This window comes from Passer montanus, unplaced genomic scaffold (genome assembly GCF_014805655.1).
Source record: "Passer montanus isolate IOZ18808 unplaced genomic scaffold, ASM1480565v1 scaffold144, whole genome shotgun sequence".
Lineage (NCBI taxonomy): Eukaryota > Metazoa > Chordata > Aves > Passeriformes > Passeridae > Passer > Passer montanus.
Genome location: NW_024361386.1, coordinates 30608 through 136274, shown reverse-complemented (window position 1 = coordinate 136274; position 105667 = coordinate 30608). Strand labels below are relative to the sequence as shown.

At 50.8% G+C, this 105667-nt stretch overlaps 2 protein-coding genes across 6 annotated transcripts; one reads left to right on the top strand and one right to left on the bottom strand.

The window, feature by feature from the left end:
* The first annotated feature begins 4727 nt into the window (after positions 1-4727).
* NDEL1 (nudE neurodevelopment protein 1 like 1) lies at positions 4728-22275 on the top strand. Of its 5 annotated transcripts, none has more exons than XM_039700770.1 (10): positions 4728-5318; positions 8824-8894; positions 9221-9318; positions 10665-10818; positions 12018-12166; positions 13102-13238; positions 15159-15332; positions 16029-16120; positions 18045-18187; positions 22036-22275. In XM_039700770.1, the coding sequence occupies exons 3-10, from the start codon at positions 9233-9235 to the stop codon at positions 22121-22123; spliced, it is 1023 nt and encodes a 340-aa protein (XP_039556704.1). In that variant the 5' UTR covers positions 4728-5318; positions 8824-8894; positions 9221-9232; the 3' UTR covers positions 22124-22275. The 5 variants fall into 5 exon arrangements, with proteins under 5 accessions (XP_039556704.1, XP_039556705.1, XP_039556703.1 ...); XM_039700768.1 differs by lacking the exon at positions 4728-5318 and adding an exon at positions 20642-20651 and having other exon boundaries at positions 8829-8894; XM_039700767.1 differs by lacking the exon at positions 4728-5318 and adding an exon at positions 20642-20676 and having other exon boundaries at positions 8829-8894.
* A 2342-nt stretch (positions 22276-24617) lies between these two features.
* Positions 24618-103473, bottom strand: MYH10 (myosin heavy chain 10). The gene is made up of 40 exons (XM_039700766.1): positions 103129-103473; positions 92602-92758; positions 78380-78407; positions 69010-69112; positions 61781-61873; positions 59700-59763; positions 57797-57895; positions 56700-56843; positions 56295-56390; positions 53787-53905; positions 53205-53357; positions 52666-52839; positions 51225-51398; positions 50372-50486; positions 46476-46669; positions 45576-45697; positions 45113-45182; positions 44855-45015; positions 44167-44275; positions 43949-44080; positions 43391-43597; positions 42139-42276; positions 41479-41602; positions 38580-38751; positions 37665-37877; positions 37428-37572; positions 36194-36400; positions 35196-35300; positions 34076-34228; positions 33538-33786; positions 32825-33037; positions 31948-32160; positions 30531-30692; positions 29812-29940; positions 28956-29044; positions 28519-28642; positions 28231-28439; positions 27146-27254; positions 26651-26823; positions 24618-26190 (listed from the first exon to the last, which is right to left on the bottom strand). The coding sequence occupies exons 1-40, from the start codon at positions 103471-103473 to the stop codon at positions 26046-26048; spliced, it is 5931 nt and encodes a 1976-aa protein (XP_039556700.1). The 3' UTR covers positions 24618-26045.
* Positions 103474-105667: the final 2194 nt, after the last annotated feature.

Genomic DNA, 105667 nt, shown 5'->3' with positions numbered 1-105667 from the left:
ATCTGGGCGGTGTCAGTCACGGCGCTGCCCCGCTCGGCCGCCGCCCTGGCCGGTGCCCCGGGCGGGAGCGGCGCCGGCCCGGCCGCACAGGGCTCGGGGCTGCCCGGGCCCTGCCGCGCTCTGCCGGCCTCGGGCCCCGGCGGGGGCGTTTGCTTGTTTCTGGCCGCGAGCCGGATGCGTGGTTTGCCTCTGTTGTCGTAAAACCCCCGATCGATCGTACGCCCGGGGCAGCGTCATGTGCCCGGCGTATTTTCAGGAAGAAATTCCTGGCGGAATCGGTGCTTGGATGCTGGGGGCAGGGAGGAGGCGGTGGAGGCATCACCGCTGGGGTGCTCGGTGCCCGGCTGGGCTCGGGTCCTGGCCCGTCATTCTGCGCTCCCCGCTGGGCGTGTGTCCGTCGTTCCGTCCGTCGTTCCGTCCGTCACTCCGCGAGGGTTCCTCTCCGGGGTGCTGCCCTCCCTGGCAGCCCGTGGGCTGTGTGTGAGCGTGCCCTCGCGGGTGATGAGCGTCACCCGAATTGCAGCAGGCGTGCTGGGAGGATGCGCTGCGAGGAGAGCAGCGACATCGCCGGCCAGCCCCGTGCCCCCGCCGGCACACCCGTGTCCTTCCCGGGGAGCTGAGCTGTGCTCTCCCACCGACACATCCCTGCCCTTCCCTTTAGCCTCTGCTCCCCCTGGCACATCCCTGTCCCTGTCCTTCCCAGGAGCACAGCCCTGCTCTCCCCCTGGCACACCCCTGTCCTTCCCTGAGAGCTGAGCTGTGCTCTCCCGCCGGCACACCCCTGTCCTTCCCGGGGAACAGAGCCCTGCTCCCACCGGCACACCCCTGCCCTTCCCGGGGGGAGCAGGGCTCTGCTTCTCCCACCGGCACACCCCTGACCTTCACTGGGAACAGAGCCCTGCTCCCACCGGTACATCCCTGTCCTTCCTAGGGAACAGAGCCCTGCTCCCGCCGGCACATCCCTGTCCTTCCTAGGGAACAGAGCTCTGCTCTCCCACCGGTACATCTCTGTCCTTCCCAGAAGCAGAGCTGAGCTCTCCCCCTGGCACATCCCTGCCCTTCCCTTTAGCCTCTGCTCCCACCGGCACATCCCATCCCTGTCCCTCCCAGGAGCCCAGCTCTGCTCTCCCCCTGGCACATCCCTGTCCCTCCCAGGAGCAGAGCCCTGCTCTCCCCCTGGCACATCCCTGTCCTTCCCAGGAGCAGAGCCCTGCTCTCCCCCTGGCACATCCCTGTCCCTCCCAGGAGCACAGCCCTGCTCTCCCCCTGGCACATCCCATCCCTGTCCTTCCCAGGAGCACAGCTCTGCTCTCCCCCTGGCACATCCCTGTCCCTCCCAGGAGCAGAGCTGAGCTCTCCCACCCACAGCCTGCTCTGCGCTGGCAGTGACTCAGGGCTTCTCTCTTCCCCCTGCCTTGACTCGCTCACGAGTGCAGGGCTTTGGGTGCCTGTGCCATTTGTTGCCTGGGAGGTGGTTAAATACAAGAAAAATGCTGTCAAAGAGTTCCCTGGATACTTCAGAAATTTCTTTCTTCCTTTACATTTTTTCTAACCCCCCCCAAGAAACAATTCTTGTTGAGGAAAGATTTGTTCCTGTTGAGTGGAATTGTTCCTGGTGGCCTTTCCAAGGTCAGTGTTTTGTTAGATATGAGCAACTGTAAGAGGAAGAAGCTGTTCTGAGGCAGAAAAGAGACTGGGAAGATTTTAGATATTTTGGAAGGGGCTGCCCAGGAAAGTGGTGTGTAGCCATGATATTTTATGAAAAATCCTTTGCTAGGATTTTTCTCCTATTCTAGCTGAGAAGCCTCAGAAAAGGAATGTAAACAATAACTATCTGATGGCTGTGGAGTGTGCTCTGGACATTGTTTACCAACAGATGCATCTTGGATTGGTCCATGTGAGTTATTTCTATTTAATTACCAATCAAAGATCCAGCTCTGTGGACTCTGAGAGTCACGAGTTTTTATCATTCCTCTTTTTTTCTTTTTAGCTTTCTGATGGATTTTTCTCTCTATTCTTTTAGTATAGTTTTTGTATAGCATTTTAATATAATACAATAAATCAGCCTTCTGAAACATGGAGTCAAGATTCTCATCTCTTCCCTCACCCTGGGACCCTCGAACACAACCACAGTGGTGGGGTCCCCATCCATCCCTGGAGGTGTTCAGGGAGCTCCTGGATGTGGCACTCAGTGCTCTGCTTGACAAGGCAGTGATTAGTCACAGGCTGACTTGGTGATCTCAGGTCTTTTCCAACCTGAATGATTCTGTGCTTCTACATTTGTTTCTTTAAATGTCATTTTGATGTGTTTGCAGCGTGGCTGCACACTCAGGCTGGTGGATGGTGCCAGTGAACTGAGACTGCACAGGATGTGGCAGAGGTGGGTGAGGAGTGTGGGTCTGGGATAAACAGTGCTAGGTCTGCCCTGGAGGACATCCCTGGCCTGATTCCTGGCTGGGCTGTGCATTTCTGTATTGTTGTTGAGACTGCACAGGATGTGGCAGAGGTGGGTGAGGAGTGTGGGTCTGGGATAAACGTGCTAGGTCTGCCCTGGAGGACATCCCTGACCTGATTCCTGGCTGTGCATTTCTGTATTGTAAATACGTGGAGGCAGAGCCCTGAGAAGATTCAATAATTTAATTAAACTTGTCACTGGGAGTCCCAGAAGTGAAGGAAGAGTTCAGAGGCAGTGTTTGAGTCAGTGTTTGAGTCACCTTCCTTCCTCTTCAGGCGAAAACCCTCCCTTTTTTCTCTGACTCTTTAGAGTTTGCAGATACGTAAGATAGTTCCTCATTGGGTGGAGAAGGACAGAGAAGAGAAAGGAAAACAAGAAAGTGGAGAGAAAGCACGGGACTGATGATGGCTGTGACCTTGGTGTCACAAGGAATCTTGTCTCTGGAGACGCTGCTGGCAGCAGACTGCCAAGAACTGCAGCAACAAAGCACACTTTATGCCCTCAGTCCATTACATTGGTTTTTGGGGTGCCAGGAAAGGCAGACTGCAGGAAGGAAATGGTATTTTTGCAGCCCTTGATGTTTGTGGCACCGCAAACCTAATCAAGATAAACGGGGGAGTGTTCACAAGCTGCCTCACTGCTGTGCTGCCCTGAGCCCGGGCAAGCCAGACCCATCAGAGCAGACTTTTCATGATGTGCTCTTGTCCCTCCAGGGCTCTTCTGTCCCCACAGCTCAGCGGAAGGTTTTGCTGGTCCTTTCTGCTGATCAACACGGAGTTTGGGGGGTTACTTTCAATATTCTGTTTGATTTTCTGTTAATATTCTGTTCAGAGCCCCTCTCTGCTGGGGGCTGGTCTGGGATCCATTTTAGGAGGCGTTTTTCAAATCCATTTTACCCTCCCAGCATTGGTAGAACTTCAGAGCTGTAAAATCAACAGAATTCAGTCCTTTTGGCAGAAACCCTGCAGAGTGCTTTTCCCCTGGAATTCCTTGGTCACTGTGTGGTGTCCAGAAGCATGTCACCCTCTGGCCACCGCCCAGGAGGTGTCACTGGGCTGGTTTGGATTGCTGGGGTGGCAGGGAGGCCCAGGGGACACGGAGCTGTCCCTGGTGCAGGCTGTGTGCCACAACCTCCCAGGTAAGCCATTGCTGCTGCCTGGGGTGCCCTGGTGTTCCTCGAGGCTTAACCTGAAAGCAGCAGAGCTGGGGAAGGTGGAGGTGGCTGGGTGATCTCCAGAGGGGTCTGGAGAAGGTGGAGGTGGCTGGGTGATCTCCAGAGGGGTCTGGAGAAGGTGGAGGTGGCTGGGTGATCTCCAGAGGGGTCTGGAGAAGGTGGAGGTGGCTGGGTGATCTCCAGAGGGGTGCAGGTCCTCCCAGCCTGGTGTGGGTGAGGATCAGAGCTCCTGCTGCCACCACACCTCACCAGCTTGCCCAGGAGGGAGCAGAGACTGGGGCAGGGACAAGCAAATCCTTCCCACAGGCTGAATCTCCTTGTCAGTTTGCTGTTTGCTCCTGTCTGTGTGGATTCATCCCTCTGGAGTTCCTGGGTGCAGAGCTGGGAGCAAATTGTCCCCGTGCTCAGGCCAGGGTGTTCTGGGACATGCCCAGGAGCCTTCCCTTCACCTCTGCAGGTACTGAACCTGCAGCAGGAGCACCAGCCTCTCCGTTTTTAGTCACTTCAGTGGGGTTACTTGGGAAGGAGTAGAGGTCAAATGTCTGGAACTTCCCATGTTTGTGAAAGCAATAAATGGTTTTAAATAGAAAATTCTGATACTTCTGGTAGTCGTAGGTTGATTTCTGAGAAGAGACTTTTTGCATCAGTGCCTTTCTTCTGGTTTCAAGGCTTCTAACCCAGTGCTGGCTCACTCTTCAAGGGTTTTCCTGTGACTGGATATCAAATATTCACCAGACAGATGAGTCTTGGCCATGTGGTGTAGAGCAGACATGTTCTATTTGATTAATGAGGCTGTTGAGATAACAAGGCTTTGCTGTGTGGTGTTTGGTTTATCTTAAAGGCTTTCCTGAATTTGGCACCAAGTTCTGCAGGTAGGGTTGGTTATCTCCTGCCTCCCGTGCTGCCCAAATTGGAAGTGCAGGATTTATTATTGCAGCAGAGCGAGGAGCATTGTGCTGATGCTGTGCTCGGTGACTTTCTCCTCTTCCTGAAAGCTCCCGTGCTGCTGTTGTAGGAGAGAAGGAGGCGTTTGTTGTGGTTCACTCGAGAACATTCAGTTCAAAAATAGAACTGCAGGAGAAGGTTCACTTCCCAGAGGTTCAGTTTCATCCCAGCGATGGATGCAGGCACACATCCAAGCGCGGATGGAAATCCGCCGGCTCCCGTTCCAGCACGGGCAGAACAAGCCCAAATTGATTGGTGAAATCTGATCTGGGGCTTCTGCTTGTTTGTTTTCCATCTTCCAATGAGACAGTGCACGTTTGCTCTGAGTTCTGGCTGAAGTGCTGGGGTTACCTTGCCGTGAGTCTTGGTTGGGTTTGCGAGGGGAAAATCAAGAGCTTCAGGAGCTGGAGGTTACCTGTTGGTCCTCGTGGTCTGAGAAGGTGAAGAATGATGGAAACAAGATTTCTTCTGCTTTTCTGCCCGTGAATCAGCAAAAAGGGGGAAGAGGAAGAAGAGCTGGCAGTGGACAGCCAGTCCTTCCTGCTGTGCGTGGCAGCTCTGGAAGGTGCCAGCGTCGGTGACGGCGTCATTGCCTCCGAGAAGGGGGACTGGCAGCCAGCAGGCACTTGGGCATTTGGTGATAGCCACAGTGGGCTGTTATCTCGAGAGCTGAAGGCCACATGTGAGCTTGGCAGAGCTTCTTGATCAAGTCCTGTTTGAGCTGTTTGCCTGTTAATTCCAAAGGTCGGTGGACATTTGTGGTGCCTTGGAGGGAGGGGGGATCAGCCAAGCGTGGCTGGGGGAGGTCAGCCCTGTGGTTGGTCCTGTTTGAGTGGCCTTGCTTTGCTTCTGCTTAATTTTTCATGTTTGGTGAAAATCTTGGGCAAATGGGTTTGCGAGGAAGAAAGCAGAAAAATGTGCAGAAAACCTGTTCATGAAGATCAAATAGTACTCTTTATATGGCAGTATTTATGGGCCGGTTTTAAATGGGGAAGTGAGAGGTGATTAAAATGAGGAGGAATTCTTTCTGCGGCCACTTGAGATGCTGCAGGTACATCTGGGGTGAATTGCAGTGCTCAGAGTCATCCCTGCCATGACGTGTGAGGGGCTGAGTGACTTGGAGAGCAGGGAGGAGTGGATTCCCCACGGAGGGAAGGGGTGGCTCCCAGCTGGGAGCCGTGTTGGATTTCAGGCTGTGTTTTGGTCTTGGATTTCACCCCGAGCTTTGCTGCAGTCTCCTGTCACATGGAGAGCCTGGGGAGCTTGTTTAAGGTACTGTCTTACACTTCAAGCTGTGGTGTGCTTTCATGGCTTAGGTGAAGGATGGCTCCAGAGAGGTTTGGGGTTGGCCTTGAATGCAGGTTGCTTAAATTACTTGAAAAATCCTGTCTGGATGTTACTTTGGTTGTTTCTGGTGCATTCTGAGCCTCTGGCTCTCGTGATGTCTGCAGGATACTGCTCCTGTCGTTTTAAGGATGCTTTTGAGGTGGGAAAACAGATCTGTCCTGTACAAACCCCCCTGGATTTAGACAAGTTCTTAACCTCCACAGTGTGTTTTTTTAGAGTCATTGCAGCGTGGAGAAGCTCTTTCCTTTTCACAGTGGAGAGCTGCTGACTTTGTTGGGGGGGCTTGAAAGGAGCCCCGGTGTTTTGAAGGTAGTTCTTGTCTGGGAGCAGCTTTGGAGCTGGAGCTGTGCCCACGGAGCTGTGTTTTCCCAGGGCACTGTGTGAATGCTAAGCTGTGTTGGAATGAATTTGAGTGGGCAGCAGCCTAAGCCTGCTCTCATTTTCCCTGGAAGACGCTGCTGCATTGTCTTGTCTGCTCCCTGAAAGGCTCAGTGTTGTTTGTCAAAGGCTGGATTCTGCAAGTGCCACGTATGCAAAGAAGCCCTGAATAGGAAGGACTGGCCGTGCTGGTTCCCAGCTCCTGACAGAATTCCTGGGGCCAGGACAACAGGCAGCAGGCTGAGGCAGAGCAGGGTTTGTTAAACTCTTGGTATTCCGTGGGCATCCGCGCTCCCACACACGAGATGTGTGGGGTTGCCTGCCTGTGCTCTGATAACTCCTGGGATTTGCTCTCAGCTTGCACACTCCCTGTTTCTGTGCATCATTCTGGGGGAGCGGGCAGAGCTTGGCAGAGTGAGGGATTTTCCCATGGCCACGTGTGTGCTGGGAGCAGGTCTGGAAGTGGCAGCATCTCCCCTCTCCCAGGCTGAGATTTTGGCACTGTTTGCAGGGTGGCTGTGTGCTCTGGTCCCCGTGTCCTGCCCCTCGTGGGGGTCCAAGTGACAAAAAGCAGGGTGTGGGTGCTGGAGCTGCAGCAGGGCTTTGTGCAGGACTGTCAGCAGATCCCAAATCCCTGCTGATGCCTTTAGGGATGGTGGGACACATGGAGCAGGGGCAAGCATGACCTTGCACCCCCTCACCAAGCAGGATGAGAGAGCTGGGGAGGATCTGGGTGGGTTGGGAAGGAAGAACTCCTGCCTGAATTCCTGAACCAGCACTGGGCTGAATCTCCTCCCTCCAGTGTGTGGAAGGAAAAGGTGCTGGACAAGGAGTGGGGGGCAAACCCACCTCCTGTCCTTGGGAGCCCCAGGCAGCTCTTCCTGTCCTGCACAGGCTGCTGTGCTTGCAGGGATCCCTCAGATGTTGATTTCCAAGGGTGTGCCCCGTGTGAGCAGACAGGAAGGAGTCTTGTGCCTTATCTCAGCTACTTCTAGGAAATGATGTAAGACACTTCCCTGTACACGCTTTTTTCTAGCCACATCCTGAATTTTACTGACAGCCCGCTTGGCTGCTCACCTTTTGAGCCCAGCTGCTCCTGAGCTGTGGAGCTGAGCCTGGGTTGTGCTTTATCTGGTTTATTCTGGGGTGGATGTGCTCCCTGCTGCCCTGAGCCTCTCTAGTGTGCCGGTTTAGAGCTGGTCAGGGATTTGTGGCAGGGTTGGATCAGTGCCTGACAAGTGCTGGGGACAGCACCAGCAGAGCCCTGTCCTGGCAGTGGGAATCACAGTCCAGGAGCTGCTGGGCACAGCTGAGCTGTGTCAGGTGTCTGCTCCGTGGAACTGCAGCACGTGGGGCAGGAATACTGAGCTCCACATCCACAGGCTCTGCACAGGGCTTGGGATTTGTCCCTGTGGAGTGACTGAGCTGCCTTGGTAACGGCTGATGCAAGCATTCCCAAAGAAAACCCTGCCTGAAATTTGTGATGGGAGCGGCTCCACAGGTACTTCTCATTTTCTCAGTGCAGGAGAGGAAACGCCATCCTTCTCCTGAGCCGTGGCATGTTTGCTCCTGCAGCAAAGCTGCAGTTAAATGAACACAGAGATTGGAGGTGCTTTTGAGGTGCTTGGCTCTCTCTGGGTCGGTTTGCTCTTGGCCTGTGGCAGCTGCAGGCTCAGCTGGAGAGCCAGTGTGCCAGTTCTGCCTGGCTGTGCTTGGCCTGGCTGCCCTCTGACGAAAGCATGGGATTGTTCTGGCCCACTTTGAGGTGTCAGAAATGTGGGTCACTGAGATACAGAACACATTAGCATGACAGTTTTAGCCTGAAGGGACAGAGTTGGCTGGGAGCTGATGGCTGTTAGAGCCAGGGCTTGTAGGTCAGCTCTTCTGATCAATGGTGCAGGCGTTGTTCACAGCCTCTGCTTGGAGCCTGGGTTCACCCCCTTCTTTTTTGGGGTGCTAAGGACAGAATTTGAGGCTTGGCTTTTTGAGGAAAAATAAAAATAAAAAGCCTTAAAGAGCTGTGGGATTGCCTGGGGAGGGCTCAGCAATGGTTCATCTCCTGGTCTGAGCATTCTCCTGGTCCTGCTCTGCATTTTGTCTCCTTCATCACCCCTTGGACCTGGCCTGTGCTGAGGCTCCTAATGTCTTGTGTCCCCTAGCTCATATAAAACCATAAAAATCATACCAAAGGTGTGTTGGGTTGTGTTTCTGGTGCTGGCTGACAGCCTGGGGAGGTCCGAGAAAGCAGGATCCTCGTGGAGATGGGATCTGTAGTGCCTTGGTGTGGGAAACTTCTCTGAACACCTCCGGGCTGGGAACCCTCCTCTGTGACGTGACCACGTCATTTCTGGGAGAGGCTGCTCTTCCTCTGGCTGCCCGAGGCAGCAGGGCTGCCTGGATAATCCCTGTTACCTGCACGGTGGGAATTAGCCAGGGCTTGCTGCAGGAGGAATAAGCTGAGTTTTGAGTGCACACAGAGCTGGTTGTGGTTCTCTCACTTGCAGTGTCCATCTCACCTTTGCAGCTCTGACAGCAGCTGTAGTGCAGTCACTGTGTGGTGGCAGGAGGCAGAATCTCTTCAAAACACTTCATGAGGTAAAGTGGACACTGACAGCTGCAAATCTGAGTGTGTGACCAGCTGTGGGCCTGAGAGGGCTTGTGGCACCGCTGGAGTTTTGTGGCAGCTACAAAATACAACCAGAGCTTCTGCTCTCACTTCAGGCTGCTCCACAAGCCCGTGCAGAGGCTGGGTAAAATCCTGGGGCTGGCTGGGGCAGGGCTGTGTGCTGGGTGAGCCCTGGAGGCACTCCTGGCATCCTGGGTGCCAAGTCCTGGTGCCTGAAAAGGCCAGGACTGAGCAGAGGTTTGGGGTGGTCTGCCCAGGTTTGTGCTGAGTGTATCCCTGTGCTTGTGTCCTGCAGGTCGTGTTGATCATGGACAGTGAAGAAATCCCTACTTTTTCGAGTCCAAAGGAGGAAACTGCCTATTGGAAAGAGCTTTCCTTGAAGTACAAGCAAAGGTATTGTGGATTTGCAAGCTGAACGTGGTTCTTGATGACCAGGATTTGGATCTTAATGATGGCTGTTTAATCTGCTCCTCTGCAAAGCCACACCAAGATGGTTATTAGATACTTTAGAGAAAACCTGTGAGAAGAGAATTCTCTGGAAAGGATTTCCAGCTTTAAAATTTCCATCTCTGTGGGAGCTGAGTGTTTCTTGCCCAGTGTCAGCATGCCAAGCACTGCAGGCTATGTTTTGAGCATGTTTGAGCAAGAGCAGAGCCTTTTTAAGATCATGTGCACCTTTGTGTAATTAAAGTGCTGCCTTGAGTGGTATCTTGATGTTTTATCATCAGAAGGCGCCTTTGGGCCTGCCTTGTATCATTCCTGTTCCCTCAAGCTTCTTGGAGTGGAGTTACTGGTATGAGAAGTGCCTGATTTGGTGTCTGCTGCACTTTGTTCAAGGGTTCCACAGCTCCTGGTCCTGCCTGTACCCGTGGTTTGCATCTCTTGGGGCACACAGGGCTTTGGCACCCAGAGAAGCTGCAGCTGCTCTCTGGAGCCATGCTGTGCATCTGGGGGGATTGGGGTGGGCTGAGCTGGTTTTGGAGTTAAATCCCTCTCAAGCCCCAAGAGCCCAAGGTCCTGGTGGCTTTTTTTGTTTGCTATGGGGTTTTTGGGAGGGAGGTGTTGGGAATGTGGAGGGGCCTGTCCTTGTGGAGAACCCGAAGCTGTTCCTGCGTGTCAGAAATTCCATCTGAGGCACCACTGGATGTGTTGTTGCCCAAAGCCTCGGTGGTTTGCTCTGCTGCTTGCTCAGGGCTCAGCTATTACGTGTGGTAAAGATGCAAATTTAATAAGCAAAGTATGTGGGGTGGCTACTTCTGGTATTTAATAACTGACAGTGGTATGAGGTAGGCATGTCCTGCCTTCCTGACTCTGCATGATTTTTACAAACTTGAATTTCCCAGCTAGTGCAGAGGTGCAGAAACTGTTGCTCTCTCTTCAGCTGCTGACCAAAATCTGGTTAAATGTTTGCTTAATTCATTGTGTGTTCCATCAAGTCTGCCAGCAGTGAAAGCTAATGGAGCACAAAGTGCTCCTCAGGCTCCCTTGAATCCTGTAAATAGCTTTGATTCCACACAGGCATTCAAGGTGGCTGCTGGGTTTGATGTAAGAGAATTAATTTCCTTCAATCGCTTAGCTTAATGCAATTTCTCTATTTTCCCATTTTTCTTTTTCCCCTCAGAGGTCTATGGATGACACTTAAGTGCTTTAAAACCCCTGGTTTTCAGCTTTTTCTTTTAGGAGAGCTGCAGGTTTTGTTTGAACTTGGCTTTCCCACTGATGCAATCCTCTCCTTGCAGCTTCCAGGAGGCTCGTGAAGAGCTGGCTGAATTCCAGGAGGGAAGCAGGGAATTAGAAGCTGAGTTGGAGGCACAGCTAGTGCAGGCTGAGCAGAGGAACAGAGATTTGCAAGCAGATAACCAAAGACTGAAATATGAAGTGGAAACATTAAAGGTAGGTTTTTTTCTGTGGTAGAGTTGCTTTTCTTTTCAGCTGCGTCTTGGATCTCTTCTTGGATCGTCTGGGCTGCTCTTGGGCACTGAATATCCAAATAAAAAAGAGTTGTCTGGTTAAGATCCACACTGAAGCGTGGCATGTACCCCAAATAAGGCCAGGGACATTTCTGGCAGAATTTTTCTTGTTCACGTCATGAAAGTTGGTCCTGGAGTTTGTGCTGCTTTGGATTCCCCAGGCTGTGCCAAGGAGGAGCTTTATTTGTCCCACAGGGAACGTCAGCATGGCAACAGGGCACAGCACAAGGGCTTTTGTCCGGCCCCTGCCTTGCCACCTTTCTTTGCAAAGCAGTCTTGTTGCCCTCAGGATCTCCCTGGATTCATGAGACCCCAAAGAAAGCAGAAATTGATGATTTGTGCCCATCTCTCAGGGAGCCTCCACGTGCATTCCCAGCTGTGTCTGTGGAGCAGGAATTGCTGGAGGATCTGCACATGCACAGGGTGGCTCTCAGCTGATCTCTCTGTGGAGCAGGAATTGCTGGAGGATCTGCCTCTGTGCTAACAAGTGCTTGCCTCTCTTGACATCTTGAACAAGCATCATCTTGGGCAGTCTTGGCTTATTTAGTGAAGCCAGAGATCAGAAATTCACTCAGTGGCAGGAGGGTTGTGGCATTGCTTTGTGTCTCCAGTCCCAGCTGTACCTGCAGGGTCAGGATGTGTTTCATGAGCTCAGTGCTTTCTCCACAGCCCCTCAGAGGGTTTTTGGCAGTGGGTTCCTCAGTCTGTTGGGGATGACTCTGTGGGCCCGGAGGTTTTGTGGCAGATTTCAGTGGCCCATGTTGGCCAGTGAGAGTTTCTGCTCTCGGGTGGCTGCTGTCAGGGCAGGAGCACGGAGGGCAGGCTGTGCAGCTGGGTTTCTCCCTGCCTGCCTTCTGGAGCAGCTGTCAGTGTGGCTGAGGGCAGCAATGAGGGCTGCATCCCTGAGAGGCAGCTGTGCCAGGGGACATGGTGGCTGCCTCTGTGCTGTGGCCAGTCTGAGGCTCACAGCCTGCTCCCTCTCCCTCTCCAGTTCCTGCTCTCAATTACCAGCAGTCCCACACCAGCATGCTGCACACAGAGTGACACTTCTTGTCCCCTTTTCGTGCTGATGGCTTGGCCAGTGCCAGCAGCTGATGTTTATCTCCCTGTCCTTTGTTTCAGGAGAAACTGGAGCACCAGTATGCCCAGAGTTACAAGCAGGTGTCGTTGTTGGAGGATGACCTGAGCCAGACAAGGGCCATCAAAGATCAGCTGCACAAGTATGTGAGGGAGCTGGAGCAGGCCAACGATGACCTGGAACGTGCCAAGAGGTGAAGGCTGCAAACCTCCTCTTCCCTTCAACACTGCACCACAAACATCTTTCCTTTGCTACTCAGCTCGAGCGTTTCACTGTTCCTTAAAGGGAAAATATCAGAAAATCCCCAAGCACCCCAGGGCTTTGGATTGCTTGGGCAGTGCAGTTGCCCCTCATCAGCAGCTGGTTCCTGGTGCAGCAGGAGGGGCAGTGTGGTTTGTGCTGCTGTGAGGAGCAAGGCCAGGGCCAGCCAGGCCACTGCTGGCCCGTGGTGTCCCCAGCCAAGTGGCTGACACCTCAGAGCCCCTTTGAAGTCAGAGTCTCCTGCTTTCCACAGTGCTGTTCAATCACAGGCCAGAGGAGTGTCGTGGTGCCCTGCAGAGCAGCTGCAGGGAGCAGCCCTGCCCTTTCCAAGGGCTGCAGTGAGCAGGGAGCACCCCGGCTGGGAGGAGGCCATGCTTCCCTTCTGCTGAGTGGGAATGCTGCCACTGATTCAGGGAGAGCAGGAATGAGCCTCTGGCCATCTGGAAAAAAGGTCTGAGAGCTGAGCCCTGTTTGCACAAGGCTCTTAAGCTCGTGGCTAACTTTTACTCTGGTTTTGGGAGGAATTGGGTGTTGGGTCATGTCCCAAGGTGCTGCCCACCTTGCAGAGCCTGGAGCCAGGCCCCAGCTGAGATTAATGCTCAGCTTGGGAGCAGGGCTGGGGGAAAAAGGAGCTCTGGGCTGGCTCTTTGCCACATCCTTGGGACATCTCTGAGAGCCAGGTGCTGTTGTGTTCTTCTCATCTTTTCCTCCTGTTTCTTTGATGACTCCTTTCTAAGAAGCATTTCCATGGCTTTCAGATGCTTTCCTTGAACACAGTCCTGCTAACATTTTCCTTCTGTTATGCTTTTGAATAAGCTTTTATGCTGGCTGAGCTGAAGAACCTAATATTCTGGATTTTGTTTCTAGGGCAACAATAGTTTCATTGGAAGACTTTGAACAAAGGCTGAACCAAGCTATTGAGAGAAATGCATTTTTAGAAAGTGAACTGGATGACAAGGAGTCATTGCTGGTCTCTGTACAGAGATTAAAGGATGAAGCAAGAGGTATGGCTGGTCTGGTTGGTTCTGCCTCCTGGTGCAGGGTTGGTTTGCTGAAAGAGATGTGCAGCAAGCCCAGCTCATGTTTCTGGAAAGCCTCACATGATGAGACTTGAACTGCATGCTTTAGGTCTTACTAACAGTGTGTTCTTTGTGTGTCCAGTGTAGCCAGAAAGAAAAACTTCCTCATTTAGAGCAGAATTAATAACTGATGGATTCAGGATTTTTAACACAAAAATACTCTGTTCCACAGATATAAGAGAATTGAGGAAGTTGCTTCACAAGTTCCTCTTCCTGTGGGTTTATGGGAAGGGAAAGCACAGGGAATGACAGGGAAATACAGGAAAAATTATCCAGCAACTCTTAAAAGAAATCTCCTGTGTTCCTTCTAAGCCCCTTGCAAATTGCCTTAAGTATATTATTTAATATGTTCTGGTAAGGCTGTGTTTAGACCTGTGGGAGGTGTTTGGGATGGTGTTCTGGGATGAGATCAGGAGCTGGGCATTCCCCCGTGGAATCACACTGAGCATGCTGGGGAAGCATTTTAATGGTGCTGGAAGCTGATTTCTGTAACAGTGGAGGTGATCTGCTCCCAGCCTGTGCCAGCCAATAATGGCTTTAGAGACTGGTGATGTGCACCTTTGCTCCCTAAATGAAGCTTTCTAAAATATTTCCTCATGTAAGGAGCTCAGTGTAAGAACACACCTGACAGCAGGCTGGGATTTTTTGTTGTGTTTCTCCTTTATGAACCTTTTTGAAGCAAGTCTGTGCCCCAGAAATTGAGAGCTTTATTGGAAGCACAGGGACTTTGAAATAAATGTGAAGAAATTTTCTGAGGAAGTATATGTATTGTAATGTGAGATTAGGGCAATAAAACTGGGAAAAGCAGCAAAAGGCAGGGGACTGTTTTCCAGAACACTGGAACAATCAGCAAAACAGATATCTTGTTTCTTAGATGAGTCATTTGGACATTTTTAGCATTTGTGAGTTATTCCCCCTGGCAGCAAGCAGGAGCCTCTAAAAGAACTGGTACTGTCCAACTCCAGTCTGACATTTCTGACTGAGCAGCCTCAGATCCTCTTCTGGGAGCCCAGACAGATTGTCACTTCAGCTCTGCTGTTTTACCTAAAATCAGCTCTAAACATTTGTTACAGCTGAAAAGCTGTGATGTGCAGTTAATTTTGCTTTTGTACCAGATTGAGGGAAAGAATAAGAGGTCTGTGAAAGTGCAGCTGCTCTGCCCAAAAAGGAACAACTCACCTGTAATGTTTGTTTGCATCTTTCTGAGGGTTTGAGAGATCCACTGCTGGGCTGTGCTGGGTGTTTTTGTAGCAAAAAGCTGTGGAAAGGGAAGGGATAAGCTGCAGTCGGGGAGCAGTGGGAATAAAGCCAGGCTTTTCCAAGGCCCAGTCCTGTGGAGTGGCCTCCAGCCTGCCCTGTTCTTGTCAGGGTGCAAGCCTTGGCCTGCCTTTGGCTCGTGTGGTTGTTAACTGGGAGGAGAACGTGGGGATTGGGAAGCACAGGAGCAGCCAGTGCTGTGTTTGAGCAGCAGCAGCAGCAGCTCTTTGTGTCCAGCTGCAGTTCTGCTGACGTGGAGCTCCCACTGCAAATGGGGAGAAATCCTGAGGGAGATCAGCTGCCCGCATCCCAGGGACAGGGAGCTGTGTGGGGCAGGCAGGGCTGTTTGCTCGGGGATGGGATAATGGGGTGGGATAATTGGATAATGGGATGGGATAATGGGATGGGATAATTGGATAATGGGATGGGGCTGCTCTGAGGGCTGCCCCCACTGCTGGAGGAGGCACTAAGCAGGATTGGTGAGAAGTGTCTGCTGCTGCCCTCCCAAATGAGCAGGGACAGTGTTTGTGAGAGAATCAATCACTAACGGGGCATTTTGTGGGGTTTTTTCCTCCTCTCACCCCTCAGACCTGCGGCAGGAGCTGGCTGTGAGGGAGAGGCAGCAGGAGGTGACCAGGAAATCAGCACCCAGCTCCCCCACGCTGGACTGTGAGAAGATGGATTCAGCTGTCCAGGCCTCTCTCTCCTTGCCAGCTACACCCGTTGGAAAAGGATCAGAAAATAGTTTTCCTTCCCCAAAAGGTACCCCCCATAGGATTGGGGTCTGGTTGTGCTCCCTAAGGAGCCAGAGGTGGGTGGGGTGTGGGTCTCCCACACTCCAGGGGTGTGCTTGCATCCAGGGCAGCAGCAGGGGCATTTCAGCAGTGAGAGCATGGCAGAGCAGTGAAGCTTGGGCACTGCCTTTGGGGGCAGGCAGGGGTTGGCACTCTGCCCTGGGCCCTGAAGATGTTTGGGAATGCAGGGGAGTGATAACTGCTCCAATGAGCAGCAGCACTGGTGGGTGAGCACGGTCAGGAACGTGGGGTCTGTCACCACCTGACTCCTCAGGGGTCCTGTCCCTGTGGGGCAGGGGGGTCTCAGTCCAGCCCCTCTTCCCTTCTGGGCACTCACAGGGACTGGCAGTGGAGGTTTCAGAGCAGGAGGGGGGTTGCAGGGGAGCTCTGCCTGCTGGCATGGATTGCAGTCAGCAGCCTTGCAGATGGAGAGGGCATGAACTCTGCCTGGGGGGGGATGCAGCCAGGGCAGTGGGCAGGAATTAAACTTTATCATTCTCCCTGCCTGGAGATCCTGAGCTACTGTGGGTAATTGTGTGACATGTCTGCAGCAAGATTCTAGATATGTTTGGGGTTTCTTTTCATCTAGAAGCTGATTTATTTAAATTTTGGAAAAACCTGAGCTGTGGAGGAGTGAGGTAATGAGAGGTGTCTGTGTTTGCAGCTATACCAAATGGGTTTGGTACCAGCCCACTCACTCCTTCAGCTCGAATATCTGCACTCAACATCGTGGGAGATCTGCTACGCAAAGTGGGGGTGAGTGCTCTGAGTCTGCCTCTGCTGGGCTCCTGGCCCTGTGCTCCAGCACAGCACAGCCTGGGCTCTGCTCTGCGTTCTGCACTGCCAAGTCATCCACTCGCTGCTTGGTACTTGATAATGCTTCGTTTTTTTAAATTATTCTGATTTTTAAAGCCTGATCCTGTGGTTCTGAGTCCAGTTTGGGGTGACAAAATTCATATTTGGAATAAAAATTTTTCAAGTGCTGGGCTAGACACTGCCAACTTTTCTCACCTTAGCTGGGCCTGCAGCTTCCTCTGCCTGGGCTGCAGGGCTGGAGCTCAGGCCCTGGCTGAGCAGGAGCTGGGGTCACCCTGCCAGGCTGGGCCAGCTCCTCTCCCACTGGGATCTGCCACAGACACTGAAAGAAAAACCAGCCTGGAAGCCTTTGGTAAGAAAGTGAGAGAATAAATGAGGAGAAAGCCAAATGCTTCCATCTGTGGCTGCTGGGGAAGTGAAATGCATGAGCCTTTAAAGGGATTACACTGTCAGCAGAGAGAACTGCTCTGAACATCTGCTGCAGTGCTGGTCAGGACCCAGGCTCTCCCTTGGAAGAAGAAACGAGTTTTGAGCTGCCAGGAGCTTCTGTGAGCCGTGGAGTTGAGTGTGAGTGGAGCTGGGGGCAGCTGGGGCTGGCTGTGCCCTGTGCCAGCCTGTGCAGCCACGCTGAGCCTGCCAGGAGCTGCCCTGCAGACGTTGTTCCAGCAGGCTGGGACATGAGAAGTGCCTGGCTGCTCCCCTTTGGGCTCAGCCCTGCTTGGAAAGGGCAGCAGGACAGCTGGGGTCAGCAGTGACACGTTTCAAAGGGGATCATCGTGAGGAAGAGTCTGCAGGGGATTTGGGGAGCTTAGTGCCAATCCCGTGAGGTTGCTCTGCCAGCACAGGAAATGCCAGATAAGCAAGCTGCCCTCCCATGCCCTGAGCTCATGCCCTGCTCTGGGAGCAGTCAGAGGCTGCTCAGCTGCTCTGGTTTGGCTGTGCCCCATGCCAAGCTGTACACTCCTGTCTCTGCAGGGGGATTTCCCTCTGCCTTGCTGCCTGCAGTGAGGCAGGGCTCAGGTCACACTGCCTGTGGCCAGGGGACAGCCTGTGGCACCCACACTGCCTGCATGGTCCATGACCCCTAAACAGACTTCCAGGGGTTCCTAGGGCTCACCTGTGGCAGCATGTCAGTGCCCTCTTCATGGGATATTCTGTGCAGAAAGGACCAAACTCCACGCTGGGGAGATGAATTTCAGAATGCCCCCATGCACAGGGGGCTGTAATGAGTGAGGGCTGCCCATTAACACCCCGTGGATATTCTGGATAAGGTTATTCAGCCTCTGATGGGGGCAGAAAGGGCAGGTGGACTAAAGGACAGAATCAGGATGTTACTTTTCCTTCCTTCACTTTACATGGGGGAAAAAAAGCCTCACCAGGCCTGTTTGGAAGGGTGGCAATGAAACTTTAGAAATTGACTTTATTTTGCAAGCCAAGATTAAGAAAGAAATTCCAGGAGGCATTGTCCTGGTGAAAAAAACCAACTTTCCATGTGCACAGTCCCTCTCAAGGCTTAGGATTCTGCTTTAGGCTCTCAGTGCTCTGATCAGCTCAGGGCAGCTGCTGAAGCAAGAAGTTTGGGTAACTTCTGCTGGCATTTGGCTTCCTGATCTTGGGTAATTATTTCAGAGTTCATCTGTTCTAGAATCTGAGCCCTCGTGGAGCTGAGTAATGTCTGGCAGTCTGCATCAGCATCTGTGTGTTTCCTTTGTGGTGGGGTGAGGAGGAAATGACAGCTTTGTTCCCGTTTTCCTGCCAAGGGTGATCACACTGCAGTCCTGATCGTGGCAGGCTCAGGCTCAGGAGCAGCAAAATCCTTCCTCTTCGTGGTTTTTTAACCCTGTTCTCTCCTCCCCTTTCACAGGCCTTAGAATCCAAGCTGGCTGCTTGCAGGAATTTTGCAAAGGACCAGGCATCACGGAAATCCTACATTTCAGGGAACGGCGGCAGCGCCGCGCTGGGCAGCGCCACAAAGTACCCCGGGCACACGTCCTTCTTTGACAAGGGGTGAGTCTGGCACAGCTGTGCCCAGCAGGGCTCTGCAGCTCTGCCCTGAGCCCCCACAGCCCTCCTGTGGGACAAACGGAGCAAGGGCTGGCTGCAGGGCTTTGGGGCAGCAGAGAAGCAGCGTGGGGTGGCAGTGCCACTCCTGCCCCATCTCCTGGTGGCTGTGCCAACCCCAGGCAGTGAGGAGTGAGCCCTCTGGGGCATCTCAGGGGCACAGGAGCGGTGCCCAAGCTGCAGGTGTGCTCTGGGGAGTGCAGAGCCGAGGGCAGGCAGGGATGGTCCCCGGGAGCAGGGAGGGAGTCCTGGTGCTCCCAGCCCTCCGGAGGGGAGGGATGAACCATCGCTGCTGGGATTGTGGCTCCTCCCTGCTCTGAGCCAGCTGGGAGGCAGGGATTGCTGTCCTGGGAACCAGGATCCTGTGTCGGCCGTGCTCAGAGCTCCCTCTGGGATGCTGGCAGAGCTTCTGCAGGAGAGATTTTGGGTTCCTCACAGCACAGGGCCCTGTGGGTGTACAAGGTGGAAAGCACAGAGTTCTCCAGTGGTGCTGAGGCAAACAGCCTCCATGCTCCCTCAGTGCAATTCAGTGCTGCTATCAGCCCTTCCTCAACCCTGCATTTATTTCAGGGAATGAAACCAGCTGGTTCCAGGCTGGAAGTGCCAGAGCAGCCAGCTGAGCTCCCCCATCCATCCTCCGTGGGGCTGTGTGGGGGACAAGCTGCACCTTAAAACCTGCCCCTGGTGACTGCTGCTTTTGGGAAGGGAGGATTCAGAGCCTTGGGGCCACGTGCAGATCAGCCTGTGGGCTGTGTGTGCTGCAGGGCTGGCGTGTGCCTCCCCCAGCAGAGCTCCTGCAGTTCCAGGGAGCAGGGCAGTGCTGGGGAGGGATTAGGGCAGCTCTGTGGCTATATTGAGGTGTGGTGTGACAATAAGCTGATTGCTCTCCGGGGTGGGGTCACTTTTAATCATGCAGATTGTCATCACACTCCTGATCCGGGCTGGCTGCCTGGAGGGGGAGCAGGCTGGGCTAGGTGTGGTGTGACAATAAGCTGATTGCTCTCCGGGGTGGGGTCACTTTTAATCATGCAGATTGTCATCACACTCCTGGAGGGGGGGCAGGCTGGGCTGGGGGGCTGAGGAAGCCTGGCAGGAGGGGCTGCACAGGGCTGGGGGTGGCAGTGGACAGGAACAGGCTGGAAGTGGTTCATGTGCTGGTCTGCAAGGTGCCAGGGATGCTGCAGGGCCCCAGTGTGCTGTCCCTGTCCCTGCAGCCCGTGTGCTGCCCCCAGGCTGTCCCCTCAGCCCCTCTGTGCCAGGGGGGCTGGCAGTGCCCGTGCTGTGCCCCAGGGCTGCTCTGCAAAGCCTGGCTTGGCCTGGCAGCTGGACTGGGGCAGCAGCCCTGGCCCGGGTGTGGGAGTAACCCTGACCCAGGTGTGGGAGTAACCCTGATCCAGGTGTGAACATAACCCTGATCCAGGAGTGTGTGTAACCCTGATCCAGGTGTGAACATAACCCTGCCCCAGCTGTGAGTGCAGCCCTGCCCCAGTCGACCCAGGTGTGAGTGCAGCCCTGCTCCAGATGTGACTCTGCCCCAGCTGTGAGTGCAGCCCTGCCCCAGCAGTGCTGGGTTGGGCAGAGGTAGCTCAGCCACACCATCACAGCTCCGTTTGTTTTCCTCCTCCCTCCATTTCACTGAAATGTTTGAGGTGTCTCCAGCTCTTGTCAAGCCCCTGCTTTAGGGGAGGCCTGGAGCACAGCAGGGCTTGCAGCAGAGCTGGGCTGCAGAGCTGGGGGAGGCAGGGTTTACCTGCTGGTTAAAACCTCAGCAGTGGCAGGTGTAAGATCAGTTTCCTGCAGATTTGTCCCTTCAGGAACAGGCAGGTTCTGTCCAGGTGCCAGGGAATGGCACAACAGCACCTGGGGATGGTCTCAGGGTGGATACTTGTATCTTGCTGTTGTAATTATTGTTAATTGGTTGTTAATGCCAGTCCAGTTTTGTCCAGGAAACAGAGCTGCTCTGGGCTCTGCAGGGCCCTGGCACTGCCAGCCTTGTTCCCTCCCTGCAGCCCTGGCTGCCAGGGTCCTCACAGCTGCTGTTTGTTCTTGGCTTTCTTGTCAATGCCTTGGCTTTGTTTCAATGGCAGCAGCTGGAGTTTCAGGTGAGCAGTGCTCACAGCAGTCAGAGGTGTCTGCACCGTTACCCACAGCCCTGACCAGAACTCCAGGCTGGGAGAGCCCCGTGTTCTCCAGCCCCTGACCCACCCCCGTGAGAGGTTTCCCTGGGAGGGGGGCTGTGCTGGCTCGGCTGCAGTGGTGTGTGCTGTGCTGTGCCCACTGTGCAGGGCTCACACAGGACAGCTTGGCTGAGCCCCTGTGCTTGGCCCCAGCTGCTGCCCCGAGGGCTGTGCTCAGGAATGTCATTTTTGTGTGCATAAACTTTCCCTTTCTCTCCACTAGGCGTGAGAAGGTGATATTCCCCACCCTGGTCATGGGTAAATGAATTCGTTTGCACTGATTGGCTGCATGTGCTGTAAGCTGGGCTTGGGGCAGCTCTGGGGCTCTGCTAACTGCACGAGGTAGTTGGTAGTGCCACACTAATGGGCCCTGACCAAACCTGAGGCTGCTCTTCCTCCTCACTTGAAATAAGCCTCTCTGCTGCTGTGACCTGTTCAGACATGAGCCTGAGTGCTGCTTGCTTTCTTCATCTGTTTAACACTCCAGTAAGTGCATGGAACTTTCCAGTTTGTGATGGAACTGGTCACAGCAGGGTGCAGGGGAAGCTTCTTGGATGGAGTTCATGTGGAAGGTTTGCCCTGGTTGGGATTTTCCTTCAGCATTTTGTGGTTCTTGACCTGCTGATGTGCAGTGGCGTGTCTGTGGCTGGCAGGAAAGCAAGGAAGGTGCCTGGGAGCCGGGAGGGGACAGTGTGGGTAGGGACAGCCGTGTCCCTGCTCCGTGTCACTGTCCCTGCCCAGCTGTGGCAGCTCCTGTGCAGGTCCAGGTGTCCAGGTGTGCTTTACCAGCTCCATCTCCCCTTCAGGCCAGGCTGGTCAGCCCCAGAAGAATCTGCCACTGAGGATTTGTTGGATACTTAGAGCTGAGGGAGTCTTGGGCATGAGGTGCTAAGTACAAAACACAGCTTGAAATGCAGATTAATGAGTCCAAATTAGTAATCAGGGCAGAGAGTGGTTGGCCATGGACACAAAGTCCATGGCCCTGCAGGGACAGGCAGTCAGAACCACCCCTGAGGAGCCACTGCAGGGACATTTCCAGCAGGAGTGCTGCTCCTGGCTGCTGGGGCCTGCAGCTCCTCCCAGGACAGGTGTCAGAGCACAGTGGCAAAGCTGCTGGGGCTGCTGTGCCACCCCTGGGAGGGCAGGTGCTGCACTGCTCCAGAGGACGCTGGGGAAGGGGAGCCTCTGGGTCCTGGGGCTCAGCACCAGGAGCTCCCCTGCAGCCTGGTGGGGAGTGGGGGGACACAGAGGCAGCTCTGCTGGGCTGTGCCACTGCTGAGTGTGAGTGTGCCCTCCTGGCACAGGGACACGGGGCTGTGCCTTGTCTATGGCACAGGGACACGAGGGCTGTGTCTGGCTCCAGCACAGGGCACTGAGTGCCAGGGCAGGGACAGCTGGGGCCAGCCCTGACCCGTGCCCTGGCCCTGCACAGCCCCTGGGTGACCCCCAGCAGGCTCAGGCTCTGCAGCCCCCCATCCTCCTGGCACAGTCACCTCGGCCAGGCCATGGCACCGAGCTGGGGCCCGTCCTGCCCTGCTCCCAGAACTGGGGAGGGAGGGAGGGGCAGGTCAGTTCAGTGCCAGGCTGCTCCCCTAACGGGCTGTCTCTTGTCCCCAGGGCAGTGAACGGCTTTGACCAAGGGCCCCCCGGCCTGGGGGGCTCCCGCCCGTCCTCGGCGCCGGGAATGCTCCCCCTGAGCGTATGAGCCCCCAGGGCTTGGACTCGGATGCTTTTCTCAGCCCAGCTCGAGAAGAACTGCTCCTGATTCCGCCCCCTTCCCACTGGAACATGACCCTGAGAGGAGACCCCGAGCCCACGGCCCTCCATGTCCTGTCAATACAGTTTGTTTTCTGCTGTCGCTGTAGTGGACGTTCTCTGCCCCGGCCCCACCAGCTGCCACCCTCTGCTGTGCTTGGGACACCGAGTGAGTCCTGCTGTGCTTGGGACACCGAGTGAGTCCTGCTGTGCCTGGGGACAGGCCCAGCCTCGCCCCCTTGGCTTTCCCTCTCCTCTCAGTCTGACAGAGCCTTGGCTGCTCTGACAGCTCCCCTGTCCCTGTCCCTGTCCTGCCAGGCCCTGCAGCTGCTGCTCTCAGACCTGTGGAGGTGCCCTGGGGTGGCCAGCGGTGGCCCTGGGGCCGTTGGCACTCGGGAGCCAGCCCCAGGTGCTGTCTCAGGGGCAGCTGCACCCGGGGCACTCAGAGCAGGGCTGGGTGAGCAGCTCCATCCCTGCTGGACACCCTGGGGTGGCCAGCGGTGGCCCTGGGGCCGTTGGCACTCAGGAGCCAGCCCCAGGTGCTGTCTCAGGGGCAGCTGCACCCGGGGCACTCAGAGCAGGGCTGGGTGAGCAGCTCCATCCCTGCTGGACGCTGGACACACACACAGAGCCAGGCTCTGTGCCCACCCCAGCCCCCAGGTGCCTTGGCAGGCCTGGCACGGCTGAGCTGTTCTCCCTGGGCTCTGCCCTGTGCAGGTGGCAGTGCTGGGGCAGGGGCTGTGCCCTCAGCTGTCCCCAGGGCTGTCCCTCTGCTCCCTGCTGGACTCGGCCCCCGTCCCTCACCCCACACACAGCCACCCCGTGGGAGCTTTAGGAGCCCCCAGAACCCCCTGCCCATCTCCCCTGTGCTGTAGGACTGGGCTGTGCAGCCTCACCAAGGGCTGCTCTGGCACTTTGGGGCGGCTGAACCTTGTGGGTCTTTCAAGCAACACATCTGTGTGGTTTCTCTGTCCATGTGCCTCAGAGTCAGTGGATTTTTATTCTGAACCAGCAAATGGAGCCAGGGTTGGAGCTGAGGGTTCAGCAGTTGTTGGTCAGGGGCTCTGCAGCTCCCAGGTGGTTGAGTTACAGATGCTGAGGAAAAAAACCCCACTGGCCCAGCAGTGGAGGTGGGATTGTCCCTTTGCCATTAGGGTTTGTATGGTCCTTCCTTCCTGTGCATCCTCTGCTGCATTTGACTGTTTACATTTGTTTTATTGTACATAGATTTGTAAACATAATACCTTTGCCTGAGGTCTTTGTACATAACTTGGGCTTTGTAGCTTTATTTATTCAGCCTCTCTCTGGCATGTTTCCATAGGATGTACCGTTCCACCCTGGTGCCACTGACATGATGTGGTTTCAAAAGAATGAAAACAAATGAGAGTAATCTTCCAAAAATAAAGTTCTTTTAATGTGGAATCAGTGGATTTTGCAGAACCAGTGGCCGTGGCTCTTGCTTTGTCCAGCAGGGTTTCCTGCCAAGCCCCGGGGAGGGGGGACAGTGTTGAGGCAGTGCCACGTACCCCACACCCCTTCCCTTGGGAATGTCGCTCAGTTTGGGCACAGGGGAAGGCACTGCTGGGGCCATCCCAGCCTCTGCTGCTGCCACTGAGGGGGGGACACGATATTTCCCTTGGGGACGTGTTGGCAGCCTCCAGCTGAGCCTTCCGGGGGGTTTTGCTTCCTTAGAGCAGCTGGAAGAGTTTCCTGTGCACAGCAGCCGGGCTGGGGCCCCTCCTGGGCTGTTCTATCCATCCAGGGCTGCTCCATCCCTTCCCGGGCTGCTCCATCCCCTTCCCAGGGCTGCTCCATCCCCTCCCGAGCTGCTCCATCCCTTGCCGGGCTGCTCCATCCCTTCCCAGGGCTGCTCCATCCCCTCCCAGGGGCTGCTCCGTCCCTTCCCGGGCTGCTCCGTCCCTTCCCGGGCTGCTCCGTCCCCTCCCGGGCTGCTCCATCCCTTTCCCGGGCTGCTCCATCCCTTTCCCGGGCTGCTCCATCCCTTTCCCGGGCTGCTCCATCCCTTTCCCGAGCTGCTCCATCCCTTCCCAGGCTGCTCCATCCCCTCCCGTGCCCGGGGCTGTGCCTGTCTCCTGTCCTGGGGGCTCTGGAGCCATGTCCCTGTCCTGCCCTGTCCATCCCCGGGGCTGTGCCCGTGTCCTGCCCTGTCCTGGGGGCCCTGGCCCCGCTCCAGGGCAGGTTCTGCACCCCAAGACCCCAAAATGTGGGATGTGACGGCTCAGGCAGGAGCCCAGAGCCCAGTGCCACGGCACTGAGTGGCAGCAGCAGAGCTCAGAGTTGCTTTGTGCTCCAGCTGGGCCCTGCCAGTGGCATTCAGAGGCAAAGGCTCAGCTCGGACCAAGCCATTGATGCTGTATTTAGGTCAAAATAAAAGGGAAAAAAAAAAAGCAAGCAAACAAAACAGGAAGAAGGGAAAAGGCAGCTTCCAGTCATATCTCGTTTATTAAGGTCTATGCCAGCCTCGGGAGAGCTCTTCCAGTAAGTAAACAGAGCAGGCGGCCGCATCTATAATGAATAAATTTATTGTCTTACAAAAATCATTGTCTAGAAATATGGGTATACAAGAAAACAAGATATTTGCAGTCAGACGCCTGGTGGTCAACAGCCAGTTTGATTAAAAATATCCAAACACACACAACAAAACCTTTGCGACAGATGTTAAAGCTTTTAACCAAAAAGGGAAATCCATGGGTTTTGAGCATGTGGCAGAGGAAGTTTCCTAGTTAACACTGATTCATTGTCACTAATATCAATAATACCACTTGGACTAGAGAGGTACATGATATGAAGCACAGTCAAAATTAATACATTAAATCATTGTTATATAGGCAAATTATATATGTAACGTTGTCTTAGTACTGTAGTGTCTAAGGCACTTTCTGTAATGTCAGTTTTCAGCTATTTAAACAAAAAGAACGCTAACTACTCACTGTAATACTGCTCAAAATAAAAAAAAAAAACCAACAAAACAACAACAACAAAAAAAAAAGGATTCACATCCACTGGCATGTTAACTGTAGGCAGGCAACATCCATCCATCCAGGGCAGGAGCCCCGAGCCCGGCCCCACAGGAGCAGGGCCCAGAGCCTCCCAGGGCCTCACATTAATAAATTAGTTGTGCCTTGCTGTGTTTCTTTCCCAGCGGTGCTCACACACCCAGGCCGGGTGCCTGCAGGGGGCTCTGGGGCCGGGGACCCTCCTGGGTGTGCCTGGACTGCATGGACACGAGGGGATGGAGCGGGCGCTGAGAACACTTCAAATGGGATTGCAGGATAAAAACGGACACTAGCACTCATCCCTACACTTCCCTCTAACACTTCCCAAGGCCGTTTTTCACAGTTCACTCAGGGGGGTGTGTGCGGATCACAATTGGGAGAAAAGAAAGAAACGGGAGCGGTTTGGTCTTCACTGATCCGAGAGGCTGCGGCCAGCCCGGAGCCTGAAGGATGCTGCTGGACACAAGGCATGCACAGCCACGGCGAGGGGTCTGTCCTGGCCCCCCACCCGCTGGGAATGACGCTTCTGGATTGATAAAAAAAAGTTTCATCCTTCACATGATGCTTTATAAAATGGCTTTACAATGAGTATCTGGAAAAGAGATGCACTGAACAGAGACGATCCCGGTTGTTTACTATATATAAAAAAGCAGTTGTACCTATATCTGAAGCAGGGTACAGTGTGGTGAGGCTGGAGAGCCTTAAGACATGGTTGACCTATGATAAGGAACCTTGTAGCACATGCCGAGGGTCGTAAGGCAGCTTTGCGGCCACAAGGCAGTTCCGAGGGCAGGGCAGGGCGCTGGGGCGCTCCCGCGGGGCTGGAAAGGTCTCTGCATGCAGGCGGGGCCGGCGCTACTCGGCGGGGGCGGCGGGCGCCTCGTTCACGTCGCTGCCTTTGCTCTCGGCGTCGTCGTCCGACAGCTCCAGCGAGGCGCCCTCGATGTGCAGCTGCCGCCGGCCCGAGCGGCTCGAGGAGAAGGTGATGGGTCCCCCCCTCCTGGAACGAGAGCAGCGCTGGGGGAGGCTCCTGCACCGGGCAGGGGCTGGGCTGGGCTTGGGATGGGATGGGATGGGATGGGATGGGATGGGATGGGATGGGATGGGATGGGATCTTAAAGCTCAGCCAACCCCACCCCTGCCATGGCAGGGACATCTCCCACTGTCCCAGGCTGCTCCCAGCCCTGTCCAGCCTGGCCTTGGGCACTGCCAGGGATCCAGGGGCAGCCCCAGCTGCTCTGGGCACCCTGTGCCAGGCCTGCCCACCCTCCCAGGGAAGGAGTCCTTCCCAGTATCCCATCCATCCCTGCACTGTCAGGAATATCCCTGTGGAATACCTGGCAGATTCCTTGCTCTCACCACCAGGCTCCAGTTCGAGCCATCCCCTAATCCCAGCAGCTCCCCAGCTCCCAGGGGGGTCTGTGGGCTCGGAGGGGCTCGGGTGTTCCAGGGGCACTGACCTTAGCCTGTTTTTGAGGGTGCTGACCTCCCTGCTCAGCCCCTCGTTGGCCTCTGTGGCATCGTCCAGCTCTCGCTGCAGCTTGCGCCGCGATGCGTTGGCGCGCGTGGCCTCCTCCTCTGCCTCCTCCAGCTGCCGCTTCAGCTGCTTCATCCTGGCATTGGCCTTCTCCATCTGCAACCAAGCCAGCACTGGGGTCACCCTGCAGCACGGCCCCAACTGGGGATGCAGCACAGCCCCAACCAGGGATGCAGCACAGCCCTGCCCAGGGATGCAGCACACTCATGCAGGCTCCAGCCTGGACCCAGAACACCACGGAGCTCCCGGCCCTGGGAGAGCAGGGTGGGAACAGCCCATCCCAGCAGAGCTCACACACACAGGGAGAATCCCTGCTGGGCTTTCCCTGCTGGTTTCATCACCACTCTAACTCCCTTTCCATTAGAGTTCTGTTCCCAAGCCCTTCCCACGCAGGAGGTTTTCCTGAGCCCCCACCCACCTGCTCCTTGTACTGGTCCGCGTGGCGCCGCTCGTCCTCCACCTGCATGAACACCTCCTTCAGCTTCTTCTCCGTGCGCCGCACCAGCTTGTTGGCAGCTGCTCTTTCCCTGCAAGAGCCAAGGCATCGCTGCTCCCGCTGCTGGGGGCTGGCAGCACGAGATCTGCCCCCCTGGGGTGCCCCTGGCACAGCCTGGAACATGCCAGGCACAGCAATGCAGCTGATGCATGTGCCAGGGGCTGCCTGGGAGGCAGGGATGCAGGGATACAGGAATGCAGGGATGTAAGAATGCAGGGATGGAGGGGATGCAGGGATACAAGGATGTAGAGATGGAAGGACACAGTGATGCAGGGATGTAAGAATGCAGGGATGGAGGGGATGCAGGGATACAAGGATGTAGAGATGTAAGGACACAGTGATGCAGGGATGTAAGGATGCAGGGATGTAAGAATGCAGGGATGTAAGAATACAGGGATGTAAGGATGCAGGGATACAGGGATGCAGCTCTCAGAGCACAAAGCCTTGGGGCAATGTGAGGGGCACAAACAGGACTCAGAGAATTCCTTCACAAAGAGATTGGACAGAGCAGCTTTACAGCTGCTGCTCAACCAGTAACACAATCCTGCTGCAGAGCCCAGAGCACAGAAAGGAGAGAGGTGCTGGCAGCACAAGCCCCACCTGCAAATGCGGGGAGGAATCAGCTAAAGAAGTGAATTTTAAGAATAGAATTCAAGGAGAGATGGATAATTCACTGCAGAAAGACTTCTGGAGAGCACAGGATTCATCTCAAGCTGTCCCACATAAGCTGTTCCTCTAACCAAGCACCCAGGGGACATTTCACCTTGTCCCAGGAAACTCCTGCAGCACCCTGTGGCTCTGGGACATCAACACCTTGCAGAGTTCATGCAGCTGGTAGGAAGCAAATCCACTCTGGAACTCCCAGCCCCAGTTACTCTACAGCTGCCTTGTTAAAATTTACCCCCTAAACAGGAGTCTCCAGACAATACACCAAGGCCCTTCAGAAACACCCAGCATGGAACTTTCAGCCATTCAACCACACAGGCAACCAGGTCTTTGCCCCTTACTTGGCTTCCTGCTCCAGCTGTTCTTCAAGCTGTGCAATCTTGGCTTCTAGAGTAGAAATTGTTGCCTTGAATTTGGACTTGACAGAGCCCTCCAGCTCCTGCAGCTTGGCCTTGAGCTCCTTGTTCTGCCTCTCCAGCTGCTGCCGCGCGTTCTCGCTCTTCTGCGCCGCGCTGCGCTCGCCGGCCAGCTCCGAGTTGAGCGTGTCCACCTGGCAGGAGGGGAGAGGGTCACTTGGTGCCACCAGAGCCCCCGTGCCCGTCACAGCCACTGCAGCTGCCCGGGCTCACCTGCAGCGTGGTCTTTCGGAAGCGCTCGTTGAGCAGCTCCGTGTTGCTCTGCTCCTCCTCCAGCTCCTCCTCCAGCTGGGCAATCCGAGCCTCCAGCCGCCGCTTCTCGTCCAGCAGCGCTGACCTGCACAGGGCAAGGGGTCAGGGCGTGTCCAGAGCCAACAGGGCTCCTGGGGAGGGCACTCAGCATCAGGGCATCTCCTGAGCTGCAGGGGACCCTCAAGGAGCCAGCTCCTGTCCCCGCACAGACACCCCAACACTCCCGCCCCGGCAGCGCTGTCCAAACGCTCCTGGAGCTCTGGCAGCCTCAGGGCTGATCCTGGGGAGCCTGGGCAGTGCCCAGCACCCTCTGGGGCAAGAACCTTTGCCAGATCTCCATCCTGCCCCTCCCTGGCCCAGCTCAGGCCGTTCCCTGCCCCAGGCACAGCCTGACTCACTTCCCAGAGGCGCTGTTGGCGATCTCGTCTGCCAGCTCGTCGCGCTCCTGCTCCGCGTGCCGCCGCGCGCGCTCCGACGCCGCGAACTCCTGCAGGGTGGGAACAGTCAGGGCAGCCCGGGAACCCCACACCCTCTGCAGACACAGCCCAGGAATCCCACACCCTCTGCAGACACAGCCCAGCCATCCCACACCCTCTGCAGACACAGCCCGGGAACCCCACACCCTCTGCAGACACAGCCCAGGAATCCCACACCCTCTGCAGACACAGCCCCAAACAGCCTCTGGGAGAAGCTGTGAACTGGGATATTCCAGGGGTTTTATGGATCAGCTGGATGTTCCCTCACTGCCCAGTGCAGTTACTTCTCCCTGTCCATGAATCCTTCCCCAACCAAAGCAAAGGGAAAAAATCTGTGAAGATCAGTAACTCCCCAGCCCTCAGCAGCAGGAGAAACCACTGTGCCCCATGCTCTGGTAGACACAGTCAATGTAAAGTGGTGCTAAATTAAGCAAATGTTTTAGGTTCTCACAGAGTTCTCAGCATGAAGACAAGAGAATAAAAATTAAAAAGCTTCAGCACAACAGCACACCCAGCACTGAACCTCAGATTGTACATCTGCATTAAGTGGCAGAAGCACTCAAGCATTTCCTAAGGACAATGAAATGCTCTACAAGTGCCACACTGAGCTCTGAAGGCCACCCAAGGCCACCTGGAGGAGCCCCAGGCAGTGCCAGCTTATCTGTGAAGGCTGCAAGGGAAGTGTGCTGAGTGGGGGCAACTGCTGCAAGCCTTGCAGCTGAAGCAGACAGGAGAGGCACAGGGACAAGAAAAACAATCTCTTGAATTTCCATCTCACCTCTTGGAGCTGGAGTATTTCTGCTTCGAGACTTTTGAGCTTCTTCTCACTCTCTTTGGACTGGGCAAAGATCTCATCCCTGGATGCTCGGGCCTCTTCCAGCTCCCGCTGGTAGTCCTTCATCTGAGCCTGCAGGTGGAGAGCAGGGTGAGGCACAGCCAGGCTGCACCAGGACAGTCAAACCAACCCAGCTCTGAAGCATTTCAGCCCCTAAGAGATAACGCTGTTCTCCCAAAGTGGCTTCATTCCTGTTAAAGGCATTTCCAGTTCTTCTGAATTCTAAAATTTCATTTCCTCATCTTTCCACCCCTCAATGCCTGGTTGCAAATATCACACTGCAAAACTTCAAGCATTCCATGGAATTACAGAGTGGAAGCTTAGAATGACCTGAGCTGGAAGGGTCCTTAATTATCATCAGTGCCACCCCTGCCATGGCAGGGACACCTTCCAGTGTCCCAGGCTGCTCCAAGCCCTGTCCAACCTGGCCTTGGGCACTGCCAGAGATGTGGAAGGTGGTTTGGTGGGCAGGGGAGTTTGGAACAAGATTCGCTTCAGGATCCCTTCCAACCCAAAGCATCCTGTGATTCTATGAAAGGATGAGTTTTGCCTAGAGGATAATTCAGGCTGGACACTCAGACCCATCAGTGGAGTCTGGCTCTCCTCCTGCCCCTGGCTGCAGCCCCTGGGCAGCTGCCAGGACACAACCCAGCTGGGCCTACCTGCAGCTTCCTCAGCTGTTTGATGGCTTCATCCCGAGCCTTGTTGGCAGCCTCTATCTGCCCCTCCAGGTCCTTCAGGTCCATCTCCAGTTTCTTCTTGGCTGCCACGGCCAGCGCGCGCTGCTTGCGCTCGTCCTCCAGCTCGGCCTCCAGCTCCCGCACCTGGGCACGAGGGCAGCATCAGCCCTGCCAGGCAGGCAGGGCAGGGCCAGCCTGGCACCCGGGCACGAAGCATCAGCCCTGCCAGGCAGGCAGGCAGGCAGGCAGGGCAGGGCCAGCCTGGCACCCGGGCACGAGGGCAGGGCCAGCCTGGCACCCAGGGGCTGCCCAGGGCACGGGGACCCCTCCCCATGGCACAGGGCAAGGCCAGGTCCCACAGGGATCAGAGATCTCTGCACTGAGCACAAGGGAAAGGCCAGGAAAGGACTCAGCTTCTGCAGCATTTCCATTTCAGCCTCCTGCCCACCACTGCCACCCACCCCAGGGGATGGCTCCGGGGCAGATGGAGCCAACTCTGATGGAAAATGAGAAGTAGAATCACCTCATTGTCTCAAGAAAACAATGAAACCATTCCCTTTGAACAGCCTGTTACTGGCACTTATACACCAACAACTTCTTTTCCCAAAATAAAACAAAACAGGAGTGTGTGAACAGCCAGGCAACATGGACTGAGCCAAACCTATGCAAAAACAAACTGAGCCAGAAATGCCACAGCTTACCAACATGAAAGAATATTCTGTTTTGAAGCAAATCTCCCTCCCAGTGCAAGGTCAGGAGCTCTTGTCCAGTCCAGACAACAGCAACTTTGCCCTGCAGTGGCCTTCCAAACCCTGCAGGCCAGGTTTATTCCTAGGACAGCTCTACACTGGTGATTCTCAGTTTTTGTTTTCTTGGGATAAATCTTGAAATATTGGCTGGTTTATTGCTGAACACTTAATGTTGATTTAGAACTCAGCATGATCCTCTAAAGGCATTTCTTGAGGCTCTTCTGATCTCTGTGTTCCCAGATTTCTCAAGTCTGGAAACCTGAAAGCTCTGCCATGATTTCCATTTAGGAAACTGTTCAGTTAATTTAAAAGTCTATCTCAGCATCCATGGATTTGTTCCTGGACATCAAACAAGACGGGCTAGAAAATGCAGCTGGGGTGTCCCTGTGCTGGGAGTACAGCCAGGCAGCAACAGCCAAACCTGTGGAGTGGCTTTGGAGGCCAGCAGCACCCCCTGGCCCTGCCTGGGGACAGTGGCCAGCCCTCAGCCAGAACCACTGTATGCTTTGCAAAAATGCTCTGGTCTGGGGTTTCCACTGGATGGAATCTTTAAGCAAAGGGGTTTCTTTTTCTGGCAGCACAGAGGCCCAGAGTTCTGGCCAAAGCCCTTCCTCCCCTCCTGACTGCAGCACAAAGTAAAACACACGTACTTGTTTCACCAGCATCCTCTTCTTCTCCTCGTTCTGCTCATCTCTGGCTTGCAGATCTCTGTCAAACTGGGCCTTCATGGCCTGCATGTTCACCTCCAGGCGGAGCTTGGCATCTTCTGTGGCCTGCAGCTCATCCTCCAGCTCCTCCAGCTGAGTCCTCATCTCCTCCACCTGCTGCTCCAGGGTTCTCTTGGACTTCTCCAGCTCGTGGACCTGCAGCCCAAACTCTGCTCAGAGCCTGTCCTTGAGGGGCCTCCCAGGGCAGAGCAGCTCAGGGAGGGCAGTGAGTGCCCTGGGCACCCTGAGCTGCACAGGGAGCCACAGCAGAGGCCCCACGGTGCCAGGGCACACCCACCCCCTACCCAGGCTGGCAAAGGGGAAATCTGATCCTTGGGTAAGGATGTGGGGCTGGGCACAGGGACACAGTGCCCATCAGGGAAGGGCAGGGGCCTTTGCCTCAGCTGGGTGCAGGAGGAGGACACTGAAGGGTCACAGTTCTGCTCTGCCTTTGCTTCAGCCATGTCCTGCAGCTCAGCTTGACCAAAGGTAACAGAAATCCCCATTATCCCTCATTTATACACAATAAATATACCCAGCAACACAAAAATGGGGAGGTGGCTGCCTGATCTGCCACAGCTGCAACACGTGAGCAGCTCTGTCTGACTGCAGTCCCACCTCCACTGACCCAAAAGCACCAAACTGGTATCTGGGATCTGCATGAGGGGGAGAATGCAGCTTGGAAGATGTTCATTATGCTGGGCATTAATTCCTCCAGCATTCTGGTGAGCTTCAGGAAGTTCTGCTCTGGTGCACAGCCCCTTGTGCAGCCAGGGAGTTTTCCCAGTCTCTAACAAACAGGCTGTGGAGCCATACTCACATTTTTGCCCACATCATCCTTGGAGCTCATCAAGTCTTCCATATCTGTACGCAGCTGCTTGTTCTGCCTTTCAAATTCCTCCTTGGCTTCCAGGGCCTCCTCCAGGGCCCGGGCCAGGGACAGGGCTTTGGTTTCCTTCTCCCTGGCCTCTGCCTCAGCACGGTCTCGCTCCTCTGCATACCTGGCAGAAATGTTCTTTTCTTCTGCCAGCATCTGGACACGAGAAACCATGAATGCATCTCCTGAGCTCCACACTCAGGTCCTTCCTGCCTCAGTGTTCTACTCAGGAAGTGGCTCATGCCCTGAGTTTAACTGGCCTTCAGGAGCTGCCTGGTCCCTCAGCTGTGAGCAAAGTGTCAGTGAGAGAACAGCTACAGGAGGAAAGCAAGCTACTCATCAAGACTCGAGTTTCATATGATTCCCATCTTTCAGGTCCTTCTTTAGCCTACCTTGAGGGATTGCAATGAAACTAAAGTTTTTGTTCCAGCATAATTCTCCTTTCTGCATGAAGAGCTGATCCCTTGCTCTGACAAGCCTCGGAGATGGCATTTGGCTCCCAGAGCTGGGAGTGACACATTGCTCCTAACACAGGCTGCCCACAGGTCTATCAACAACCACAGCACAGCCAGACCCTCTTCACACACAGCTCAGCAACACAACAAGTGCCATTTAGAAACCCTAGAAAGCCAGCAGGTGACAGCAGACTGCAGTACCTGATCAAACTTCTTCTGCTTTTTCTCCAGGTTGGAGACGATCTGGCGCTGGTGGTCCAGGTCCACCATCAGGTCATCCAGCTCCTGCTGCAGGCGGTTCTTGGTCTTCTCCAGCTTGTCATAAGCCAGAGCCTTCTCCTCCAGGCGCTGGCTTAGGGACTCCATGTCCTTCAGCAGCTTCTTCTTGGTCTCCTCCAGCCCTTCGATGGTTCCCAAGTCATCGTCCACCTTCTTCTTGGCCTCAGCCAGCTGCAATTCACCAAGAGCAAGAGGAGGCCCTTAGGGCATCAGGAGAGGGGAGAGGCACAGGGGCAAAGTGCTGCTCCTGCAAGCTAAGGGAGCACAGAACCTGGCAGCTCTCGGGCTCTCAGAGGCCTGAGCCCTGCCCATCACAGCTCAGGGGACACAGCACTACTGCAATGGAAGCTTCACTCCAAAATCTGCTCCAGCACCCGTGGAAGTTCATTATTGCTCCCCAAAGCTCTGGAACACTTTGGGACAGCTGCTCACACAAGGTCTGCCTCTCACAGCAGCCTACCTGGGCCTGCAGGGCCAGCATCTGCTTCTCCAGGTTCTTCCTGGCCTCCTCCTCCTCCTCCTGCTGCTCCTGCAGGTTGTTCTTCTCCTCCTCCAGCTGCCTTATCCTGCTGCTGAGGTTGAGCTTCTGGCGGGTTTCCTCCTGGAGCAGCTCCTGGGACACAGCATGGGCAGGGCTGAGTGTGCTCTGAACACCCACAGCCCCACACGGGGACTTCAGGTTCATTTTCCCTCAGATTTTGGGACAAGGACATGCTTTATGAAGCTATCTGTTATTTGGGGTCTCAAAAAGCCACTGACCATTCATTTTGGGCACATTTAAACCTTCCTAAAGCAGATCTCTGGTCAGGGAACCCATACCAGTCTGTTCTAGAAATTAAGGGATGACACCTTCCCACCTTTCAAGGCACTAGCCCAAAAATCACCTTCAAAATGTATTTTTTCTTTTTCAGACAAGCACAGAGCACCTATTAAAAACCACCTGGGAAGAACGTGGAGCAGCAAATGCTGCAATGGCAGCATGCTTCCAGGTTTGCTGCACTGTTTAAATATAAAGGTCACTTTAAAGGTGGAAACTTCTGTCATTACAAAGTAATGGAAGGTGCAACCCCCATCCTGCTCCCTACAAACCCCCCAGCTGTCATTAACATTATTCAGAGTTAACTGGCCACCATTAGAACTTTAATACAGGCAAGATAAAATATATTGAAGTGATGATTATCTGCAGAAAGCTGCATTTTCTTAATTAAGAGCCAAAACCTGACAGTTTGAACTTCAGCTGTAAGAATTTGAAGCTGTCAGCAGAAGACTGTTGCTCCTCATATATCCCAAGGATATTGACATTAAATTTTGCCTGGAAAGGGTTTTTTTATTTGATTCTTATCTGCCTCAGAGACAAAGACATAAAACAGAACGACCAGCAATCAGGAAGTGAAGCTCAGAGAATGAAAACTTGGCTCCCCACGTGGCTGAGCCATCCCCATCCATCCCATTTGACTGGGCAGAACAGGAAATGCAGCCCAGGGGCTTTCCAAAGCATGGAAATGTGTTTTCTGTCAGCAGTCAGCACTTCCCTGAGGAGCAGAGCTGCAGGGCCAAGCTCAGCTCTGCTGCACACTCACCTGTGTGTCCTGGAGCTGGGATTCCAGGCTGGCTGCATCCTTGGCAAACTTGATGCCTTTCTTCTCTGCCTCCTCCAGCAGACTGGAGACATTGTCCAGCTCATTCTGCAAAGCAACAGCCCAAAGGTGAGAGCACAGCCCAAATCCCACTGGGGCTGGGACTGCAGGGCACAGAACCTCAGCAAACTCCAGGTACAGAGCCCAAGAGAGGGAGACAGCAAGCTAGAACCACTGAAGTTTGGCTACAAAAGGGAAGCTGAATGTCAGTGCTGAAGTGCAGTAACAAAACCAGAGCTAGTCTGATATTTAGCACTTTGCTCTGATCCCTGCATTCACACTTTAATGTTATTTTTAATTCCAGGACCATCTATTTCATGCAAGCATTAATTCAGGGATCATCAGGGTCTGAAGCATCACTGCAAGAGGAAAGGTTCCTGCCAGGTGCCAACTTATTATTTTGGGCTACACTTTTATATACCCTGAGACAGCCTGAAAGCTTCCCCCCAGAGAGCTGGGCCATTCCCTTCTGGAAGAGCTTCACCTGGATTTACCTGCAGCCCTCACTGCTGTGGTTCAAAGTCAGCCATGGCTGCATTTTTCCTGTTTGTTCCATTTCCCACAAAAATGGGCCTGTGCTTGCAGCCCCTCCCTGCCAGGCCCCCAGCCTGGAGCACCAACCCAAACCTGTGGCCACCATCACTTTTTGTTCATCCTTAAGGAAAAGCTCAGCCCACTCCACTCAGCTCCCAGCCAAGCCAACCCTGGCTCAGCTGGCCTGGGCAGAGCTCCCTGCAGGATTTGTGTCCAGGGTGGAAGCACATCCTCCCAAGGCACTGCAGCTCTCACACAGCCCAGGCCGTTCAGGATTGATGTCACAGCACCACTGTGAGGCCTCCCAGGTCCACGAGAGCCCTGCTGAGGCCAGGTCACCTCCCACATCAGCCACAGGCCATTTCTGGACACCGTTTTTCAGGATTTTAGGGTTTCCAGAGCCTTACCTGCAGCTTGTTTGCCTTCTCAGCCAGCTCCACCCTCAGCCTCTCCCCTTCTGACACCTTTGCAGTCAGCTCCTGCACCTGAGCATCGAGTTTCTTCCTCTTGTGCTCAGACTCTGCCTTGACCTGCTGCAGCACCTTCACCTCACAGGCCAGCTCCTTGTTGTCAGACTCCAAGCCTTGCTTGTTCTTTTCAAGGTTTGCTTTGAACTAGGGAAGACAAAAGGGAAGAAGTTCAACCCCTGGCTGCAGGTGAGTGCTTCCTGGCACAGATGATTGTGCAGATCTCCATGCCCAGAGGGAAGCCAGGGGCTCAGCAGGGCTGGGATGCTGCTGTGGAACACTGGGGGTGCCAGCAGAGGCTGGGGGAGCCAGGCTGCTCTCCCCAGGTGAGGGAGCAGCAGCAGGGCAGGATCTGGGATGGCAGCACTGGAAATGACTGTTTTGGTAGCACTGCAAGCAGCAAGGAATGTGCCCATGAAGAGATGAGCATGGCTCATCTCACAGAAACAAAAGGGAAGACATGAACCAGAGCTGCCCTGATTTGAGTGGGCAGAGCAGCCTGGGAGTGCAGAACAAAGCAATGCTCAGCTCTGCACTGACGTTTGCAAGGAGCCTTTCAAAAAGCCATCCCTGGCACCAGGGATGTTTAAGTGTCACTTCTGCTGTACCACAGAGCTGACACCCCCTGTCACAGGAGCTTTGTTTCAGATTGCAGGGTATTCTTCCATCTTTTCATGCTCCTATTGAGAATATTTATTGAATAAGGAGCAGAAGACATGCAGAAGATTTTCAGGTGAATAAAGCTGGTGAAAATCATTGTTTAACTACTACATTTCTCTCTTAATTTAGAGTACTAAGGAAGCTTGTGCAGTATTCACAATACATAAAAACCACCACAGGACAGGAACTGTCCACACACACATTTGTGAATGACCCCAGGTGTAATTTCCAAAACCAGACACTTCTTTTTTTGGAATAATTCTTATTTTGAACAAGAGCCATGTGAGCCACCTGTGCCTCTGCTGCTGGTGACCAGAGGGCACAGCACAGATGTGCTGCTGAACAGCTGCAAACTGTCAAACCAACAGGAGAAATGTCAGCTATAGGGTGGATTTTCAGAGGACAGCTTAGCTCTGTGAGCATGGAAAGCCTCAGCCCAGGTCTCCTGGGAGGAACCATGCTGCCTGTGGTACTCATAAAAAGCCCTGGAGCAGAAAGTTCATTTTCCTCTCACCCTTTTGGCCTGCTCAAGCTGTTCAGAGAGCTCCTCCAGGGCAGTGGCATGCCTCTGCCTGATCTCCTGGATCTGGGCTTCGTGGTTTTTGGTTTCCTCCTCAATTGCTTTCTTCAGCTCAGCCACCTCCTGCTCTCGCTTTGTCCTGGAGGGGTCATCAAAAAAATCAGCATTTCAGTTTTTTATAAATCTCAGAGGAATTCCAGTGCTGCTTGCTTACACAGACCATGGCCCTACCTGAGCTCTTGCTGTGCTGCAGTGGTATCCAAAGTATCTTCCAGTTCAGTTTTCAAAGCCTCCAGCTCTTCACTCAGATCCCTTTTCTGCTTTTCTGCCTTGTTCCTTGAGGCCTTCTCAGACTCCAGATCCTCCTGGAGCTCTGCAATCTGAGCCTGCAGCTCCCTGATCACCTTCAGTGCATTGTTCTTCTGCACTGCCTCCTCATCCCCCCTGTCAAACAGGCACCACAGTTACTGGGACTGCCCCTCCCTCAGAACCCCTGTTAATTAGCTACAAGCCCAGCTGAACTTCTCTGGAATAAAATAAATACCAACATTTATAGAATGGAGGGGGTGGAACCTTAAACATCACCAAATTCCCACCCCTTCATGGGCCGGGAGACCTTCCACTACCCCAGGTTCTCCAGCCCTGTCCAGCCTGGACACCTCCAGGGATGGATGACAGGAACCACAGATAAAACCAAGGTGCACTGTCACAGGTATCAAGCTTTAGTTTACAGTCAAATATTCCAGTTTTGTAGATCTCAACACTGCCCCAGAGATGTTCCATCTGTAGAATTTTCTCTTCCTGCAAAATTCTATTTAAAAAATCCAGGTGGCATCAGCATGACATGGAGTATCACCCAAACCCAGACAAAGTCTGTCCTGCCCAGCACTTTAAGAGAAATACACATTTTTCCCTCCTGAGGCCGAATTTTGGGAGACTAAAAAATCTTCCAGAACCCAAACACTGTTACACCACGTGCAACTTCTTCTCTGTGCAGGTTTGCAGAGGCAGGATGCTGGGGATCCCTGAACTGCTGGGAATTTCCCTGGCTGTGCACAGCACAGGGCTCCAGAGCTGGCTGCACTGCAGCACGCCAGCCCTGACTGTGAAATTCCCTTGTTGGGAGCAGCTTTGTCCTGCTCTGACCTGGCCACAGCAGCCTGCAGCTCCTCCTCCTTCTTGGCCAGCTGGATCTTCAGCTCCTCAATCTGGGCTTGCAGCTCAGCTATTTGGTCCTGCAGGTCTGTAGTTTCCCCATCCAGTTTCCTTTTAGCTTTTTCTAACTCCTGGCGGGTCTTCTCCTCCTTTTTCAGGCGTTCTGAAGGAAGCAAAGAATTCAATTCCTATGGAATTGTCCTTCTTGTCACCCTCAGGGACTCTGGGGTGGCAGGAAGGGTGGGAAGTTTAATTTATGCTGCCTCAATTCTCTCTCCAGCCTGCAGAAAAATGAAATAGCAAAGGAGAACTGCATGACTTCGCCAGGAAGTCAGGGGAAAGTCTCTGACAACTGTGAATAGCTTGGGATGAGGCAAAGAAACATCTTGGTAGAAAAGAAGGAGTGGGAACTAATAGAGCAGCTTGAGCTGTTAGGCCAGATAATCACAGACATCAACACCAAAAAAAGAAGATAAACTGTGGACTGGAACAATTGCATGGCTTTGGAAGGGCCAGGCCAGACTCCAAAAATCTGCTGGAAAATGGCACAGCTTAAAGTAAACTTGAATAAACCATTTTACAAGAATCTGTGCTGTTTAATCACATCCCACCAATGTTTAGCAAAACTCTGCAGCCCTGACAGCTCCCTGCCAGTGATTTATGGTGCAGCTGGGACATCCAGCCCTGAGGAGCTTTTTGGGACAAGCACCCCACCAGCAGGGCCACAGCAACCCAGCCCCTGCTCTGCCCTGCCCGGGCACACCTGGCAGGGCTGGCACAGCCTGGCAGGGCTCAGCTTGGCTGGGCACACCTGGCAGGGCTCAGCTTGGCTGGGCACACCTGGCAGGGCTGGCACAGCCCAGCAGGGCTCAGCTTGGCTGGGCTCAGCTTGGCTGGGCTCAGCTTGGCTGGGCACAGCCTGGCTGGGCTCAGCCTGGCAGGGCTCAGCTTGGCTGGGCTCAGCTTTGCTGGGCACAGCCTGGCAGGGCTGAGCAGGGCTGCAGCAGGTCCCAGCCTTGCTGAGCACACCTGGCAGGGCTGAGCAGGGCTCAGCTTTGCTGGGCACAGCCTGGCAGGGCTCAGCTTGGCTGGGCACACCTGGCAGGGCTCAGCTTTGCTGGGCACAGCCTGGCAGGGCTGAGCAGGGCTGCAGCAGGTCCCAGCCTTGCTGAGCACACCTGGCAGGGCTGAGCAGGGCTCAGCTTTGCTGGGCACAGCCTGGCAGAGCTGCCCAAGCTGAGCAGGGCTGCAGCAGGTCCCAGCCTTGCTGAGCACAGCCTGGCAGAGCTGAGCTTTGCTGGGCACACCTGGCAGGTCCCAGCCTTGCTGGGCACAGCCTGGCAGAGCTGCCCAAGCTGAGCAGGGCTGCAGCAGGTCCCAGCCTTGCTGAGCACAGCCTCAGCCCAGCTCTAAGGGCAGTGGCACAAAGGTACAGTTCCAGGTGCCAGCAGAGTTCATTCCCCTGTTCAATCCTTTGTGGCTCCTCAGTGCAGGGATTTCCCTCACAGCCCTCCCAAAGCTCCTTCTGGACTAGATGGAAAGGGAGCCATGGGCAGGAACCCCTCAGAGGCACCCTGGGCTGGCTGGGGTTTTCCAGACAACCTAAGGTAACACTGCTTTTCCCCAAGCACTTTCACATTCCAAAGGATTTGTACTTTCCCCTCTGTTTCTACGTGAGGTTCCTGGTGAGTGACACTTACAGCAGAGTCACAAGACACAATTTTGTAATTGAGAGAGTTCACAGCAAACTGAATTAATTTTTTTCCCCAAAAACAGTGCCTAGACTCTAGCAGAGACCTTAATGGCTTCTTGAGTCATCTCCAAGAGTAAATATCATTTTACCCTGCTTTCCTAGCCAAAAAATTGCATGCCTTAAATATAAGCTTTAATTTCCACTTCTAAGGCCATCAGTCTTGGAATGGCTCTGTAACCAAACACATCTGTCACGTTGTCTCTTGATTTGAGCACAGAGTACTTCAGAATTATTTTCCAGTGAGTAAAGCTTACTTAGACCCACCTTAAAGCCTCTGAATGGAGCTGTGGAAGACAAGGCTCATCAATCACTGCTACCCCTGTTAGCTCAACACCTGCCTACACAGATAAGGTAAAACTCTGATATCCTTCCAGAAGCACATCAGCCTTAAAAAATGCACCAGGACAGGCCCCAGCACACCAAGTGCAAGAACCATTCCCAAATTAGGGCTCACAGAGCAACTTTCTCTGTTATTTTGCAACTTTGACTTGGCAGCTCATTAATGTTGCACAGTATCTATAGTAATTAAAATAAAACAACACAAAATCAAGAAGGGTTGCATATGGGGTGGGTTTCACTTGTGACAACAGTGGCAAAACAGTCAGAAATAAATGGCTAAAGGACTGGAACCATGACTGGAATCATGGAATGGTTTGGGTTGGAAGAGGCCTTAAAGCTCAGCTCACTCCAGCCCCTGCCTTGGGCAGGACACCTTCCACCAGAGCAGGCTGCTCAATAAAAAAAGCACTACAAAATAAAATATATCTACAAATATAATGAAGATAAATATTAAGAAAAGCAAAACAATTGAGATTTGCTTATTGAAAAACAATCCTGGAAGCCTAAGGAGTGCCATTCCTGCAGGAATACACTGCTCTGTGTTAGAGGAAAGTGGGAGAAGCCTCCAGGAGCCAGGATGTTCTCCCCTGGTGCTAATGGACACAGGCAACAGCAGGAACTTCTGAGTGTGTCTACAGAGGACATGAAATAAAACCCTGACAAGTTCAAAGGAGGCAGACTGAGCAGCCAGACCAGGCAGAGGCACAGCTTTCCTCCAGGACCTGGCAGGAGCAGCAGCCCTGCCCCAAGGATCCATCCCTCCTGGGCTGCTCCCAGCCCATTCCAGGCACAACAAACCTTCCAAATCAGTGATCATCATTTCCTGCTTGTTCTTCAGTTTGGCCAAGTTTTTGGCTTTTTCTTCTTCTTCAGCCAGCTGAGAAGAGCATTCAGCAATCCTATCCTCCATCAGCTTCTTTTCCTGGGCAGGAGGAAGGGGAGGGAAAACAACTTCAAAATAACTTCAACACAACAAACAACAACAAAATTACTTCAACACAAAATAACTTCCAGAGTCCCTAAGCAGTGCAAATAAAGGAATGCACAGAACACACAGAGGGCTGTCAGAGAGCACAAGATTCTATTACAGATTTTGTTTCTGTTACAGATTTCATTTCAAGTGATTGTCAATATCAAGGATCAGCTGGAATTGTTTGGAACCATGAACACTTATTTTCCAGGAAAGACCTGGAATTCAGCACACAGCAGGCCTGGCTTTAGGGCAGCACTGGAAATCTGTCTGCAGAGAACAATGGCAGCTATAAACCATTAAACCACTTTTCCAGCTCTAGGATTTGGGAGAGTCATGAAACTGGGAAGAGTGTGTGACAAACTCCCCCTGCAATGTCAGCCCAAAGCCATCTCCAGTCACATCCCAAAGTGTCCAGGTGTCCCAGACCCTGTGACAGCACTTTGGGAGCTGTCCCTGGGCACCTCCACCCTGCACACTGCTCCCACCTTCAGAAATTTGGAATTTTGGTCCTCCAACAGCAGGATCTCCTCCTCCATCTTCTTGATCTTTGCTTCAGCTGTCACTTTTTCAAGCTGCAGCTTCTGCCGAGCTCCCTCCTCCTCATCAAGCTGTTCCTCCAGGTCCTGGGGAGAGACACAACTGCACCTGTGCATCTTCCAGGCTATCCAGGGGGGGCACTGAGGCTTTTTTAATTAGTGACAGAGATGTGTTACTTGGGAAGCCTCTGGCCCTAACACACACCAAAGCCACATTTGCTCTGTTAGATTCATGTCCAGGATCAATGATCTGGCAAGGAATGAAGGGCCATGGGATGCACATGGAATTTTTGGTGCTCTGGATTCCAGCTTTGGGTGAAATGTGCTCTCTAGGAAACACTCACTGCCACAGCCTTCACCTTCCTAATTCCAACTACAAAATAAAAAATCTGTAATTAATGACAACCAATCAGGTCAGGCTTTATGGCAGAGCCTTCCCAGCACACTGCACCTGAATGGGGCACCTGGTGGAAAACCACCAGGATCTGGGAGAGATTCCACAGGAAACAGCTCCCCTTATTTCAGTGCCACAGCTGAGCCAGTTCAGCCATTGAACAAAGAGTTAAAAAGCAATAATGCCCTGTGCTTCTGAGGGTTTAAACATGATTCATTTAAATATGATTAACAGACATTTTTAAACTGCATCAAAAGTCGTGAGAAGTGAAGTTTATTTCCTCTTCATCTACTTTCAATATTTTTAAAGACAAGTACATTCTCAGCTACTCCCTGTTTCAGGGCCACTGTTATTTAAAAGGAAGCATCTAAATAATCTGATTGTCAAAAAAACCTCAATCAAGTAATTGGAGGAAATGACATTGTCTTAGTGAAGTCAAATGAGTAAAATCCTTCATGACGTCCCCTGGATTTCAGTCCAAAAGGAACATCCACAAGTGACACCATCCCATCAGTCTGTCCCCAAGCCCTGTGCAGCTCCTGCCCTCTCAGAGCACTTTGCTGCCTTTAATTATCCCTCAGCACACACTGCCAGGACATCCTGACACCTTCCTTTACCCTGCCAGGACAGTCCTGGTTTTGCTTTCTCTCCTCACCTGCCTGAGACCACACAGAGCTCATCACACTCAACACAGGAAGAGAAGAGAAATAAAAAATCATTCCACTCAGGAGCCAAATTCCTCTGTCCTGCAGGGATGCTGAGGGAGCTTCCCCATCCTACTTCACCTCCAGTCACTGAGAACCATACCTGGATATGGCCCTGCATCTTCTTCTTCTCATTCTGCAATATTTGGTTTCTTTCCTCCTCCTCCTCAACCCTGGACTCCAAATCATGGAGAATTTCTTCCAGCTCTTGCTTTTTGGCAGCCAAGCGAGCCCTCATCTCCTCAGCCTCTGCAAAGAGCTCTGTCTCAGCCTGGAGCTGCTCTGCAAGGATGTTCTTCTCCTCCAGCACCTGCAAATACAAAAGGCAGTGAAGCTTTAAAAATGACACTTCAGAGACTCTCGGGAGAGATGACACCTGTGACAGCCACAAAGGTACCAAAGGCCACGTTCTGCCCCAGCTCCTGCCTCCCAAGTCCACATCCCAAACCAAGGACTTCCAGAAGAGGCTTTAGCAGCAGTCCAGAGCACAGCAGCTCTGGCTCCAGCAGCATTTCCTGCAGAGTGGCACAGCAGGGCCATGGGCTGGTCCTGCCACTTCTGGCCAGTCCCAGTCCCCATCCCTGAGGATGTCACTTGTCCCTCCCATGGGACAGAGCACAATCCATGTCCTGCACAGCAAAAGCTGATCTTGGACACAAACCTGTTGATGTTTCCTTTCCATTTCCTCAAGCTCTGCCTCCACTTTTGTCTGTTTTTCCTTCACCTTCATCAGCTCCTCATCCTTGGCTTGGAGCTCTTCTTCCTGACGAGTGACCTGCAGAAGAGGCTTCACCTGCAAAGGTGTGGAAGGGAGATGTGAGAGCCTGCACTCAGCTATTTACAGGAGAAAGAAACAGAAAAGAACAGAACAGAAGGAACCTTGGTGAAGACTCTCCACCACTGCCAGTGCCTCAGCTTCAAATATGCAGCACAATTCCTCTGCAGGATTTTCAGTGCACTCAGCTGCTGCTGCTTCTTTGCAAAGGCCCTGAAGACAGAAAATTTAAATAAATAAATGTGTTAAATACAGCTGACCATCATTTAATTTTTAGGTTACCCAACCCTACAACACTTACAGACCATAAATAGGCTTCTGTATAAGTTTCAGTAACTACACTGAATTTATGAGTTCTTGCTCCTACAGAGTCAGAGCAAGAGCTGCATTCACCATTTCCCATAATTAAAAATGCTGCTTGCTCTTAATCTCAGCAGGTTTTTTTCTAAAAAAGACAAAATCAGGATGGATTAGCTACTTTAATTTTTAAAAAGCAGCTTTCCAAAGAACTTCCAGGAACCTCCAGTGGGACAGGAGGAGAGACAAAGGAATTTGCACACTGTAAAGGGCTGTGTGTGCCACAAAGGAATGAGCAGGGAGAGGGGATATTGCCAAGGAATGAAGGTGAAAATTCTTCCCAGGCAAAAACCCTCTGAATACCCAGAGTGCAATTACAGTTCTTCAGGCAACACTCTGAGAAAATGCGTCCTGAAATTCAAGTTTTAAAGCACAGCTCCCTGTCAGAGGGGCTTGAGAGACCCAAGGGAAGATGCAGTCCCAGAGCACACTCACTTCCTGGCCAGGTAGCCCCTGCACACTGCCTGGAAGAAGATGATGATGTCTGTGATCTTCAGGTCCCGCTCCTCCTCCAGGTGTGCCAGCACTCCAGCTCGGAAGAAGATCTTGCTCTGCCCAATTCTGTACAAGTTGGGGTCCAGCTCCAAGGCTCTGATCTGAACAGACAGGCAAGGCCGTTCTTGTTACGCCAAGAAAAGGACAATTTAGGGGAATTTTTCAATGTTTAGACAATACTTAGCTATGAACACTTACCATACGCTCACAGGCTTGCTTACCATCCATGAAACCTTTGGGAATTGCATTGGGAGTCAGGATCTCATACCTGGAAGGTAAATGAAAAAACACCTTTACACTCAGCAATAAGCAGTGTAATTTATAATATAAACTTATAGCATAAATGGAAAAACACCTTTACACTCAGCAATCAGCAATGTGGTTTATAGTATAAACTTATAGCCAAACTACAGTGACCAAGTGCACAGTTAGGGAATTCCTCCAGGAAATTTTCCAGCAGCCAGTTTTGGATTGTTTCCCCTTGCCCACTGCCTTCAGAATAAACAGCAGTAGTTAAACACATGAAGTTCAAGGCCTCACAATCAGGTTTTGATTTTCTTTGAGCTGGGCTGGGGGAGAAGGGAGGACTGTGGGGTCTTCAATTATTTAAAAAGGAACTTTAGCTCCTAAGAGCTCAAAAGGCTGTGGCTGCTGCTGTTACCTCTGCCTGAATTCCTGGAACACGATCCTGTTTGGGAATCCCTGCCGACAAATCCTTATTCCTTCCAAAACCCCGTTGCACCGGAGCTGATCTAGAACCAGGTGTGGGTCCAGTTTTCCAGCCTGGACAAAACAAAACACAGGTTATTTTAATTGGTATTAATGGCAAACTGTACCTTCAGTGTTTCAGGCCAGAAGCCAAGTGAGTGGGTCAGGGAAGGTGCAGGGAATTCTGAGAGGACACTGCTCAGTGTGACAGCTGTGCCAATCAAACTGTGAGTGGAGAAGTGTGGTTGTGTTTGAGGGTGCCAGGATGAGGAAGAGATGAGAATCTTGACTCTATGTTTCAGAAGGCTGATATATAATGTTATATTATATTGTATTGTATTGTATTGTATTATATTATATTATATTATATTATATTATATTATATTATATTATATATCATATTGTATTATATTGTATTATGTTATAAATTTTATACTAAAAAGAATAGAGAAAAGATACAGACAGAAAGCTAGAAAGGGAAGGAATGGAATGGAATGGAATGGAATGGAATGGAATGGAATGGAATGGAATGGAATGGAATGGAATGGAATAATAACAAAAGCTTGTGACACTCAGAGAGTCCGAAACAACTGGACCATGGTTGGTCATTAAGTAGAAACAATCTACATGGACTAATCAAAGATGCACCTACTGCATTCCACAGCAGCAAATAATTATTGCTTTTCTTTTCCTCTGAGGCTTCTCAGCTTCTCAAGAGAAAAAACCCCAGTGAATTTTACTTTTCATAAGAATTTCACAGTAACAGAGGAGGAAAGCGCAGAGAGGAGGCAGGGCTCGGTGAGGTGAGAACAATGAGAGGCAAGAGCCAGGAGTGGCCTGCAGCCCCACCTACCCTCTTCTCGTGGTTGGGGATGATGCAGCGCACGAAGTTGGGGTTGGTGTTGCGCAGCGTGGCCATCAGCTTGGTCAGGGACTCCTTGTAGAGCTGGCCCACGGTGCGGAACATGCCCTTCTTGGTCTTGTAGGCAGAGCCGAACGCCGTCTCCGTGATGCCCGTCACCTGGTCCAGCCCCACGATGCGATCCACTGGAGGCGACAAGGGGGAAGGGCTGAGTGGCCCCCCAGGGGCTGGCAGGGTGGCCCTGGTGGCCCTGGTGGCCCTGGTGGCACGGGAGCAGCAGCGGAAGCTTGGGGACAGCGCCGGGAGCGGCAGCGCAGCGGGACCGCGACACCGGGCACAAGCTCGGGGACCAAAGCCACACACCCATCCAGCACAAGAGTGCAGCTTCAGGAGTACAGGCTGAAATATCCAGCTCTTTCCTTGCAGTTCTACATGACCAGGAAAGCTGCCTGCTGCCTTTAAATCAGCTTTACAGAGAGGTAAATGCCAGCTCTCTGAGCTCTGACAGTGCACAGCGTTTCTGGGTTGGACATTTGGAATTGCACATCTGTTATGTTATGTTATCTGCTATGGGTTGGACATTTGGAATTGCACATCTGTTATGTTATGTTATCTGTTATGGGTTGGACATATCTGTTCTGGGTTGGACATTTGGAATTGCACATCTGTTATGTTATGTTATCTGTTATGGGTTGGACATATCTGTTCTGGGTTGGACATTTGGAATTGCACATCTGTTATGTTATGTTATCTGTTATGGGTTGGACATATCTGTTCTGGGTTGGACATTTGGAATTGCACATCTGTGCATGAAACTCAGTTATGACAATGAGATATGAATTAAACTCAGGTTTAACCTATTTTAACAGAATTTACAGAAGAGTTGGAAATAGTGTTATTTCAGTGACAAGAGGGGAAAAAGTATCTGCCAAACTTGTGCTCAGCTGCTATTTGGAAGAGTTCTTCCCATTTTTTTAAATACACCTGCAAAGATCTCCCTGCCCAAAAGACAAGTTTCAAACCAGGAAAACTCCACACCAAAGCACTTCCAAGCTGCCATAAAGCACCACAATAGAGATTTGTCTTTGATTTTTTTGGAACATTTTGGTATGGATCTCAAGGGTTTGTTTTTCAGAAGCACAATTGGAAATGTGAGTGCCATTATTAAAACCTTGAAGGTGATTCCATGTGCATGTCAAGAAGTGTGCAAACAGTTCATTAAAAGATACACCGGTGGTTTAACACCTCAATAATTACAGCTGGTGCTCCTTAGGACTGAGCAAACCCCAATATTTGTGGGTTCTCCATGAAATCCAAGCTGGGCAGCCAGAAACAAGAAACTATTTGTAGGCTACAGCTTCACTTTTGTCATGTTATCCTCAAATTCATTTAACCAAAGCAGAAGGAATTATGCTTTGCTACCAGAATTATCTGACAAATAAGGGACACTCTTTAATTTCTTCCTAATATTCAACTGGTCAAAGGTCTATTAAAAAAGAAAAAAGGAAAATTAAAAGCAGAGAAACACAGGGCAGCAAATTTGAATAATCAGTTGTAAGTCTTGAGTGCAGAGCAGAGCCTAGATCCTCCACAGGGTTTTGAACATAAGAATTCAACTTCTAAAAGTTGGAGAAATAAATAGGTGGAAAGGTGTTCCTAAGCTCATATCCCAAATATTTCTAATATTTTTATTATATTGTTTTGAAGCAGAATTCAGTCCCAAATCAGACATGGGATGGAGACTGCAGGGAGTCAGTTTTCTAGAGAATTAAATGATTGTCAATATCAGAAACCTGCACCCAGCAGGCCCCACTAAGGACTGCAACCACTCAGCTTTTTTTTCACCTTGCACTTCCTATAATTTGGCAAAGAGATCTGATCCTGCACAGTTTTGTGCTGCTCCCCTCTGTGCTCCAGCTCCAGGAGGGTGATTTGTACTTCACACAGGATGGCTGGAGTTAAATGTAAGCCCTGCCTGTAGGTTTAAAGCATGAACTGCATGGCTGGGCCATCACCCCTGGCTGGAGGCCCTGGATCAAAGCTCTGCAGGAATTCCTTTAAGAACAGCCCTGCCTCCTCAGGGATGGGATGTATCAGGAGTGGTGAGACACAAACCCAAAACCTGAAGGCACAACCCTCACACCCATGTGTTTCTAAACTCGGGGAGAGGAATCCAAGAAGGATGAGGAGGTTGAACTAAACATCTAAAATGTCTTCAAAGACATTCCAAGTGCATTTCTTGATTTCTCAATACCCCAAAAAACATCTGCAGCTTATACAAATATTAAAATTAATAGGCTTTTAAATAAAAGAACAATTCCAACAAGGCTGGAAGAAGTTTATTTCATTTTCTACCCCCACTAAAACTGCAGCACTCATCCTGATACTTTCTTGAGCTCTCCTCCCAAAAGGACACAGCCACGTCCTAAAACATCCCAGAGTTTTGTCAATGTTGGACTGCAGAAAGAAGCTTGATAAGTGTTCCAAAGCTTTTGCATTCTCTCAAATGCTTGCAGCTACCAGAATTGTCACTTAGAGGCAATTCTACATCTCCTCATGGAACCAGGAAGCAACAAACCTTGTCATCTGCAATGCCAAACTGGAGATGCTTTGTGTGTGTGCAGCAGCAGCTGGACAGGAATGCACTGGGGCCCCGGGGGGCTGGGGGGTTTTACCTAAATTCAGCATGAAATGAGAAGTTCATGCAAGCCTACGAGCAAGAATGGTTCTCCTGGAGGTACAACAGCCCTGCCTTTAGTAGGCCTAGTGTTTTATATCCATTCACCTGGTGGCTCATGAAGACCAGAAATATTGTCATAGAAACAGGCTCTCTGAATATTCTGAATCTCTAAGGCAGAGAAACAGCAGAAACACAAAGACAGAAGAGCAGATACACAAGACACTTGAGTTAGTAAAAACAACAGGTTCATCAATTGCAAACACACTTCACTGTGCTACAAAAGCAGTTAGGCCACAACATATTCCATGCACATTTCAATGGTCTGTGGGAACGGGGTTTGAGGGTTTGCACCAAAACACAATTACTTTGTGTGTGTTCTCCAAGGGAAAGGGGCAGCTCCCCAACCAAAAAGTTCTTTACAGATTCATTAAAGCTGCTCTCTGTGGCTGCCCAAAGAGGGAAACTCAGCATTAACCTCCAGCACCACCATCACAAGCTGCATTTGCTCCTCAAATAACAAACTGCAGGGTTTGTATCCTGTGACATGTAAATATACTCTGATCAGTAGACTGTGATGTCAAAAAGCAGAATAGAAAAGTCCCTGCTAAGTACTTAGGTGGCTGTTTCTGCTTTTTGGAGTAGTTTGGTGCAAGCAGTGATAAATACTTTCAGGTGATGGGCAGCTAACCTGGCTGAGCAGCAGGGTGCAGCTAAAATTGATTTAAATGTGCAGTATCTCAGCACTGCTGCAGCTGTTACTGCAATGAATTTCAGGAGATGTGGATTTCCAGAGCACCACCCACCACTGCACAGGAAATAACTGTGCTGTGCTCACAGAGACAGTGTTTACAATGGTTTACCAACAGCAAGAACCACCCCAGCTGCTCACACTCAGGACTCCACTGCTGAACCCAACCAAGAGTTCTGGACAAGATTCCACGTGAAATTGGACACAGATAAACAAGAAATAAGTGAATATCAGTTCCAGAAATGAACATGAGAAGCAGCTACTCAGAAATGGTACATGTGCAAGGGACCAGAGGTGCAACTCAGCTTCCTTGGTGTACTGTGGGCACTGAGAGAGAAAATGCTGCAGGGATTGACAGTGGGCAAGTGGAGGGCGAGGAAGGAACAGGCATTAAAAAACCCCAAACAACTCATCCAGCAAGGTGAAACGACCAACAACCTGTGCTCAGAGCTCTCTTACCATCCTTCCAAAGCTCAGCCACGAATTTGTCAGAGGACTGGTGCAGCAGCGTGGCCACGTTGTCGTTCAGGGGGTCCATGTTCTTCATCAGCCACTCATCTGCCTTGTAGTCCACCTGCAGGGCAGCCCAGGGCACAGGCTCAGAGCAAAACCAGCTCCAGGTTTCTGTTTCCCAGCATCAAACATCAGGTGTTTTCCCCTCACTCAGAATCACCAAGGCTGGCAAAGACCTCCCAGCTCAGACCCAGCCCACGCCAGCCCTGGGTGCTCACATTTGGCTGAGCCTCCTTAGGACAGCTCAAAGTACCACGAGTTTGTTATGCTTTTGAAAGAGTAAATGGGAGTTTTCTTTAAAATTCAGCCACCTGGCTTCTTTCTTACTGACAGCTGGGTGTTTATTTGCTGCCCAGTTTATTAAAATAAGTTTCATTGTGAAGATGTAAAACCAGCTCTAGGACTGACACCAATTACTTCATCTAAATTATTGGAGAGTAAATTAAAGATGTGCTGCAGCATGATTTTTTAGAATTTCTCTACAGTATCTACATTTAAACACTTGGTTCTATACAGAAAACAAAGTTCTTATCTTTAAGGACCAAACCTGTGGTTTCCAAATAAACCCCAGCTCAACAGCTAAAAAATCATTGATACCAGCCTGGGTTTCATCCCAGCCCAGGGAGCCCTAAAATTCCCTAATTCCCTGCAGAGATTCCCTAAAATCCCTGTAGACCAGCATGGTTCTGCTTCAGCCAAGGCAGAAGTTGTCTATTTTTGCATGCAGGCTTTGGAAGGAAAGCAGAGTACTTCCCCCAAACCAACCTCTCCCCACAAGAATTCAATGTTGAGCCCTTACCTTCCCTGCATAGTGAATAATGCAGAAGTCTGCTTTGTCCTTTAGTTGTCTTGGCTTTTGGAACTTGGAATGAGTTCCTTGCTCTTGGACCAATTTCTCCACAAATGTCTTGTCAGTAGCTTTAGGGAACCAGCATTCTTCATCCAGCAATGCCAACACACCAGGAGGATTTGCCTGAAAAGCAGTTTGAGAATGTGTTCACATTTCATATATGTATATATATAATTTTTCTTTTTTTTTTCAAAGTTTAGTATTTCCAGTGCACCACAACATCACAATAAGGGTAATCCAAAATGCTGCAAGCCTAATTTCAGTTAAACAAGCTGTGGGGGAGTCCAGGTCAAGAAGGATGCTATGGCTGATTCAAACAAACATATTCCAATATCCACGGGGACAGCACTGAGCTGGTCCAGTGCTGACCAGGGCTTTGCTTTGAAGGGTTTATACTTAAAAGGTTCTGGGGGAATGCAAAGTTCACCCTTCTGGTGAGAGATGGTTCCACGTACCTGGCATCACACTTACAGAACAACTGGGAGGGGACTGAGGTTTGCTTTTAAATTAATAAATAACTTGGGGTGGTTTAGGATATTCACCTAAACATGTGCACACTGAGGGCAGCCACACTTGTCCTCTGAGGCTTTCTGGAGGGGATTTTACCTTCCAAGGAAGCAGGACTTCCTCAGTTCCACACACCAAATGCAGACCTTTGATAACTGAAACAAGATTTCCCTTTTCCCGCAGGGAGAGAGGAATGCAGCCTTTGTGCTGGTCAGGATGCACAGCAGCACTGGGAGCTCACCTGCACCCCAGCACACACAGGGACAGGCAGGAGCAGCGCCTGCCCTGGCCCAGGTTTCATTTACAAGGTTCTGAGATGGAAAGAACAAACTTTCAGGAGTCTCTGTTCCCCCCATCTGCTCCTCCTGCTCCTCAGCTTCATGGATTAAGCAGCCAGAGGAGGATGTTAAAAACCACAGTGACCAAAACCATTTTTAAGATCCTGCTTTCCTATTTGCAAGGCAATTTTCTGAGGGGAAACTCTACACGAAGTTTCAGGAATTTTGCTATTGATTTCCAATGAAGAAAGTCTACCACAAGTCTTGGAAAAACTTTGTACCTGAGTCCCAGAGCTCCTACACCACAATGGCACAGTTTAATGACACTGACAGGATTAATGACTTCATTAGTACCAGGGAAAAAGGTATAAAAATAGCAGCTTCATATCTTGAGCTCGGTGTTTTACACTGACATAAGGGCAAAATCCCCTCTGGATAAATCCTTTTATTAACAATCCACAGTATTTTAGATTTGAACTTCAGCATTCCAGTTAATTCCCTTTTAATGACAGCTCCACAAAGAAATGTCTCATTTGCAGGCAGCAAAAGACACAGTCAGCACTCCAAGCTCTCCTCCTCAGAGCATTATTCATGTGCAAACTTACAGGTCTCTCAATTAAGTCAATGCAGGGCTGCAGGTCCAGGCCAAAGTCAATGAAGTTCCACTCGATGCCCTCTCGCTGATATTCCTCTTGCTCCAGGATAAACATGGTGTGGTTGAATAACTGCTGCAGCTTCTCGTTGGTGTAGTTAATGCAGAGCTGCTCAAAGGAGTTCAGCTACAAAACAACATCAGTGTTCAAGAATGAGTCAGTGACAAGACACCACAGATCTGGGAGTCAAAAATTTGACTTTATAAGGAAATTCTTCAAAACTTTGCAAAGTTCGAACGTAACGTAAAGAAAACTGGAAAGCAATTCTACCAACCTCCACTGCATAAATTATAGTAGGAACAGCTATCACACACAAAGAAGGATTCAAGATTAAATTATGATTTTCTGGCACTGTAATTTTGGGCTGTCAGAGCCTCTGCACACCCAAACCAACCCCTCGTGTAACCACGCTGCTTTCGGCGCCTCTGCAGCGTGTCCTGAGCCCCAGAAAGAGGGGAAAGGAAAGGCTGAGCAGGGACATTCCCCTGTACCTCGAAGATCTCGAAGCCAGCAATGTCCAGGATGCCAATGAAGGAGGCTCCCTGGCGTTTGGTCCTGTCCAAGGCTTTGTTGATGCGGTGCACCAGCCAGCGGAAGAGGCGCTCGTAGGTGGCCTTTGCCAAGGCTTCCACTGCAAAGTCCGCCTGCAAACCCAAACAGGAGCAGTTATTTACCCTGGAAAAGCCATCAAAAGGACACAGAGAGGGATGTTATCACAAATAACTCGGTAAAGGAAGAAGTTGGAGGGAGTTAATACCAGTGAGGAATGAAAACAAGCGGTAGGAACAGTTTGGAGTTTGATCAACGTTAAGAAAAATTTCTTTCTAAACTGTTCCATAAAAACAAAAGGTCTCCCAAGTATTTGATAATGTCACAACATGAAAGGATGAAACCAGGAGAAAGTCAAGGAAATGGAAGGGTTTCTCCTATTCTACAAATGATTTTTACCATATAAGAACATTTCATACAGACAGCAGAGCTTTAAGCGAGCAGCAAACACCAAAAGCCAATTTTCTGTTAGCAGCTCATGAGGACGAGGCTTTCCCCGGTCCCTAAAGCCCCTGAACGCTCACCTGCTCTTTGGTCTGAGCTTTCTGCACGTAGTCCCTGCCCACCTTGATGCGGGGCGTGAGGATGGCGCGGGTGAACTCCATCACGTTCATTCCCAGCAGGTGGCAGAGCTTCTGTGCGACTGCGGGGACACGGGACAGGGACACGGGGACACGGGGACAGGGACACGGGGATACGGAGACAGAGCGACAGGGACAGAGGGACAGAGGGACACGGGGACAGAGCGACAGGGACAGAGGGACACAGGGACAGGGACACGGGGACAGGGACACAGGGACAGAGGTACAGAGCGACAGGGACAGAGGGACACAGGGACAGAGGGACAGAGGGAGCACTGAGACCCTGCCCCGACACCTGGAGCAGCTCTCACCAGAGCTGCACCTCAGGAGCCAGCACAGGTACCCAGGTGGTGCCCAGCCCCTGTGTGCCCAGGGCTGGCACAGCTCTCCAGGGACACAGCTGGATGTGCCTGGGCAGCAGGGAAGGCTGGCATCCATCAGCTGCCAGCTCATTAACAGCTCAGCTACCAGTGCTGGTTCCAAAGGGAACACAGCCCTTTTCTGACCCCAGGAAAAAGGACAGTGTGGGCACATCACACATCAAACCCTTCATTAAAGGTGCTTTAACATCTGGCTCAGATTGTGTTTGTTTGTTTGTGCCAGCCCAAACCAGGGGTGTGCCACCTTGCCCAGGGAGCTGAGGACTCCCCAGGCCAGGGCTGGGAGCAGCCTGGCACAGTGGGAGGTGTCCCTGCCATGGCAGGGGCTTGGAATGGGACAGCCTTGAACCCAAACCAGTCTGGGATTCCAGTATTTTACACAGAGCACTTCAACAGCAGAACCTTCCTGATGTCATGACATTATTTATTATTATATTATCATGATTTAAATTTATGATTTACATTATCATGATTTAAATAGTGCATTACCCACAGCAGCCCTACAGACCCTGCTGCCTCAGTCCCTCCCCTGAACACGAGGCCCAGCAGCTTGGGTGGTTGTGATTCCACACTTCTAAAAATGACAGTGACACTGAAGGTATTTTTAGGTCCAGGGAAGTGTTGCCCTTTAGCAGGAAGCTCTCCACACCACCCAGTAAGAACTTGGCCCCTTATCTTTATCATCTGATAGCTTCTTTTACTGTCAAAATGAAAACAAAAAGCTGTTTTTTTAAATCACCATTGGAAAACAGATGGTCATGCTAACACATGAGAGCTTCTGCTGCATTATTTTTTTCTTTAGCATTAAGTAAGCTATTACTGCTCTTGAATGTTGAGATTCTGTCTGGCCACATGTTCACTAGAAGGGTTCATGACCTGACACACAACCAGTGAAAGCTGGGGAGCATCACAAACTGAGCACTCCTTCACCTGAGCTGCAAACAGGAGCATTTCTGGGCTCTGGGTGAACAGATATGCACCAGCACACCAGGTAAAACTCAGCCTCAGGGGCAAGCAGGAAGTGCTCTCAGGGTCTTTAAAACAAACAAATAAAACAAGGAAGGGATATTGCAGTGCAAGGAGGAAGGTTCCCAGAGCACCCCAAATACCACACTCGGCTCCTTGCACAACCCAGGGACATGGATTTATTGTCCCAGCCTTTCCAGTCAGTCATAAACTGTGCTCCAGGTGAGAATAATCCCAATAAAGCACAGCAGGTGTGATCCCAAGCATCACACAGCACCTCTGAGCTGCCTCTGAGGAAAATGCTCCCACTGCAAACTGTCACCTCTGAGGGCAGGACTGGGTCATGCTGCCTCAGCTGGCTCCATCCTGCACTTTAAAATAAGCACCACTCATCTGAGGATCACAGGATGGTTTGTGGTGGAAGGGACCTTAAATATCACCCAGCTGCACCCCCTGCCACAGGCAGGGCCACCTCCTTGTTTGTTTGGAATGAGAAAGGACAATTTAAAAGGTGGGACTGGAGAAAACCCTGACTGTCCTGACCCCAGTTTTATTACTGCTAGGGTTTCTTTTCTTTTTTTCTTTTTGGGTGGGGGAAGAAATCCATCCTTCAAAATGCTGATTGCATTGCAGGCACTGATAAATTCAGTGTCAGCCACTCCAGAAAGGAGCCTGCTCTCAAAGCAGCATTCCTGTCTTCAGCCACTGCACCATGGAAGTTGTGCTTGGCTCCAGGGCTCTTATCATTGGCAACAAAGCTGCTCTCAGCAACCAAAGAAAACAAACTGATTTAAGCATGAACTTCTTCCTAGGGCTTAAGTCTTTGGAGAGAGCAATAAACAAGATTACAACCAAAATACTTGTTCCAAGCTTAGCAGCAATGCAAACAGCATCAATTCCCCTGATGGCCACTTGCACTGGTCTGCAGCAGGAGAGGGAAGGGCAGAGCTTTGGGAATTGCCTGCTGGTGCCATCAGCCCTGCCTGGCCTTTTGAGCACTGCCAGGGATGCTCAGCACTGCTCTGTGCTTGGCAGGACTGCACTGACACGGGGCAGGCAGGAGCTCAGCACAAGCCCAAGGACACCCCCAGACATGGCAACTCACCAGTGTTCTCTGGCATGGAGGCCTGGTCTGTGTTCCTCTCCTTCTTAAAGGAAATGTTTCCAAACTGCAGCACTGAGGACACCACTTTCAGCATTGCTGTGATAACAAGAGACATGTGCATCAGTTTCGTGGCAGAGGGCTCAGCTGAACACATTTTTTCCTCCTGTTTCTTGTGTCACTTTCCTTCCAGATTCCAAGGAGAAGTTCAGGGAGGATGTAATACAGTTTGTACTGTGCTTTTTGGGCAAATGGCTTGGATTCAACTCCAGTTGGAGTTAAGCAAACATTTTCTTCAGGCTGTCAGAGACACTGAAGCAACATTAAATTTGGTGACACTAAATTAGCAGAGTGTGTGTGTGAGAGAGGGAAAAGGACCCTGAAAACTCCAGAGGCTCCGTGACTTACACAAGATCTCATCGTGTGAAAAGCCCATGATATGCATGGCTTCCATGGTCTCCTGGAAGTTATCCTTGTCTTGTTGCCCAGGGATGGGGATGTAGCCATTAGATAAAAATCTGTAATTGTTAAATCCTTCGAGCAGCAGGTCAGCTGTGTTGGGGGAAGGGAAGAGACAGAAAAATAAGCTCAGCAATGCTGTTCACACCCACCCGTGCTCTGCTCTCACTCAATTCCCCAGCTCTGCTTTAGGAAAGCAGTCCCTCAGAAATGGCTACAAGCCAGGAGAGCAGCTCCTGAAACCCTAAAAATACAAGTGCACCTCCCAAGCTGAGGCCAGATCAGACTGTCCCTGCAGGAGCTCTTGAATGCATTAAACCAGCCACAGAACATTACCCAGCACCACCTCAAATCCTCCTCTGGAACATCCCAAAAGGAAACCTCTACTGAAAGGCAACAGAGCCAGGCAGAAATGGAGCTGGGGATTGATGATCCCATCAAGGTGCTGAGCACCACCTTATCTCCTACAGGAGGAGGGGACCAAGTCTCTGAACTCTGTACCTTTATGAGCTTCACTTATCACAACCAACCAGGAGGGGAAAAATCCCCAAAGAGAGTTGAGATAACCACCCCAGCACTGCAGTGGCTTGAAGAGGGGGAAAATCCCCAAAGAGAGTTGAGATAACCCCCCCAGCACTGCAGTGGCTTGAAGAGGGGGAAAATCCCCAAAGAGAGTTGAGATAACCACCCCAGCACTGCAGTGGCTTGAAGAAACCCCAGGGTTTCCTTAGGTTTGGGTTAAATTTCTCTGTAGGCTGGAGGAAATGGAGCTGCCTGTTTCCAGCTGGGAACTTTGCAGCTCCAAAGCAGGGATTCCCAGGCAGAGCCTGCCCAAACTGGGCTTTGGCAGGGAGGAGACACTGGCTTGGAATGGCAGAGGGGCTCCCAGCACATCTGATAAAACCCAGCAGTGATTTCAGGGCAAAGCCACCCAACCTCTCCTCTTAAAACTCACCATTCACGACCACAGAACAACTCAAACCCACCCTGCACCCCTGAAACAAGCAGTGCAGCACCCAGAGGTGTCAGATGCACACTCAGCTTACACTTGAGGTGCTCCCCTGCCCCAGCCAGGAGCTGGTAGAAGATGTGGAACGTGCGCTCGTCCTTGGCCTGGCGCACGGCTCGCGACTTCTCCAGCAAGTCTGGGGTCACCTGGAGTCAAGGGCCACCTGCAATCCTCCTTCCAAACACACAGAGAGCCCCAGGGCAGGCCATGGAATCAGCCTGAGACCAGAGAGAATGTCAGGAGTAATGCCCAGGGCAGCTGGGGCTGTGCCTGATCCCTGGCAGTGCCAAGGCCAGGCTGGACAGGGCTGGAGCACCTGGGACAGGGGAAGGTGACCCTGGGACAGTGAGAGTGTCCCTGGGACAGTGAGAGTGTCCCTAAGATAGTGAGAGTGTCCCTGCCATGGCAGGATGGGCACTGAGGTCCCTTCCACCCCAAACCAGGCTGGGGTTCTGTCACTGGACTAGGTGCAGCATGAACTTCAGTGACTAAGTAGGTGATTTCCATCTGGTAGAACCCACTGTTCATCTCAGCCAGCTCCTGGCATTTCTACACTCCCATCCCCTACATTCCTTGCATTTCCTGCATTTCCTGCATCCCCTGCCCGTGCAGCCACCACTGTCTGCCATGGACCAGCTGCACTTTTGGTGAGGGGGAGCTCCCATCCTTCTCCAGCATCACTTCCACTCAGGTCCTAGCTGAACTAGGACCCAAATCCCAAAACAGCTGCTGAAGCTGAGCTCAGAGGTCCTTTATTATCCAAAGTGCATTTGTCATTCCCTCCAAGCATTGCATTTTTCCACCACAATCCACACTGCCTTTAAAGCTCCCAAATTCAATTTCTGCAGCAGGTAGTGCCTGATTAGCTGCCCTGAGCTGTAATCTTATTTAATTTTTTTTTATTTATTGATATCCCATATTGTAAAGCAAATGTAGGACAGGGATTTGAAATGGCAGTGCCAAGAATGGGCTCCTGTGATGAAGAAGAAATTCCAAGAGTTAAATCCTCCTGTTTTCACAAAGCTCTGGGCAAAACAATTCATCTGGACTTTCCTAAAGGCTGCCTTCATTCCTGTGCTGTGGTGAACGAAAAAAACCCACTTATCATTGCAGCATATTTTGAATAACTATAGATCTTTCCCAGCCTTATTGGGAAATCACATTTTCTGACAATTCCAAACAGTTAGTGTTCAGATCAAGCAGTTTCAAAACACCGGAACCAAATGGAAACTTAACTACAGCATTGTTTATGATCAATATTCACTTCATGTTGTTCAGCAAGACTCCCAGCTCCATCCTTTTATGGCCACTCCACTGCTATTCTCCCAGAAAACTCCAAATTACACAATACATTTTTAGCACAGAGAAAACAACTTCAGGGAAGGGCTTTCAGTGCCAGTATTTTTACTTGGTTTTACACTCACAAATAAAAACGAATCTTAGAGCTAAAACTGAATTCGCTGTGGTATTAATTACAATTAATTAAGTATAACAGAAGGCCCTGTGTTACTGAGCCTTCATGGCAGCCAGAAGAGCTGGGCCCTGTCCTGGAGCAGGGGCTCCTCTCCAGGCAGGAGCTGCTCCTGGCACCACAGGGGCTCAGCTCCTGCTCAGGAAGGCCTTGGGCATTTGCAGAAACATTCCCAGGAAAAGCACATTTCACATGGTTTCCCTTTCTAACACAGCCTGGGTTTCAGGCCAGTCCACAACCCTGCAGCTTCCAGGGTGTGGAATTTGGGAGTTTAGGGTTTCTGAGCACGTGGAAGCTGCTGAATGTGTGATATTTGAGCAGTTATTTTGAAACAAAGGGAGAGAGGGATGCTGTCAAAGGAATGTCCAAGTGTGGCAACCTTTCACTGCATTCCAGGGAATTCCAGGGTTAAAAGCAAAACAAAGCAGGGCAGCTGCACTCTGCAAGGATGTGGCAGGAAAAAGGATACAGGTCTCAATGTTGGCCCCAACAATGTAACCAGTGACATCAAAGTTAATCCTGATGAATTTGCCCTGCAAAGGAAAGAAGATTTTTTAAAAATTACTTTTTTGAAAATTTTATTTATGACAACGCTGTCCATACCAAAGATAACCCAAATGCATTCATGGATCAAGGATTTCCCAGGCTCAGAGGGAACCTTTCCTCTCCCCTGGGCTCAGCCATCACTCCAGTGGAGCACACTGCTCACAAACACCCTCCAGAGCTGGGGAACTCCTAGGGCAGATTGAGTTATTTGGGATGCACACTCCTCTGAAGGTCAGGCTCCATTTCCCCTGAGCACACACTCGGGCTGAGCTGGGGGCAATGCTGACATTCCAGCTGTGCCCTTTCTGTGCCATTTGCTGGTCCCTGAAGTGGCTTCATCCTCAGCCTCAGGTGCTGCCTGGCCCAAAGATTTCCCCCTCCTTTTCCAAAAGGCCTCCAGGGCCCCTCCTCAGCTCATCCAGGGCTGGATGCTGATGACACCAGCACAGCCCTGAGCCCAGGGCTTTGGAAAAGCTCTATCAGAGGGAAGCATTCAGGGCTGCCACATAACTCCAGCAAACCCCTTCTCCTCTCCAATACAAACCAGAGATTTATCCCCTGGAACATGAGAGAAGAAAATATAAAATCCATTGGTAGAAGAAAAAATAAAATCCATTGGCCACTGGGCTCCTTTGAGTCCTCCTGGGTTGGCAGGAGCAGGGCAAAGCCAGACCTGCATGGCTCAACAGCAGCACCTCTCACTTCGTGGGAGGACAGAGATTTGTTCAATCAGATTTTTTCAATCAGGTTTGAAAATGGCTGTTAAAGATGATTTTTTTGCTGCATGAGATGAGACCATCTGGAATGAATTATACTTGCTCCTTTATGAAAACAGAGCTGGAGCCATCAGAGTGATTATGTTCATGATGGCAATGCAGAGCTCAAAATAACACAAACCAGATGCTGACATCTTCTAGGGGAAGAAGTATTCTCATTAAATTAGTACAGCCTCTGATGGATTCAAGACAGGTAACAGAGTGGAGTCATTGTGCAGTGAAACCTGTTGATGTTATAAATCCTGTACCCAGCTCCTATAAGCATCAGGAAACATTATAAATAACAGGGCTGTAAAATGAAAAAAGCTGAATTTCCACAAAACTGAGCTCTCCCTTCTCAGGGCTGATGGATTTAGTCATACAGTTTTCCAGAGTTCTTATCATGGACTTGAGTTCATGCATTATAAATCCAAGCAACTGTTGAAATGTCAAAGGCAGACAAGAAATCTTTCATTTGTTCTGTAAATTTTAGTGCTGTTCTCGCAAGCAAAAAGATTTAATACCTCCTGTACACTTTTGAAGTTGCACTAAAAACATCTTCCCCCTGAAATAAGAGATGGCTTTTTTTTTTTCTTCAAAGGAAAGGAAGTTCTAAGAAGTGGTAAAAAGCTATTTATTCATCCTGAGTTCCACCACAGTTTTTAAAACAATGGAACCCATCAGAACTGGTTATCAGCCACCAAAACACTGTGAACAGCAGGCAGGGACCCAAGAAAAACATGGAGCAGCTACAGCAGGGCCTGACACCTGGGCTAGCTCACACAGTGGCTTCTTGACTTTCCTGCAGCAAATCAGCACTTTTAGATGGGGTTTCATGTGCCAGTCCTGCAGAAATTCAGGATGCTCTCTCCAGTCCCACCACTGGATGAAGTCACAGCACGAGGAGGCTGCAGGCTGTGCCAGTGCCACAGTCCCTGTCACTGACAGCACTCCAGCAGTTTGTGCACACTAGCCCCAGCCCAGCTCTGTTTGTTGGATTATGAACTGCTGTCAGCTCGGGGATGGCTGGAGCCAGAATAAATCACTTTGCCAAGAGCCAGTGAGGAGATGCCTTCGGTGAGCCCAAAGAGCAGAAGGCATTGTAAGAGAACCTGGATTGATGGGGGAAGAGAAGAGAGGAATCCCCTGACAGCACTGAGGAACACCTAGCAAGGGGGTGGGTTTCTGCAGCAGCAGCAGCAGCAGGGATGATGCCCAGCCCGCAGGCTGCCAGGGCAGGGGCACTCACAAAGCGCGAGGAGTTGTCGTTCTTCACCGTCTTGGCGTTGCCGAAGGACTCCAGGATGGGGTTGGCCTGAAGCAGCTGCCTCTCCAGCTCCCCCTGCAAAGCACAGAGACACAAACACAAGCAGATTTACCCAGAGCACGGGCTCAGGTGCTGCAGTCACCTCCCCGGCTGTGGCAGTGCCACCACCTCCAGAAGGGGACTCTCATCGTGCCCTCGTCCCAGACCTGCAGCTTCCTCCATCCAGGGTGAACGTGGTGGGGTTTGGGTGGTGTTCTGGTGGGGTTTCTTTACCAAAACACACACAGAGACACGCACAGACACAGCAGGGACCAGACAGGACTTGATGGATGTTGAAAATGACTGAATATGGGAAAGAAAATTCACATTTAGGGCTAATGAAATCAGGCACAGACCTTTGAGTGCTTAAGGGAAGAAACCAATTTAAGTGATTTAAGGTTTTAGGTTTAAACTTTGTGCTGACAATACAGCTATCTCAGAACACCTATTTTCAAACCCAGAAAAACTTATTTTCAAACTTACTTTCAGGTGAGTGAAACTCCCCTTCAGTCAGGCAGACTGAAACTCATCCCATTGCATCACCCCTGACCTGGCCACACCAGCACAGCAGAACTGAGCAACACCAGCTACAAACACTGCTTTCAAATTGCTCAATCCAGCCAGCTTTGCTGAGGGTGTTTAATGCATTTGTTAAATGCTTCTGTCAGCTCTGGCCAATGAGTTTGGAATTTGAAGTGCTTATCTCAAGGAAATTGCACAACAGCTTTTCCAAGTTCTGTCCATGAGAAGGTCTGGTAACAAAAAAAGTCTGTGCTGCTTCCAAGAGCCCAGGAGGCACAAATGTACACAGGAAAATACATTGTCTTCTTGCTCTGAAGGATGGTTTGGGGGAAAAAAAATAAGCGAAGCTGTCTGGAATGTAGTCTCCAATCTGGCACTCGTGTTCATGAACCTGCTTTTTCCAATTATTTATAGTCTTGTGAATAAAGGCCCAGACCAAGCATCAAAGAACAGGAAGCATTAAGTCTCTTAAGGCTTCCACACGGGGTCAATTCTTAGACAGAAATTTTTAAAATTCACTACTTAACACCTAAAAGAGTTTTATTTGTATATTGAAATATATTTCAAGCTCTCCTGGAAATAAATGGCTGCTCCTTTTTTTAAGTGACCTCAAGTTATCTGCTCAGAAGCTGCTTACTTCCAAATGTGCTCCCTTTGGGACTACACATTCCCTAAATTCTGGGGTAGGTAAAGAAGGAATGAATGCAGAAGGAATAAATGTGAGTCTCAGAGCAGAGGCAGCAGTGCCACGGCAGGGCTGCCAAGGTGGCAGCTTAAAGGCACTTTTAAACTGACAAAATCCTGCAACTGGAGAGAAACTGGGTGTCTGTTATAGCCACTCTGTGCTGCTGATATTCTCCAAATTTCCCAAGTAAGAGCCTCAGAGCCTGGAATGCTCCCACCTTCCCTCTCCTCTCCTGTGGGCACACCAAGATCCAGGGCAGCATTCCCTGAGCACTGCTCCTGGGATAAACCCCAGCCAGGGCAGGGAGTGGGGCACAGCTGGCACGTCCAACTGCTTTTGTTTTGGAAAAGAAATGCCCTGACTGCACAGTGAGTGCCCCTGGCATGGCTGTGTGCCACCAGCACTGCACAGTGAGTGCCCAGGGCACGGCTGTGTGCCACCAGCACTGCCTGGGCACTGCACAGTGAGTGCCCCTGGCACGGCTGAGTGCCACCAGCACTGCACAGTGAGTGCCCCTGGCACGGCTGAGTGCCACCAGCACTGCACAGTGAGTGCCCCTGGCACGGCTGTGTGCCACCAGCAGTGCCTGGGCTGGGCAGTGCCCATCAGGGCTGCAATAAACCTGCAATAAACCTGGAATAAAGCGGCAGGGAATGTGGATAAACACATTTACCAATCTCTGGCTGAGGCAGGCTCAGCAGCTCCCGTGCCATCACCCCTGGCAGCTGCAGGGAGCAGCTGGATGCTCAGCTGTGGGTGAGAACCATGGGAACGAGCAGAGCTCGGTGCTGCACACACAGAATTGTCACAGCTGTCACCAGGGAAAGCACAGCCCTCAGTGTGAAAAAGGCTCCTGGCTTGGGCGGTTTCCTCTCTCCAGGGACTGCTTTCACCAAAACCAGTCCTCTTTGGGAAGAGCTCAGGGCTTTGCAGACACTGCACTCCAGCCTGGCCAGCTCCTGCACAGGCATCTCCCAGAACGTCTTGGAAAAAGCAGAATGGGAACTGTGGGAGAAGAGAGGTCATGCAACAGCTCATGCAGGCAGCACAGGACAAGGCCAGGTGAGTCCCAGTTCAGGAGCAGCAGCAGCCCAGTGTGTGGCTCTGGGGAGGCCTGGCAGGCAGGGGAAGCTCCATGCTACTCACATACAACAGGGATCCACTCTGCAGTTCCACACGACATTGAAACACAGATGTTAATGAGTCCATGCCTTATGCAGTATCAACAGCCTGGGATTAGCATTTTCCACAGCCACAGTTAAAATGTTCACCAAGAAACGTTTTATGTCAACCCTGGCACAGCAGCTCTAAGCAAAAGAAGGGTTCAACCAAACAGCACTCTGTCTATTTTTGGACTTGACAAATATTTCAGTGAAAACCCTCAGAAGTGACTGATGTGTGCAAGGAGGGAGGATTAAGTTGCTCACTAGGAATGTCTGCAGCTTCTGCAAATGAGAGCATGGCTCAGACACACTCTGGCCTGCAGAGGTCTAAGGGGTACCACACACTCCCAGAGGCATCAGCTGCCCAGGGATTGCTTTTTGCTTCAACAGATCCCACTGGAATAGTAAAGGTCCCTTTACTATTTCCCTTTGCACTGGAGTTACACTGCACTCATCAGCTCCCGAGAAATGCAAGGGGGAATCCACCCAGCTGGACTAAGCCTTCAGTTTCTGTGCTGGTCACACCCCGGGGAGCTGGGACAAAGCTCTTGCTTCATGTAAAAGCTGTGCCCAGCACAAAGCACCACTCAGCAGCTGGGGTTAGAGTGGGGCATTTCCCTTGTGGCAGCAATTGTTTGTCCCTGCCCACAATCCTGCCCTCAGCTTCCCCCTAAGCCTGCTGCAGGTGAGCTCCACCTGGAGCCCTGCAATCCCTCCTGTCCCCCAGGACTGGGATCAAAGAGCAGGGCAGGGGATTGGGAGCATGGCATGGGCAGGGTGGTGTGCCCAGCAGCCCCTGGCAGCACTGAGGGCAGCTGCAGCTCACGTCAGCAACCTCCACTCAGATCCCACTCTGCTCACACCACTTTTTCTGGGGAAATTCTTCATTTCACAAGGCTTTTGGTTATGCCAGGCCTTTCACACTTGAGATCAAAGACTTCGTTGGTGATTTGCAAAGCGATCAAAATATTCAGACAAAGCACTTAATCAAAAGACTTTTGTAGCTTCCATTAACCAAATCTTTTATTTAGTGCTTTGTTTAATATTTAAAAAGTGTTCTGCACTCTCTCAGCAGCACATTACCCAATATACATGAAGTATTTTGGAGGAGAGTGGCTGGAGAGAGGGCAAACTTTTTATTTCAGGGCTTAAAAGTGTTAAAATCCTTTGCAATGCTGTGAAACTCATGAGCTGCTCACTCTTCCCTCTCTCAAAGCCAGTTAAATATTTCCAAAATTCTCTATTAGCTGTGTGTTCCTTCAAGGTTTCCCACATAATCAGCACAAAGAGAAGAATATACATCAGTTCTCCTACATAACTTGAAAAGCATTAAAAAAAAACCACTTGCCTGGTGTTTCACGGGTTTGGGAGATTCGGGCTGTTCATTGCAAACAAACAAATGATAAGTTAGCAAGCAGGCACTCCAGCTGCACCCCACACCAGCACTGTCAGCACCACAACCACACAGAAACAGAACTGAGCACCACCAGGCACAGATTTAACTTCTCTGTGTTTAAATGAGGGCAGTTAAAGCCCCTTGGGAAAGCCAGGGGAGCCTTAGCCTGAGTGAGCCTACCTGAGATCCTGTCCTTCAAAAACTAATTCTGTTTCTTTAGAAATTAATAAAACAAATGAAGCAATTTAGCATTTCAGCAAGGCAAAGGCAGCCACTGAAGGCAATCATTAATCTGAAAGTACCAGTAATGAGTTCTAAAATAGCACCAACATGAAAGCTGGGTTTAGTGAAAATAGAGGCATTTTGGGGTGAGAACACTTTGGGGAAAGCTTAAAGCCCCTTCCAGAGCCTAAAGGGGCTCCAGGAGAGCTGGAGAGGGACTGGGGACAAGGGATGGGGGCAGGACACAGGGAATGGCCTGAAGCTGAAGGAGGGCAGGGCTGGATTGAATACTGGGAATTAGGAATTGTTCCTGTCAGGGTGGGCAGGCCCTGGCACAGGGTGCCCAGAGCAGCTGGGGCTGCCCCTGGATCCCTGGCAGTGCCCAAGGGCAGGCTGGACACTGGGGCTGGAGCAGCCTGGCACAGTGAGGGTGTCCCTGGCACAGTGAGAGTGTCCCTGGGGCACTGGGAGGGGTCCCTGCCATGGCAGGGGCGGCACTGGATAATCTTCAGCATCCCCTCCAACCCAAACCATCCTGGGATTCTGTGATCTGCATTTGATTGAAAGGTTTCACCTGATGGAGACTGGGCACCCTGCATTACTTGGAGCCCTCCTTCAGCCTCAGAGGAGCTCCTGCTCCCAGCCCTGGCAGGCAGCTCTCCCTCCCCCTGCCCTGCAGAGCCCAGCCTCTATTCCCCTTAGGGCTCTGCCAAACCCCACTTCTGGAGTCTCTCTGGCAGCATTCTCCTCCCCACACTGAGGGCAGTGCCCAGGACACACCTTGGGATCACCCAGGCAAGGAGACACTGGGGCACAGATTCCCACCCTCAATCCCAGGAATCCTCACTGAAATCCAGGCTGAAACTGCAGCCCCGTGCCACTGACTCCATGTCCAAGGCCCACGCGCTCAGGGCTGTGCAGGACTCTGCCAGCTCTAAGGACAGAGGGATTTGGGGACAGAAAGCCTCATGGACAAGCAGCTGGATGCCAGCCATGCCAGGCTGTGCAGGGCAGGGCAGAGCTCCTCACAGAGGATGAACATTTCCCCTCCACCCAGCTGGAGGAGGCACTGGTGAGCCCCTGAGCTGCTCTGAGGTGCCACTCTGGGGCTCCTCTGCTTTGTTCTGTTTTTACAGCCACCCTGTCAGGCAAATCACACTTAACCCTAGGCTTAGCATACAAATTGCTTTGTTTCAAAAAATAATCAATGAGGCATTCAAACAGGCTCAGAAAGACACATGTCACTGATAACTATCTGCAGCAGGATGGGTACAGGCAGACTGCAAGCCATGGATTAATTTAACAAGCCTCTTTAGCATCTTCTTGTGCACAGGGCAATGCACAGCTTGCACAGTGGATCACCAGCAGCCCTCTACAGCTTCCTAATGAATATGCAAACAGGGTCAATTAGGGCTGCTTCTCAAAGCCCCATTCTGACCCTTCCTACCCTTCCAGTGGCACCTGTGAGGGTGAGACATTCTTTGTTCCCAATATATAAACACCAACTAATTGCTTCACAACAAGGGAGACTCATTTATATTTTCAAAATGAGTTTGGTGACAAACATTCTGCATTTTTCATGGACACATGGCAAATCCAGTGCCCACTGTGGCACTGCATTGAATAAAGGGCACAATCCAAGACTTTTATTCAGGACACTCCCTGTTCTTTTTGTTCACATCCCAGCTTTCCCCTTTCTTTCCTGGGCCTTCACAGGCTCCCTGAGCAGTTGCATCATCTCCATCCCTCAAGATTTTGAAAACTCAGCTTTTGTGGGGATTGGGCAATGCACTCTCACTTTGAAGGGAGGCACATTTTGAAAGGTGTCTGGGCAAGAGGCTTCCAGAAGTGTCTGAGGCATTCCAAGCTGTCAACAGCATATTTAGAAATACTTGGTGCAAACCCTGCACAATTCCCCTCTCTCCAAAAGCCTGCTGGCAATTTTGCTTCTGTAGAAATTGAAAAAAAACCTGGGTTTGTCCAAGGCTGCACAGTGGTAAAGCCAAGAACATGCACAGCTCCAAAGCTCACAGCAGATCACTTGAGCTGGATGATGATGTCCCAGACAGTGCCACCAAGTCACAGCCTGCCAGCACCATGGCAGGGCCAGGAACACTGCCCTGACACTGCTGGCACTCCAGTGACACAGAGGGGACAGGATCCTCCTCCCGAGGCCTGCAGCACCCTCAGCCTGCTCAGTAAACACTCACAAAGACTGATCTCCATCTTTTCTGGGTGAAAAACCAGCAGCAGTTTGAGAAAGTCCCAGTGCACAGGCTCACATTATTTCCTCCTGACCAAAGCTGATGGGGTGGCTCAGTGGGACTGGGGTGCTGGGCAAAGGCTGGGCTGGATCCCAGAGGCTTTTGCTGTAATTCTCTAAGTCTCTAACTCTGCAATTCCACAAGATAATGCAGCTTGAAGGTTGCAGCCACCACAGACACCAGGATTACTACTGGAAAACCATTTGTGATTGCAGCAAGACACTGTTTGGAGCAAAGCTCAATTAAAACTTCACTGCAAACATATCCAAGTGCTCCTAACAGTGAATATTCAACCCATTCCTGGCTTCTAGAAGCAAAGAATCACTCAAAATTCAGTGCAAATGTTGAAGCCTGGCAGGAAATCTGAAGGAAGTTCTATATAAATCAGAGTTGGTTTCAAGCTACCCAAAAAAGCCAATATTCTCTGATATAGAAGTATATACTCACTTGTTTATAGTGTAATGAAATCTGAGCTTTTAATTGGATGCTGGCTTCTAGATATAGCAACTCTACAGCAGTTTTTAAGCTGGATGATTTTTCCCATCTACAAGTTAATTTTTGAAAGCACAGAAAGCTTGTTCACAAATATAGTACCAAAAACTGCATCCAGTGGGAACTAAACTCAGTTAGAATTGCCTGGGTTTATTGAATCTTTGTGAAAAATTGGGTTTATTGCATAAGAAAGCTTTGCTTTTATTCGTATAAAGCCTTTAATTTCGCAACAGAAATTAGGCAGTTGACATGGACTAGAAATTTTGATGTAACTGCTCATTTCAGCCACTGCTAAAGAGAAAATAATGGTTGAGACAAAACTGCACAGATTATATTACAGTTTAATTTTTAAAAAGTCATTTTTTGAAATGCAAAGAGGGTAATTTGAGAAAAGAGCAATGAAGAAATGAGAAAATAGCCCAACTTACAGGAATATTATGGTCCTTTCTTCCTTTATGGGAGGAAGCAACATGAGCAAGGTACTGAATAACCTTCTTGGTGTTCTCAGTCTTCCCAGCACCAGATTCACCTCTGCAAAACAGGGCAGACAATTCCTTCAGAATTCACCTTCAACAACTCAGCAATCCTTTGTTTACAGACCAAAAGCAGGGATGCTGCAGGGAGCTACGAGGTGTTTGTGTAAAATCCCTCCTTCATCCCAAAGATCCCCTGAGCTTCAGGATGCTGATACCAGGTGTGACACCAGTTTGATTAAGAGCTTTTGGCTTTATGCCTGAACCCCTCTGCCAGCCAAGGTGCCAGCAAACACATCACTGCAGACAGAAGGTTTTGGGGTGCAGATACATTTTTATTTTTAAATCATGAGATATACACACACACACTTTTACACTTAGCACAATTTTAATATACCAGGGTTGGTTATGGGAATTACCAAGTTAAGGGAAACACTCAGTACCTTTAGGAGCCAGAAAGAGAGTGCAGTAAAACACCCCTTAAACAAGAGACTCTTTTCTTTCCACTGCTCACCTCGGAGTCTTTGCTAGGTTAAAAATACGTTTAAGGCCACAGGGCTACATGAAACCATGAAGAAATGAATTTTTATCAGTGCAGAGCGGCAGAGTTCACAGATCAATAAAGATAGCAAATGCACACTTCATTTTTAAGCCAGAGGTGGATTTAAAGCAGACCATGTTTAGACAGAATTTATGGAGAGGTTTACAGGAGATATTCAAGGCAGGAAATGTGACCAAGTTCATGCAATCACAAATGAGGTTACTACAGCTCTAGAAATCACAGTTTGGGGTTTTTTTTCCCTAACCTAGGTCTGATCTTCATACAAATCCCGCCCCAGAGGGATTCAGGGGTGCCTTAGGCAGGGCTCAAACAGTGCAAGCCACTGAAGGAAGATTTCCAGGGAGACAGAGACTGCTGTGAGCAGCTCTGAAGTGTGGGAAGCTAAAAAGGGTTTTATTATGGGGATTTGCATGGAAAGAGTGGAAGCACTCCTGCCATTCAACAGTTGCTCAGAAGTTAACAGTTTGGAAGCCAGCTCCTTTGTAAGAATGACAAGCACACATTTTCCCTGCCCGCTTATTCCTCCTCTAAGCTACTTACAATGGAAATGTTCATTTAGCAGGGGAATTTGAGCACATTCTTGTGCAGCCTTTTTCATCATACACCCCAGTTTTGTAGCTGATCTGCATTTGCTGAGGGCTTCAGCACCTCCAGACCTGCAGCTGTGGATCAGGGAAGAGCTGAGGAGCATCCCCATCCTCACACTGCCCTCAGCACTGCAGAGGGAGCCCAGGGAGCACCTGGAATTCCAATTCTGCAGATACAGGAAGGACACTGACACTAGCCCAGATTGTCAAGACTCAAATACTCTCGTTGCTCCTCACCTTCCAACACTAAAATCCCAGCAACCCCACGGGGTTTCTGCCCTCAGAGAGGGGAACCTCTGCTGGAGGGTGGCGGGATGGGCATTCCTGCACCCAGGAGCAAGAACCAACACCCACTGCAGCTCGTGGCACTCCTCACAGGAGTTCCAGGTGGAACAGCTTCTGTTTGACCTGAGAGAACAGCAGAAACCCCAGGTTTGGCTGGAAAACCCCGGGTAAAATGGCTCTAGAGATGAGCTGTGGGATGCTGCTGAGCCTCAGGACCAGCTGTGGCCTGCAGAGTGCTGAGCCTCACCCTGGCTCACTGGTGCCATCTGCTCCTGCCTGCAGCCACTTGGCTTCCACTCCTCCCACAGCCAGAAAGCAGCACAGGATATGGAGGTAAGAAAGCTCTGCAGTGCCCAGAGCTTCCCAGGGAGCTCCCTGCACACTCACGGACCGGGCTGGCTTTGCTCAGTGCCTGCAAAAGCCTGGAAGCTGCTACCTGAAAAGCTGGTTGCAAAGGAGATCACTCTGAGAACTGGCTAATGGGTAACTGGGTTTCCTTTTTGCCAAGATACCATCACTACGAAACCCAGAAAGTGGGTGCACTTTGGGACAAGTGGACAAGTGGAACAACACCCTCTGACTTGATGAAAAATCCCATTTCCACCCAGCCCAGAGTCCCCACAAACAAGGCAAATGTGAATGCTGATAAGCAGAAAAAAAAAGCCCCAAACCATCAGGTGCCAATTCTTGCTTCTCAAGTCTTTATTTCTCATTTCCCTTTCACTGCAGTGTTTACATTAACATAATTCATGACCATGAGCAATAATAAAAGCAGCTTTGCCTGTTTCTGGATGTGTATTAAAAAATGCTAATGCTAAAACTATTCCAGCAGGTAAGAGAAGTAAGAAGCATGGCAAAATATACATTTACATTTTAAAACAATACAATTTGTTCTTATTGTCAGCAGAGCTTGGGAATGCACTATTAGCTGTGCCTGTAAAGCTAGAGAAATAATCTTTTCTGTCAAATCACAAGAAAAAGGTTTATTACATTTTAGAGGAGGCAAATCTCCTGTAACACATGCAGTGCAGAGAAGCTGCTACAATAACTACAGCTCAGATGTCAGCTCTGGAAAGGGCAGCACAGGGCTGGAGGAGTCAGACACAGCAGCAAAGCTGCACAGGCACAGGAAAGGCAGCAGCTTGAAACACATTCCTTGTGTTAAAAACCCCCTAAATCTATCAGAGGGGTATTTTAGAGAGAGGCTTTGTGCAAGACCTCATTCAAAAGCAGCCCCAGCGGATGTTATCATCCCAGTCCTGCTCTCCCTGGAGCTTACAAGAATGCCAAATATTTCCTGCAGCATCGTGGCAAATAGCTCTGCTGCCACATACTATGAAAGAACTAGAAGATTTAGGATAAAGTCCTTTGCATTTACAGGAATAATGACATCTGCATACTTTGGTTCTTTCCCAGGAGTGCAAACACATGGATTACAAAAATAAATTAAAATCTTCTACCTCTATCAACCTGCCCAAAAAAGGTAAACTCTGAGTAACACCACGCACAGTATTTATGGAATGGGGATGGAATCACAAAGCCAAAGCCTAACTTCTTCTAAGCTTTGTTTTAATACAACTCGATCTGTTGCCATAAATGAAACAACTAAAGCCCCGTGCTGAGCAGCAGCCTCACCTCAGCCAGTGGCAGCTCTGCTCAATGATTTCACCTCCTTCTTTCCAGGCTCAGCTCCACTGGCAGAATCAAGAGCTCAGCTCCAGCCATGGGCTATGCCCAACTGTGCTCCCAAGGAAGCAACCCCTCCTTAGCTCCAGCTGGCAGCACAAGGTTATTCCATCCCCTAGCTGAGGCATCTCTCCCTTGGCAGCCACCTTCCAGGGACAGGTCAAACAAAGCCTGCCAGTGCCTGGTGAATTCATGCAGGATCCCATGTCCAAGTGCTCTTCCCTGGAGCAGCAAAGCTCCTGCTTTGAAGCAGCTTCATGCACATTTAAAAGAGGAAAAGTTTAGCCAGCATGAGCACTTTAAAGCTGAACATGGTTTTGAATTCATTGCATGTAAAGCTGGAGTGTCATTTTCAGCAAAGCCCAGAACTCTCCAGGCAAATTCATCCCAGCTCCAATTTGGTTAGGAAAATCCAGGCAGTGACTCAACCAGCTGCAGCTCTTCCCCTGAGCAGCCTGGGCCCAAACCTGGCACAAGAAGCACTTCCAGCACTGAATGGGCTCTCCCTGGAGAACAGGCAGGTCACAGGGAGAGGAGTCACAGGGACACAGCAAAGAGCAGGGGTGGGGTGCTCTCCCCACAGCACATCCCAGGGGAGGTATTACCCCAGGGACAGCCCAGTGCCCTTCCAAGGGGTCTGTTCCAGGAGGAAACACGGTTTCTGAAGGACAAGAGTAGTGGAACAGCTGCTTTCCTTACTGCCAGGCAGGTCTGAAGCATTCACACACCTTGTGACAGTGACAGCACCCGGCGTGGCAGGGCCACCACCCCTCCCTGACCTGGGAAATGCCTTGTGGGCTGCAGGGAAATCAGCTGAGGTTCAGGTTGTTTACTGAAGGCCACTGGCCCCTCTCCAGCTCCCTTCCCCAGAGAGCCATTAATTCCATCCCACAAGGCAGCGAGTGCCACGAGCAGCACAGGACACAGGGACACAAAGCCACACATCCAAGGAAGGCTTTGCAATGCCAAGGCAGGCTGTGCTTTATCCTGCTGCCTGGGCACAGCCTCAGTGTTCCTGAAGATGTGGAATGTGTTAGGACGGCCAGAGGCAGCTGGAGATCATCTCTGCGATTTAAATTCCTGAAAAACTAACCCAAACAAAGTCAGGATTTGACATTCTGGATGGCTGGGTGACTCAAACCCTTCCTCTGCCCCAGGAATTCAGTCATGGGATGATCAGGAGAAGCCCTGGGATGAGAAGTTGATGTGGCAGCACAGGGTCCCCTTTGAAGAAGAGGCACCAGGGCAAGGTCCCAGCACACTGAACCCCCCTGCTGCTCACAGCTCCCTGGCCAGCAACGCCTCCTCCCATGGAAGCAGCCACTCACAGAAGGCCCCAAACCACGGAAATATGGAAATATGCACTTAAATTGTTTGGAGGAGAAAGTAACTGCCTATGTAAGAGCCCCAACAATGGCCTTTTGTCCTTGCCACAACAGCAGTTGCAAAGAACAGAGGAGACACTTATTCTCAGGCACAACTGAGCAGATCATCTGCCAGTTACAAATTAACAGATATTTACAGACAAGACCTGTAATTAAAGGGTGTCTTAATCACCTGCCTTATTTTCTGCAAGAGGTATAACTGATAGTTTGGCAAAGAGTCATTAATTGGCTTTACTATGGACGTGGCTGCTCTGGAGCTGCTCCTTTCCCTGCTGATGCTCCCCATCATCTCCACACCACTTGCCATGGGAATGTTACCAGCTGGACTCCAGCCAGGGGTTGTATACAAAAATGTTTGGTATTTGCTGCTGTTGGCCTTTAATAAGCAGCCTCTCTTCCCTCCACACCCCATCACTCCCACGGAAGCCAGCCCAGATTAGATATCCTTGTAGGGCTGCAAGCATCTGCTGGACACCTCTTTATCAGGCCCAGGCCCAGCTCTGGGAATGCCAGAGGTCTGTGCTCAGAGTCTCCACTTCAGAACACACTGCCTTTAAAAGTGCACTGCAGCACATTTTCTGAGCTTTCTTCAGTATTTCCCAAATTCCTAACTACCACAACACTAATTTCTTCATCTTGGTCATCAGCCTGGCATGCTCAGTGAGCACAGAAACACCAAAACTTCACAAAATAGCAGCTGCAGCTTCTCCAGGGGAAAAATCATTTTAAAAAAACAACACCCTGAAAAGCTCTTCAGCCCAGCCTGACATCCCACAGAAACAGGAAAATGTGCAGGAAGGCCTGGGAATGCTGCAGTGGTGGCATCACATCTCTGTACAAACCACTGACGGATGCTGAGTCAGGCTGAAAGCCACTGCTTCTGGACACAAATATATTACTGATATTATATATATATATATATGACTTATAAGCTAGAAGGAACATGAAGTTTGTGGAACTACACATATTTTATTTTCTTTTCAGCAAACTAAGAATTTACAGAGAGAAAGTCCAAAATAAACTTTCATTTTTGGTCCCATCAAGGAGGAATGATGAGATGGAAGTTGGTTGAGTCCAGCTTCCCAGGAAAGTGCTGGTTCTGAGGGCTGCTGGTTTGCTTTTTGTTACAAAGCTGGATGAACTAAACTGCAAGGCAGAGGAGAGCTCCAGCAGCCTCTCACCATCTGTTAGTGGTTAGCAGCCCAAGATTAAACCATCCAACTTCAAAGCTAAAAAGAAATTCTCACCATTACTGTTTGTGCAGCTCCTCCCATCTCATCTTCAGCCAGGCAATAATCTGGCTTTCACCCATGGATTGTCCAATGGATTTGGGAGCTGTAGCTGTTCCTGTGACTAAAACCCATATTTGGGTTTTTCAATTGGTGAAAGGCCAAAGGGCACAGAAGAAATCCCATCACTGCTCCTGAGACAATCAGGGGGTGCCATGGAGCAGCAGAGGCTGCTGGATATGGGAAAAGGACTTTGGTTCACTGGGAGAAAAGCCCATCCATAATAAATAATTTCATCTAAAAGTTCCTTCTACAAATTTCATCCCTGGGCTCACACAGGCAGATGGGGAAGGGGAGGAACCACCATGAGCCAACACACAAACCAGAAGCAAGTGGAATGGAAAAGTTTTTCTTCAGCACAGCTCTCAAAAAAAAAAAATTAAAAGAACTTTCAGCAAAGTGAATTTCTTAAGAAGATCCATCTGCACTCAACTTCTTCACAGAGGTTGTTATTTACCAGACCAGTGACTGCAGCAGTGCAGGCCTTTGTGGATGGTGTTTCCTAAAGATCTGCACAGGGGAGGACAATGACACTGCCTCTACCCCAGATTCAATGACACTCTCATGCCAAGGATAAAAATGCCATGTGTGCCACATTCAAACCAGCATTCAGTTGTCTGTTGAGCTCAGAAGATCAAAAGCTGATGGTCACCTTGCAGGTGAGGTGACAACAAAACTGAGCACCAGAGTGTTCAAAGGTTCCCAAGTAAGTACAAATGGATCAGACACTCCCTAGGCCAGAACCCAAGGGAGGCATCTGGAGAACTGCAGAGACAATCTTTGAGGAACAAGAACCCAAGGGCTCGTCACAGCACCAGCCCTAACCCAGGAATACCCCCCAAAGCAGCACTCCTGGCTGCCAAGAAGAAAAGGGGCTGGATCCAGAAATCCTCTAAAGTGTCCTTCAAACACCATTGCTGGAGAAGTGACTGCCCCTCCTCTAAAGGCCATGGAAGCAAAAAACCAGGAAACTTCACCAGCAGAGGCAGGGGGAGGGAGGAGAAGGTGCAGAGCAGGCAGACCCTCAGCAGCTGGGACAGCTCTGTCCAGACAGCTCCTGCCCAGGCAGCTGGAGACAGGGAAATGACAGGCACACCACAACTGCCCACTCAGCTCAGGGCACCTCTCAGCAGGTGGTTTTTCCCCATTAGCCACCCTGAACCACTCCTACTGGAGCAATGAGAGAGTATTCTGAGGGCTCCCGGCCCCAGTAAACACCAGGGTCAAGCAGGTGACCCAGGTCCTGAGACAGCAAGTTTGGGATGAGAAGATGAGTCTTATGAAGTGCCACAGGAGTTTCTGAAACCACCTCCGGTGTGGTGAGCATTCTCCTGGCACTTCATTTACTCCTGCCTTAGTCCAGGACCTGCAAAACCAGTGCCATGAAGGGAACACACAGTCTACCTCACCACCAGGCCCAGCAGTGCAAGTCCTGGACCCCTTCCCACCCCCGAGCCAACCAGGGGATCCCTCCCCAGCCTGCTGCCCCCTGGCCCTGTCCCGCTCCCCAGGAGGATTCAACACCCCACAATGCCAGTTTATCATGCAGACCTACAAAAGAACAGGGCTCTCCCAAGCACGGTGGCACTCTGCCAAGGTCTGGCTGTCAGGATGTCTGTCCCTCCCCACCTGAGCTCAGCCAAGGGAGAACCCAGCACAAGATGCACAAACTCCACCCTCTGTACAGATACAAACAGGGATCAATTGTCCACTCAGTGCAGGTGGATCAAAAGCTCAGGGGAACCTTAGAGGTGAGGTAATGACAAAGTTGAAGGCAGGAGAGCTTAGAGGCTTTCCAGTTTGTAAATGATCAGATTGGACACTCACCAAATCCTGCAGCACTGCCATTCCAGCCTTGTGGGCTTGGCTGACCATGCAAAGGAGAGGAAAGTTCACGGGCAGACACAAAACATGAAGCTACTTCAAAACATTCACCTGGGGCAGGCACACACTGCCAAGGCATCCACACACACACGGGAACAAAGCCTTTCTTCTCACTCTGGGATCCCATCCCTGCTTTGAGGGCTGCTTTGTGCATTGCACATGGAACAGTCATCACACAAAACACAAGTCCTGCTAGGAGCAGGAGCCACAGACCTAGCCAAGCCTGAGTTAACCAGATCAACTTTTATCTGAAGCACAGAACTCTGTTTGCTTCTGTGTCCTTAGGCCCTGAGAATCTTGTATTCATGGGATGCAAGAATCTTGCATCCATGGCTGGAAAAGGCATGGCTTGAAAGGATCCAGCCTCAGTCTTGCACAGACTCTGAGAGCTAATGCAGGGAGCACACAATGGAGACTTGAATCCCTCCATGTCAGCAGGAAACTGAGGCCAGGCCCCCTTGCAGCAGCCAATGTCCCCAGCGAGCTGCTCCAGGCAGCAGGGTCCTGCCAGGGCACGTCCCCAGCACAGGGCACCAGGGCCGGGCACCAAGCATGGACCTGTCCCTCAGACCCCCGACCCTGCTGCACCCTGCAGGACAGAGCCACGGTGAGGTTTCCAGCCCAGAGGAGCCATCCTGCCCCTCAGACACCCCCAGCCCAGGGGAGCCATCCTGCCCCAGGCTGCTCCAGCAGGGACAGCTCCCCTGCCCCTCAGACACCCCCAGCCCAGAGGAGCCATCCTGCCCCAGGCTGCTCCAGCAGGGACAGCTCCCCTGCCCCTCAGACACCCCCAGCCCAGGGGAGCCATCCTGCCCCAGGCTGCTCCAGCAGGGACAGCTCCCCTGCCCTCAGACACCCCCAGCCCAGGGGAGCCATCCTGCCCCTCAGACACCCCCAGCCCAGAGGAGCCATCCTGCCCCCAGCAGGGACAGCTCCCCTGCCCCTCGTGCCTCCGGGCTGGCACACCGAGTGCTGGCCAGGGACTGAGCACAAGAGCCCCACTCTGTGCAGCTGGGGCTGGGCCAGCCGGGCTCCCCGGGCACCAGGGAATCCTTATCTGCCTGCCTGACACTCCCAGCAGTGCAGGAAGCTGCAGGAACACACAGTCCACGGGGGAGAGCGCAGGAGCTGGGTCACCCCTGCAGCTGCACTCCCAGCACGGAGCACTCAGGAGGGTCAAAGCCTCAAACCCCACTGGTGCTCTCCCTCCCAAGCACATCCCAGGGAAACCTCAGCTCAGGTGAAAAGGGAGCCCTGGTGTCACCCTGCCTGCAGGCAGACCCAGAGCTGAGCTGTGCCCAGGGTCTCCAGACCCACTTTTGGATCTGGTCATCCCCAGGCCTTTCCCACTGAGCAGTCACAGCACAGCATTACAGAAATGAACTTATTAAAGCTTTTGGGGTGGATGCAGAGCTCTCCACTGACGTTTTAAATCACTTAAATTTCTTAAGTGGAACATGCCTAGGAAACTCAATAATGTGAATTACAGTACTAAACACTATATCCCCATATTAAATATCACTTCATGCCACATCTTTTCCCACTGCCTGTCAAGACTGAAGACCAAGCTTTGCCTCCCACAGCTGTATCAAAGCCCCTCTCACAATACAGACTCCCCAAAGTGCCAAATGAAAAAGGATCACTCACGTGCAGAGAATTGATTGGTCCTCACGGTCTGCAAAACAAGAACAAACATGGTTATAGGGGTTTGTTACACTGCTCTGTAATCTGCAAAACAGCTCCCTTTAATTAAGCATTTCTAACGTTCATCTTTCCAGTTTAACAATTCGAAGGACACTCTGAAACAATTTTAATAATGTCCCCATTTCACATGCACACACCCCTCAAACAGCTTAGAAGTTCCTAGAAGTCCTGACATTTCAGATAATGAAGTCAAAATTCTGGTTAAATTTCATAATCATCCACTGTAAGGCTTTTAACTATATTTTCAGATAAAGCAGCCCTAACACTTTTTATTCTGAATGCATCAAGAATATAAAACCTTACATGAGCAGTTTCAAGCACACAGCACTGACAACCACACTCCTGGAAAGAGCACTGCCATCTCCAGCAAACAAGTGCTTTCCTCCCCAGCTTTGTTCTCCTTTTTAAATGAACATGCAGGCCTGAAGAGCTCCCACAATTCAGCTTATTCATGAAAGCCTTGTCCAAAGGACATCCAGGGAAACAAAAGTGCTGCAGCATTTGCTCAGCACTTTGTGCCACGCTCACGACCTTTGGGAAGAACTCCTGAAGGTCAGGTGCAGCCTGCAAGGGCTATTTCATCATGCCAAGAGCTTCACAGGATGTATTTCAGCACCATTTTAAAAATTCCATCATCAAAACATGGGAATATACCTGCAGCAAGCACATTTCAGCCCAAGCCTTTCAGAGCAGGCAGGTGCTGCTGCACCCTGCCAGCACAGCCTGAGCCACAGATGCCTCCCCTGGCAAGTTCTAGACTGCATTAACACCAAAAATGACCAAAAATGGAGGTGCTTTCTGTCTGAAAAATGTTAAAAACACGCAGTCAGTTGCACTTGGAGTGTGTTGTTCAAAAATACCAAGGACTGGGAGTGCTGGCCTGGCCTCTGTGCAGAGCAGCTGCCCTGGCCGTGCCTCAGCAGGTGAAGCCTGCAGCCTGGCTGTGTCCTGCAAGCAGATGTGAGTTCCAAAAACCCCTCCTAGGGAAACAAACAGCAGAATGAGTGCAGGACAACTGAAGAATACTAGTTCAGATGATTAAAAGTGGGAGAGAAAAACTCCAAGTGTTGGTGCCCCTCCTGCCAAGGCTGCAGGGATGCCCCTGGATCACTCCCTACAGCTGCATGGCCAGAAGGGATGCAGGACAGCACAGGTCATTTGCTCCTGCAGAAGGAACAGCTGGATGAAAGCCAAGCTGGTACCCTGAGCAGAGCTGAAAGCCAGTGCTTCTTAGCTTTAGTATTTACTGAGGCATTTCTTTAAAGTGACAAGCTGATTTTTCCCTTTCTTGCTTCCCAGGAATAACTTCACCCTAATTTTGGCACTGTAGCTGGGCCATTACCTCAAAAAACACAGCCTCCTCTAAACTAGACCTCTTCAGTTTAGCACTTCAAAAAAGTTAGCACAGCTAGATTTGCCTTGAAGTTTAATTTATTTAAAGACAGTGTGAGTTTGTCAATGCTTTGTAACATGACATTTGTTACCTGTGCATCTACCATGCAATGCTACTGTGCCACAACACACAAGGCACACTATAAATGAATCTCCTTACCCAATTAAATTTAGAGAAAATCTACAAGTCCAGAAAGTTGTATTTACTTGCCACTGCCAGAAGCTCCAGCAAGTGCAGCCAAGCTTTTTAACTTTCTCTGCCCAGGAGCCTGAAGTGACACAGCCCCTACAAAGACAATTACCTGCACTCAAGCAGGTCCCTCCAAACCCACCTCTCTGTGTCCACCTGGACTCGGAAGCTGCCAGAGCAGGCAGGTGGAAGGAAGGCAGCAGCAAGCTCTGAGCTGTGCCTTTGATGCCTCCCCAGCCCTGAGCTGACACCAGACCCCCGTGGAGGCTGGGGTGATGCCCAGGCAGTGCCAGGGGCCCTGTGGCCCAGGAAGGAGCTGACCTGCCAGGGCACTGTGACAAATGACTGATGTGGAAGGGTCATCCATGGCTGGTTTCTTTAGCTCCTTCTCCCCAGAGAACACAGTGTGCCTGCAGCCCTGATGTCAGAGCAGGTGCTTCCCCAGCCTGGCTGCAGGGACAGCACAGGAGCTGTCTCCCAGCACAGGATTTCCAGGCACACAGACACCCAGCCCCTGCAGCTGGCTCTGCCCCAGCCACCCTTCACTACACTGATATTTTAAATATTGCAGAGGTCCAGATCCCCCTCACCATTTGACTGGGAATGAATGGGAGAAGGCATTTGGAGCTTCCCTGAGTGAAGTGCCCAGCCAGAAAGGCATTTTTGGAATTAGCACTCATTCTCAGATCTAGGAAAACAATTCCACAGGTGCCTTACCTGCTTCGGGCTTTAACCTCTCTCTGATTACAATTCTTATCAAAGAGTGACTTTTACACAGACACTGACTGTCTCACAATCCCTTGTTTAAGGTGAGAACATGAAACAAGTGAGCCAGGGTGAAAAAAGTTAAATCTGCTTTCCCAACCCAGCCTGGAGGGAAAGCAATGGGCTGCCACACATCCAGCCAGCAGAACAGCATGCAGAGGAAAATGGTTCTTATGTGCAGGTTATTATTGGTCCTTCCTCAACCCAAGCACAAAATTCTTGTGGATCATTCACTGCGGCACAGCCTTTCCTTTTCCCTGTCCAGAGCAGTGATCAAATGCCAGCCCCATTTCTGGAGCAGATATAAAACAAATTCCTGCTTCTTTGGCAGGTGGAGGAGGCAAGTTCTTTGGTATTTCTCAAACAGGAGAAATCTGGCTTTCTAAAAAGAGGCCTGTGCAGGGAGGGGAGGGCTCTTGTTTATTTGTAGGTGGTGTTTCATCCTCAGGTGCCACGCAGCACACCCCAGGAAAAGCCCTGGCTCCCTGTTTGTTGTGGCTGCAGGCTCCAAGGAGCTGCTGTGTATGTGCCCTGTGCTGTAGGTGAACAGGCTCAGATGTCACTCCAGCCAAGGTCATTTCAAAATTGCATTCCTGACAAGTTCTGGGGAAACAGGTCAGTGCCTGGGGGAGAGGGGCCTTCCCACAGCACAGGTTCTGCTGCTGCCAGAGCTCTCCCAGGGCTGTCCATGGATGCCACAGGACAAGGAGGGCACACAGGTGTCCCTGTGCCACTCCTCAGGTCCAAGCTTCCAATTATTTTATTTTTCCTATTTTCCTGCTGGGCTGATAAACATGGGAAGAGATCTGGTTACAGAGATGAAGCACGCCTCTTTAATTTGTGTTTGCCTTTAAAATGTTGCCTGGTTACTCCCCAAACTATCATCAAACACTTAGCACTGTGAGAGTGACTTGCAGCAAACACCTCTGCCCAGAGCCAGCAGGAAGAGTGACAGGCACAAGTTTGCTAGCTGGGCACCTGGCAGGCCAAGTGTGCCCTGACACACTTCTGGGCACCACAGAGCTCTGGTTATGCTGCATGGCACCTCCCTGGCAGCTCAGTGCCCCTCAGTGCAGCTCCCCAAAGCCAGGGCAGCCTGCAGGAACAAATCAGCACCGTGCCCCCAGTGACCCACCCAGCCCTCCAGGGAGCTCTGCAGGAAGCAGGACACTTGCTAATAACACAAAGCTGATATTTCAAGTTTTAACACCTAAATTTCACCAAGTGTTTAAAGTTTTAAAGAAGCTGAACCTGTGCATGCCCAAGGTATCTGATGTGACAGAGCCAGCAGTGCCCTGGAGCTGGGCAGTGTCACTGTCACCTCCTCGGGAGGGCTCAGGTGACTGAAGGATGGAAACAGCACAGGTATCTCCAAGAAAGGTGAGCAGGATCATTGCACTATGCTTCCAGCAGCTGAAAGGAACCTCTGGGAGTGAGAAATTCTCAAGGACACTTCAGGAGAAGCCATTTCTCTTGGTTCACCTTCAGACTGCATTCATTTTTTTTCTTCTTGCCTTGTCATCACCAGCTCATTCATATATTGGTCAGGTTTTACATCCAACCCTATTTCTTTGAAACTGCCAAGCAGTGGACTCACAAAAATTCTCATTCTTTCTCTGAAAAGGTGTAACATTAATTTATACCAGAGGAAAGATCAAACTCAGATGCAGCCCACTCCTCGTGGCTATCCAGTGGTTTTAAGTCCTAGAATAATAAGATTTATCAGCTTTGCTCCATCAGTGCTCAGACACTTTTCCCTCAGAAGACTGAAAGTGCCCAGACATCACTCCATGGAGAATTACATCAAACCCTGTCCCTGCAGCCAGCTTCAAAGGCCAGCCCACCAGGGCTGCTCTCCATCACTCAGCAGTTGCCAGCCCTGGTGTTCACCTGGTGCTGCCCACACAGCCTGATACACCCCAGGCACAGCCAGTGTCTCCTGCACTTCCTCTGGGGCTGAGGAGTGCCAGCTCCAGCTGCCACACACCCTTCAACCACCAGAACTTCACTGCTGCCCCACTGCAGGGCAGGCTCAGCCAAACCCCTCCTCGCTGTGGGGTGGAGCATTGGTGTAAACACTCCTGGTGTCCCTGCTATTTCAGTTAAATAACAACAGCTTTTATTAAAAAGGGTGGAAAAAATGAAGTGGTTCTGTCCCTTCTTGTGGATGGTTTGAGATAAACCACAAGAGGCACGCTCCAGGTTGTGCTGGCTGAGCACATGAAGTTAATAATTAGCAGTGCTACATAGCAGAGGTCACCCAAAGCCCAGTCCTGGCTCAGCCTGCGCTTGTCCCAGTGACCCACAGCACTGCAGGCAGGGCTGTTCTGTGCCCCAGCACACGAGGTGGCCACGCTCGTTACTCCTCAGCCCCAGCCCGGGAGGGCTGGCCCAGCTGGGAACTGAGACTGTTCAGAGATCACGAGCGAGGCATTTGCAACATTAGCCTGAAATTCCCCAAATTCCTGAGGAGAGAAGTGTGACGTGCTCAGCCTGGCAGCCAGGGCTGAGTCAGCAGCAGGGGACAGAACAAACAGGACTCTGTCCTGCCCACTGCAGCAGCCTCCCCACCACAGCCAGCCACAACTGGCACTTGGCTGGGCTTTTTAGCCCTAATGAAGCTGGAAGAACCTTAAATATGGTTTAGATTTCACTGTCAGCCTTTCACTCCCTTTATTAACAGTCATTAAGAGAAGCTTTAGTAGAATTAATTGAGAAATGACAGCAAAGCTGCTGCATTGGTGACCAGCAGTTCATGGGTAAGGTGCTGCTCCCCTAAAGGTCTGGGGTGATTGACCCAGCCCTGAATCAAACAGGGGCTGCTGTAATTTGGGAGATGAGCAGAGCACACCAGGCAGCTCCAGCCTGCAGAAAACCAGGGGAAGCTCCCTGGGCTGGGCCAGTGCTCCTGGTGCCCACAGTGCCAAGCTCTGGCCAGGCACGGCTGCTGGGCCAGCTCAGTGCCCAGGGGCTCACAGGGGGCTCAGCAGCTCAGCTGAAGGGCAGTGACAATCCAGAGGGGAAAACTGCCCTGGCCAGAGCTGCCAGGACCTGCCCCTGACACCCACAGAGGCACTGACACGCAGGGGAGCGGATCCCTGCCTCCCTGCAGCCCTCACTCACCCAAGGAGCTCCCCAGGAGAAATGAAAACCCACCCAGGCCATCCCTGCACTTCCATTTCAGCCCTTATTTGCATTCTGCTTAGCAGTAACCTAAGATCAGTAGGAGCTGGCAAGCCACAGGCTGGACAAAGTTTATTTGGACTGCAGAGCCTCAGCACAGCCCTGGTTTCCACTCTCCATCAATCCTGCTTAAGTTGTTCTGCTTCCCACGTAGAATAATTTTGTTTAGACAAAGATTACACTGTCCACGGAGACAATGATCCAAGGAGGCCCTTCAGTTTGAAGATGTAAGCTCACTCCTTTAACTTTTGCTCTTCTCCTTTCCAAACAAACAATCAATCCCCAACCACTCCACAGAAGGGGCTGGCAACTTCCACTGCAGGGACCTCTTTCCCAAGCCTGATCCTGCCTGAACTGCAGGAGCCTGGAGAGCCAGCAGGAGTGAGAGCAGTGCCACAGCAGGGACATGGCTCGGGGTGTGTTCATGGTTTGGTGCCACACACAGGGCACACATCACCCCCAGAGCAAGGCCAGCCACGGGCACTCAAGGCAGCCACCAAACCCTGCTGCAGTTTCCTGATCCATGTATTCCTGTTCATGTGTTCCTCACCCAGGCTTTAACCCCCACGATATCCTGAGGCACAGGCTATCAGAGTTTAGCTCTGCTGTTAAAATATTTGCTTCTTTTTGCTGTTTTGGACATGTTATCTGCAAATTTCAAGTGATGACTCTGTTCCTGCATAGGAAGAGAAGGGTGGGAGAGGCTCCCTATTCCCTGTGCCACTTCAGATTCAGACTTCTGTTACATCTGACCTGAATTGTCATTTCCTTACTGAACAGTTTTGCTCATTCTGATTGTTCTTTCAATGTGTCCTGTTCCATTTCCTCTCTGCCCAAAGCAGGGCAGCCCAGGGCTGTACAGAGTGCACATTAAATCACAGAATGGCTTGGGCTGGAAGGAGCTTTAGAGATCATCCAGCTCCACCCTTGCCATGGCAGGGACACCTTCCAGGCTGCTCCAAGCCCTGTCCAGCCTGGCCTTGGGCACTCCCAGCCCCAGCTGCTCTGGGCACCCTGTGCCAGGGCCTCCCCACCCTCCCAGGGAACAATTCCTTCCCAATCTCTAGTTTAAACTTCTGCTTTGTCAGTTGAAATCCATTCCCCCGTGCCCTGTCACTCCATCCCTTGTCCCTGTCCAGCTCCCTTGGAGCCCCTTGAGGCACTGGAAGGGGCTCTGAGGTCTCCCCAGAGCTTTTTCTTCTCCAGGCTGAATAACTGCAGTTCTCAGAGCACCATCCTGGTGCCTCTCCTGGCCTGGCTCCAGCAGCTCCAGGTCCCTGCTGAGCTGGAGCAGCCCTGCAGGTGGGCTCTCCCCTGTGTTTGTGCTTGGCATGTACTTAAGTCTCTATATTCTAAAAGTATTACATTATTATAGATTGATTAGTATGAAAATAGAAAGAAAATGTGTCGAGTCTACGGTAAAAATGTTTGAGATTGATCCCTTTTCCACTCACTCCTCACATTCCCTACCTGATTTACAAGCACTGCTGCATTCAGATGTCCCCAGACCCTTCACCCCTCCAGCTCCTGCTTGAGCAGCAGCAGCTCCAGCATTGCCAAGGGAATTCATCTCTCCCAAGATGTTTATGGACAAACAGAGGAATGCAGGTTCCAGGGTCTGCAGCAGCAACTCCCAAACCATAAAAAGCACAAAACAATGGGCAAGATTGACCAATCTTTAACCAGTTCTTTACCCATACAAAGGTCTTTCCTCACACTGCTTACAACCCCCCCTTTGGTTAGGGTTGTTATCAAATCCCTTTTGGGAAGCTGATCAGGAGTACAGTGGTCTCCAGTTTCTGAGCAGGGCCCTGGAGATGGCACCAGCAGCTCCCATCTGGCTGCCCTGCTGCCACATGTTTCTGTGCAGCACAGTCCATCAGCTATTCCATCTCTGAGATTAAGGATTTGGTTCTTGCAGATTTTCTATTTGCAGCATTTTCTATTACTAACCCTTCAGAGAATTATTTCCTGCTATTTTCCTCTAATTTTCCACAATAAATTCCCTGAACAACTTCACAGCAGATACACATAAACAGGTAGACACCTGGTTTTTTCTGCCTTTTCTTTTGCATTTTCCTTCTCGACACCATCTGATGGCTTTACCACGACTCTGAAAAAGCCCTAGAACAGGATGAATTTGAATGCCCCAGGGTGATCAGGAAGCCATGAGCTTTTATTCACCTTCTTCTCTGAAACAGATACAACACCTTGCAACTCTGAGTCCTTGAGGAAGGCTCCCAAAGCCTGCCAGGAACACCTGAGAGCATCAAGCCTGGACAAGTGAGAGCAGGCTGGAGATAGAGCAGGACAGAAATTGGCACTTGTGCTGCTGCTGTGAGCCTGGGCTCCCAGACAAGAGCAGGACAGCAGCAGCCCTCACCTCTGCCACTGGCCAAGGGACAAACCCTGCTCTGCTGCTCCCTTGCCAAAGGACAACAAATCTAGGAGGAAGGGGGAGGAAAAAGGAGCTGCAGCGAGTGCTGGCAGGGGCAGTTGTGGCATCGCTGCACCCTTGGCTCAGCAGCCCAGAGGAATGCAGGCAGGGCTGACAAACCCCAGCTTTGTGCACGGCGCGGCTCTCACGCTGCTCCCCAGATTAGAGCACATTGGAGGTTTTGTTACATCAAGGCATTGCTGCTTGTGCCTGTCATCCCAGGCCTGGGCCCAGCAGCAGCAAATTAGCCATTTCACAACTACCTAGAAATAAAAGGATTTAATTGAAACGAGGGCTTCGGTGCAGGAGCAGGTGCTGACTGAGTAATCGCAGTGATTCATCTCATGAATGATTTCCCAAGTTGGATGCACTCAGTCTTGAATTCCTGTCTGTAGGCACAGTCACAATTCAATTATAAGGCCAGCTTGCATAGCAAGTTTTAAAATTAAAGTCATCTCTGCTTGCTCAGAATATCAACCAAAAAAGCCCATGAAGTGGCTCATCTATTGCAGCACTGCGCTTCAGGAGGAGGGAAAAAACCAAGGCTCTGAGGAAACGAAAAATTCCTTATGTAACAATTGTCACCCCTGTCTCATTTGTAATACAACAAAGTTACTGAAATTACATTAAAAAGATGTCAACTTCCAAGCAATTAAGCCTTCAGAGAGAGCCGTTCACTGAAAGTATCATCATTCCTAATTAAGTGCCCAGCCTTGAGCTGAACAGGGATGCAGTCACATTTTGACACAGAGAAGGACAAAGGTCAGTAAAGACCTACAACTTTCCCAACAATAACAAAAGGAGTTCAAAATGCATTTTCTAGAAGCAGATTGTGCAAGCTCAGTAAGGATTTGCTGCTGGTGCCATTCACAGCTGGCCAAGCAAGGTGCAGTGATTTCCACCATGACAACTCCCAGCCCCTGAATCTCCCAGTTTAATACCAAGAGACAGAACACAAAAGTGAGGGGAAGGAGATGAAATACTGCAAAACAAGTTCAGCTGACAGAAGTATTTATCATTTTACTTCAAATTCAAAAATAATGAGGCAGGAGACTTTCAGCATGATGGATTTCAGTGTTTTCTGCTTCAAGAATCTCCCTGCACTCAGCCATGCAGACACTGCACGTGGCCCTCCTGGAGGTGTGCAAGCAATCTGGATGCTAATGGTGTTGTCACCTGAGTATTTATATTCCACACCTGCCTGAGTGGACCAAGTGAAAGCCCAGAATTCTCAACGTAACAATAAAGGGACCTATAAATCCTTCACATGACATTTACCAAGCAGCCAGGTCTGCTGGGATCATCATCCTGCACTTTGCAACTCCTTACAAGGCCTTGGGGACCCTTTTGAGAAGTCAAGAGGCAATGAAAATACCAAGAACATTAATGGCACATTTATCAGGTTCCATCTGCTCCTCACAACAGAGAACACCAACCATCACTCCCAACTTTTTCAGTCTCAGAGCAATTTTTCCCTCTTCCATTTGAAGATTTAATAGACTTTTAAAATAAAAAAAGTCTTATTTTAGTTTCAATTCTTTTCTTCCATATCTGGGGGTGGATATGCCCCCAAGGGAGGACTTAAATCAAGATTAACTACAAATATAGATGGAGAAGATGTTTTGAAGAGAGAAGCATTGCACCTGTAGGCAGTTCTGGCTCCTCCAACACCAAGTGTTCCCTTCCCCTCTTAGGCTGTTTCCGATAAACCTTCTCTGCAACAGGATTAAAGGCAGGCCTAAAATATCAGTGCTAATTTGGTGCTCATCAAGATGTCCTCAGGGAAACAGGATAAAAAGGAGAGACTCAGCATAATTAAACAAGAGTAATATTAATAGGCAAGCTGGGCTTTAGCAACAAAAAGTCAACAAGTTTTCTTTAGTATTTCTTCCGAAACACTTGCATGTCACTGAATAAAGAGGCACAATAAAACAAAGCCACACTTCCTCTAGAAATCCAGTGGGAAACTGGAAGGGAAAAGGGAAAAGAGAAGGTCAACTGTGGAAAAAGCACTAGAGAAAAATTTGTGAGTGCTGCTTCTACACAAGCAAATCTCCCTTGCTGTCACAGCCCCATCAGCCTAGAAAATCCCTTTTCTCAAAGAAAATCCTGCTCTGTGGCAAATTTTCATGGCCCATAACTTTGAGCAGGACTGAAGAACACTAGCGAGGCTTGCAAATTGTATAAGCAAGCAGAATTAAGGTCACCATTGTCACAGGGATTAGGACAGCAATTCCTTATGATCATGTCAGCAATGCTCTGTGGGGCCAGCACTGCCCTACCCCACTGCTGGGCTTCATCCCAGCCCATCACCCCTGGATATGGCCACTGCCTGCTTCACCCTCTCCTCAGGGAAACGAAGGGAAAGTGCAGGAGAAATCCACTAAACCACCTGTGAAGTAACACCCTACTACCACAGCACTTTGAAAAATAATTACTGGGGGAAAGAGAGGGGAAATCCAGTCTGGAAAGCTGAATTGCAGGTTATTATCTCCTGCGGTCAGGCACTGGGTAATGAGTCTTTTCCTGAAGAGAAATCCTGACTGGCATAACTAGAATGCAGCCCAGGTCCTGGCTGCCTCCAAGAGGAGCACCTCCAACTCAGCCTTTAATGCAACCCAGCACTGCCTGGGTTTGCTTCTCCCTGCAGACCCTGCCCCAAATCCCCGTTCCCTCACAGCTGCCACGTTCATCTGCAGCACTCAGCCCTGGAGAGCAGTCCTGCCTCTCCCAGAACTGATTCTGTGTCCCTGCAATCCATCCCCTCCAAGCTGGGCTCTGTTCTGGTGTCAGAGCCCTCCCCCAGGCTGTGCCCTCTGCCCTTGGCAGGCTCTGACCCACGTCTGCAGCCCATTCTTCCCTCCCCAGAGGGCACAGGGTGGGCTGACCTGGGCAGCCAGGGGGGCACGAGGTCCCCCCAAACAGGAAATTCTTCAGGGGGCCAAGAACAGAGCGGGGTTTGATGGCTGGCAGGCAGCAGTGCTGACACACAGACTCTTCCCAGCACAGCACACATAGAGAACTGCAGGCATTCATTTGTATCCCCAGTTCAGGAACATTCAGAGTGTTCCAGCAATGTTTAAGACAAGGAATAACTATGGAGATGCACACACACCAGTTCTGCTGACCAGAAAATCCTTTGCTTTCATAATCTAAATAAAAATCTCCATTTTCTTATTTAAGCACAAATATTAAACACACAAAACCTCAGCAAAGCAGAACCTGGAAGCTGAGCTGTGACTGTCCATGCTCTGAATTAGAGGCATGAAAGCACTAAGACCCTGAGTAACACTTTACTCACTGTGCCCAATTCCCAGCACAGTAAAATTGTGGTTTCAGAAATCAGGTTGCTCAGAGTCCCAGCTCAGGTCCAGGTATCCTGTTAATCACAGTAAACAGCTCACAAACACCTGGAAATGAGTAGTTTGTGATTAGCCGCAAGGAAAATAAACATGATTATGCTGCACAAAATACCACTGAACAGGCCAGGAAAATCCAGCCAACCACTTTCATTAATCTAGATTAGTGGCCAGGATATTTCTATTAGGGGAAGGTCATATTCTCCAAAGGAATTGCATTCCTATGGTTTCAATTTCAGGTTTGAATCCTAATAATTAAACTTCAGACGTCAAACACTGGAAAGACAGCAGCCATTGCTATCAAAGGGAGCCATGGATGTGCTGCAGCAGCAGAAGCATGGCTTGCACTGCCACTGGAAAAACTCCTCTCCCCAGCCCTGCCTGCGCCACCCCAGCCCTGCCTGCGCCACCCCAGCCCTGCCTGCGCCACCCCAGCCCTGCCGGTGCCACCCCAGCTGCGTGCACAGACCCCGCCAGGAACTGCACAGCAACACTTCTACAAGCATGTGGCAGTACCTTATCAGCAAAAGCATCCTGGCCAAGGATTCTGCTGCAAATAAAGGCTCGCAGACACCTCTGATGATTAATCTGAAGCATTTTGATTAACCCAGCTAGCTCTTGGTTACAGACGTATTTCTACCAGCCAAAACTTCCTGACACATATTTTCTGTTTCATTGAAGACTGAGTGCTGACTACAACACAAGGCAGAGTTAGAAGATGAGAGACATTTTGCACATTGTGTTAAATACTTGATAGGGAAAACCTATCCTCACCAAAGCCTGGGCACACTCAGTAGCTGACCTTGTGTTGCCACTGATAACCAGAAACAAACAGAATAATGTAATCATCTGCTACTGTTAAGACAAATATTATTTGGTGCTCTAATGACTACAAAACCTTGGTTGTTGTAACTGCAAGCTTTATTTACATGGAGACAAAGTCAGCTCCCTGCAGTGTCTCTCTGCAGCAGGGGCAGTGCCAGAGCCCCCCACTCCAGCTGGCACAAACACCCACTGCTCCCCCTCACCAGCACCCCTGCCTGTGCTGGGGTTTTTATTTATCCCTGCAGTGTCCTGTGCAGACAAATCAGCAATGGGAAACTCACCAACTCCTGCAAATGCTGCCTAAAATAAACAGGGAGTGGCTCCATGCAGGTGAAGGGCACTAGAAACACAGATTTAGTTACCCTTAAACAAGTTATTCCCTAAATAATGGATCCCATCGCAGGGGTTTCATCTGCTCTTATTCCAAGCTATGCCTTCATTTGTTCAGATGAGAACTCAGACTATCAAAACCAAAAAGAAAGCAAGCACAGTGAGATTTGATACAAAATAGAAACCTCCATGATCAGAAGGAAAGAAAAGAGGACTGTAACCAAACATACACCATCATGTGCATTTTTTTTTAATTCCATCTTCCAAAAATAGTAACATTTGTCCATGTAGCAGGATCTCCAGAGATACAAATGAGTACCAGCAGGGTATGTGAGCAAATATATGGAGCACCCGGAGCGTGGTAACTGCTGACATTGACTTACTTTATTAGAGGACATTTGTCTCAAGGACATTTCAGTGTATTCTTGAGACCATTTCGAGAAGTGCTTTCAGATTGGGAAGCACTTAATCACAATCCACTTGAGACTGCTACAATAAACTCCTTAAAATAAATCTTAAGGTTTGCTCTGCTATTATCCCACATGCACTTATTAGGGGTGCTCTCATCTGAGCTGTTAGAGGCTGTTGTTCTGGTCAAGAAGTCAGAGTTTCTTTCACAAAGACACAAAAGCAGAGCCCCAGGTATCCACTGGGAAGCAGAACAAGTCCTGGTGGCCACAGTTTGCTGCTGTCCCCCTGGCTGTCCCTGCATCACCCTGCTCTGCTGGCACAGCTCTCCTGAGGTGAAAGGACACTCAGCAACCTGTGGTTGATTATTAAGCAGCCCCAAAGACAAAGTCACAATTCAAGAAACAAAGACTTGTGTGATGTATTTAAAGATATCAAGTGCCTAAAAAACCAAAAGTTAACATTTAAATGGTTTAATCTGGTAGCAGAAAGAGCTTTCCCTGAGTTTGGGTGAAGTGGGTCAAACAGCTCTTCCCCTCCTTGCAGCCCAGACTCAGGCACAGCACACAGCAAGGTGTGCAGAGCTGCTCCTGGTGACACACACCTGGCTGCAGACATGCTGCTGTCCCCACATCTTAACAGCCCCCTAAACATGAATCAGTACTGGAATGAGCTGTGCTTCCAAAATCCTGTGTCAGAAATGCAACTGGGTGAGTTCAACAGCACGTGCTCATTTCTGTCAGGTCAGAGTCAGTTTTCATGTTTGTCCAGCACAGCCTTAAAGCCAAAATTCAAACCATGAGCCCTCCATGAACTCACTCTATTCTACTACAGACACACATCAGTTAGGACAGAAAGAAAGAAATTCCTCCAGGTTAAGTATTTCCCTGACCTCTGTTTGAACTCAAAGCCACCATTGTTCCATTGTCACCTCGGATTATTTGCCAGCTGCCAAACACCAACATTTTTATAGTGCTGCCTTTTCAATCCCAGCATTTCACTCTTCCTTCATCCAGAGCCAGTGCACAGCATCTCTGGACATGCAACTTAGCCCTTTTTATTGAGGAATAAAGTATTTCTGACTCAACTCCCAGAGCAGCACTGGCCCAGCCCAGCTGTGCTGGTGTCACCTTGCTGCTGTGCCTCAGTCACACAACCTGGTTCTCTCCCCCCTCTGTAAAACCCTGACTGCACATGGCTGGGTGAGGAATCCCCAGGCTGCAGGAGCACTGAGGAGCTCCCAGGCAGCTGCCAGAGCCCAGAGCCTGCTCCTTACCTTGCAGCATGCACCTGTAGGCAGACTCGGATATGGCGTAAATGTGCGGTGGCATCTCGTGGCGCTTCTTCCCTCTGTACATCTCAATGATGTTCTCTGAATAGATTGGGAGGTTCTTGTAAGGATTTATGACTACACAGAACAGCCCTGAATAGGTCTGGGAAAAGAAAAAATAACAAACATTTCTGTTAGTAAACAGTATTGAAATAAAGTTGGAAAGAACAGAAAGCCTTTTCACAGGTTCTAGAATATTTATCTTAAAACAAAATTGAGGTGCTTTTCGTAGAGCAACTCAAAGCACATGCTATATTCAAATTATTGGTTTCTAGTTCTCTTAAAAGGCTCTTTAATTACCTGCATAAAAAGTAATTTAAAGATAATAAGCGTAGGTAAATCTGAAGAGGAGTATCTGATCTCTTTCCCACAGACATTTAAATCTCTCTTCCGTTTGCCAAGTTCCAGCTCCATGGACACCTTTTGATGTTCAACTCCTTCAGTAAAATGTGCATTCCAAGTCACTTTCATTTTGAAGGAACTGATAATACCCATTGCTCTGGTAAATAATCTAGATGAGGGAAGAGCCTATCAAACCACCATCATTTCTGCTATCCTGTCACTGTCCGTCCTTCCTGCCCATGAGCCCTTTCCATCCCACAGAGGGGTCACTCCTCCCTCCCCACCCAGTGAGGGACAGCCTGGCACCAGCCCTGCAGATGTTTCACACCCTCCCTGCAGAGCTGACCCTCCCAGAAGTGGACTCCCAGAGCATCCAGGAATGGGCCATTGCTGATCCCACTGGGACACTTCTGCCAGGAGCCACAGGACTGAGCCACACTGCAGCAGTGCCCGCGGGGCTGCACTCCTCTGAGCCAAGCAGAGCTCCATCCCTGCTCCCTGCACTGCTCCCGAGGGATCCCAACAGAACAGCCCTGGCAGAAGGAGCACAGGCAGCCACGGGCTCTGCCTTACCCAGCAGGACAGATGAGCCTGGCCTGGCTGAGCCTGGCCTAGACCAGAGGCTGAGCTCTGCAGGCACAGCTCCCTGCACACACCACAGCTCTCCCTCCTGCGTGCTCCCTTCCAAGGAATCTGCCTGGCCCCTTCCAGCAGCCACCACAAGTGACTGCTCTGAAGAAAGCAGAATATCTAATCTCTCCACTCACTGCTGTCTCCTCACAGGCTTGGACAGCATGTTCCTTTGGTCACTGCTGAAATTCCCATCTTTAGCAGCTCAGGAAGGGAGCAAGAGAGACCAGGTTTGGCAGAAATAGAAAGTATCTTTCTGGATGTCAGGAAAACCACGTTTCTTACCTCTGCAGGCTGAGAGGAGAAAAAGGATGGGGAGAATAAGCAGAAAGCTTTAACAGCTGTTGAGAGCCCACAGTACTGAGCAGGTCGCTCAGGATGTAACATTTGTCCATTTTAAAAAGTATTTCTGCTGCATTGGTATGAACACAGTAGCTGATAGTCCCAATCTGCCTCTTTTTTCTTTTGTAAGTATAAAAGATTTTATCTGAAGGAAAAGGTGCCCTCCTGTCCTTTCTACACCTCCACCAGCTTCTGGAAAGACAGGCAGAAGGTGTTCTCTGAACTGAGTCCAGCAGCACCATCAGCAAAGAAAAAGAACTTGGTTTTAAGCCAGATGTCCTGACATAGGGACATCTTATGTCCTTGCAGGAAAATACTCCCTCTGCTTTGGTCAGATCTGCTGGGTGATAACTGCAGGGCCTTACCACCTCAACAAGGTATTTATTTCTCAAGAGAAAGGAAACACATCTTATCAGGGCAACCGAGCCAAGCATAAAGAACAACTTATCAGTCATTAACTCAACATAACATGGGGCTCTTGGCAGGTGGGCAGCTCCTCCCCAGCCTCCTTTGCTACCACTGTCCCTCCTGCCAGCATCAGTGCTCCTGCCCTGCTGACTGACCTGGATGCTGCTGCAGACAAACGTCACACAGAGCTGGCTGCAAACAGAAGCATTTCCCAGCCCAAACTCACTCCTGGTGAGGCTGGGAGGGAGAAAGGCAGGACAGTTATTTTAACAGCTTGCTACAACCATGCAAGGAGCCAATTAACTGCTGATCAGGGGCAGCCCTTCCCTGTGCTCAGCTGAGGTCACCCACATCCCTCTGCCACCACCACCGGGACACAGAGGCTCTGAGCACTGCCACAAGCCTGCCTGCAGCGAGGGTAAGCAGGAGAAAGAGCACGTTTGCCAAGGCCAGCACAGAAGAGCCACGGAGCAGCACCTGCCCTGTGCTCCTGCAGGGCAGGCACAGCTCAGGAGGAGCTGCTGAGTGCAGGGCAGAGGAATGCCCAGGGCCAGAGCCCCCCAGAGCTGTGCCAGCAGGGCTCTGAGCAGTGCCATGGCACCACGACGGGCTGAGGCCAGCAGGGCTCTGCCCAGGGAGGGCTCTGGACCCTCACCCTGCTCTGCTCTCACCCCCCCAGCCTCAGAGATTGGCACTTTGGGCTGCTGCTCCTCCCCTGAGCAAGGACAGAGCTCCCAGAGCAGAGCTGGCTGAGCTGTAAGGGAATCACTGCAGAACCCACCTGCACTGCTGACCAGAACCACTGCCCTTGCCCAGACATAAATAAATTGATCTGGTAAATAATTTTTAAAAAATCCTAAGTGCTGGGATAAAACAGCTCTTTGGAGATTATCCTTCTCTCTTCCCTCCAGTTGCTTTGGCATCTTCAGTTTATTTCCCCAGCACAGACATGGAGTAAATGTTACTATTTTAGCCACATAAAGAATAAATAAACTAGAGAAACAAACTTAACAATCCTCTCTTGATAACACCTAACCTGGAAGCCTGTCCAGGCTATCTCCTGAAGCAGTGGTTGATGAACCTGTGGACCTGGAAGGAATGGAATAATGGAATAGGCAAAGCCAACATAACCAAAGCAGAGAAAGCCAATAAATACCCTGGGCAACTGAAAAGGGTTAACTGAAGAATCTTTCTATTGAACAGGGCTGAATTAGAAGTTATGAAGCACAAAGTTCTACATTTTGCCAGTGCTGGGGTTCATTTATTTGAAACTAAAGGAGAAGCTTTTGTCCCAGACCATTCCCTCTGGGCCATGGCAGCTCTTTGCATGGAGCACCCTGAACTCCAAAATCAATCCACCTTGATTTCCTGAATGTGTTTCCCTGTTCACTCTCCTGCTGTTTCCCTGCAGAATTTCAAAATGAGACCTTCCTCAAACCAGCACCACCCTGCACAGCCTTAATTTATTCACAGGAAGATGGAACTGAATTTTCCCAATTTCCTGACTGTCATCTATTGCAGAAAGCAATATATGAACATATTGGTGGGCTGGCTTCATGGCTTGGCAGGCAGAAAGGATGCTTCTAATGAGCCAGTTTAATTGGGAGGGAGCAAATGGTACCAAAATCTTTCACAGCTGTTTTATAACTGCAAGTCTCACAGTGAATCACCGTGCCTAAAAAAGCAGGAAAGGGCTTTGTGCATGGAAACCAAACACATGAAAAGTAGAGACTGTTTAAAACCCCTCAAAAAAGCTTCTTGGTGAGCAGCCCCAGGAGGAATTATCAGGAGTACACACACATCTGCTTAACAAATGGACAGGCCATTTAATGAACTCTATCCTGTGGGCTCTGATGGAATTGTCAGGTGGGAATGAGAGCTGGGACCAGCTGGGTGAGCTCCAGTAACAGCCCAGGCTGGATGGAGAAGCAGCCTTCATTCATTTTTCAGCTGACAGAGGTGGATGAGCACATTAAGAATTGAAAGGCAAGCAAAGATGCTGATTCACCTGGAGCTGATGGATCAGCTGTTTGAACACAATCCTGCTTTAGCAGGAAGAGCCAGCACCAACCCACAGGCACAGGACACCCTGGAATGCACTCTGCAGGCAGGGCTCCAGACACAAACAGTGAGGAGAGCCTGACTGAGAGCTTGGTTATACAAGCTCCCCTTCAGGACACTAAACGCGCAGTTTGAAGGTTTCCAGATGCTTCCAGCCTGTATCCAGTAGTTTATCATGCAGTAATTTGGGATCTGGTAAGCTGTCCCGACCTGCAGAGCTCAGGATCCTGGCACTGGCCTGTTTCAAACCCCACTCCATCCCTGCATCCTGGCAGGGAGGTGGCTGTGAGTGAACAACTGGCAAACAGGGTGAGTGATTCCCAGGTGGCCTCACCTGGGAGCTCCATCTGGAGTGTGCCCTCATGGCCTGTCCTCCCTCACAACCCTGTCCTGAGCACACACAGGGAGCTCAGGTAAACAAAGGGCCTGGGGCTGTGCCCTGCATGAACAGCTCCTGTGGCCAGGGACCACTGCTGGGCTGCCATGCCGTGCCATGCCATGCCGTGCCATGGCCTCCTCAGAGCACCACTGAGGCACATCAGCACCGTGCAGGTCCAGCTGGGCATCTGTCACAACCAGCCTGGTGATCTAACACTCACCCCAAACACAGGCTCAGCCTTGAGCTGCAATTCTTCAAATACAAAGTGACAGGTCCACTCTATTACTACATCAATAATTAAGCTGAAGTAAGCATTCAGACAGCTCTCATTATTAGCTGAAACAGAAACCAGCCATGCCCAGCCCTACATGCTTTAAGCACCATCCCATAACTAATGCAGTGGAGCACGCTCTCCAGTTGATAAACTGCCTCAACAGAGCATTTTCTTTGCCTGCTTTTCACTTCCTGAGGTTACAGACTCACCTTTCACCCCCCAAGCTGAGTTCCCCGAGCCAGACATGGTTTTCTCACAGAGCACCTTTTGTCCCTGACATTATCCAAACCTTAAAGGACAGGAACTCCTCATGCCCAGAGGGATGAAGGGGAGGCTGTGCCCTGGGTGGGCACAACATGGAATCAAAGGGTGCTCAGCAAGGGCAAGGAGCAGCCTGGGAAGCTCAGGTCAGAGGCTGGGGATCACAGCCACAGATTTACCCAGGGCAGCCCAGCAGGAGAATGAGCAAGGGAAGGAGCCCAACACACACACCAGGAAGGATGGGAAAGCTCAGCCCACACCACAGCTGATCTGTCTGTGGATGTTCTGCACAGCTGGGGCTGAGCAGAGGCTCAGCAGAGGATTGCCACACTCACAGCCTGCAGGTGATGTGCTCAGAGAACCCCCAGCCCAGCAGGGCAGGCCATGCCCTGCAGCTCCTCCTCTCACACAGACACACTCAGGGTCACAGCCCCAGCAACTGCTCAGAGCTGAACACGAGCTGAGCTTGCACCAGGGCCCCAGGAGTGTTAATGTCCTTCCACCAGGCTCTGCAGAGCTGCATGTCAGAGCCTGACTGCCCCAGACAGCTCTGGCACAGGCTGGAGAGCACAGTGCACCCCCTGAGCACTGGCACAGGAGAGCACAGGGCAAACTGCTGCTCCTTCTCACACTCTTAATCACCCTCTTTTACAGAAACCCAGTTTGACAAGAACAAGCCCTTTTTCATACCTCTGCATACCTGATTAACCTCCTTTCAGCCCCCCAGACATTTCTAACCTTGCACACAGCTCACTCGATCACATTTATGAGTATTCCAAAAATCAGAGTCAGCATAAAAAAAGTTCTTGTGTCAAAGCAGTTCCACCAGTGTGAACCCCTGCATTTCTTCTGCCACATGCTGGGTATTAGATCCAGTGACTCACTTGTGGTAGGAAAAAGAATTAAGTAGCAAACTCCATTTTTTGCAGGTTTCTTTTAATACTAATCTTTGACACTCAGTAACGTGAAACATTCCCAACTGGACCAGCAAGAAAATTAAAGCAATTAGAACACAGATGCTTATATAATACCACAGATTGTTCTAGGTTACACTCAGGCCTCACAGGAGGCAGCAGCTTAACAGAAGGAACAGCTTAAAGACAGTGCAGGGCTGTGAGAGCTGCCACCCACAGCAGGCTCTGGAACTGGGGACTGTGGCACAGCTCCCATTCCCTCCCTCTCCTATTCCAGTCAAATGGCAAGTACATTCAGAAGTGAAATAACAGGGCTGCAGGCCCATTACAGAGGTAACACTTGCAATTACCAACAAATACCTGCTGCAGTGTTTTACTTGCACTACAGTGAGCACGTTTTCTACTTCACTGGTGCAAAAAAAACCCAGCAGCCCTGTGCCAGGAGAGCAGAAGCAGCAGGAGGCTTCCAGGAACTCAAAGCCTCACACAAACAGCTTCCAACGCTTTTTCAAAAGTCTTGGCTTAAAAAAACCCACAGGGGAGTGGGCAGGGAAGATAACGCACAGCTCACTGGAGTTTGGGGGACGCTGAAGCTGAAGTTAAATCCTTCCTCAGGCTTTGTTTCCTTCCTCAAGGACAGCAAAACTCATCCCTCTAACCTGACTCGCCCCACAGCACACACAGTGTGGGTACCTGAGCCCCAAACGTAGCCCAGGGCTCCCCACATCCCCAGGCACCAGGGGCCATCTGGACACTGCACAGAATGTGAGAAATTCTGTCCATTTTAATGCTTCTGACTGAATGGGGTCAGAAGCAGGTAAGGAGAAGCTGCAGTGATTTCTGGGGGTATCACAAAGCCACTCAGCCACCCATGGGCAAGGCCTTCCTCCAGGAAAGCTGGGCCAACAACAGATGTGGCAACAGCAATGGTTTTAAAATAAATGACCATAAAGCACATTGAATTTGGGATACCTTGGGTTTACTGCAGCTTAATTACACCCTGTGTTTGGGTGAGCAATTCCTTCATCCCATCCTACTGCACGGGGAACTTCTGACTGCACAAGCCAGACTTGTGGCCCTGCCAGAGCATCACAAAAGGCACTCAGACTCCAAGATTACAGACCCCCTGAGTGGGAAACGTGCCATTTTTCCCAGAACTGTTCAGTGTTCACCTGCACTCAGCAGTCAGAGCAGTAAAACCCACGTGCAGCTCAGGTGTTGGAGTCCCTGCAAATCAGAACCTTGTGGCAAACCTGTCCAGCCATGAGAGACCCACTGGCTTTGACAGGATATTTCTGTCCACAGAGGTACATAAGGTGATGTTTCTCAATTTAAAATAAATTTAAGTGGGATTGAAGAGTCTTTCTTGCCATCAAAAGAGCTTTAAATTGCTGGGTAAAGTCACCTAATGTCTACCACAGCTTGTGACAAAGAATTAAGTGTGGTCTTTAAAGAGCAGCATGCAGGGCTGAGGGAGCCTCACCACCCACCCTTCCCTGAGCATTCCATTTCTCCATCTCATTCTCTGATCCAAAGGCTTCTTCCCCCCATGGAATCATATTCTGCAGACACAACTCGAGCACAAACCAAGCTCTAGGGCTGATCTAGAAGCCTCCACAGTGGCATTTTACATGCAGGTCTTACAAGAATAAAGATGTTTCCTCACCCAGGGTACAGACCTCAGTGAGCCTAAACCTCTGACTAGAACTACTCCTTTCTTAAACCAACACCCCCAAAGAGTCACCTGGAACGCAGTTCATGGGATAAGGATATTTAGGAAGCACCATAAAACCAGTCTGAGCAAAATCATGTTTATTCCAAATCTTCAAAGGACCTCCTCAGCCTGTGGGTATTCCTCCTGGGTGCCCTCCCAGTGAACCACCCCCAGCTCCTGATCTGCAGCTGAAGGATGTCACTAATGCAGCCTGAAGCCAGGATTAAAGCTGGCTACTCCAAAGCAGGGCAGCCACAGCAGCTCAGGTCTGAAGGGAGAGTCAGTGTTCACAAGCATTTACAGGAAGCAAAACCCACTCCAGCAGGGTAAGAAGGATGAATTCAGAGCATTAGTGACTCAACTGATAGGTAAGAAACATTGATATCCCTAGAAAAGCACAGGATTTGGGGAACTTCAGCCATGAAACACAAGGGAGAGTGAAAATTCCAAGCAAAGGCAGAAACAATGCAAGAACAACTAAACTGCCTGCTGTAGGTGGCTGCACCTCCACACAACCAGCACTAACACTCCAAACAAACCTCGTGGCAACCAATGGAATGGATGATGTTAAAAATGGAGCAAGAAATTAAAGTTATTTCATCTCCAAAGCAGAGCTGGGATCACCATAACTGACAGTCCAAGCACCCTTCCCAGCATTCTTGTACAAGTGCTGTCCTTTCCATGCTCTGTGCTGCCATGGGCAGAGCCCAGAGGGACAGCACCAAGCACCCACACCTTGCCTTTACAGGCCCTGACCTCCCAATCCTCCACTGTGCTCACCTCCCAGCGCAGCAGTGGTGCCCAGAGCCTGAGATCAGGACACTTGGCAGGCAGCAGAGATGCTGCAGCTTCCAGAAACTGCTGGCCACCCCTACTTGGATGTTACATGAAACCCTTGGAGTGAGCATCAGTGCCCAGGTCCGTGTGGGCCTTAGTCAGCCTCCTGTTCCTGCAGCAGCGTCATCTGGCCAGGGATCACAGCCAGAGGACTGCACCCACCCCTCGCTCCCCTCCTTTCCTTTCCAGGACTGAAAGGAAACAAGTGTCTATTTCATTTGACATTCTTCCATCTTTCACTTCCTAGAAAGGCAACACTCCTCGCTGCCTGGTGGGAAATTCCAGGACACCTGCTCAGATTCACCACCTGCACCTCAACTGCTTGAGACCAACACCAAATACACAATTTTCATTTGGTTATCATGGGAGTACTACCTGGAAATCCAACCAGAGCTTCAACCAGCCCCTGGCAGCATGGCCAAAGCACCAGAACTCCCTTCAGCTCAGCTCACTCTGGCTCTTTTCTTACACCAGGCAAACAGGAGCTGTGGGCAGTGGCTCTGGCTGTGCCAGCAGCAGCAGGGCCACGTTCATGAAGCTCAGGGATGCCCCACAGAGCCCCAGCAGCTTGAACTCCTGGCTGTGAGCCCTGCAGCATTCAGTCCCCCTCACAGCCCAGCCCTGCTCCTCTGCACACCCTCACCAAGCTAGCAGGTTCCTTCCAGCCCAGAGGCCATCCCTCCAGCTGCACTAACAGTGCTCTCGGGAGGAGAGCATCCTCCAGCCGTGTCCCTGTATCCCAGTACAGCCCAGCAAACGCTGGAGCTTCCCAGCTGGGGCAGGCAGGTCTGTCACAAAGGCCACGTGCACTGTCCCCCTGTATGGCAGCAGCACACAGCCAAGGAACAAGCTCCAGGGTGCCCCAGCATGAAGGAATGAACCCTTGGGAAGAGAACAAGCTCAGGCACCTGCAGGACCTCACAAACTGCACAAGCACGAGCAGCCAGTCTCACAGAGGGACTGTCAGACCCACAGTGACAGTCCTGTGTGCCAGGTGCTGACAGCACCCCAGAAACGCCTGCCTGTGTCTGCAGTCCCTGCACTACAGCTTGCTGTGACAGTCAAGGCCTGCAGGTTTTTAACCTTCATAATGAAATGAGCTATAATAGTTGTAATGAATTTCCTAACAGCCATAATTAGGATTGATACACAGACTGGAAACTTTTGACCTATCAACCTGTTTACTTTTTGTTTTCAATCCATTAATTATGCAATTAGTTTCCTTATGCAGGAATCATTCCAGAAGTATTTTTCACCCAGCTCTGCTGTGAGCACCTTGGTGTAAGGCCTTGGAGGAAGAAGCTGACAAAGACACACAAATAAAAAAACCACTTTGTAGTTGTACATCATTTTAATAAGTCCAAATATTATCAAGGGTCAAGCTAAAAATGTACCCCCCTAATCCCCAGATGGAGGGGAAAATGAGCCAACTATCAGGACTAAATAAAGTGGATTTAAGCTTTAAGTGTTTATAAAAGCGAAGCAAGCATTTAAGCAGATGTTCCAGTGTCTTTTGAGACAGAAAGTCTCCTTGTAGCTGTTCCTGACTCCCTGACCCAACAAGTCACTGTGCAGCCAGCCTGCCAAGAGAGCAGGAGTGCTCCTGACTGAGGCACAGAGCTGGGACAGAGCCCAAGGGAGGAGCAGGGTCAGACACAGCACCAAGGGCGCTGCGATTCCCAACTCCAGAGCAAGATGCTGATAAGCCAGATGTTCAATCAGTGCTTCAAAACCACTGGGAAAAAACAAGCTTTATCTTATTGGTTTATTTTAAGCGCTTGAACACATCCCTTCCTGGCCACTAGGTTGATATTCAGTTCCAAAAAGATATTTTGCACTCCCAGTACTCCCAAACTTCATATTTTAAATACCAGCAGAGCCTCTTATTGCCATTTTTAACATGCAGCAAGTTAAAACAAGAGATGTGCTCACTCACATGAGCAGTTAAACACAGCAACCCAGCAAAGTGAGGGCTTGTCACTCCCTCAGCTCAAGGAAGCCACTTGCCACTGCTCAGTGGATCAGCTCAGCAGGAGGCAAGTGCTCCAAGGAGCAGCAGCAGCAGAGCCCCCCAAGCTGCCATGTCACATTCTGTGGCTGAAAGATGCTCACAGAATGTATTATTTGTTCCATGACAGAGCTCTTGACCTGTACACCGCACGGAAAAAGACTTTGGACTCATGCAGTGCTGGGGATATAAAGTATTTAGGCTGCCAAACTCAAAGCCTAGACCTGCTCCAAGAGCAGGGATGGCAATCAGGTAAGGTCAGCTGAATTAGCACCCAGAATGGATCCCATAATTACTACTTACATAGATGAGCCCAGAGTAATAGCGATCCTTTAAATTATGCAATACAGAGGCTTCATTTAAACAGGTTAATTCTGCCATGTCTTCCACTTTAGAGAACTTGGGAGGATTCATCTTCTGAACATCATCTTTATTGACGAGCGCCTTCTTCCCGTTCTCCGCCAGTTCCACCAACACCTCGTCCCCTTTCTCCTCCTTGATGCTGGCTGCCTCGAAGCCATGGCGCTCCGAGGGGATCCACACCAGCTTCTTGGCAGTCCAGTCAGCCTGGGTGGCAGGGTTGTAGATGACAGCCCTGTCCACGAAGAGGTAGCGCTCCGGATCCTCCTGCCCCGACCTCTGCGCCATCCCGGGAAGAGAGGGGTCCACTCCCAGTCACCCTGCCAGCAGAGAGGGGAAAGCAAGGAGCACGTTACACACCAGCCTCACAGCTCAGTGATCCACCACCAATTCCTTCTCCATCACCAATTCCTCCTCCAGCACCAGCTCCTTCCCTGGGAGAAGCAGCACAGGCATGGCTCCCAGGCTGGAGCAGCTGCTGCACAGCCCTGCTCACACACCTCTGCCACACAAAAGCTCAGTCACCTGTCCAGTGTCACCAAACCCAGTGCAGGACAGCCAGGGACTGGCTCCAGCTGTGCAGCAGCAAGGCAGAGACATCACAGCAAGAGCTGCAGGCAGGAAAAACACACACCTGTGTGCTGGGCTCAGATAAGGAACGAGAGCAAACACAGCAGAAGCTTGGCAGTAAACTCAGCTGTGATGGAACAGTGAAAAACAAAAATACAGAGATAGATGCAAACCATAAATCTGCTCAGTGGATTCTGCTGCAAAAACCAGGAGGAGGCAAGGATGAGTTTTAAAAATGTAGATTTGCAACTACAGACAAGAGCTAGGGACACGTGGGGTTTCCACAAGCCACCAAGGCAGCTAAACCTTGCTCACATTCTTCCTGAAAAGCTTTGCATTTCCACAGCCTGCTCCCGTTCTCAGTCCTGAGTGCTGACATCACCATATTCCAAAAAATGTCTCCAGATCTCAAGTTTACCGCCAGGCTCAAAACACTGCAAGGAATGATGCTGGATTTTCCAACAGCTCCACGGGTAATTTGAAGCAGAGAGAAAAACCACTGACTGACAAGAGCCCCTGCACACTCATTTTACCTGGCTGCCTCTACCCAAGAGAGGCCCCTGCCACCAGAGCCAGGATTCCTGGAGCTGGCACATCCATCTGAAACTGCCCACAGAGCGCCAGGGTAAAGCCTGACCCTGCTCCTCAGGACTTCAAACGTCTTGGTTTGTAACACACACCACCTTCCCTGCTGGAGAACCTCAGGAATCCTTTCCCAGCAGGTAACCCAAAGGCCAGCTTGGGAACAAAGCCAGGGAGGCTCCCAAACTGAATTTGTCACCTTTCCTACTATGGCACGCGCCTGATGGAAGTTCTGCAACCCAACCCTCCCGAGAAGAAGGTATAATTAACCAGGAAAATTGTGTCTCCATCTAAGGCAGAGAGATTTGCTACATTGTCCAACTTCAGGGAAAAGCAAGCCTGAAGTCACTGAACCCTTCAGAGGTGTGAGGAGCAGATCCCTTAGCACAGATGGCTTAATTCAAATCAAGATATGATGACTCAACACGTAAAGTATTTTAGAAGAGCCTCTCCGAAAATTTCCATGAACAAAGATGGAATCGTGGAGGGGACACCTCTAAATGATAGCTGGACTCCTCCGCCAGGAAACTGAAGGTTTAGTCAATGAATGCCACGTTCGGCTGGAGAAGCCCACAGATGAAACAAGCGAGCTTTGAAAGCCACGTGAGAAAGGCGAGCGTCCCCAGCGTGCCAGGCTGCAACAAAGGCCGGGCACGGCAGAGGCAGTGCCCCTCGGTGCCCCGAGTGCCCCCGGCAGGTGAGACACAGCCCGGGCAGCCAGCACCGAGGGGCACGGGAGCCTGAAGGTCAAACACGGCTCTCCCAAGGAGATGAAGCATTACCGAGCCCCAGCGGAACGAGGGTGAAGACGGAGATGGATGCATCCACACACCATGCAGGCACCAGCACAGGGACGGGGTGAGCGATGGAGAGCAGCGAAACCCGGACAGCGGGCAGCACCGGCAGCGCCGGCCATCCCCGCCCGGGCCCCGAGCCCACCGAGCCCGTGACAAAAGAAGCACAGCGAGACCCTCCGCAGGAGCAGCGAGCTGCGGCTCACCCAGCCACGGCTGCTCCGCTAACAATGGCATTCAAATGAAACACACAAATGAGCGCATTTATCATGCAGGAATCCAGCACTCCCAACAGACGACGTGCGAATAAAGGCAAAAAAAAAAAAAAAAAAGAAAAATCCCAAAAAAACCCCCCCAGACACGTTGTGAACAAAAGCGGGGCGGGGGGCACGGCGGGGCAGGGCCGCCCCGGGCCCAGCAGCGAGCAGCGCCCGCGGCCGCGCTGCCCCTCGCCGGGCCCGAAGGACAAAGAGGCGGCCGCGGCTCGGCCCGCAGCGCCCGCAGCCCCGCCCCCCCCGCCCCCGGCCCGCGGGGGA

Excerpts from the sequence above, each read along its gene's own strand:
- MYH10 (XM_039700766.1), bottom strand. The coding sequence starts at position 103,473 with ATGGCGCAGAGGTCGGGGCAGGAGGATCCGGAGCGCTACCTCTTCGTG. Across the intron at positions 53,358-53,786 it reads AAGCTCAGACCAAAGAGCAG|GCGGACTTTGCAGTGGAAGC; the intron begins GTGAGCGTTCAG and ends TTGGGTTTGCAG. Across the intron at positions 38,752-41,478 it reads GATGATCACTGATTTGGAAG|AACGCCTGAAAAAGGAGGAG; the intron begins GTTTGTTGTGCC and ends TGCTTCCTTCAG.
- NDEL1 (XM_039700769.1), top strand. The coding sequence starts at position 5,820 with ATGGAGAGCCTGGGGAGCTTGTTTAAG. Across the intron at positions 5,847-9,220 it reads GCCTGGGGAGCTTGTTTAAG|GTCGTGTTGATCATGGACAG; the intron begins GTACTGTCTTAC and ends TGTGTCCTGCAG. Across the intron at positions 13,239-15,158 it reads ATTAAAGGATGAAGCAAGAG|ACCTGCGGCAGGAGCTGGCT; the intron begins GTATGGCTGGTC and ends CTCACCCCTCAG.